Here is a 144,179-nt window from a genome sequence, read left to right on the forward strand (position 1 = left end):
TTGTTTATGACAGATATATTGTAAACGTCTTTAAGATTCCTCATCATCTCCAATAATATTTCAGCCTGTCCATATTTTGCCTGACCATTTCCCTTTTGGCTCTGATGTGTTTGAAATTCTGTGGAAACATAACATTGAACTGTTTTTGCTGTGAATATACCAAGTACCTTATAGATAGACTTGTAATCATAAGTAAGCAGAAAATTTTATAGTCACTGCAACTTTTATATGCATTCAGTATTACAAATTTGCCTCTAATATGTTCAATTTTCATTATCATTTAGATTGAAATATGCTAAAATTTCTGTAGAAATGTCTTCTTTGACCTATATGGACTTTAAAAAAAAATTCAACTATAATTAAGATACAGTGCAATATCAGTTTCAGGTGTTCCATGATTCAGTGATTTCATGCATTTCTCGTGCTCATCACAAGTGTACTCTTGATCTACTTCACCTATTTTTGCCATCTCCCCACCTAACTCCCCTCGAATCCATGTCTTTTTGAGAAGGTTGTTGTTTAATCTCATTTTTTTGTCATTGTCCAACTAAGAACTTTTTGTTCTTGATGTCTAGTTTGAGTCATTTGTGGTCTGAGAACATACTTCCTATGATTTCATTTACTTTGTTCAGATCTCTCTATAACGTCTCAAGTACCTGCTCTAATTTTATAATGTCTTCAGAGAATGACTCTGGTCAAGGAAGCACATTTGCATTTTCTGGAAATGTTTGTTTTCATTTCTTTTGTTGCTTGTGTGTTTTCTCTAGCCATCTACCAGTTCCTTTCTGATTTGAAAACCTTTGTTGGTGATGTGGGAAAAATCATAGGACCTGATTTGATAGAACTGTTTGTCAGTTCAGGAAATAGCCAACTGCACAAGACATTTCTCTGGTGTTTCTGGTGAGCCAGAGGCATCTTTTAGTCCAAAGATTTTACTTTGCTTTGTCTGAAACTCTGAAATAATTTGTGGTTCTTGACTTTATTATGGCTATTGGACTTGACAAAAAAGAACTGCAAGTAAATGGTGCATTGGTTATTAATTTAAAAGAAGTCTGCCAGGCCAGAAAGGAATGGCAGGAAATCTTCAATGTGATGAACAGAAAAAATAGGCAGACGAGAATCCTTTATCCAGCAAGTCTGGCATTCAGAATAGAAGGAGAGATAAAGGTCTTCCCAAACAAAAACTTAAGAAATTCATCACCATTAAACTAGCCCTACAAGAGATCCTAAGGGGGACTCTGTGAGTGAAATGTTGCAAGGACCACAAAGTACAAGAGACATCACTACAAGCATGAAACCTACACACATCACAATAACTAAACCAATATCTTTCCATAATAACGCTGAATGTAAATGGACTAAATGCTCCAACCAAAAGACACAGGGTTTCAGAATGGATAAAAAAACAAGACCCACCTATCTGCTGTCCTCAAGAGACTCATTTTAGACCTGAGGACACCTTCAGATTGAAAGTGAGGGGATGGAGAACTATCTATCATGCTACTGGAAGTCAAAAGAAAGCTGGAGTAAACACACTTGTATCAGACAAACTAGACTTTAAATTAAAGGCTGTAACAAGAGATAAAGAAGGACATTATATAATAATTACAGGGTTTACCCATCAGGAAGAGCTAACAATTATAAATGTCTATGTGCCAAATACGGAAGCCCCCAAATATATAAAACAATTACTCACAAACATAAGCAACCTTATTGACAAGAATGTGGTAATTGCAGGGGACTTTAATACTCCACTGACAACAATGGATAGATCATCTAGACACAGGGTCAATAAAGAAACAAGGGCCCTGAATGATACATAGGATCAGGTGGACTTCACACATATATTTCGAACTCTGCATCCCAAAGCAACAGAATATACTTTCTTCTTGAGTGCACATGGAACATTCTCCAAGATAGATCACATATTGGGTCACACAACAGGCCTTCATAAGTGTAAAAGAATTAAGATCATACCATGCAGACTTTCAGACCACAATGCTATGAAACTTGAAAGCAATCACAGGAGAAAGTCTGGAAAACCTCCAAAAGCGTGGAGGTTAAAGAACACCCTAATGAAGAATGAATGGGTAAACCAGGCAATTAGAGAAGAAATTAAAAAATATATGCAAGCAAATGAAAATGAAAATACAACAATCCAAATACTTTGGGATGCAGCAAAGGCAGTCCTCAGAGGAAAATACATTGCAATCCAGGCCAGTCTCAAGAAACAAGAAAAATCCCCAATACAGAATGTAACAGCACACCTAAAGGAACTAGAAGCAGAATGGCAAAGACACCCCAAACCAAGCAGAAGAAGAGAAATAATAAAGATCAGAGCAGAAATAAACAATATAGAATCTAGAAACACTGTAGAGCAGATCAATGAAACCAAGAGTTGGTTTTTTGAAAAAAAAAAAAAAAACAAACAAAACAAAAAAACAAAATTGAGAAACCTCTAGCCAGGTTTCTGAAAAAGAAAAGGTAGATGACCCAAATAGATAAAATCATGAATGAAAATGGAATTATCACAACCAATCCCTCAGAAATACAAGCAATTGTCAGGAATAGTATGAAAAATTATATGCCAACAAACTGGACAACCTGGAAGAAATGAACAAATTCCTAAGCACCCACATACTTCCAAAACTCAAACAGGAGGAAATAGAATACTTGAACAGACCCATAACCAGCGAAGAAATTGAATCGGTTATCAAAAATCTCCCAACAAATAAGAGTCCAGGACCAAATGGCTTCCCAGGGGCATTCTACCAGACATTTAAAGCAGAAATAACACCCATCCTTCTCAAGCTGTTCCAAAAAATAGAAAGGGAAGGAAAACTTCCAGACTCATCCTATGAAGCCAGCATTACTTAGATTCCTAAACCAGACAGAGAACCAGCAAAAAAAGAGAACTACAGGCCAGTATCCCTGATGAATATGGATGCAAAAATTCTCAATTAGATACTAGCAAATTGAATTCAACAGCATATAAAAAGAATTATTCACCATGATCAAGTGGGATTCATTCCTGGGCTATAGGGCTGGCTCAACATTTGCAAATCAATCAGTGTGATACGGCAGATTAATAAAAGAAAAGAACCACATGATCCTGTCAATCGATGTAGAAAAAGCGTTTGACAAAATTCAGCATCCTTTCTTAATAAAAACCCTTATGAAAGTCGGGTTAGAAGAAACATACTTAAACATCATAAAAGCCATTTGTGAAAAGCCCACAGCTAATATCATCCTTAATGGGGAAAAATTAAGAACTTTCCCCCTGAGATGAGGAACACGACAGTGATGTCCACTCTCACCGCTGTTGTTTAACATAGTGTTAGAAGTGCTAGCATCAGCAATCAGACAACAAAAGGAAATCAAAGGCATCAAAATTGGCAAAGATGAAGTCAAGCTTTCACTTTTAGCAGATGACATTTTATTACACATGGAAAACCTGATAGACTCCACCAAAAGTCTACTAGAACTGATACATGAATTCAGCAAAGTCGCAGGATGCAAAATCAATGTACAGAAATCTGTTGCACTCTTATACACTAATAATGAAACAACAGAAAGACAAATAAAGAAACTGATCCCATTCATAATTGCACCAAGAATCATAAAATACCTAGGAATAAAACTAAACATCGAGGTAAAAGATCTGTATGCTGAAAGCCATAGAAAGCTTATGAAGGAAATTGAAGAAGATAGAAAGAAATGAAAAAACATTCCATGTTCATGGATTGGAAGAATAAATATTGTTAAAATGTCAATACTACCCAAAGCAATCTACGCATTCAATGCAATCCCAATCAAAATTGCACCAGCATACTTCTCGAAGCTAGAACAAGCAATCCTAAAATTTGTATGGAACCAGAAAAGACCCCAAATAGCCAATGCAATATTGAAGAAGAAGACCAAAGTGGGAGGCATCACAATCCCAGACTTTAGCTTCTACTACAAAGCTGTAATCATCAAGACAGCATAGTATTGGTACAAAAACAGACACATAGACCAATGGAATAGAATAGAGACTCCAGAATTGAAGCCACAAAAGTATGGGCAACTAATCTTTGACAAAGTAGGAAAGAATATCCAATGGAAAAAAGACAGTGTCTTTAACAAATGGTGCTGGGAGAACTGGACAGCAACATGCAGAAGGATGAAACTAGACCACGTTCTTACATCATTCACAAAAATAAACTCAAAATGGATAAAGGACCTGAATGTGAGATAGGAAACCATCCAAACCCTAAAGGAGAAAGCAGGGAAAAATCTCTCTGACCTCAGCTGCAGTAATTTCTTACTTGACACATCTCCAAAGACCAGGGATTTAAAAGCAAAAAATGAACTATTGGGACCTCATGAAGATAAAAACCTTCTGCACTGCAAAAGAAACAATCAAAACTAAAAGGCAACCAATGGAATGGGAAAAGATATTTGCAAATGACATATCAGACAAAGGGCTAGTATCCAAAGTCTATAAAGAGCTCACCAAACTCCACACTCAAAAAACAAATAATCCAGTGAAGAAATGGGCAGAAAACATGAATAGACACTTCTCTAAAGAAGACATCCAGATGGCCAATAGGCACATGAAAAGATGCTCAGCGTCGCTCCTCATCAGGGAAATACAAATCAAAACCACACTCAGATACCACCTCACGCCAGTCAGAGTGGCTAAAATGAACAAATCAGGAGACTGTAGATGCTGATGAGGATGTGGAGAAACGGGAACCCTCTTGAACTGTTGGTGGGAATGCAAACTGATGCAGCCTCTCTGGAAAACAGTGTGGAGGTTGCTCAAAAAATTAAAAATAGATCTCCACTGTGACCCAGCAATAGCACTGTTAAGAATTTACCCAAGGGATACAGGAGTGCTGATGTATAGGGGCACTTGTACCAATGTTTATAGCAGCACTGTCAACAATAGCCAAATTATGGAAAGAGCCTAAATGTCCATCAACTGATGAATGGATAAAGAAATTGTTGTTTATATACACAATGGAATACTACGTGGCAATGAGAAAGAATGAAATATGGCCTTTTGTAGCAACGTGGATGGAACTGGAGAGTGTTATGCTAAGTGAAATAAGTCATACAGAGAAAGACAGATACTGTATGTTTCACTCTTGTGTGGATCCTGAGAAACTTAATGGAAGACCATGGGGTTGGGGAAGGGAAAAAAAAAAGATAGGGAGGGAGCCAAAACATAAGTGACTTAAAAACTGAGAACAAACTGAGGGTTGATGGGTGGTGGGAGGTAGGGGTGGGTAGGTGATGGGTATTCAGGAGGGCACCTTTTGGGATGAGCACTGGGTGTTGTGTGGAAACCAATTTGACAATAAATTTCATATTTAAAAAAATCTCTTCTTTGTTTTGGGGCGCCTGGGTGGCTCAGTCAGTTAAACATCCAACTCTTGGTTTCAGCTCAGGTCATGGTCTCATGATTCATGAGTTTGAGTCCTGCATCGGGCTTCATGCTGACGGTGGGGAGCCTGCTTGGGATTCTCTCCCTCTGTCCCTCCCTGCCCTTCCCCTGCTCACTTGCTCTGTCTCTCTCTCAAAAAATAGAGTATTAAAATCCCTTCTTTGTTCTTTAAAAATGGAACTCAAAGTAATGAGTAAAGTATTCCTGATAACTATGTTTTTTTGTTGAAGAATAACAGTGAGATGCTTGAGGTCACTAATGAATTTTTTAATGACATAATTCCAAGTGTGCACGCTTCGTTGCAATCTGAGAGAAATCAGACTGTCAAGAATCAGGGCTTCCTGAGTTACCATAATTTGATGTTTGCGCCCTTTTGGTCATTGGGTGAATTGAGCCCCTTAACCTTCCATGCTGTCTACTGCTGTTCCAAGCAGTAATACCATAGTACCTCTTTTATTTAGGAGTTAGGCAGAATTTGTTTTCATAACCCTGGGTTAATTTTTATATCATTCAGTGCTGCCAGGAGAGAACACTAGAGGTTTCTTCGCCATGTTGAATAGTTCTGTTCCTCTTAATTCAGAAAATTTTGAAAGTGAATCTGGTGACAATATTTCTCTTCCATAACGAAAAGTCATTCATTGGAGCTTTTTGGCTTGAAAGATTTTACACTGTCTTCACTTTTTCATTGTCATCCAGTCACAGTTCCATTGTTTGGAAACCAAGATAGTTGCTCTGAAACATTTACACCTTCCACCGTTATCTTCATCCTTCATTTCTTTATGTGTCTGGCTTTTCTCTTTGGCCCAAACTGGATCGACTGTTTTTAATGATACAGGGACTGACTATGGGGTGTGTTCTATTGACAATGCTTCTTTGTGACACGTTGTCCAGTGTTTGTTTGGAAAGCCGAGTACACGTTTTGTTTCTATCTTACTTGCAAATCAGGGAAAGGAAAAATCTACAAAGAACATGAAAAGTGCTATTTTAGTAAACACTTCAGAAGTTTCCGAAGTAAATTCCCTCTATTTCCTGCAGGATTTCCACTGTACACTTTAGCTTTAAAGAAAAACAAATCTTTTATGTCTTAGAATATTCGATTTATATGTTATCTACTGAGTGATCTTCTTCTTGGGACGAAGTCACTAGAGAGAATGTTTTTCTCAGGTTCACTTCTCCCTTAATGAAGTTCATACCAGGGAATTGAAATCAAAGTCTGAAGAACAGCCTCTGCAGAAAAAATGCTCAGCTTAAGATCCAAAAGAATCAGGTAACAAAATTTACTATCAAATGTTATATAAATCAGAGAACTGAACATTATTACTTTCTTTTTAAGTTTCTCTTAACTGTGGTAAAATACATGCATTAGAATCTTTCCCATCATAAACATTTAAAATGTATTGGCAAGTACATTTGCTATACTGTACATTCTTCTATAGTCATTCCAGCTTCCTCAAATCTGTCTTAAAGTCAGGAGATACTGCACGCATCAAGGATTCGATGCAGAGAGTCTTGACGTCTAATAAATGTAACCTGGAAAAGGTGTTGCATTGGAGGGGAGAAAACCACACTTGGTAGAATGAGTTTGCTCTGGGAAGGTAAAAAGTGGCTTCCTGCCTTGGGAGTTTTGTCCTTTCTCCTCTCCCCCCTCATGGCCACACTCGTGGGAACAGGTGTGCACACTCAAACTGTTTTATGCTTGATAGGCAGCAAAAGGGAACTGGGGGACAACTGTGATGCACTTAGGTGTGGGAAAGGGGCAAAAGACGCCAAATGGGACACGCTGAAGAAGAATGTAGACGTTCGTGTTGGAATGTGTGGACAAAGAGAGAAGCTCACAGAAGAGTAAGACTTTCAGGAGTTAATTGTTACAAACACTGTTGTAAGAACGAATGTGTCAGACAGCGGGGATAATTTTCTTTCTTTGAGCACATTTAACACCAACCATACTTTTACCATAGTAATCAGTAAAGAATTGTGTTTCTCCCTTCTGCCTTGAAGGTGATCTGCACCTTCCTTCACTTTGTGGAAACCTCAGGGTTCATTTTCAATGTCCTTTACCTTTCAGCCCCATCATGGCAACATGACTGCCATATGTATGTATATTTTTGGTTGAACTCTAGACATTGGGTAGGAAATATTGGGAGGAGAATTCAGGTGTACTGTGATGGTATCTTGCTGCAGATGATATGGGAGTTTATGTCTGGTAGGAGATCAGGGGTGCCAGCATGACTGAAACCTGTGAACTCAGTTTTCTTTCCTTTCCCTCTTTCCCTTCTCTTCATTCCTTTTCCAGGAGACAGTATTCTGAAGGTGGGCAATTCACATCATTTTCTTTTCATCAGTGTATTTTGCATTCTTCTCAACTGATGTCTTTGAGTCAGGTGGCAGGAGTTCCCTCGTGAAGTGTAGAAATGTCCAGTAGGTCATTGTACAGTGTTAATGACACCATGTCCAAGAAAGATGTCTCTATGGCAGTGTCATGGCCCGAGCCTTGATTGAAAGTTCAGGGCTCTTGGGAGAAAGTCAGGAACCCTTGCGTCATCCTTATGTGTTTAGTTGTGATGAGTTGGCCAGGCTTGGTTTTGTACATTGAAAAGAAATACGCGTATGCCGTCCCCATCACAAGCACAAGTCTGAGACTGGGAGGGCACTTAGTGCATCTCATGTGGGCTTTTTATATTTATGTGATGTATTGATGAGTAGGAATAGAAAGCTGTGAAGAGAAACTCAGAGTTGCCAAAGACTTGCCAGCGTGCTGGAGTTTGAGTTTGTTTAGTCCCTTAACGGGGTGCGTCAATGCTTGCCCCTGGTTGTGTGTGAGGATCTGTGCATTTATGGGGAAGGGGAGAGGGGACATTTGAGTCCTGCCTTCAGATTTCAGGGAGGGAAGAAAGGCAGAATTTCACATGGGCTACCAGGTAATCTATGTTTCTTTCCCCTCTAGAAAGCTGGGACTGAAAGAATGGGAGCAGGTGGAAGGGGAGAAGCAGCTCCCCTTCTCCTCTCAGCCGCAGAGGAGAAACTGAAATTAGCTACAGAAGAGCTATGGATCTACGAGTGAATTCAGCTCCTACCAGCAGCTTACACGATGTCCATTGTATTACTTTGAAACTTTGTACAGTGTTTAGACCCAAGTAGCACACAAATCTATACAAATATTCAGGAGACATTTATTTATATAGACACTTCAGGAGAAATGTGACATTTTCCAGATGTTAAGTTAAAAATATTAATCTAAACAAGTTAAGTCACTAAAGATTTCCTGATCCCTGATGCTGGCCAGACTATGTGGAAATGTGGTTCCTGAACATGTTTCTGGAGGTGCTGGATATGATTACAAACCTCAGGAAGCAGTTTGGTGGTGGACTAATCAATTGACAAGTATGACCATCCCATTTAAGAGACCCACTTGTTGTAACCATGAGAAATAATGATGAAGATACAAGGAAAAGAAGATTTGGACTTTACGATGAAAGATCCTCATTGCAGAATTAGGGAGCTGTCACCACAGGTAAGGAGACCGTGTCAACGTGGAGCCCCACAGGCATTAAATAATAAATCCAAGATGATGTAGCGATGGCTTTGAGCTTTCTGTACTCTCCTCCTCATGTGAAATGTGTCTTATATGATCAGATCGTGTGTATGAGAACTCAGTTCTTATAATGGGAACCTGGGCCAATTAACATCACCCTCAACATGGTGCTTCATCTGATGAAAGCCATTTCACGCCCAGGAGAAGAGTAAAAGAAACAAAAGAACAGCTGCAGCAGTCAGAGCTCACCTTCGGACACCAGGTAGCCTGCACTCTGCCCAGTAGTTCCTAAGTGCTTCAGCACGTAACGCAGATGATCATAACGGGACACTGAATCTCTCCACATGGGTTTTTATTGATGTGCTGACTCTTTCAGATGGCTCTTGGTGAGAAGGTGACTCAGGACAACTGGGTAAGAATGTTTTTCTCTCCTCTTCTTGTGCACATCCTGCCACAGCTAAACGTGGATGTGTTTCTCTCTCCCAGCTCGGGGCTCGTGATCTGGAGAGGGCGGTGGCTGAGCAGAGCAGGGAGGTGGCCTACTTGAAGTGCAGGTACAGGATTTTGACATATTTATTTTCAGGGTGCTGTGACGTTTTTAAAAAGGCTAAACTGTTTGGTGTCCAGTGGAGGCCTGGGTGTGGTAGCTCTTAGTGAAACTGATTCATCTTGATCTTCAAGACTGGAAGTCATCCAAAGACAGAGGCTTCCAGAGGAATTCAGGAGGCATAAACCAATGGCAAGAAGACCTGACAGGGAGATCCCTCCATGGAGAGATATGGAGCACATCGTGAAATGCAGTAGTTTAACTTCTGCAGCAACATCTGCACAATTGGCTTATTGTTCCCGTGGGTGTAATTGTTTGGTCTCCTGCAAACAGTCCCAGGTGGTTACTAGAGGGCAAAGTTGTCTTACAGTGGTGACAGGACACTGTTTCCCTCAGATGCCCCAGCCAGCAGGGCTCTTTGGGTCTGTCCCTTGTGAGTGGTGTAGCTCACGCCCCTCCAATGACTGTGGGCCCCCCTACAACCTCCCAGTTACAGTTAACTGGAAAGTGGGTGCTAGAATGGATGTGGGTCAGCCCCCCTTCCACCTTGAGACAATGTTGAAGGATTTTTCTTTTGTTTCATATGAATAATGTGAACAACAGCATGAATTGGAGGCTGTATGTCCCGATGAGCTTTCTTGATTGGCTTTTGGATAAATGCTCCATAGAAAATACGCTTTCTGTAAAGAAAGCGGACATTTATTTACCTCTGTTTGGAGGTCCCTTTATTCTTTAAAAGATTTTTTTTTGTATTCTGAACTATAGTACTCCATTAGTAAAGTAAATCCTTGTGAAATTTCACTCCTGTAATGTTATTTTATTAGTGTAACTCTAAAACTTTGCAGGTCATTCCACATGGAATTAACCTTTCCCTACCTCATTACTATAGTATTAGTTTCTTCAAGGCAATTTCTGTTCATGAATCCTCACATAATCCCTTGTCATATACATAAGGCAGATGATGTAGACAGTAAACCACTTTAAACACCCCACCCATGCCTTGTAGAAAAAGACAGTGTGCTGTTCATGCTGACGTTTACAGACATTATCCTAACTAAACCATTCTTATTTTCATTTTTAATCTGATAAATTGTCATTTCCCATGATGTGTATTAGGAAACCCTTCTCTTCATGTTAATTTCCAATGAATTGAGCCCTGACCTGTCCACAGTTGGTTCATTATCAAATATCCAACCAAAGCCTTCTAGTGCCTTCCTCAACGCTCCCCTGAGTCCCAAGGAGCCACCTGGGCCATGTGGAAAACCCTCTGTTTCTGTGAAGGGACCTGATTGTAGGAAGATGGAAGAAGGCACAGAGGTTTTTTTGTTTTTGTTTTTTTTCCACCCAGTCTATGCAAGTCAGAAGAAACCTTCATCCCTTCTTTGGCCTCTATCACATGCAGAACCTTGTGCAACTTCTGTGAGGAACAAGAATTCTGTCCCTACTATGGACACAGAGAAGGTCAAGGGAAATGATGTGACCATTTTCAGTTGTAGCTCTCTCTCTGGAATCTTTTTCTCTTTATACAGACTTTCTTCTGGTCTTGTCTTTAGGTTGTGTGTTCTGAGATATATCTATGGTGTTATTTACTTTACAAAGAGTAAAACTCTTTCCCAAGAGCCTATGGGCCTCTCTGTTCTTAGCTTGTTGGTCATCTTTGGTGGTGCCTCCAGAAGCCATAAGTGTTTAGAGGCTGAGGACCACAGGGAAGTCACTGTGTGTTTGTGGAAATATCATGAGGAGGATGACATCTCACTGCACACTTACGTCTCCTGGCTCACTTCTTCCAGACCTCCTTTCATGGGAATGTTCCTGAAAACTGAAACAGTAGTGTTGTTGTTCTTTTACTCCTTTTCTATCCAGAGTTAGTCGCCAACCTGTCTAGAACATCGATTGTAATTCTCACTAACTGAAAAACATGAAAAGCCCAACTTTCTGAGAGGTGCGTAGCAATTTTGAATGCTCTTATTCGAAGGTTATTTTTTTCTAAATTTCATAATTCATCAGTTTTCCCATCTCTTTTGGGAAATGTGCTTTGGCAGAGTCATTGCAGCTGTTCAGTTAGTAAAAATATTATGAATTCTCAGTAGAAAATGTACACTGGAACTGAAGGAACAGAGAGTGAAAGTCAGGTCTGATGTGCCAGTTTCCGGAAAAGAGCTGAAGCCATGTTCATGTAACCAGGTTCTTTTATGGCCTCTGTAGCTGTTATAGCTGGCATCTTCTATTCATACCTTAACTGTCTTTTCCATTTTGATATCAGAACATATTCATTTTAATTCTGTCATTTCAAATTCCAAAATATTTTTCCATGGGAAAAATGAGTCTGTGTGTCACAGTGTATGTAAAAATTCGGCATTACCTGTGAATTCACATATTATCTATAACTTTTCCTAACTAACTCCTGTAGGTGGCACTGTTCCTGCAGAAAACACTTCCCAATTCCCCTTTAGGGATGTCATCTCCCCAGAGATCTCTGTGGCTTCGCTCAGCAGGTCCAGAGAGGGAGCCAGGTAAGCAGAGGCTGCCAGCAGGACCTTGCAGGCAGAGCTCGTATCAATTCCTGCTTCACCTTTTGCAAGCCTTTTACCTTCATTCCTCTTAGAGCCTGTTTCCTTACATTTAGAGCAGGGTGTGGCTGGCCATCCTTACCTTGCAGAGTTCTGAGAATCAGAACTCGGGCGTGAAAGGCCTGTAGAAGGTTCTCTCATGAGTCTCCGTGGTGAAACCACTCATTACAATTAACTGGAGGCAGACTAAAGATTTAAATGAATGCTATGAACCATAATTCCCTGTCCTTCTATCTGCTCTTAATATGCCAAGATGGAGCTGTTGAGGTGGTAAAGGGCTGGGTGGAGAGTAGTCCTGGAAATAGATGCCCGTGTGTGTGGAACAGACATTCTTTAGTAGTCTGGAATTATCTATCTGATCCTCTAGGACCGGCCACTTCCTTCCTCCATTTCCAGACACAGCCAGTACCATGCATGCTGCCAGAAACTTACTGTCTTGGTTTCTCAAACTCCTATAAGGTCTAGGTGGGACCCAGTGGGAAGGGTGGAGTTTTGCAGCACTGATGCTGCCCTGTTGAAACCAGGTGGAAGGGAAGGAGACAGGCACTGTTTCTGCTTCATCGTGGTTCAGCTATGTTAGCGTTGGTGTTGGTGTTGGATTTCTCACCTTTTACCCTAACATATCTCAAAAGTTTAATATCTGTCCTGCAGGTCAACATGGCTGCCAGAGCATTTCCTTCTTTCCCAGAAGTGCCCTCCATGAGGTACCCATGGGCTGCCCTTTATGACCATTCATGAGCTCTGGGCCACCCCCATATTCTCCATCCTGGTGGCCTTTGGGACCTCACCCTCCATCTCCATCTCCACCTCCACCATTTGGTAAAATGATCTGAATAGTAGAAGTTGACTTGTAAAACACATTTTATCTATTTTTTCTTGTTGAGTCTTTGGGGGAAGATGCAGTGATGGCATCACAGGGCTTTCAGGTCAGCCTGACTGAGGGCATTGTAACATTCTTGGGACATGCATGAAATGGGCTGTTCTTTCCACATGGTCAGCTGGGCAGCAAGTGTCTCTTACAGAGAAGAAACAGGCCTTATACAGGTTGACAGACATAGCACTCTTTAGGATGTAGCTTGTTACAGAGACCACGTATTGGGCTCTCTGAGGGATGAGACATGCCCCTAAATTTATTTCTAGCTAGTTGAGACCTGGGCTGTTCACAGTTGCTTGATCAGTTATGAAAACACCTGAACCAGGGCCCTGTGGAATCTCCCTCAAAGGTCAGGGTCAGATCTTTTCTCTTGACTATAATATTAGTCTAAGCCCATTTCTATTCAGAAATAGTTATATAATACCTGCTCACATGTGAAAGGAAGCTTATAGATAAGCTGAAAGATTGAACAATTCCCCTGGAGCCAGAAGAAACACACCCATGCTCTTCTGTTGAGGATTTATTGATGTTATACCAGTTGACACTCTCATTTTAATTCTCATCTATCATGAGATGGTGATTTATTACCCCTAATGTATATTAAGAAATGGCTGTTTTGGTGACGATTTCCAGATTTCTATTTGAGCTGACCTGTCGAAAGTTATTTGACTAATTATGAAGAACAAGAACCAGGACCCTATGGTTTCTTCATTATGATGATGGGATGGATCTCCCCCTTATCGTCGGGGTCACTTGAGGCTTGTGGGTTACTCTCTGCCTTTCTTCATGATCCTGAGTGTGGGGAAGAGTTTAAGATGTCACAAGATGTGGTGTTTGTTTGAATTATGCACAGTCTACTAAAATCAGAATACACTTCCATCCCTTCTAGAGCCTTTAGCCGATCCAGAAGCTGGTGTCACTCCCATGAGTCACAAAAACAAGCACTCTACCAAAAATGCCAAGAAGGACCAGGAAAATGCTGGGGCCATTTTCAGTTGTAAGTCTGTCGGGACACCCTCATTTGCGATACAGCATGCTCTCCAGCCTTTTCCCTGGTTTGTGTGTTGTGTGATATGTCTGCCTGTTTCTATTTGCCAAATGCACATCCTTAACCCAAGAGTCTACAGGCTTCTCTCTTTTCAGCCTGTCACCTTTTTTCTGGTAAATTTAGTGGCCAAAGGAACTTAGAGATTGAGGATCCTATGGCTTTTCCCATGTGTTCTGGAAATAACACCAGGAAGATAACACTGAGCTCCATACTAAAGTCTCTAGGCTTGTTGACTCCTACCATACCGCCTCTCTGTGGGATCAGTGTTGTTGTTATTTTCCTTTTTCTGGTCATGCGATTACGTGTTAAAGCTATCTGTTAATTGGAAATGTGAAAAGACGCCCCTCTATTTTTATATTGTGTGCCTTGTACAATTTAGAGTGGTCTTAGACAAAGGTCATTGTCATAACTCACCACCTTCACATCTTCGTTGGTAAATGAGCTGTTTGGAATCCTTCAAGCTGTGCCTTGGGTAAAAATATTTTAAACACAAGATCCTTCAGTTGTGTTCACACGAGCAGGTTCTGTTGTGTCTCCAATCCGTTTTAGAGCTGATACCATCACTCATGACACATCCCTGGGAATTGATACCAAAATCAAAACATGTTTGCATTAATTCTGTTACATGAATTTCTTCTTTTTTCCCATATGATGTATTACTCTGTGTCTTCGTAGTGTGCTCAAAATCAGAATTCCTTATGAATTCAGATAAACACATGTGGGCTTAGTAGACATTGGTAAATAATGTGTTTGTCACAGCAAACACTTTCTCAGTTCCCCTGCAAGACTCTAGGCATCCCCAACTCCCCAGTGGCCTCTTAGGCCTTTGACAGCACTTCCAGAGATGGGGAAGACCCCTTTCTCAGGGAGGGAACAGAGGGGGCAAAGTGAGGGGCCGACAGGCAGAACTTTTCCCCAGTAGTAGCTGTGATTTTTTTGTGCAGAAAGTGATCTGTTTATTTGCACTCAATTGTGTGTGTGTGTGTGTGTGTGTGTGTGTGTGTGTGTGTGTTCTTAAGATGCCAAAAACAGAGCTTCTACAGTCACTGTAGTGGAGGGATGCAGGGTGGTCTTGGACATAGATGTCTGCCTGTCTGGAATATGCTACTTCATTTGTTTGGACTTACTTCTTTTAATACTCTAAGATGGGATCATTTTGTTCTACATTCTCAGACATGGTCAGGGACATGTGGTGTCAGTAGTTTAGCCTCCTGCATTTATTTGCCTAGGCTGTAGGTGGTACCCAGTGAGAGGGATAGAGTTTTCAGGTAGTGATGCTACTCTCTTGGATCCTAGTGGCAGAGAAGGTGGCAGGTGCTGACCCGTACTTCTCTGGGTTTCAGCTGCTTTGGGTGTCGGTTCTCTTGTCTGGCATCTGAATGTAGCTGTCACTTCTGTTCTGCAGGGCAGTGTGGATCCATGGGGACCTCCTCTGTTAACTGGAAGATTCTGCACACCCTGCCTACCCTAGAGGCCACCCTACGGGCTCCTGGGCACATCCACCTCCTGAACCTTGGTGGCCCTGGGGACTACCCTAAACCCCTCCACCTACACCACTTGGTAAGATGATCTGAGCAGTATGTGTTGACTTGCAAAACACATTCATCTAATTTTTGTTGTTGTGAGTCTTGGAGAAAGTGCAGAGGTGTTACCACCAGGCATTATAATGCAAGAGAAATGTGTCTGCCGCCATTACCACATTCCTCGAGTGTCTCATGATCCACATATCATCTTTGTGTCATTTCTCCCACTCTGTGTTGGTACATATGTCTCTTGTGGAGATGGAATGGGGCCATATACAGAAAAGCAGGCATGGTGCTTCAGCAGATGTGTGCCATACACAGTCCACGTGCTGGGTAGTGGGAGGCATGAGGCTCAGTCTAACGTATATCTATCCAGTTGAGCCCTCACTCATCCACAGTTGTTTGATGAGTCATGAAAACATCTGAACCAGGGCTATACCAGGTCTTCATCAAAGTTTAAGGGATGGTTCTCCCCTTCACCTTGGGATCACCTGAAGCATGTGGGATACCCTCTGCATGTGACTTGGGATGTGATTGGGCCAAAGAGTTTAAGTTGTTTGAGGAATGAGGTGATGGTTTTTGTTTTTAGGTTTTGTTGTTTTTTTTTTTTTTGTCTCTGCACAATCTACTCCAATCAAAATAAACCTCCATCCCTTCTAGGCTCTTTTGCAGGTCCAGATTTTGCTCCCGTGATTGACAACAAAACTGACTCTACCACAAGGACCAAGAAGGACAAGGTAAGTGTGTGGACATTTGCAGTTGTAACTCTTTGTGGAAACCCTTATTTTTCTGTTCAGCACTCTCTCCCGGCATTGTCTCTGTTGTTGTATAATATATCTGCTTATTTTTCTTATTTTCCAAATGCACAACCTTAACCCAAGTGTCTACGGGCTTCTCTATTTTCATCCCGTCAATTCCTTGTGGTAAGTTTAGAAGCCAAACATGGTCAGGGCTGAGGACCTGAGGGCTTTTCCAGTATGTTCGTGGAAATAACCCAAGGAGGATGACACCACACTCCACCTGGAAGTCTTCTGGCCTGCCTCATTTTTTCTGCACCTCCTCAAAGTGGAATCATTGCTCTTGCTGTCACTTCCTGTTCTGTTTCTGTCTAGGGGATTAACGTGTTCAGAAAATCTGCAGTTATCCTTATGGGAGGAAAATGCAAAATACCTTCAGTCCAACTTTATTTTTGTATGTGTCATTTAGAGTGGTCTTAGACAAAGTAAATTTCATACCCATCAACATTTAGCCTTTTCTTTCTTTCTTTCTTTCTTTCTTTCTTTCTTTCTTTCTTTCTTTCTTTCTTTCTTTCTTTCTTTCTTTCTTTCTTCCTTCCTTCCTTCCTTCCTTCCTTCCTTCCTTCCTTCCTTCCTTCCTTCCTTCCTTTCTTCCTTTCTTCCTTTCTTCCTTTGTTTCTTTCTTTCTTTTGAAATGTGCTATCCGGAATCCCTTCGCATGTGCCCTGGGTATAAATACTCTGAACTATAAGAGGTGACATATTTGTCCTAGAAAACGTGCATTGGAACATGAGTGGCAAAGAGAGAAAGTCCATAATTACCTGCATCGTAATTCCTCACTGTGTCCTTCGTTTGTGTTCACATGAGCATGTTCTCTTGTGTCCTGTGTCAGTGTTACAGGTGAAACATGGAAATGTACAGCAGAAACAAAAGTGTGTTTGTGTTAATTCTGTTATTTAGAATTTCAGCTCATTTTTCCAGAGGACACTATTACCATGAAAATTGTACTGTACTTAAACTGAGAAGTACCATTGCATTAAAATAAATTACCTAAGCCTAACTAACATGTATAAGTAACATGTTTCTCTAAGAACATGACTTTCCAGGTTCTCTGCATGACCTCAGTATCCCCATCACCCCATGTGTCTCTGTGCCCATGGATAGCACTTCCAGAGAGGAGAAGAGCCCATTGTCGGGAGAGAAGCAGATTGGGCACAGGCAGGGGCTTAAAGGCAGATCTTTGAGCCACAAGGGCTATAATTCCATATGTGGAGACTGGGATTGTCATTCCTTCTCATTCTGTAGTTCTTCACATACAAATAAGCAGCCTCTGTGGTAGAGGGGGATGAGGGGTGGTGGTTGATCCTGGACTTAGATGCCTTCATATCGGGAATATGCTATTTTATTAATTTACTCCATATTCACTCCATGAATCCTTTAGGACAAGAGCCCTTGCTGTCCTACATTTGCAGACATGGGGAGACCCTAGTTTCTTCCCATAGCCTCCGTTCCCCACCCCCAAAGCTCTCAATAGAACCCAAAGTATGGGTAGAGTTCTCTTGATGCTGATGCTGCCCGCTTGGAACCTGGTGGCAGGGAAGCTGGCAGGAGATGAGCACTGGTTCTTTAGGCTTCCACTTTTTGCCAGTGTTGGTACTTGGTTCTGTCCTCTGAACATAGCTTTCATTTCTGTTCTGCAGGCCATTATGTATGCAAGAGGGCCTGGTCCTTTCCTAGGTTTGCCTTGCAAGCTGTACCCCATGGATCACCCTTCATCACCAGTCATGGGCTATGGGCTACCTCCAGCTCCTCCAAGTACTCAATTTGGTAAGATGACCTGAACTGGATGAGTGACTGATAAAGCGTATTCATCTTCTTTGTGAAAGACTTTGTGGGAATGACGTAGAGATGGTTGTGAGGGCTTGGCAATTCAACTGCAAACCTGCCTGAGGACAGTGTAATATAAATCCAAGGTTTCTCAGGACATAGGTACAATGGGCTTTGCCATTTCCCTGAAATGAGGTGAAGTATAGGTTTCTCTTGTCAAAAAGAAAGAGGATTTTTACACAATGGTAGACGTATCAGCAGTACTGGTGTGTATTTTACAGACACAATGTTGTGGGTTCTGTGACAGATGAGATGCACCCCTAACTTTAGGTGCCTCAGGTGCCCTGTGTGAAATGGGGCACATGCATTATATGACACAGAACTTGTGGTCACCATAATGGAAGCAGCAGGGAAGGAATGGGGGAAACTTGAATCACACAGGAATAGAAAGTAAGTTGTGGGTGGCAAGCAGAGTTTGAGGAGTTGTAGAAGGGAGGGTGTTGGGGTCAGTAGGATGGATTTGGAGGCCTTTCATGGCAGGGCCCACGGCCTGGGCAGGGAGCATGAGGATATCTGCAAAGAACTGCTTCACGGGTTCAAGCACAGTGTACAATGCAGTCATCATCTCTGGAATGTCAAGGTTACCACAGTGCACCCAGTTCATAATCTAAAAAGAAGACTGTTGTTTCCTTTGGTTTTCTGAAGGGTCTGCACATGTATGAAAGAATGTCCTGGAGATTTGGTAAATTAAACTTGGTCTTATGAAATGCTTGTCTGCCTAAGTTGTGTGTCTCAGTGAGACTAAGTGGGAAGATAGGTTGTAAATCAACTGAACGGCTTCCTTGGCCTTCAGCCTGAGTCAGATTCTTGGGGAATTCAGGGTTGAGGAGGAGCCGCCCCTGCTGAAGTCCGGTCGTCACACCCCTGCATCTGCTGTCACCACCCTGCCTGTGGGTTTGCATCTCCAGAACTTCCCTCACAATTTCCTGAGGCTTTGCCTGTGTTCCTGTTGGCTCAGCTCTAACACCAGCTCTCAGTGGGGCCATCTCAGAGCCTGAGATTTGTAATCTGAGAAACAGGGACAATGTTGGTTTCTGAGGTCAGTACGATGAAGAGGTGACAAGCACATAAGGAATTTGTAAAATGTATGGGATGAGTGGGCACTCACCCTTCTCAGGGTATAAATGTATATGCACACAGAAGATCATCTACAGATGTTCATTCAATTTCATGCAACTGAGAGTGTAAAGCCTGAGGCTGAGAGATTGGCAATCACTACTTCAAAAGATACAGCAAAGACCCCAGTGTTTTTTTCTATGAAAATTCAGGTCCTATTTTACAAAGAAGAAAAAGATAACTGTGATACTGTGTACATTCAGGAATCTATATCTAAGATTTAAAGACAGTCATCTTCCCTTATAGGTAGACACACAGATGTGGCCACACAATGAAGTGTTCATCCAAGGCCACAGATCTGTTGTCCTCTATGCATTTTGTCTTCAACAATATAAGATCCCATTGTAATAACCCAAAATCTCTTTGACTTACAGGAGAATTTGAAGTTTGAAGAGGACCCTGAACTGCGACAAATGGGCTGTGGTCATGTAATATATTTAGAAAAGTTATCTGATATATGTATTTGACTGAATTCTTTCCCTGACCAATCCTGTCCCCTCTATTTTGTCTTTGCTCGTTTCCCCTGATAAACCCATCACAGTTCTGTGTCTGTGTCAGTATCTGCTTCCAGGAGGACATGACGGTCATTCTATTTTGATGTATACAGTGTGACTCCTGTATACACAGTCACAAACAGTTAGAATCTACAGTAATAGGGGCAGAAGATAAGTCACTCTTTGAATTGTATTGACTGCACATGTCCCCTGGTTCCTTCTGGGGTGGTAGACACAAATTTCCTCTAGATCTGGTGATGGTGGCATTCACTCCTCAATAGGTACTCTCAAGCACACGGTGCCTGCTAGTCACAGTGGTGTGTGGTGATCAGCAGGACAGCTGTCAGTCCCCACAAAGTGGCTGATTCCTGATTGTAAGAAATGGGTGAGGAGTCAGCAGTGTCTCTGGTAGAACAGTGAGGAAACCCTGCATTAATCCAGATGTTGTGGACTTTTCCCACCTACCAGCTACCTCACAGTTGCACCAATCCAGGTGGGAGCTGAGGTAGACTTATGGTAGTAGTTTTTGGGGTATCACTTATGATGTCTGGTATTCCTCCCAGTGTTTTCTTTTAATTTTTTTGCAACGTGTTTATTTTTTGAGCGGGAGAGAGAAAACAAGTGAGAGAGGGGCAGACAGAGAGAGGGAGACACAGAATCCAAAGCAGTCTCAGTCTCTGAGCTGTCAGCCCAGAACCCGACGAGAGGCTCAAACTCACATCCCATGAGATCACGACCTGAGCCGAAGTCAGGCACTTAACTGACTGAGCCACCCATATGCCCTTCTTCCCACTGTTTTTTTGGTGAGGGATGGGCAGGGCAGAGGTCAATGACATGATACCCTTTCCTCCCTCACCACCAAAATGGGGTTGGTTGTAAGCATCTGGCTCTTTCCAGGTCCTCAAAGCCCATGCATAATGCCCCCGAGCCCCTGACTCCTGCTGGGCCCTCCTTCCTCTCAGGTTATGGAGGCAAGCAGCCTTCCATCAACTTTGGGGTCATGGCTGGGCCACCAGGGGGTCAAGGTCTGGCTGTCCACATGCTTCCCAGGAGTGGCTTGGAACAGCAGTGCTGCAGTAAAGGTCAGCATGAGCAGCTTCTGTAAACAGGATTCTCATCCACTGCGATCAGGGCCTGGGCTAAAACATGGCAGGAGAGAGGGTGACACAGGATATGTGGTGCCCTGCTTCTTGGACAGGGCTGCACAGAGCAGAAGGCTGAGGGCCTGGGGAGAGGCAGAGAAAGAGACACTGAGTCAGTGATGGGGAATTGGGCATGTCCGAGAGAGTGAGAGGAAGAAACAGAGGGAGACAGGAGTAGAGAGAAGCAGAGACAAAGAGGAGTCAAAGAGGAAAGGATGGAGCTGGTCACAGTGTGTGAGGGGGTGATGGGCCATGCAAGAGGGGCTCTGTGACGATACTCTTAGTGTTGGAGTCAGAAAGTGTGGGAACCCTGGGCATGACAGTTCCCTGAATGCAAGGCTCCAACCTCACTGGGGCAACCTCTGTACAGGCCATTGCCCCTGGGAAGATGGGTGCCCCTCATTTTGCCTGGCGTGTTGGGGCCCAGTCTCAGTATCGGTCATGGAGAGAAATGGCTTGAGGCAGAGTGTGCAGGTCATCAGCAGGTAAAGTCCAGAGTGTGCCCCATGGGGAGGTAACCATCATCTGTCTCCCCCACTGCCCCCAGTCCCTACTCCATTCCCCTGTGCTTGAGCGTGACCTTCCCTATGTTCCAAAACCAGGCGTCAGGCATTGTGCTATCCCCACAGCCTGCAGCCTGGAACTTGCAAAGATGGATTATTGATCTCAACCAAAAGCTTTTGAGAATAAGGTCTGTATTCTCCTTCTGGACCGAGTTATGTGCAACATGGTAGTGAGTTGCTATTCTTACATCTACTGCTGATCTCTGGATTCTGGATTGTAAGTGAGCAGTTTAAAACACCACAGCCTTCTCTTACATGAAAGGAGAAACCTATGTCCTCACCCAGCCTTCCTCAGATTGTGAAGACATGGCAATTATTATTTGAAAGCACAATTATCTACCTATGAGTCTGATGGAAACTATTTCATCCATCTTCACCCTGAAAGCATTTTTCATTGAAAATATTACCCATATAGAGGCAGGAAATTCATAACAGATGTGTAGCTCCCTCTGGGTATGCATTCTGACCTTGTCACATTTATGTCATCAAACACATTATTGACAACATGAAAAATAAGCTCTCAACATCAAGATGGTGACATTAGAGAATGTGGTATAAGTGGAATTTCATATGTTCTCAATTAGAAATAATTTTTTAATGGTGAAGGAGAAACTTAAAGTTTTGTCAAATTTTATTGACATATAGTAGACACACCATGTTGTATTAGTTTCAGGCGTATATCATAGTGATTCCGTGTGTATACATTATGCTCTCCAGATACCTAGACAAGTGTAGCTATCATGTGAAAGCATGCAATACTTTCTTACAGGATTGACTATATTCCATAGGCTGTACCTTGTACATCATTACGTATTCATTCCATAGCTGGGAGCCTGTATCTCTTTCTCAAGGGTGTCAATTTTTTATTCAACCCAAGTATTTTCGTAGCAAACTCCACTGCCTGTGGTTCATTCAGCATGTGTCAATTTGCATTCTGTATTTCTGGGAATGCTGCTTAAAGCATTATAAATGAGGGGCGCCTGGGTGGCTCAGTCGATTGAGCATCTGACTTCAGCTCAGGTCGTAATCTTGCAGTTCGTGGGTTCGAGCCCTGCGTCGGGCTCTGTGCTGACAGCTCAGAGCCTGGAGCCTGCTTCAGATTCTGTGTCTCCCTCTCTCTCTGCCCCTTCCCTGCTCATGCTCTGTCTCTCTCTGGTTCTCAAAAATGAATAAATGTTAAAAAAATTTTTTTAAAGCATTACAAATGATATCATGGCATCAATAAATTCTGTTTCATTCTTCACTCACTATACAGGAGAAGGCTGTCCCAGGCCCTGTCACTAAGACCTTTCCCAGTCTGGAGAACAGGCCAACTGGACCAGCTGCACCCTCTACCACCAGCGGAGCTGCCATGGCCTTGAGCATTGCAGGAATTCCGGCAGCCGGCAGAGGGTGCATGCGCGCGTGTGCGCAACTCGCCCAGGGAGGGCCTGGTCTTCTGCGTGCTCAGTGATGGCGAGTGATGGCGGGAGAAGGCATTTGTTAGGTTTTTCTGATCCAGTGTGCCTCAGAGCTGGAAAGGCTTCCTTGCTTCTGAGGTCCCAGTGCCTCTGAGTGTGGGCAAAGAGCCAGAGCTGCGTTTCCAGCAGGTTCCACCCCAGGCAGGGGGACACCCTGGAGGCTTCCAGCCACTTGGCATCTCCTCAGTGGTGGGGCTGAGTAGTGAGGCAGGGGGCTGGGTGGCTTCCCCAGAAACGCGGGATGGTCAGTGAGCGGCACAGTCCCATGCATTTTCTGGGGTGTTCTGTGGTTTGTTCCTCATTTCCCCTGCCGCTTTGTGAACAAGATGTATTTCACTCAAGGATCCGTGGATTCAGGGGGTCCTGGGACACCACGTCCGAGAGGCTGGGGTTGGTTTGTTCCAGGTTCAGGCTTGTTTGGGGGGAGAAATCCTGACACAAATTCTTAGGAACAGGAGCCGCATTCAGTTGGAAAGTGAAGAAGCCAAATGTTGACTCTCAGGACCTTCTAGAAGAATGAACTGGGAACCACTCTCCGGGTCCTGCCGGAACCAGAGCCCGAGGTAAAAACGCGATGTGCCCTCCACATCATACATGTTTTTAGTAATGTTAAGTGGGGATTTTTTCCCAACAATGTTGTAGTTGTTGACAACAACTGAAAAACTGACAGGTAAGTTATGTCGGGAACCTCCCGTTATTTGAATGTTCAGTATTATTCCTGCAACAATTTGTTATGGTTGTCCTCTGTTGTCTTCGTTGGAAGGAATCTAATCAATAATATCTTAAAAACATACTCGTTACCTTTTCCCCTTTTCAGTTGAGATTTGGCATGTTTTCTGATTTCTCATGAACTCGTGAACATCTGAAATACTTTTAAATTGATTGTGGTTTTTACTAAAAGCTGAATCACCGGATCCCTCTGTGACTGCTGCTGGTCAAAGGACATACCAAGGCCACTTCTCAGTGTGGGTAAGATTGTGCTAAGCAAACACTGTGAATCAATTTTATTTTTTTATTTTTTTTATTTATTAAAAAATTTTTTTTAACGTTTATTTATTTTTGAGACAGGGAGAGACAGAGCATGAACAGGGGAGGGTCAGAGAGAGGGAGACACAGAATATGAAGCAGGCTCCAGGCTCTGAGCTGTCAGCACAGAACCCGATGCGGGGCTCGAACTCACGGACTGCGAGATCATGACCTGAGCCAAAGTCGGCCGCCTGACTGAGCCACCCAGGCGCCCCTGTGAATCAATTTTAGAAGAAAAAGCCTGATGGTATTTTGTCTTTATGAAAATTGATGCTTAGATTCCCCTGTCTGATACATTTCGACCTTTTTTTTTTCTTTTTTGCTCATTTTCTCATTCATAGATTCATAGACCTGCCTGGGTTTTACATTCACCACGCATACTTTCAAGGCTCCTGTCACTGTAAGAAAGAAGACAGACCTTCTGATGCACATGCAAGTTTCTGTAACTTCAAGATTCGTTGTGTAGGTCTCTGTTACTTTTCCCAACCAGTTGAAAATATCATCCCACCTTGGGTAGATCCATAAAAAATGTAATCTGTGTGCACCAGTATGATTTCATTTCATTATACTGGATTTCTTCATTGTATGTGTATGTATGTAAGATGTTCTTCATCTTATGTATATGTATACATTAGATGTTTTAGTCCTGAGAAAATCCCTCATGTAGTTGAATTTGAAAGAAAAATGTATATCCTATACATTTTGCATATTAAATTCCTAAATGTAGATTTTTTGCAAGTGAAATTAGGGTTGTTTTCTGAGAAAGATGCAAGGGGAGAAAAACCATTTCAGGGGGAAAAGAATGGTGTGTAGTTTTCACATGTCTGCAGGGGTTACTCAATTACATATGTGTTTACGAGCAATTTTATGACAGTGTCCTATTTTTCCAATTCATTAATGATTTCATAAGCTACGTATATCACTTTTCATTCCAAGATTATAAAGTTAAAACTTCTTTCTTCTGTTGCTATGAGAGTATTTCCATTTTGTATTAATTTGTAAAATTCAAGTGTAATTAACATTGGGTTATGTTTGCTTCAAGGTGTACAGTATAATGGTTTAACACTTCTCCTATGACTCCATGCTCCTCAATATGAGTGTATTCTTCATCTCCTTCCCCTCTTTCACCCACCCCCCACCTACCTGCCCTCTGGCAAGCACCAGTTTCCTCTCTAAATTTCAGAGTCGGGTTTTTTTTGGTCTGTCTTCTTTTCTCCATTTTTTTTGTTTCTTTGTTTTGTTTCCCAAATTCCATGTAAAGTGATGTCATATGGTATTTTTCTTTTAGCGTAGAGCCTCATGGGGGGCTTGAACTCCTGAACTGTGAGAGCATGACCTGAGCCCAAACCAAGAGTCGGACGCTTAACTGACTGAGCCACTCAGGCACCTAAGGTGAATGACTTTTTAAATGCATTGTTGGATTTGGGTTGAAAATATTTTCTTGACAATTATTGTATTTACGTTCATCGAAGATATTGGCCTGTTGTTTTGTTATTGTTTTGTAATGTCTTTATTTGGTTTGGTATCAGGGTACTGATGACCTCGTAGAATGAACTTGGAAACTTGCCTTCCACTTTCATATTTTAGAGTATTTTAAGAACAGGTATTAACTGTTAATTTTTTAAATATAATTTATTTTCAAATTGGCTTATATACACCACCCACTGCTCATCCCAACAAGTGCCCTCCTCAGTGCCCATCACCCACTTTCCCCTCTCCCCCACCCTCTCATCCATCCTCAGTTTGTTCTGTGTATTTGAGTGTTTCTTATGGTGTGCCTCCCTCCCTCTCTGTTTATAACTATTTTCCCCCCTTTTCTTCCCCCATGGTCTTGTTAAGTTTCTCAAGATCCACATATGAGTGAAAACATATGATATCTGTCTTTCTCTGACTGACTTATTTCACTTAGCATGACACCCTCCAGTTCCTTCCACGTTGCTCTGAATGGCATGATTTTATTTTTCCTCATTGCCACATAGTACTCCATTGTGTATATTAACCACAATTTCTTTATCCATTCATCAGTTGATGGACATTTTAGGCTCTTTCCATAATTTGGCTATTGTTGAAAGCACTGCCATAACCATAGGGGTACATGTGCCCCTGTGCATCAACACTCCTGTATCCCTTGGGTAAATTCCTAGCAGTGCTATTGCTGGGTAGTTGTAGTTTTAATTTTTTGAGGAAGCTCCACTCTGTTTTCCAGAGAGGCTGCATCAGTTTGCATTCCCACCAACAGTGCAAGAGGGTTCCCATTTATCCACATCCTTGCCAGCATCTATAATTTCCTGATTTGTCCATTGTAGTCACTGACCGGTGTGAGGTGGTATCTCATTGTAGCTTTGAGTTGTATTTCCCTGATGAGGAGTGACGTTGAGCATCATTTCATGTGTCTGTTGGCCATCTGGATGTCTTCTTTGGAAAAGTGTCTATTCATATCTTCTGCCCATTTCTTCACTGGATTATTTGTTTTTCGAGTGTGGAGCTTGATGAGTTCTTTATAGATTTTGGATACCAGTCCTTTATCCGGTATGTCATTTGCAAATACCTTTTCCTATTCTGTTGATTGCCTTTTACTTTTATTGGTTGTTTTCTTGGCAGTACAGAAGCTTTTGATCTTGATGAGGTCCCAATAGTTCATTTTTGTTTCTAATTCCCTGGTCTTTGGAGATATGTTGAATAAGAAATTGCTGCAGCCGAGGTCAAAGAGGTTGTTGCCTGCTTTCTCCTCGAGGATTTTTATGACTTCTTGTCTCACATTTAGGTCTTTCATCCATTTTGAGTTTATTTTTGTGTATGGTGTAAGAAAGTGGTCTAGTTTTCTTCTTCTACATGTTGATGTCCAGTTCTCCCAGCACCATTTGCCTTTTTTTCCCATTGGATACTCTTTCCAGCTTTGTGAAAGATGAGTTGGCCATCCATTTGTGGGTCCACATCTGGGTTCTCTATTTTATTCCATTGGTCTTTGTCTCTGTTTTTGTGCCAGTACCATACCGTCTTGATGATTACAGCTTTGTAGTAGAGGCTAAAGTCTGGGATTGTGATTCCTCCAGCTTTGGTTTTCTTTTTCAGTATTATGTTGGGTATTCGGGGTCTTTTGTGGCTCCATACAAATTTTAGCATTTTTTCTCCTAGCTTGGAGAAGAATGCTCATGCAATTTTGATTGGGATTGCATTGAATGTGTAGATAGCTTTGGGTAGTATTGACATTTTAACAATATTTATTCTTCCAATCCATGAGCATGGAATATTTTTCCATTTCTTTGTGTCTTCTCCAATTTCCTTCATAAGCTTTCTATAGTTTTCAGCATACGGATCTTTTACATCTCTGGTTAGGTTTATTCCTAGGTATTTTATGATTCTTGGTGCAATTGTAAATGGGATCCATTTCTATATTTATCTTTCTGTTGCTTCACTATTGGTGTATAAAAATGCAACCGATTTTTGTACGTTGATTTTGTACCCCGTGACTTTGTTGAATTCATGTATCAGTTCTAGAAGTCTTTTGGTGGGGTCTTTTGGGTTTCCATGTAGGGTATCATGTTGTCTGTGAAAAGTGAAAGTTTGGCTTCTTTGCCAATTTTGATGCCTTTTATTTCATTTTGTTGTCTGACTACTGATGCTAGGACTTCCAACACTATGTTAAGCAAGAGTGGAGAGAGTGGACATCCCTGTCCTGTTCCTGATCTCAGGGGGAAAGCTCTCCGTTTTTCCCCACTGAGGATGATATTAGCTGTGGGCTTCTCATCTATGGCCCTTATGATGTTTAAGTATGTTCCTTCCATTCCAGCTTTCTTGAGGGTTTTTATTTAGAAAGGATGCTGTATTTTGTTATATGCTTTTTCTGCATCTATTGACAGGACCATATGGTTCTGATCTTTTGTTTTATTAATGTGATGAATCACATTGATTAATTTGTGAATATTGAACCAGCCCTGCAGCCCAGGAATGAATCCCGCTTGATCATGGTGAATAATTCTTTGTATATGTCGTTGAATTTGATTTGCTAGTATTTTGTTGAGTATTTTTACATTCATGTTCATCAGGGATATTGGCCTGTAGTTCTGCTTTTTTGTGGGGACCCTGTCTGGTTTGGGAATGAAAGTAATGCTGGATTCATAGAATGATTCCACAAGTTTTCCTTCCATTTCTATATTTTTGGGACAGCTTGAGAAGGATTGATATTAACTCTGCTTTAAATGTCTGGTAGAATTCCCCAGGGAAGCCATGTGGTCCAGGACTCTTATTTGTTGGGAGATTTTTGATAACTGATTAACTTCTTTACTAGTTATGGGTTTGTTCAAATGTTCTATTTCTTCCCATTTGAGTTTTGGTAGTATGTGGGTGTTTACGAATTTGTCCATTTCTTCCTGGTTGTCCAGTTTGTTGGCATAGAATTTTTCATAGTATTCTCTGATAATTGCTTGTATTTCTGAGGGATTGGTTGCAATAAATGTCTTGTGATTTTATCTACTTGGATCCTCTCTCTTTTCTTTTTGAGAAGTCTGGCTGGAGGTTTATCAGTTTAGTTTATTTTTTCAAAAAACCAACTCTTAGTTTCATTGATCTGTTCCACTGTTTTTTTGGGGGGGGTTCTGTATTGTTTGTTTCTGCTCTGCTCTTCATTATTCCTTTTCTTCTGCTGGGTTTGGGGTTTCTTTGCTGTTCTGCATCTAGTTCCTTTAGATGTGCTGTTAGATTTTGTACTTGGGATTTTTCTTGTTTTTTTGAAATAGGCTTGGATTGCAATGTATTTTCCTCTTAGGACTGCCTTTGCTGCATCCCAAAGCGTTTGGATTGTTGTGTTTTCATTTTCACTTGTTTCCATAGATTTTTAAATTTCTTCCTTAATTGCCTGGTTCACCCATTTGTTCTTTAGTAGGATGTTCTTTAACCTCCATGCATTTGGAGGGTTTCCAAACATTTTCCTGTGATTAATTTCAAGTTTCATAGCATTGTGATCTGAAAGTGTGCATGGTATGGTCTCAATTCTTTTATATTTATTGAGGGCTGTTTTGTGACCCAGTATATGATCTATCTTGGAGAATGTTCCCTGTGCACTTGAGAAGAATGTGTATTCTGCTGCTGCAGGATGAAAAGTTCTAAATATATCTGTCAAGTCAATCTGGTCCAGTGTATCATTCAGGGCCATTTTTCTTTATTGATTTTCTGTCTATATGATCTGTCCATTGTTGTAAGTAGAGTGTTAAAGCTCCTGCAGTTACCACATTCGTACCAATAAGGTTGCTTATGTTTTTGATTAAGTGTTTCATATATTTGGGTGCCTCTGAATTCGGTGCATAGACGTTTGTAATTGTTAGCTCTTGTTGATGGAGAGACCTCGTAATTATTACCTAATGCCCTTCTTCATCTCTCGTTACAGCCTTTAGTTTAAAATCTAGTTTGTCTAATTTAAGTATGGCTACTCCAGCTTTCCTTTTACTTCCAGTAGCATGGTAGATGGTTCTTCATCCCCTCTGTTTCAGTCTGAAGGTGTCCTCAGGTCTAAAATGGGTCTCTTGTAGGCAGCAAATAGATGGGTCTTGTGTTTTTTTTTTTTAAATCCGTTCTAATACCCTATGTCTTTTGATTGGAGCATTTAGTTCATTTGCATTCAGTGTTATTATTGAAAGATATGGGTTTACAGTCATTGTATTATCTGTAGGTTTCATGCTTGTAGTGATGTCTCTTGTCCTTTGTGGTCATTGTACCATTTTACTCACAGAGTGCCCCTTAGGATCTCTTGTAGGGCTGGTTTATTGGTGATGAATTTCTTCAGTTTTTGTTTGTTTGGGAAAACCTTGATCTCTCCTTCTATTCTGAGTGACAGGCTTGCTGGATAAAGGATTCTTGGCTGCATATTTTTCCTGTTAATCACATTGACACTCTCCTGCCACTCCTTTCTGACCTGCCAAGTTTCAGTAGATAGGTCAGCTACTTTCCTTATGTGTCTACCCTTATATGTTAAGCCCCATGTATCCTGAGGTGCTTTCAGAATTCTCTCTTTATCTTTGTATTTTGCCAGTTTCACTATATGTCGTGCAGAAGATCGATGCAAGTTACATCTGAAGGGAATTCTCTGTGCCTCCTGGATTTCAATGTTTGTTTCCTTCCCCAGGTTGGGGAAGTTCTCAGCTATGATTTGTTCAAATATACCATTGGCCCCTTTCTCTCTCTTCTTCTGGAACTCCTATGATATGGATATTGTTCCATTTTATCACTTAGTTCTCTAAATCTAATTGGATCACTTAGTTCTCTAAATCTCCCCTCATGATCCAGAATTTTTTTAATCTCTCTTTTCCTCAGTTTCCTCTTTTTCCATAATTTTATCTTCTAATTCACCTATTCTCCCCTCTGCCTCTTCAATCCTCACTGTGACCACCTCTATTTTATTTTGCACCTCATTTATAGCATGTTTTAATTCATCATTACTATTTTTTAGTTCCTTGATCTCTGCAGCAATAGATTCTCTGCCTTCTTCTATGCTTTTCTCAAGCCCAGCCATTAATCTTACGAGTATTATTCTAAATTCTTGTGCAGTTATATTGGGTATATCTGTTTTGATCGATTGTTTAGCTGTCATTTCATCGTGGAATTTCTTTTGAGGAGAACTCTTCTGTTTCATCATTTTGGCTAGTTTTCTTTTATGTGTTTTAAAAGGCTGTTATGTGCCCTGCACCTGTGAGCACTTCTAGATTAAAGAGGGGCCACACACTGTCCAGGGCCTGGCCCTTTAGGAGATGTTTTTTTGGAGAGCGTTGCTTGCTCTTTGTTGTTGTGACCTTGGGTACTTTATATCCCAACTTGTAGTGATGTTTTGGACCCTCCACCGGGTGTGTTTTGATCATTGAAGTAGCCCTGGAAAGGAAAACCAACAGATGAACAAACAAAAAACAAACAGAACACAAAAACACACAAACAAACCAAAAAAACCTAAAACAAAAAACCGGAAACATCAGCTATAAGTAAACCACAGGGTGGAGGTGGTGCTGATAAAAGAGGCCTTATCCCATACAAAGAGAGACAAGATAGGGGTGGGGAAAAGAAAGAATAAAAATGGACCAGAGAAACTATACAGCTTAATCTAGAGAGAGAGAGGAAAATAAAAAAGAAGGTGGGGAAGAATGAAAGAAGATAAAGTTGTGCAGACAGAGAAACTATAAGGCTTAATCCAAAGAGAGAGAATGGAGAATAAAGTAGGAGTTTTGGAACATGTATCAAGAAAATGGATTAAATATGTCTGCTTAAACAAACCAACAACCAGAGTAACCAGAATAGAGGAGGGAAGAGATGAGAAGGAGAAAGGGAAGGAAGAATGTATCTATATAATCAGAAATGTCTGAGAATTAAACCAGGCAATGTCGCAGCACAGGTCTGGAGGAGGGGGCATCCACTGTGGGTCCTGTCTGATCCCTGTGGCCCCATCTTGGTGGTTGTGGGGAGAAAAATGGCGACTCCCCCCTCCCCCGCCATCTCTCCTCCACAGACCACTCTGTTCAAGCTGTTCTCACTGTGCCATGGATACAAATGAGGCAGTTTGTCTTGCTCCCCCAACTCCCGTGCCTGGCTCTTGGCGGGGATTCAGACTCGCTCCATGGCCCCAATACTGGGGAAGCGTTTCTCCACACCACCTGATATGTGGTCCCTGGCTGGCGGGTGCAGGCAGGCTTTGTCTTGTCCCACAGCACTCCAGGGAGGGGATCACTTTCTCCTAGTGCAGACTGCACCCCTGACCTAGCCCCCGAGTCTGGGGCTGGCTCCCCTCTTCCCCACGTTCCTGATATGAGCAGCTGGCCCCAGTCCGCAGCAAGCCCCGCAGTTAGAGTTTGGATCTTTCTCCGTCTGACGTTTTTCTCTTGTCCAGATACAGTCCTATGCTTCCACAGCCACTCTTTCTCTTCCCTTTGTCTCTCTGAAGAAGCAGATCCCTCCCTCTGTTCATTTCATCTCTCCCAGTTCACAATCACACACCTATGGCCTGTCAGGTTGTCCCGGTGGGTCCCTGGAAGCATGACTATCTCTTTTCCTCCTGGACTCATGGGATTCAAAGTCCTTTGGCTTCAACACTTCTTTGGGAGAAGAGTGAAATTTGGATCCCCCTACTTCTCCGCCATGTTGGCCCCTCCCCTCAGGTGTTAACTCTTTAAATGATTGAAAGGATTCAGCTCTGAAGCCATTGGATCCTGGCCTTTTGTTTGTTGGGAGTTTTTTGATTACTGGTTGAATTTGATTGCTATTCATCAGTCTGTTCAAACTTTCTATTTCTTTCAGGTTCGCTTTTGGATGTGATGTTTCTAAGAATTGATGCATCCATTTGGTTGGTGTATATTTTTTCATGATATTCTGTTATAATCCTTTGTATTTCTGTGATGTCTGTCATTATTTATCGTCTTTCATTTCTGCTTTTAGTTTAGTCCTCTTTTTGGGGGGAGGAGGATGAGTATAGCTAAAGGTGCATCAATTTTCCTTATTCTTTGAAACTATGAGCTTCTGGTTTCATTGAAGGCTTCTGCTGTCTTTGGGGTTTGTTGGTTTTCTTTTTCTAACTATGTTATGTGTAAGGTTAGGTGGTTTATTTGAGATTTTTCTTCTTGAAGGAGGCCTGGTTTGTTGTAATCGTCCCTCTTAGATCTTTCCTGGCATCCCAAGGATTTTGGACCCTGGTGTTTCTTTTCTCATTTGTCTGCCTATATTTTTAGATTTCCTCTTTGATTTCTTGGTTAACCCATTCATTGCTTAGGAGCATGTTATTTATCCTGCATTTCCTGATTCTTTTCCTGTGATTGATTTCCGGTTTCCTGCCATTGTGGTCAGAAAAGATGCATGAGATGCATTCATCTTTTTGAATTTGTTGAGACTTGTTTTGTAGCCTAACATGTGATCTCTTCTGGAGAATGTTCCATGTGCACCTGACAAGAATGTGTATTTTGCTGTTTTGGGATGGAATGTTTGGAAGATAATTATTAGATCCATCTGGTCCAATGTGTCATTCAAAGCCACTGTTTTCTTTTTGATTTTCTGATTGGATGATCTGTCCATTGTTGTAAGGTGGTGTTAAAATCCTATACTAATATTGTATTGCTGTGAATTTCTTCTTTTATGTCTGTTGTTAGCTGCGTTATATTTCAGTGCTCCCATGTTGGTTGCATGAATACTCATAATTGGTATGTCTTCTTGTAGATTGTTCCCATTATCGCTATGTAGGGTTCTTGGTCTCCTGATGCAGTCTTTGTTTGAAAGTCTATTTTGCCTGATTGGAGTATTGCTACCCCACCTTTCTTTTCACTTCCATTTGCATGATAAATGTGTTTCCATCTTTTCACTTTCAATCTGCATGTGTCTCTAGTTCTGGAATGAGACTCTTGTAGGCAGCACATAGGTGGGTCTTGCTTTTGTCATCCATTAAGGCACCCTGTGTGTTTTGATTGGAGCATTTAGTCCACTTATATTCAAAGCTATTATTTATTTTAGTATATTTTATTTGCTGAATAGTTAACATGCAGTGTTCTGTTAGTTTCAGGTGTTAGTTTCAACAATTTTCTACATCACCAATGTACATCACAATAAGTCCACTCCTTAATCCCCAACTGTGATTCCACCCATCCCCCACCCCACCCCCTCTGGTAACCATCAGTGCTCAATAATTAAGAGTCTGTTTCAAGGCTCGTCTCTCTTCTCTCTTTACTGCAGTCGTTTGTTTCTTAAATGCCACATGTGAGTGAAGTCATATGGTATTTGTCTTTCTCTGATTGATTTCACTTAGAAGTATACTCTGTAGCTCCATTTATGTCATTACAAATGGGGATATTTCATTCTTTTTTATGGCTGATAGGATTCAATTATACATATATATTCCAGGTATGTAAGTATTCATCTATCTAGGGACACTTGTGCTCTTGCATAATTTGTCTTGTAAATATTGCTGCCTAAACATGGGGTGCATGTATCCCTTTGAAAGAGTGTTTTTGTATTTTGGGGGTAAATACTAGTGCTGTTGCTGGATCATTGGGTAGTTCCATTTTTTACCTTGTGGAGGAACCTCCATACTGTTACCACAGTGTGGTAGCAGTTGGCATTCCCACCGACAGTGCACGAGCGCTCCTTTTCCTGCACAACCTATTCTACCCTTGTTGCTTCTGTTGTTGATTGTAGCCATTCTGACAGGTATGAATTGATGTCTCCTTGTACTTTTGATTTGCATTTCCCTGATGAGGGGAGATGTTGAGCATCTTTTCATGTGTCTGTTGGCCATCTCTCTCTTCCTTGGAGAGAGATCTGTTCATTTCTTTTGCTCATTTTTTACTTGGATTTTTTTTGTGTGGGTTGATTTGCTTAAATTCTTTATATATGTGGGATACTAACCCTGTTTTGGATATGTCATTTGCAAATATCTTCTCCCATTCAATATGTTTCCTTTAAGTTTTGTTGATTGTTTCTTTTGCTTGATTGTTTCTTTTGCTATGCAGAAGCTTTATATTTTGATGAAATCCCAATAGTTTACTTTTGCTTTTATTTCCCTTGCTTCAGGGGACATATCTAGAAACATGTCGCTATGGTAGTTACCAGAGATATTACTGCCTGTTTCCTGTTCTGGGATTTTTATGGATTCATGTATCACGTTAGGTCCTTAATCCATTTTGAATTTAGTTTTGTGTATAGTGTAAGAAAGCGGTCCAATTTTATTCTTTTGCTTATAGCTGACCAGTTTTTCCAGCACCATTCTGTTTGTTTTTTGTTTGTTCATCTGTTGGTTTTCCTTTCCAGGGCTACTTCAATGATCAAAACACACCCGGTGGAGGGTCCAAAACATCACTACAAGTTGGGATATAAAGTACCCAAGGTCACAACAACAAAGAGCAAGCAACGCTCTCCAAAAAAACATCTCCTAAAGGGCCAGGCCCTGGACAGTGTGTGGCCCCTCTTTAATCTAGAAGTGCTCACAGGTGCAGGGCACATAACAGCCTTTTAAAACACATAAAAGAAAACTAGCCAAAATGATGAAACAGAAGAGTTCTCCTCAAAAGAAATTCCATGATGAAATGACAGCTAAACAATCGATCAAAACAGATATACCCAATATAACTGCACAAGAATTTAGAATAATACTCGTAAGATTAATGGCTGGGCTTGAGAAAAGAATAGAAGAAGGCAGAGAATCTATTGCTGCAGAGATCAAGGAACTAAATCTTTACTTTTTACTGACCTTGGAGGAAAGCTCTCCGTTTTCTCCACTGAGTACGATGCCTGCTGTGGGCTTACATAGATAGACTATATTAAGCTGAGGTATGTTCCCTCTAAACCTACTTTTAGAGGGCTTGTATCATGAATGGGAGTTGTACTTTGTCAAATAATTTTTCTGTGTCTGTAGAAATGATATGTATTTTATCTTTTCAATTATTACTTTGATACAGCATGTTGATTGATTTTTGAATATAGAACTACCCTTGCATTCTGGAAGATATCCCACTTTATGCTGGTGGGCTATTTTTTGAATGTGTTGTTGGATTCTGCTTGCTAAATCTTGGTTGAGGACTTTTGCATCTGTGTGCATGAACGATATGGACCTGTAGTTTTTTTGTTTTTTTTTTTTGGTATCTTTATCTGGTTTTGGTATCAGGGTAATGCTGGCCTCATAGAATTAATTTGGGTATTTTCCTTCCTGTTCTGTTTTCTGGAATAGTTTGACAAGTATAGGCATCAACTTTTCTTCAGATATTGATAGAATGTGCTTGTGAAGTCCTCGGTCCTGGACGTTTGTCTGCTAGGCGATTTTTGATTACTGAGTCTCTCTCCTTGCTAGTAAACAATCTGTTCAAATTTTCGGTTTCATTCTGCTTCAGTTTTGGTAGGTTCCATGTTGCTAGGAATTGATCCGTATATTCCAGTTTGTCCAGCTTGTTGGCATATAGTTTTTCATAATATTCTCTTACAGTTGTTTGTATTTCTGTGGTGTTGGTTGTTCTTCTCTGTCATTGTTATTTATATGCGTCATTTGTGTTTTCTGATTAGTCTGGCTAGGGGTTATCAATTTTATTGATCTTTTCATGGAAGCAGCTCCTAATTTCATTTACCTTGTTCTGTAGTTTTAATTTCTAATCATTTATTTTTCCTCTGCTCTTAATTATTTTCTTCATTCTTCTGTTTGGGGGGTTTGTTTGTTGTCCTTTGTCTAGCTTTTATTGTTATAAGGTTATGGAGTTTACTTCAGGTTCTTTTTTTTTTCCCCTGAGGCAGACCTGTATTGCTATAAACTTCCCTGTTAGAACCACTTTTCCTGCTTTACAAAAGTTTGAATTATTGTGTTTTCATTTTCATTTGTTTCCATGTTTTTTGGATTTCTTCTTTGATATCTTACTTGACCCGTTGATTGTTTAGGAGCATGTTATTTAACTTCCATGTTTTTGTGCTTTTTCCAGATTTTTTTTCTTGTTGTAGACTTCTACTTTCATAGCATTGTGGTCTGAAAAGACACATGGTATGAGTTCGATCTGTCTGAATTTATTTTGGCTTGTTTTATGACCTAATATTTTATCTAGTGTGGGGAATGTTGCATGTGCGCCTGGAAAGAATGTGTATTGTGCTATTTTAGGATGGAATGTCCTAAGTCTATCGGTTAAGTCCATCTGGTCTACTCTATTATTCAAAAAGTCACTACTTCCTTGTTAATTTTCTGATTGAATGATCTCTCCATTGATGTCATTGGATGTTAAAATGCCCTATTATGATTGTATTACTATCAGTTCCTTTACTTTTGTTTTTGACTGTTTTGTGTATTTGGATGCTCTCATTGAGCGCATATATGTTTACAATTGTTCTATCTTTTTGTTGATTGTACCTTTTATTATTATAGTGTCCTTCTTTGTCTCTTGTTACAGTTTTATTTTTAAATCTATTTTGTCTGATGTAGGTATTGCTACTGCCATGTTCTTTTGATACTTTATTTCTATAATTAGTCTCTTGTCGGTAGAAGATAGATGGGTCCTATATTTTTATTCATTCTTTCACCCAGTGCCTTTTACTATTAAGAGAGAGAGCATAGGTGTGGGAGGGTGGGGTGAAGGGAGTGAGGGGAGAGAGAGAGAATGAGAAATGAATCTTAAGCAAGTTGTATGCTCAGTGCACAGCCCAACATGGGGCTCAGTCCCATGATCCTGGGATCATAGCCTGAGCTGAAATCAGTAGTTGAAATCTCCAGTGATTGAGCCATCCAGGGGCCCCTATCTGTCACCCACTGCCTTTGATTTGAGCATTTATTCTGTTTCCATTCAAATCAATATGTACTTGTTGTCATTTTATTACTTGATTTTGGTTGTTTATGAATCTTTCTGATCCTTTCTTCTCTTTCTCTTTTTTATGGTTTGCTGGGTTTCTTTAGTAGCACATTTGAAATTGCTTGTCTTTATTCTCTGCATATGTATTAGTGGTGTTTGATTTGTGCTTATTGTTAGGTTTGTAACCTAACCACTTGTGCATATAGAAGTCTATAATAAGTTGATAGTTAAGTTTGAACCAGTTCTTTACTCCTCTCCTCCCAGTGTTGTAGATATGTACTATCATGTTTCAAAACATTTTATATCATAAATACCTTGACTGATGTTTGATGGAAATACTCATTTTCATTGCTTTTGCGTTTTGCACTTTAATACTGTCACTTTAGGTGTTTATTTTCCACTCAAAGAGTCCCCTTTAACATTTCTTGCTGGGTGGTTTGTTGTTTGTGAACTCACTTCATTTTTATTTGGGAAACTCTTGATCTCTCCTTCTATCTGAATGATAGTGTGCTGGATAGAGTCTCCTTGGCTGCAGATGTTTTCCATTCAGTACCTTTAACATACCATGCTGCTCACTTATGGTTTCAAAGTTTCTTCTGAAAAAATCCAGTGATAACCTTACAGTGTTTCCCTTGTAGGTAACTGTCATCTTTGTTTTCCTGCTGTTAAAATTTTTCTTTATCACTACATTTTGTGTTTTAATTACTCCATGACTTGGTGTGGATCTGCTTCTGTTGAATATATTGGGGGTTCTTTGTGCCTCCTGCTTCTGGATCTATTTCCTTCCCCACATTAGGGAAGTTTTCATCTATTGTGTCTTCAAATTTTCTGGTTCTTTTTCTCAGAGTTCTGAGAATGAGAGATAGGACAGGAAAGATTTATTGAAGGTTCTCTGATGAGTCACTGGACTTACATGCATGGAGGATAGATTTGGGACTCAAATGAACAACCTAACTTTAACTTCAAAGAACTAGAAAAAAACCAACAATCTAAGCCCAGTGTTCTCAGATGGGAGAAAGTAATACATATGAGAGTGGAAACAAATGAAACTGAGACCATGAAATGAATAGAAAATATGAAGAAGACCAACAGTGGGTTTTTTGAAAAGTTAAACAAAATTGACAAGACTGTACATAGACTATGCTAAGACAGAGAGAGGACCCAGATCAAAAGAATTATAAATAAAAGAGAAGACATTACATCTGATATCACAGAAACATAAAGGAGACAAAGAGGCGACTATGGCCAAATTAGATGCCAGCAAACCGCCTACCTAGAAGAAATGGATAGGTTCTTAGAAACACACAACCTACCAAGACTGTATCAGGAAGAAATAGAAGGTTTTCACAGACCAATTAAAGGAAGACTGTATCAATACCAGAAGACAACTAATGCAAGTAATTTGAATCAGTCATTGAAAATCTCCCAGTGAAGAAAAGCCCAGGAGGAGGTGGATTCACTGGTGAATTTGACCAAACGTTTGTAGAAGAAACTAACAGCAGTCCTCTCACTGATTAAAGAGGGATGAACACCACCAAACTCATTTCATGAGATTGGAATTACCCTGTTAGGAAGCCAGTAAAGGATACTACCTGAACAGAAAACTATAGGCCGGTATCCCCGTGATGAATATAGATGAAAATTTTCCAATAATATACAGGCAAACCAAATTCAGCAGCACATTAAAAGGATCATTGACCGTGATGAAGCAAGTTGCCAAAGCAAGAAAGAACAAAACCGGAGGCATCACACTTCTTGACTTCAAGCTGCATTCTAACACTAAAGAAATCAGTTATGTCGCTGGTATACAGACACACACAAGACAATGGAACAGAAATTGAGAGCCCAAACCCATGCATGCACAGTCAACTAGTATTTGACAAGGGAGTCAAGAATATACAGTGGAGTAAAGTAGTCTCTTGAATAACTGGTGCTGGGAAAATTGGATATTTATATGTATAAGAATAAGGTTAGAACCTTATGTTGTTACACCACTCACAAGAATGAACTTGAAATGGATTAAAGATGTAAATGAATTATAGGGAAACCTAATTCTTCCTCATCATTTCAGCTCTTATTATGCCAAGACGGAGCTGTTGAGGTGGTGAAGGGCTGGGTAGAGAGTAGTCCTGGAAATAGAAGCCTGTGTGTGTGGAACAGACTTTCTTTAGTAGTCTGGAATTATTCCTCTGATCCTTTAAGACTAGCCACTTCCTGGGGCACCTGGGTGGCTCAGTCAGTTGAGCGGCCGACTTCGGCTCAGGTCACGATCTCGCGGTGAGTTCGAGCCCCGCGTCGGGCTCTGTGCTGACCGCTCAGAGCCTGGAGCCTGTTTCAGATTCTGTGTCTCCCTCTCTCTGACCCTCCCCCGTTCATGCTCTGTCTCTCTCTGTCTCAAAAATAAATAAATGTTAAAAAAAAAATTAAAAAAAAAAAGACTAGCCACTTCCTTCCCTACATTTGCAGACACAGCTAGTACCATGCATGCTGTCAATAATGCACTGTGTTGTCTCCTCAAGCTCCTAGAAGCTCTAGGTGGGAGCTGGTGGGAAGGATGGAGTTTTGTGGCACCGATGCTGCCCTGTTGAAACCAGGTGGAGGGGAAGGAGACAGGCACTGTTCCTGCTTCACTGGGGTTCAGCTATGTTAGTGTTGGTGTGGTGTTGGATTTTTCACCTTTTACCCTAACACATCTTAAAAGTTTAATTTCTGTCCTGTAGGTCAACGTGGCTGCCAGAGCATTTCTTCCTTTCCCAGAAGTGCCCTGCATGTTGTACCCTGTGGGCTGCCCTTTATCACCATCCATGGGCTTTGGGCCACCCCCACCTTCTCCAAGCTGGTGACCTTTGGGACCTCACCCTCCACCTCCACCATCTGGAAAGATGATCTGAACAGTAGGAGTTAACTTAGAAAACACATTTTGTCTTTCTTCTTGTTGAGTCTTGGGAGAAGATGCAGTGATGGTACCACATGGCTTTCAGGTCAGTCTGAGGACGTTGTAATGTTTTTTGTTTCTCAGGACATGCATGAAATGGACAGTCATTTCCACATAGTGAGCTGGGCAACATATGTCTCTCATAGAGAAGGAAAGAGGCGTTATACAGGCCGACAAACAGAGCACTCCCTAGAATGTAGCTTGTACAGAGACCATGTGCTGGGCTCTCTGAGGGATGAGACACACCCCTAACTTTATTTCTAGCTAGTTGAGACCTGAGCTGTTCACAGCTGCTTGATTCATTATAAAAACACCTGAACCAGGGCCCTGTGAACCTTCCTCAAGGGACAGGATCAGATCTCCCTCTTGTCCTCAAGGGTCACCCGAGGCACCTGAAAATCCTCTGCCCCCAGTAAGGGACCCAAGAGTGGGAAAGAGTTGAATATAATGAAACATGTGGCAGAAGGTTTGTTTTTCTTCCACAAAGTCTATGCAAGTCAGAATCACCTCCATCCACCTCCAGCCTTTATGAGACCCAGGACGTGGTACAACTCCCATGGGGAACATCAGTTCTGTCTCTACCAAGGATGCAGAGAAAGACAAAGTAAATTCTGTTGCCTGTTTCAGTTGTAATGGTTTCTGGAAACTTTTATCTGGCCTTGTCTGGTATTCTATGTCCTCTGGTGTCTTTACTGTTTTATTTACATCCTCACAAGCCTCCAGGCTTCTCCAGTTTAAGATCATCATGGTAGCTGGCACCTCTGGAAGCCACAAGTGCGTCGAAGCTGAGGACCACGTGGCTCTCACTTTGTGTTTGTGGAAATAACTTGAGGAGGATGACACATCACTGTACCCTCAAGTCTTCTGGAGCGGCTGACTCCTTCCACACCTTCTTTACATGGGGTTATTGTTATTATTTTTATTTTTTCGTATTTCATTGTAGGCGATGAACTTGTTCAGAATGTCTGCGATAAGCCTCGTGACTGGAAAAGATGAAAACTCTTTCCAGCTTTATATTGTGTGCTTTGTGCTGTGCTGAATGTTCTTAGATAAATTTCAGAATTCATTACTGATCCTTCTGTGTTGGTAAATGTGCGATAGAGAATTTCTCGGTTGTCCCCTAGGTGGAACTACTCTGAATTATGAGAAGCGGCACGTGTACTCGAAAATGTACATGGAACTGCAGTCGTGAAGGTAGAGGATCAGTGATTACTTGCAGGGCCAGTATCTCACAGAGTCCTTCAGTTGTGTTTATATGAGCAGGTTCTCTTGTGTCCCTGGAGCAGTTATAACTGGTACTTTGTCTCACGATACCTTTTGGGAGTTTGACACCTGAAATCGAGACATGTTTCTGTTCATTCTTTTATGTAGAATTTCTACCTCCCTTTTACAATGAGACAGAATAGCTCTGCAACTCATATTGTACTTAAAAGCTGAATTACCTGTGGATTAAGGTATACATACCTGAGACCAATGAATGTGTACAGGTAATGTGTTTCTCTCCAAAAACACATTTCCAGGCCCCCTGCAGGACTCCAGGAATCCCCGTCTCCTCAGAAGTCTCTGTGGCCTTGCAGAGAAGATGCCTTTGTCAGGGAGGGAAGCAGAGCGAGTACAGGCATGGGGTGGCAGGCTGAGCTCTGACCCTGGGTGGCCTTAATCTCTGTGTGGTGCTGGGCTTTTCTTTCCTGCATGTTCTGTCCGTTCTCAATGTGCAAATAAAAAGTCTGCAGATGTGGTGGAAGAGGACACCAGAGGGGTCCTAGACACAGATGCCTGCCTCTCTGGAATATGCTCCTTTATTAGACTGGCATTACTGCCATCAGTCTTCTAGAATAGGACGCCTTGGCCTACTGCATTTGTAAACACAGGAAGTGACATGGCGACAGTAGTTTCTCCTTGTAGCATCTGGTTGGGATGCTTTAGGCTGTAGGTGGGATCTCGTGGGAGGGTAGAGTTTTCTGGCACTGATGCCCTGTTCTAGAACCTGTGAATGAACAAGCAGCCAGGTGCTGACACCTGCTTCATTGGGTTTCAGCTCCTGCAGGTGTTCTGCTTCTGTCTGTCATACCAGCATACCTCTCACTTCTGTTCTGTAGATCCCTTTGGATGCAAGAGGACCTCCTCCTTTACCAGGTCCACCCTGAAGGCCCTTCCCCAAAGACTACTTTTATCACTGTTCATGAACTCAGTGAGCCTCCTCCAGCTCCTTGGTGTCCTTGGACACAGGACCCACCACCTCCACCTCAACTATTTATAAGATAATATGAACAGTATGAGTGGATGTTTTCAGCACGTTCAGCTTCTGTCTTGTTGAGTCTTTGAGAAGACACAGAGATGGCCTCACAGGCTTGGCAATGCAAGGGTGCTGCTGGCTGAGGACACTGTTAAGATTCCTCAGGTTTCTCAGGACATACATATGTTGGACTGTGTCTTTTCCCTTACTGAACTGGGGAACTGGGCTGCAGGTGTCTCTTGTGGAGAAGGAATGAGTCTTTTCATAGAAAAGCAGGCATATCAGTTCTGCAGATGTGCCTTGTACAGAGTCCGTGTTAATGGCTCTGTGAGAGATGAGGCACACCCCTACCATCAGGGGCTTCAAGTGTCCTAACGGGGAGAGAGTCACATGCATTAAAAGACATGGAGCTTCTGATCGACAATAGTGGCAGCTCCAGGAATGGGGCCTTAAGTACAAGAGCCAGAGACGTGAATCTCATGGGAATGTATTAGAGACTGTGCATGAGAAGGGTGAGCTGAGATGGTCCAGAGGGGAGGGTGTTGGACTCAGTGAGATGGAGTTGGAGGCCATTTCTGGCAGGGCCCACAACCTGGGCAGGGAGAGTGAGCTCAGCGTGAGGTCCACACAGAGCTGCTGCATGGGGTCAAGGACAGTTCATGCAGGTATCATCTCTGAAATGTCACGGTGGCCAGAGTGCACCTAGCTCATTATCGAAATAAAGACTGTTGTTTCCCTTGGTTTTCTGAAGGTTCTGGATCTGTGTTAAAGAATGCCCTGGAGATTTGTAGTTTAACTTGGTTCTTATGGGATGCGTGTCTGCCTAAGTTTGTGTGCCTCTGTGAGACTGGATGGGACAAAAGGTTGTAGATCAGCTGTGCGGCTTCCTTGGCCTTCAGCCTGAGTCAGACTCCTAGCGGGGAATTCAGGGTTGACCAGGAAATGCCCCTGCTGGGCTCTTGTCACCGCACCCCTGCACCTGCTGTCACCACCCTGCCTGAAGGTTTGCATCTCTGAAACTTCCCTCACAATTTCCAGAGGCACTGCCTGTGATCCCGCTGTTTCAGCCCTAATGCTAGCTCTCTGTGGGGCCATCTCAGAGCCTCAGCTTTGTAACCTGAGAATCAGGGACAGTGTTGGTCTCTGAGGTCAATGCGATGAAGAGGTGGTTAAGCACATAAGGAATTTGTAAAATGTGTGGGATGAGTGGGCATTCACCCTTCTTAGGGGGAAAATGAATGTATCTGCACACAGAAGATCATCAACAGATACTCATTCAATTTCATGAAACTAAGGCTATAATGCCTGAGGCTGGGAGATTGGCAATTCCTGTTTCAAAAGATACAACAAAGACCCCTGTGTTTTTTCTATTAAAATTGGGGTCCTACTTTACAAATAAGGAAAATATAAGTATGAGAATGTGTAAATTCAGAGATCTACACCTAAGATCTGAAGATAATCCTCTTCCATTACAGGTAGACACACAAATGCAGCCACACAAATATGTGCTCATCCAAAGCCACAGATGTATTGTAGAAGAAAAACACATAAAGGAGAACAGAAGATCCGTTTGCAATTACTAAAAATCACTTTGACATAGAGGGCAATCAGTTTGAAATTTGAAGAGGACACTGAACCATTACAAACCAGCTGTGGTTATTATATATTTAGAGATGGTGTCCAATCTGCCCCTTGGTCTGAATGCTTTCCCTGCCCACCCCGTCCCCTCCATTGTGTCCTTCCTAGTGTCCTCTAATACACTTGTCACAGTCGTGTCTCTGTGTCAGCATCTGCTTCCAGGAAAATCGACACTCATGCCTCATCAGGTGTACACTTTCGGGTTCCTGTAACACAGTTAACCAACAGGTAGAATGTATGGTATTGGTGGAAGAAGACAGACCATTCTTTGGGGTTGTATTGCCTGGAAGGGACGTGTAGTTCCATCTGAGGAGTTGTACACATCCTTTAGGGAGCTCTGGTGGTGGTTGTTAACTCTGTAGGTAGGTACTCATGAGCATATGGCATGCCTGCTAGTTTATGGGGTTTGTGCTGATGAGCAGGTCAGGTATCTGTCTCCAGGAAAGGGTCTATTCTGAAAGTGGGGAGTGGATTCAGGAGACCAGTAAGGAGGCCCTGCATTAATCCAGCACTTGTACCCTTATGTACCTCACCAGCTACCCCCAATAGCACTAATCCAGGTGGCCTCCAAGGGGGCAAATGGCAGCAATTTTTGTGGTGAGTCACATGAGGTCCCATAAACCTCCCCTGTTGCCTTATTGAGGCATGGGGAGGGCAGAGGTCCATGGTCTGAGATAGGTTTCTTCGACACCACCCAGGAGAGTTGGGTTGTAAGCATATGGCTCCTTCTACATCGGCCAATCCAATCCACTTTGCCCCCAGGGACCCTGAACCCTGTGAGCCCCTTTTTCCTCCCAGCTTAGGGAAGCAGCCAGCCCTCCACAGCTTTTGGGTCATGGCTGGGCCACCAAGGGTAAATGCCTGGCTGTCCACATGCAGCTAGCATTGCTATAGCAAATGTCAACACAAGCAGCTGCTGTACAGGGGGATTCTCCTCTATTGTGATCAGGGCCTGGGACCAAATATGACAGAAGAGAGGGAGAGACAGGAGTGCCCTGTGCTCCTGGACAGGGCTGCATGCACAGAGCAAATAGCCTGAAGCCTGGGGAGAGAAAGAGACAGGGAGAGAGACACTGGATGAGTGATGGGGGATTGAGCAAGTCCTAGAGAGTAAAAGGAAGAAACAGAGAGAGATGGGGTTAGAGAGGAACAAAGAAGTACAAGGAGGAAAGTAGGGACCTGGTCTAGGTATGTGGATGGGGTGACATGGGCCAGGGGAGAGGGGGTGTATGAAGTGGCTCAGTGCTGGGGCAGAAAAGGCCGGTATCATGGGCATCAGAGTTCTGTGACTCCCAAGACCCTGGGGCTAAGCTCTGCAGAGGGCATTGCATTTGAAAAGACTGGTATCCCTCATTTCTCCTGGAATTGTGGGGCTCAGCCTCATGTTCTGTCATGGAGAGGGGATGTCTTGAGGGAGAGTGTGTTGCTCTTTGGCAGGTAAACTCCAGAGCTTCTCTGTGGGGAGATGACCCTGGGCCATCTCCCTCACTGCCCCAGGCCCTGCTGCATCCCCCGCAAACCTGCTGGCCTTCCTCATGTTCTGAACCCAGGCATCAGGCATTGTGCTGCCCCCAAGACCTGCAGTCTGGACCTGGCAGAGGTGGCTGATATTGATAAAAAGTATTTGACAATAAGGTCCATATTCTCCCTCTGGAACTAGCGGTGTGTTTCAAAATAGCGGGTTGCTATCCTCCTGTGCACTGCCAAACTGAGGATGCCAGATGGTAGATGAACCCTTTAAAACACCGTTGTCTTCTCTTACATCAAAGTCAGAGACATTTTCATCTCCCAGCTTTCTTTTAATTCTGAAGAGATGGCAATTCATAATTGAAGACACAATGGTCCTATAGGAAATTGACCTATATGACTGATAGACATTGCTTCATTCATCTATATCCCTAAAGCACATTTCATTGAAAATATTAGCCAAGGATACTTACGGTAAATTCATAACAGATGTGTAGCTCCCTGTAAGTTGCATTCTGACCTTGTCACCTATGTGTCCATCAAAGATATTATTAGTGACTTTTCGGATAAGCTGTCAACATCAAGATGGTGATGTTAGAGAATCTGGTATAAATGGAATTTCACAGATTCTAAATTATGAATGATTTTTTTCATTTTTAATGTTTTTTTTTCCTTTTTTGAGAGATCCTGAGCAGGGGAGGGCATATAGAGAGGGATACACAGAATCTGAGGCAGGCTCCAGGCTCTGAGCCTGACGTAGGGCTCAAACTCATGGACTGCATATCATGACCTGAGTCAAAGTCAGATGCTTAGCCAACTAAGCCACCCAAGTGCCCCAGGAATGATAGTTTATTGGCAAAGAAGTAGAAATTAAAGATAGTGTAAAGGATGTCAATTTTTAATTGAATATTTTTCACACATTTGTTGTGTTTTAGGCATACATTGTAGTCATTCCATATGTCTATAAATTATGTTGTACTTAACTACAAGTGTAGCTATCATGTGAAAGCATGCAACAGTATTACTACAGGATTGACTCTATTCCATTGGCTGTCCCTTGTATCCCTAGGACTCATTCATTCCATAGCTGGAAGCCGGTATCTCTCTCTCAAAGGTGTCAACTCTTTATCTAACCTAAGTATTTTGGTGGTAGACACATTTACCTCCTGTTCAGTATGTGTAAATTGGTGGTCTCTGTTTCTGTGAACATTGCTTAACGCATTACAAATGATGTCATTACATTAATAAATTCGGTTTGATTCTTTACTCACAAGAAAGGAGAAGGAAAAGATTTCTTTGTGTCCCAGGCCCTGTCAGTAAGACCCTTCCCAATGTGGAGAACAGGCTTAGTTGCCCAGAGCACCTTGGGTCCCTCAGCTGAGTGACCAGGGCCTTCCACATTGCAGGAATTCCCATGGTGGCCAGCAGAGAGAGCTAGAGCACCACAAAGCAGGAGGGGCTGGTTCCTCTGGGTGCACAGTGAAGGCCTGCGGAGGGTACCCCATTGGCTTTTCTGACCCAGGGCACCTCAGAACAGGAAGGGCTTCTGTTGCTCCCAGAGGACTCAGGACCTCTGCTGCTGCCTTAGGACAGAGACCAGGGTGCGTTTCCAGCAGGTTCTGCCGCCCGTCCCAGGGGAGGCCTTGGGAGCTTTGCAGCAACTTGGCATCTCCTGAGTCACCAGAGAGAAACTGCCTTGTTGTACTGAGTGCTGAGAAGGGGGCGCTGGGTGGCTTCCCTGGGCGCGCTGGTCAGTCAGCAGCACAGGCCCTTGCACTTTCTGGGCTGTTCCCGTGTTTCATTCCTCCCCTTCCTGGACAGTATTTGAACAAGACGTATTTTACTAAAGGACCCGTGGATTGAGGGGTCTCATGACATCACATCATAGATGCTGTGGATGATTTGTTCCAGATTCAGGCTTGTTTCCGGGAAAAATCCTGACGGAAATTCAGAAAAACGGGAGCTGTGTTCCATGAGGACATGAATGCATGAAATGCTCATCTCAGGACCTTCTAGAAGAATGAGCTGGGACCCACTTTCCGAGTCCTGCTGGAACCAGAGACCGAGGTAAGGGCACAAACTGGGCCCCACATCATACATGCTTTTTAAAAATTTAATGATTAACCCAAAGCTATCTACACATTCAATGCAATCTCAATCAAAATTGCACCAGCATTCTTCTTGAAGCTAGAACGAGCAATCCTAAAATTCATATGGAACCACAAAAAGCCCCAAATAGCCAAAGTAATTTTGAAGAAGAAGACCAAAGCAGGAGGCATCACAATCCCAGACTTTAGCCTCTACTACAAAGCTGTCATCATCAAGACAGCATTGTATTGGCACAAAAACAGACACATAGACCAATGGAATAGAATAGAAACCCCAGAACTAGACCCACAAAAGTATGGCCAACTCATCTTTGACAAAGCAGGAAAGAATATCCAATGGAAAAAAGTCTCTTTAACAAATGGTGCTGGGAGAACTGGACAGCAACATGCAGAAGAATGAACCTAGACCACTTTCTTACACCATTCACAAAAATAAACTCAAAATGGATAAAGGACCTGAATGTGAGACAGGAAACAATCAAAACCCTAGAGGAGAAAGCAGGAAAAGACCTCTCTGGCCTCAGCCGCAGCAATTTGTTACTTGACACATCCCCAAAGGCAAGGGAATTAAAAGCAAAAATGAACTATTGGGACCTCATGAAGATAAAAAGCTTCTGCACAGCAAAGGAAACAATCAACAAAACTAAAAGGCAAGTGATGGAATGGGAAAAAAATATTTTCAAATGACATATCAGACAAAGGGCTAGTATCCACAATCTATAAAGAGTTCACCAAACTCCACACCCAAAAAACAAATAATCCAATGAAGAAATGGGCAGAAAACATGAATAGACACTTCTCTAAAGAAGACATCCAGATGGCCAACAGGCACATGAAAAGATGCTCAATGTCGCTCCTCATCAGGGAAATACAAATCAAAACCACACTCAGATATCACCTCACGCCAGTCAGAGTGGCCAAAATGAACAAATCAGGAGACTATAGATGCTGGCGAGGATGTGGAGAAACGGGAACACTCTTGCACTGTTGGTGGGAATGCAAACTGGTGCAGCCACTCTGGAAAACAGTGTGGAGGTTCCTCAAAAAATTACAAATAGACCTCCCCTATGACCCAGCAGTAGCACTGCTAGGAATCTACCCAGGGGATACAGGAGTACTGATGCACAGGGGCACTTGTACCCCAATGTTTATAACAGCACTCTCAACAATAGCCAAATTGTGGCAAGGGCCTAAATGTCCATCAACTGATGAATGGATGAAGAAATTGTGGTTTATATACACAATGGAATACTACGTGGCAATGAGAAGGAATGAAATATGGCCCTTTGTAGCAACGTGGATGGAACTGGAGAGTGTGATGCTAAGTGAAATAAGCCATACAGAGAAAGACAGATACCATATGTTTTCACTGTTATGTGGATCCTGAGAAACTTAACAGAAACCCATGGGGGAGGGGAAGGAAAAAAAAAGAGAGATTAGAGTGGGAGAGAGCCAATGCATAAGAGACTTTTAAAAACTGAGAACTGAGGGTTGATGGGGGGTGGGAGGGAGGCGAGGGTAGGTGATGCATATTGAAGACGGCATCTTTTGGGATGAGCACTGGGTATTGTATGGAAACCAATTTGACAATAAATTTCATATATTAAAAAAAGAACACAGAAAAAAATTAAAAAAAATTTTAAAAAGTAAATAAAAATGTAATGGTTATTTTTCCAACATAGTGATTGAAAACTACAGAAAACCTGGTAGGTGTCATTAACCTTAAGTTATTTTTTAATATAAATTCTAGTTAGTAAAGATACAGTGTAATATTAGTTTCAGGTGTACAATGTAGAGCAACACTTCACATGTCACCTGGTGCTCATCCCAAGTGCACTTCTTAATACCCATCACCTGTTTCACCCATCCCCCACCCCAGTGGGGAAACCCTCAGTTTGTTTCCTAGTTAAGAGTCTGTGTTTCACTGTCTCCTCCCCCCCCCACCCCCCGCCTTTGTTTTGTTTCATTTCCATGTGTTAGTGAAATTATCTGGTATTTGTCTTTCTCTGACAGGCTTATTTCACCTAGCGTGACATTCTCTCGCTCCATCCACCTCATGGCAAATGACAAAATTTCATGTTTTTACAGCTAAATAATATTCCATTCCATATACTATATCTCAATTTATTCAGCAGTTGATGGAAACTTGGGCAGTTTCCATAATTTGGCTGTTGTAAAAAATGCTGCTGTAAACATCAGTGTGCATGTATCCCTTTGAAGCATTATTTTTGTATTCTTTGTGTAAATACCTCGTAGTGAAATTGCTGGATCGTAAGGTAGTTCTATTTTCAATTTTTTGAGGTATCTCCATGATATTTTCCAGAGTGGCTTCACCAGTTTGCATTCCTACCAACAGTGCAAGAGGTTTCCTTTTTCCCCACATCCTTGGCAACACCTGCTGTTTCATCATTCGTTGATTTTAGTCATTCTGACAGATGTGATGAGTTATCTCATTGTACTTTAGAATTGTATTTCCCTGTATTGTTGAACATCTTTTCATGTGTCTCTTGGTTATCTGTATGTCTTCTTTGAGAAAATGTCTATTCATGTCTTCTGCCCATTTTTAATTGGATTTCTCTTTTTTTGCGTGCTGTGTAACTATATATTTTGGACACTAACCCTTTATCAGATGTCGTTTGCAAATAGCATCATCCTGTAGGTTGTGTTTTAGTTTTGTTGATTGTTTCCTTGGTGACAGAAGCTTTTTATTTTTATGAAGTCCCATTATTTTTCTTGTGTTTCCTTACCTCAGGAGATATATCTACAAAGACATTTGTACAGCCAATGTCAAATAAGATACTGCCTGTGTTATCCTCTGGGATTTTTATGGTTTTAGGTTTCACACATAGGTCGTTATCCATGTTGGATTCATTTTTGTGTATGTTGTAAGAAAGTGGTCTGTTGTTTTTGGTTTGTTTTGCAGGTTGCTGTCTAGTTTTTCCAAAACCATGTGTTGGAGAGACATTTTTAAAGTGTATTTATTTATTTTTGAGAGAGAGACAGAGCATGCAGAAGAGAGGCAGAGAGAAATAGAATCCCATGCAGACTCTGCACTGTGTGGAGCCCGGCACGGGTTTGAAACTGATGAAACCTGAGATCATGACCTGAGCTGAAGCCATGATCAGACGCTTCAGTGACTGAGCCACCCATGTGCCCCAAGACTATCTTTTTTTCAATTGGATATTCCTTCCTGCTTTGTTGAGGATTAATTGACCATATAGGTTTGAGTTCATTTCTGGGTTTCCATTCTATTGATCTATGCGTCTATGGTTGTTTTGTTTTGTTTTGTTTTGTTTTGCTAGTACCATACTGTTCTGATCACTATAGCTTTTTTTTTTTAATTTTTTTTCAACATTTTTTATTTATTTTTGGGACAGAGAGAGACAGAGCATGAACGGGGGAGGGGCAGAGAGAGAGGGAGACACAGAATCGGAAGCAGGCTCCAGGCTCCGAGCCATCAGCCCAGAGCCTGACGCGGGGCTCGAACTCACGGACCGCGAGATCATGACCTGGCTGAAGTCGGACGCTTAACCGACTGCGCCACCCAGGCGCCCCTCACTATAGCTTTTTTAAAAATTTTTTTTAGTGTTTATTTTTGACAGAGAGAGAGACAGAGCATGAGCAGGGGAGGGGCAAAGAGAGAGGGAGATACAGAATCTGAAATAGGCTCCAGGCTCTGAGCTGTCAGCACAGAGCCCGATGTGGGGCTAGAACTCACAGACTGTGAGATCATGACCTGAGCCGAAGTCGGATGCTCAAATGACTGAGCCACCCAGGCGCCCCACGATAGCTTTGTAATATAATCTAAAGTCTGGAATTGTGATGTCTCCATCTTTGCTTTCCTTCAAGTTTGTTTTGGCTGTTTGGGGTCTTTTGTTGTTCCATACAAATTTTGGGATTATTTGTTCTAATTCTGTGACAAATGTTTTGTTAGTGTGATAGGGATTTCATTATGTGTGTAGATTGTTTTGAGGAGTGTAGTCATTTTAACAGTATTTTGTTCTTCCCATCCATGAACATGAAATGTATTTCCCTTTCTTTGTGTCCTCTTCCATTTCTTTCATCAGTGTTTCATAGCCTTTAGAGTATAAGTCTTTCACCTCTTTGGTTAGGTTTATTCCTGGTATGTTGTGGTATTTGGTGTACCTGTCAATGGGATTGATTCCTTAATTTCTCTCTCTGTTCATGATTCGTCTATAGAAATGCAATAGATTTCTGTACATTGATTTCTGTATATTGTGACTTGTCAAATTCATATATCAATTCTAGCAATTTCTATCAGAGTCTTTCATGATTTTTATAGAGAGCATCATGTCAGTTACAAATAGTGAAAGTTCTACTTCTTCCTTGCTGATTTGGATCCCTCTTATTTCTTTTTGTTGTCTGATTGTGTGGCTAGGACTTCCAGTACTATGTGGAATAACTGGTGAGAGGGGTCATCCCCGTCTTGTTCCTGACCTTGGAGGAAAAGCTTTCAATTTTTCCCCATTGAGGATGAGATGAGCTGTGTGTTTTTCGTAGATGACCTTTATTATGTGCAGGTAGGTTGAGTCTCAGTCTACTTTGCTGAGGGTTTTTTTTATCATGAATGGATGTGACATTTTGTCAAGTGCTTTTCCTGCATCTGTTGAAAGTATCATATTGTTCTTTATCCTTTCTTCTATTACTGTGGTGCATCATGTTGATTGATCTGTGAATGTGGAACCACCCTTGCAGGCCAGGAATATATCCCACTTGATTATGGTAAATGATTCTATTAATGTATTGTTGACTTTAATTTGAAGGTATTTTAATGAGAATTTCTGCGTACATACTCATTAGGCTATTGGTCTGCAGTTTTATTTTTTTTTTTAAATTAAAAAAAAATTTAACATTTATTTATTTTTGAGAGAGAGAGAGAGACAGAGCTCAAGAGGGGAAGGGCCAGAGAAAGAGGGAGACACAGAATCTGAAGCAGGCTCCAGGCTCTGAGCAGTCAGCACAGAGCCCTACCCGGGGCTCGAACTCACGACCCGCGAGATCATGACCTGAGCTGAAGTCGGACGCTTAATCGACCGAGCCACCCAGGTGCCCCTATTTAAAAAAATTTTTTTAACATATTTTTGAATATTTATTTATGTAGAGAGATAGAGTACATAAAAGTGAGGGAGGGGCAGAGAGACAGGGAGAGAGAATCCTGAGCATGCTCCACTGTCAACACAGGGTACAATGTGGGACTCGAACGCATGAACCACAAGATAATGACCTAATCCGAAATTAAGAGTTGAACAGCCAACCGACCAAGCCACCCAGGCGCCCCAGCAGTTTTTGGTTTTAGTGGAGGCTTTATCTGATTTTGGTACCAGGGTAATAATGGCTTGATAGCATGGGTTTGTAAGTTTTCCTTCTTTTTTATTTTTTGTAATAATTCAAGAAGAATAGATATTACCTCTTCCTTACATGTTTGGTAGAATTAATCAGTGAAGCCTTCTGGCCCTGAACTCTTGTGTTGGGGGAGATATGTTTTTATTACTGATTCACTTTCTTTCTGGTTTCTGATTTTATGTATCTACCTGTTTCAGTTTTGGTAGTTTATGTGTTTCTAGGAATTTATCCATTTTTCCCAGAGTGTCCAATTTGTTGCATATAGTTTTTCACAATATTATCTTCTAATTGTATTTCTGTGGTGTGGACTGTTATTTCTCCTCTCTTATTTGTGATTTTATTTATTTGAGTCCTTTCTTTCTTCTTTGTGAAAAGTCTGTCTAGGAGGTTCTCAAGTTGATTACTGTTTTCCAAAGAACCAGCCCCTGGTTTCATTGATTTGGTCTAGTGTTTTTTAGTTTCTATATCACTTATTTATCCCTTAATATTTATTATTTCCTTCCTTCTGCCATCCTTAGGGTTGGATTGTTCTTTTTCTCATTCCTTTAGTTGTAAGTTTGGATTGTTTCAGATTTTTCTTGCTCTGTAAGGTAGGCTTGTATTGCTATATACTTCTATCTTAGACTGCTCTTGCCGCATTCCAAAGGTTTTTACCAGTGTATTTTCATTTTCATTTGTTTCAGTGTATTTTCTCATTCATTTCCTGGTTGACCCATTCATTTAGTAGCATGTTGTTTAACCTCCCTTTATTTGTGGCCTTTCCTTTTTTTTTTTCTTTTCTTTTTTTGGGGGGGGGGGCGTTGACTTCAAGCTTCTTAGCTTTGTGGTCAGAAAAGATGCTTGGTCTGATCTCTGGGTACATGTTAAGGCCTGATTTGTGACCTAGAATGTGATCGATTCTGGAGAATGCCCCATGTACACTTGAAAAGAATGTGTATTCTGCCATTTTAGTATGGAGTGTTCTGAATATGTTTGTCTTTCTCTGATTGACATATTTCACTTCGCATAATATATTCTAGCTCCAGCCACATTGTTGCAGATGGCAAGATTTCATTCTTTTTGATGGCTGAGTAACATTTCATTGTATATATGTGTGTGTGTGTGTGTGTGTGTGTGTGTGTGTGTGTGTGTATGTGTGTATGTATGTATATATGTCTGTATGTTTACACACACACACCCCACAACTTCTTTATACCTTCAGCAGTTGAGTTGATGGATATTTGGGCTTTCTCTATAGTTTTGCTATTGTTGATAATGCTGCTATAAATAATGGGTGTATGCAATTTCACTATTAGGTATTTACCCAAAGCGTACCAAAATACAGTCTTGGTTTTAAAGTTTATTTTGCCTAATATAAGTATTGCTACTGGCTTTCTTTTGACATTATTGGCATGAGAAATGTTTCTTCATTCCCTCACTTTAAATCTGAAGGTGACTTTAGGTCCAAATAAGGCTTTGTAGGCAGCATCTAGATAGGTCTTGGTTTTTTTTGTTTGTTTGTTTCTTTTCTTTTTTTTTTCTTTTGTCTATTCTGACACCCTATTCGGTGTCTTTTTATTGGAGTATTTAGTCCATTCACATTCAGAGTAATTATTGATAGATAGATAGTTAGTGCCATTTTATTAGGTGTTTTGCCATTATTTCTTGATGTTTTCTCTGATCCTTTGTTGTGTGTATCACTTTTGGTCTTTCATTTCTACTCAAAGAGTCTGATTTAAATATTCTTTTCTTTTGACTGGTATTAATTAATTTATTTTTCATGTTTCTTTTTTTTTTTTAAATTTAAGCCCAAGTTAGTTATCTTATAGAATACATTTTCAGGAGTAGAATTTAGTGATCCATCAACTACGAAAAATACCCAGTACTCATCGCAAGTGCCCCCCTCCAGTGCCTGTCACCCATTTAGCCCATCCCCCTATTCAGTAACCCTCCAGGAACCCTGAGTTTCTTCTCTGTATTTAAGAGTACCTTATCATTTGACTCCCTCTCTGTTTGTATCTTATTTTTGCCTTCCTTTCACTATGTTCATCAGCTTAATTTCTTAAATTCCATAGATGAGAGAAATCATATGATGTGTGTCTTTATCTGACATTTTGCTTAGCATAATATAGTTCAATTCCATCCACAGTGTTGCAAATAGCAAGATTTCATTCTTTTTGATCGCTGGGTAATATTCCACTGTATAAATATACCACATCTTCTTTATCCATTCATCAGTCAATGGTCATTTGGGCTTTTTGCATAATTTAGCTATTGTTGATAATGCTGCTATAAATATTGGAGTGCATGTGCCACTTTAAGTCAGCGTTTGTGTATCCTTTGGATAAATACCTAGTAGTGCAATTGCTGGGTCATAGTGTAGTTCTATTTTTAGTTTTTGTGACGAATCTCCATACTATTTTCCAGAGTGGCTATACCACTTTGAATTCCCACCAGCATTGCAAAAGGGTTCCCTTTCTCTGCATCCTTGCCAACACCTGTCAATTCCTGAGATGTTAATTTTAGCCATTCTGATAGGTGTGAGGGGCTATCTCATTGTGGTTTTGATTTGAATTTCAATGATGATGAGTGAGGTTGAGCATCTTTTTTTATGTGTGACCAATCTGGATGTCATCTTTGGTAAAGTGTCTCTTCATGTCTTTTGCCCATTTCTTCACTGGATTATTTGGTTTTTGGGTGTTGAGTTTGATAAGTTTTTTATAGATTTTGGGTACTAACCCTTTACCTGATGTGTCATTTGCAAATATCTTCTCCCATTCCATCATCTGCCTTTTACTTTTGCTGATTGTGTCCTCTGATGTGCAGAAGCTTTTTATCTTGAGGTCCCAATAGTTCATTTTTGTTTTTGTTTCCCTTGCTTCTGGAGACATGACAAGCAAGAATTTGCTGTGGCCAGGATCAAAGAGGTAGGTTGCCTGTTTTCTCCTCTAGGATTTTGATGGTTCCTGTCTTACATTTAGATCTTTCATCCATTTTGAGGTGTGTGTGTGTGTGTGTGTGTGTGTGTGTGTGTGTGTGTGTGTGGTTTCAGAATGTCGTCCAGATTCATTCTTCTCACTGTCCAGTTTTCCCAGTACCATTTGCTGAAGAGGCTCTTTTTTTCCATAGGATATTCTTTCATTCTTTGTCAAAGATTACTCGGCCATATGTTTGAGGGTCCATTTCTGGGTTCTCTATTCTGTTCCATTGATCTTTGTGTCTCTTTTTGTGTCCGTACCATACTGTCTTGATGATTGCAGCTTTCTAATACACCATAAATCCAGAACTATAATGTCTCCAGCTTTGTTTTCTTTTTCAATATGACTTTGGCTATTTGGGGTCTTTTCCGGTTCCTTACAAATTTTAGGGTTGTTTGTTCTAGCTCTGTGAAGAATGCTGGTGTTATTTTGATAGGGATTGCATTGAATGTCTCGATTGCTTTGGGCAGTATTGACATTTTAACAATATTTGCTCTTCTAATCCATGAGCATGGAATGTTTTTCCATTTCTTTCTGTCTTCTTCAATTTCTTTCATAGATGTTATATTGTTTGTTCTTTTAATTTTTTTTAATGTTTATTTATTTTTGAGAGAGAGACAGAGCATGAGCAGGGGAGGGGCAGAGAGGGAGGGAGACACAGAATGTGAATCAGGCTCCAGGCTCTAAGCTGTCAGCACAGAGCCCATCGTGGGACTCCAACCCACAAATGTGGGATCATGACCTGAGCCGAAGTCGGCGCTTAACTGACTGAGCCACCCAGGGGCCCCTCTACTGTTTTAAGTGTACTGATCTTTCACCTCTTTGGTTAGGTTTATCCCTGGGTATTTTATGGTTTTCAGTGCAATTGTAAATGAGATCAATTCCTTGATTTCCTGCTGCTTCATTATTGACATATAGAAATGCATCAAATTCTATATCTTGATTTTATATCCTGAGACTTTCCTGAATTCCTATATCAGTCCTAGAAGTTTTTTGGTGGAGTCTTTTGGATTTTCCACAGAGAGTATCGTGTCTGCGAGGAGGGAAAGTTTGACCCCTCCTTGCCAGTTTAGACACCTTGTATTTCTTTTTGTTGTCTGATTGTTGAGGCTATGACTTCTGACAGTATGTTGAATTATAGTGGTGAGAGTGGACATCCCTGTTGTGTTCCTGACCTTAGGGGGAAATCTCTCTTTTTTCCCCATTGAAAAGGATATTAGCTGTGGGACTTTTGTATCTGGACGTTATGATGTTGAGGCATGATCCTTCTATCCCTCCTTTCATGAGGGTTTTTTTTTTTCATGAAGAAAGGATGCTGTATTTTGTCAAATGCTTTTTCTGCATCTATTGAGAGGATCATGTGGTTCTTACCCTTTCATTTATCAATGTGATGTATCCCATCAGTTGATTTGCAGACATTGACTCAGTTGTGCATCCCAAAAATAAATCCCACCTCATTGTGGTGAGTAATTCTTTTTATGTATTGTTGGATCTGGTTTGCTAATTTTTGTTGAGAATTTTTGCATCCAGGTTCATCAGGAAAATTGGTCTGTAGTTTTCCTTTTTAGTGGGGTCTTTGTCCAGTTTGGACTCAAGGCCATGCTGGCCTCATGGAATGAGTTTGGAAGTGTTCCTTCCATTTCTCTTCCCATGACCTTATCTTGTTCTTTCATTTGGGATGCATTCCTCTTGTCTTGGTATTTTGGCTATTTGCCTTCTCTCTGTTACCAAACCTCATTGTGTTACCTGCCTGTGAGTTGAATGGTTTTATGAAGAGGAGCTCATCCAATGTCCAGGGACTGACACATCAGGGAGTGTCTGTGGTATGTGTTGCATGCACTGTTTTGTGTTCTGGCTGCACTAGCCTTCAGTCCAGTTGTATGGGAAGTGTATGGTCCTTGGCCAGAATGTGGTGAGTTTTATCTAGGTCTGCTCTGATCTGCTTGTTAAATAAGACTTGAAATGACTGCCACTAGAAGTGAAGCCCTGCAGAACTGTCTGGTCAATAGAGGTGGTGTGGTCATGGGCTTCACCTGGTCTTCTGGGGAAGGGGCCAGCTCCATTGGGACTGAGGCAACCTTGAATGACCCAGAAGGCCGGTCTCGCCAGAGCACAGGAAGGTGGGGCTTGGTCTAAGCAGGTTAGGCAGCCAGTGTGGGAATGGCCTTGTTTCTAGCAGGTGGCTCTGTGTTTATGCTGAGGGGCAGAGGAGGGAAATGGCGCCACCCAGCTCCTTTGGCCTAGCTCCTTTGTCCCCTCTTTGTGAACACTGCCTCTCAGGGATGTTCTCCAAGGTGAATGTATAATCTCCCCACTGTGTGCACCAGGAGTTGTACAGATCACTGTTTCCATGCCATCTGCTTGCAAGTAGTTTGCTGCCTTCTCTCCAGGAGTAGGCCAGTGTCCTCAGGGCTGTATCCCAGCCAAGCCTGCTAACCTTTGAAACTCCACATTCTTGGAGTGCCTGGATGGCTTGATTAAGTGTCTGACTCTTGATCCTGGCTCAAATCATGACCTCATGGTCATGGGATTCTCTCTCTCCCTCTCTTCCCGCCCCTCCCTTGCATGTGCTCTCCTTATGTCTGTCTCAAAATAAATAAACTTAAAAAAAATTAGTGGCATGGAATACCTTATTTAGGTAAGATTGCCTCCCTGAGGGGAATGGCAGGAGTCTATCAGTTAAATTTCCAGCACTGACTAGGAAATTCTTTGTTGACTGGTTAAAGGTTACATTCCTGCAGGAATGAAACTAGGTTTGGTGACATGGGGCCTTAACGTAAGTAACTCGATGATGGGCCTGTGATTTTTCTTACCATTCCAAACCCAAATTTTTACACATCCATTTTTTATTAAAAATATAGCCCTAAATAATATTTTAGCCATCTACTGCCAGCCGGATTTTTCATATCCTGTGAAACTATGACCATCTCCTACTCATAGATGAAGATCAACTCTGTGGCTCTAAGATCTTTGTGAGTCTAAGTTACTGATGGACTTTTGAAGTCTTTGACCCAGGGACCCCCATCCAGGCTGCTAAGCCATCACTTAGGCACAGAAGCACCCTTTCCAAGTCACCCCTTCCTAAAGCATTGTCTTTCCCTCTTGTACTTCTGGGTCTTACCCTTTGGCAAGTCACATATCCTCATGCAAACCTGTCAAAGTGGCCCAGAGAAAGCTGCTTGCCTGTGACTGCCACTTCATGGTCACATCTTTTCCTTCTGAAACCACTTGAACTCCCTATCATTCTTCCAGTCTTTGAAAATCTCTTTGATTTGGAAATATTTTATTCTGTTGTATTCCTGCTAAAAATATGCATGAAAATATTCAAGCAAGGATTCTTTAGAATAAGTGAGCCAGTCACAATGATTCATCTGGCCGTTTGTACATTTTTTTTTAAATGTTCAGGCATGATGTGAAGCACATCCTGTAAAATCTGAGTATCATTCATTATCTAGGATAACCACCTTTATGGAAAGCCATTAGATGACATGCTCCTTCAAGATCAGAAAAACACTTACTATACATACCACAGAATACAGTGGTATATACATATGTTATTACCTTAAAATATGTAAAGTAGATGTTTCTATGAATTGTATATCATTGTGCATTTGGTTTTCCATAACATGAATGCTATTATTTAAATTAAACGATAGTAAGAACAACAAGAAGAGGTACATGTCAATCACTAGTAACTAATACTAGAACTAGTTATATAATATTATGTGTTGAAAAAATAAAACCATGATTACTAATAATCTTTTCATTCGTGATGGGTTTTTAGTTACCAAAAAAATTGGGAACATAGTACTGAGTTTCCACAGACATCAGACTGTTTTCTGACTATTGATGTCCTATGAGTTGGTACATTATCACAATCAATATCCCAAAGAGAGATGGTAGTATTAACTAAAGTTTATATGTTAACTCAGATTTTGTCAGTTTTAACCTCTTCTGTTCCAGACTCCTCCCAGCTGGCACATTACATTCAGTCATCCTGTCTCCTTAGGCTCCACCTGGTCATGACGATTTTTAGATTTTCCATATTTTTCATAATCTGCAAAGTTTTGAGGGTACTTTTGTACAATGTATTTTGTAGAATGATCCTTGGTTGGGATATGTCTCATGTTTGTTCAAATGCTTAGGCCAGAGTTAATGTGTTTTGGAGCAGAAGATCCAGAGGCATAATGCCATCCATAATTATCACTTCACATAAAGGTTGTTTACTCTGAAGATTGGGGTCTTTTGTGGTTCCATACAAATTTTAGGACTGTTCTAGTTCTGTGAAAAATGCTGTTGGTATTTTGATGTAGATTGCAATAATTGTGTCAATTGCTTTGGGAAGTATAGACATTTTCACAATATTTGTACTTGCGATCCATGAGCATGGAATGTCCTTCCGTTTCTTTGTGTCATCTTGAATTTCTTTCATCACTGTTTTACACTTTTCAGAGTATAGGTCGCTCACCACTTTGGTTAGATTTATTCATAGATATCTTACTATTTGGTGTGCAACTGTAAATGGGACTGATTTCTTAATATCTCTTTATACTGCTTCATTATTGTTGTCTAGAAATGCAACAGATTTCTGTACAGTGATTTTGTATCCTGTGACATTGCTGAATTCATTTATCAGTTCTAGCAGTTATTGGGTGGACTCTTTAGGGTTTTCTATATATAGTATCATGTAGTCTGCAAAATGTGAAAGTTTCACTTCTTGCAGATTTGGATTTGTTTTGTTTTGTTTTTTTGTCTGATTGTTGTGGCTTGGACTTCCAGTACTATGTTTACGAAAAGTGGTGAGTAAACATCCTTGTCTTCTTCCTGACCTTAGAGGAAAAGCTCTCAGATTTTCCCCATTAAGGTTGATGTTAACCGCATAGATAACCCTTTATTACGTTGATGTATGTTCCCTGTAAACCTAGTTTAGGGGGTTATAATCATGAAAGGATGTTGTACTTTGTCACATGCTTTTTTCTGTATGTATTGATAATGACCGTATGTTTTTTTTTTCTTATATGTTTATTCATTTTTGAAAGACAGAGACAGAATGTGAGTGGGGTAGGGGCAGAGAGAGAGGGAGACAAAGAAGCAGGCTCCAGGCTCTGAACTGTCAGCAGAGAGCCTAATGCAGGGCCTGAACCATGAACCATATGGTCATGACTTGAGCCAATCAAGAAATGAGCCACCCAGGAGCCCAGATCATATGGTTCTTATCCTTTCTCCCAGTGATGTAATGCATCACAGTGATTGATTTGTGAATATGGAACCACCTTGCAGCTTGGGAACAAATCCACTTAATTGTGGCGAATGATTTCTTGAAGGTATTTTTGAATTTGGTTGGTAGTATTTGATTGAGAATTTTTGCATCCATGTTCGTCAAGGATATTGGCCTGGAGTTCTCTTTTCTAGTGGACTCTTTATCTGGTTTTGGTATCAGGGTAATGCTGGCCTCATAGAATGAATTTGGTAGTTTTCCATCCTTTTTTATATTTTGGAATAGCTTAAGAAGATGAGGTCTTAACCTTGTTTTAACTGTTTGGTAGAATTTACCTGTGAAGTCATCTGGTCCTAGACTTTTGATTGTTGAGAGTTTTTTGATTACTGACTCAATTTCTTTGCTGGCTATTGTTCTGTTCATGTTTTCTATTTCTGTTTCAGTTAATGTAACTTATATGTTTCCAGGAATTTACCTGTTTCTTGTAAATTGTCCAAATTTTTTACTTACAAGTTTTCGTAATATTATCTTATGATTGTGTTTCTGACGTGTTGGTTTTGATTTCTCCTCTCTGATTTATGATTTTATTTGAGTCCTTTCTCTTTTTTTTTCTTCTGATACAAGTATTGCTACCCTGGGTTTTTTTTTGACATTCATTTATGTTTCTTGACATCCTCTCATTTTTATTCTGTAGGTGTCTTGCAGTATAAAATGGGTCATTTGTAGGCAGCATATAAATGTGTTTTGTGTTCTCAAACATTTTTACACCCTATGTCTTTTTATTACAGCATTCATTCCATTTACATGCAAAGTAATTATTGATTTGTATCTATGTATTGCCATTTTGTTACCTGTTTTGTTGTGTTTTCTAATGATTTTCTCTATCCTTTCTTGTCTTTCTCTTTCATGTTTTGCTGATTTACTTTACTGATGTATTTTGATTTCTTTCTCCTTATTCTTTGCATATTTATGAGTGGTTTTTGATGTATGGTGACCATTAAGTTTTTACATAATTTCTTTATGTTTAGCCATTTATATTAAGTTGATGGTCATTTACCTTTGAACCCATTATTTTCTTCTCCCTATATTTTGGTACATGAGTTCCTTGACTGATTTTTTACAGAAATATTCATTTTTACTGGATTTGTGTTTTCTACCTCCCTGTTGTCACTTTTGTTCTCTCCTTTCCACTCAAAGAGTCCCTCTTAGTATTTCTGGCTGGATTGGTTTAGTGGCACAAACTCCTTTAGTTTTTTGTTTGGGAAACTCTATGTCTCCTATTCTGAATGATAGCATTGCTGGATAGAGTGTTCTTGGCTGCTTTTTCCATTCAGCGCTTTGAATATGTCATGTCACTTCCTTCTGTCTTTCCAAGATTCTGTTGACAAATCTGTAGCTGTGTTTGCTGGCTGGGGGCAATGCACCAGGGCAACCAGGGGCTCAAGGCTGTGCACAGAGTGTGTCAGTGCCTGGGACGTGTGGCTGGGTGAGGCAGATGAGGGTAGCCAGGGGTGCACAGCATGCGGTGGTAGCTCTGCCTGTAGCTGGCCAGACAGGGTGCCCATGCGGTTTTAACAAAGTTTGCCCTGAGCCCAGCGCTGAGGCCAGCAGGCTTGGAGTGGGTGAGTCCACCAGAGGACTGGCACATGGCTACTATGTTAGGTAGCAAGTGTCTGTGCAGCTCCACTCCCTGGTATGTGCCTCTGGCCTTATTCCTGGACGGGGGGGTGGTGGTGGTGGGGAGAGGCGGGAATGGTGCCTGTAAGCTCCCTCATTGTTGGAGAAGTCCCCTAACCACTCAGAAGTCAGCATGAACAGATCTGTCTCCTGTTGCCTTGGCATTGTGTAAAATGCTACGTTTACGTTGTCTCTCTACACTGGCAGGGACCTGGCTATCACTCATCCTCCTGGATCACCCAGTGCTGGGTCATCTGACCTCCAAAGCTCCAGGATCCAAACTCAAGGGAATTCATCCCCTCTGGGTTTTAAAGCCAAATTTTCTGGGGATTAGTCTTGCCGGTGTGAGCTCCCTGGTGTGAGGGCTCACTTTCTCTGCCCTCTCTGCAGGCAGCTGCCCTCCACCTTTCTGACCTTCCTAACCTTTCAGGTACAGCTTCTATTTAGTTGTGGAGTTTGTTCTGCCAGTCTTTGGATCACTCTCTGGTTCATGGACTTGGATGTGGATGTTATGCAGTTGAAAACATGGGACAGGGTGAGCTCAGGGTCCTCTTACTCTGCTATTATTAATTTTTTAAATGTCTTCATCTTTTGGATTTTTGAGACATGGTCAGACAGACTCCTATCACCCATGCACTCAGGATTAGAAAGGAACTTTCCCACATTTGCTTCTAGTATTTTATGTTTTGAAACTCTCTTTAATGAGGTATAATTTTCACATAACAAATAGCCTCTAGTTAAAGGGTATGATTTGATGAGACTTGATCTCATAGGTACAGCACCATGAAGTCATATGGTTTCTCTCTAAACCTTAAATCATGATTCCTTTGTGTCTAAGTTAATGTTGCTTTTGAAGTACGGACTACATTTTTTTCATGTTTTCAGATATTGCCCAGGTGTCTGAATGCCTGCACTGGGGTACCTCCTTTTCTGATAGGCTGTATTCCTGTTAAGTATTGCAGTCGGTCTAGCTTTGGACTTTATCCTGTATTGTATCTTTCACTCTGTTTACTTAATTTTGTTGCAGTATGATGATGTTGCAGTATGAGTGATGAGGGATTCATAATTGGATTGATTTTCACTAAATGGCACGAGCTGCAGTTCCAATTATGACAGAAAGCATGGGCTTCCTGTGTTAGGTACACAAGAGCAAGGCAGATATCCTGGGCACTTGAGCTGAGAATGTCACTCTATCTTTTTGCTCGCACTCTTCCCTTCCCTTGGAGACAAGAATCCCCTTTTGTTCACACAGAAATGTAGGTGAAGTCAGCAGAGAAACGTACCTTCTCTTCTCTCCCCTTTGTCTCTCAGACTCCCTGTCGCTACCTTCTGCCTGTCCCTTTCTCTGACTCAATCCCCCAGGTCCCCTGCTCCAATCTAGCCATGATCAGGGTGTCCTCCAGCTCCTGGCCTCTGCTCTGGCCATCCCTCAGTGAGGAAACTGCAAGAGCATTATGTAGTTCACGGGTCTGATCAAGAAATCTCCGTTCCTCAGAGCCCTCCTACACATGGTGCTGTCTGTGGAGACCTGGCATCCTGGGCAAGGGTTTGACTCTATGTGTAGCCTCCTCACTCCTCTCCCACAGTCACTGCTGGCCCCTCATCCTTCCCCACCATTAGAACTCCACCATTTCCCAGGGACAGATACCTATCTATTTGACCCCAAGGCACCAGGAAGCCAGTGAATATTTCTAAAATAAATGAGCATAAGCACCCCATCAATCTAGATATAGGAAGTTCCCATCACCCCAGAAAACTCCCTCGGGCTCCCCTGCACAAAGGGTGATCTTGCTTCTTTCCTCTGTCACCACCATTTCTGGTAACACTTTGTTACCTGTGTGTACAGGAACCCCACTGCGTGCACTCGATGGGGAGTGAGAGTAGATGGTCCTAGAAGCAGACGCTGTCACAGAGATAGAACGATGAAAGGTGGATTAGCGGACAGTAGGAACGACAGAGTGGAGCAGACAGGATGGGCAGGGAAAGCATTCAGGCAGATCTGACACCTGCTTAAAATGTATATGTAATCACCATAGTCTGTCTCCATGCACAGTCCTCTTCAAATTTCAGAATAGTTGTCCTATAAGGCAAAGAGATTTTGGTTTATTTCCCTCTGATCTTATGTTTTCCTACATGCATTCTGTCTTCTGTAGTTTATCAGTGGCTGTGGCCTCAGATGAACACTTTAGTGTGTGGCTGCATCTGTGAGATTGTATGTAATGGAAAATGATTGTCTTCAGATCTAGATCTATGAATGTACACATTCTCATAATTATCTCTTCTTTCTTTGTCTGGTACGGCCCGAATTTTATTTTATTTTATTTTATTTTTAATTTTTTTTTTCAACGTTTATTTATTTTGGGGACAGAGAGAGACAGAGCATGAACGGGGGAGGGGCAGAGAGAGAGGGAGACACAGAATCGGAAACAGGCTCCAGGCTCTGAGCCATCAGCCCAGAGCCTGACGCGGGGCTCGAACTCACGGACCGCGAGATCGTGACCTGGCTGAAGTCGGATGCTTAACCGACTGCGCCACCCAGGCGTCCCGGGCCCGAATTTTAATAGAAAAATGAGGGACCTTGTCTCATTGTTTAAAACGGCGATTCCCAGTCCCTGGGCTGACATGTTAACAGTCTTAGTTTAATGAACTTCTGTGACCATCTTTTTTTGATGATCACTGTGTGGAGATATCTTAATTGAAACTGTGAGAAGGGTGAATGGACACTTCCCAGACATTTTGCAGATGCTTTATGTATTTAATGTCTTCTTTTCATAATGTTCTTAGAAACAAATATTACCTCTGTTTTCACAGATAACACAGCTGAGGCTCTGTGTAGGTCCCACTGAGAACTGGTATTAGGGCTGAGACAGCAGGAACACAGGCAAAGCCTCAGGATATTGTGAGAGAAGTTTGAGGAGATGCAAAGCTGTAATCAGGTTGATGCAGGGGCAGCTTCTGGCCAACCCTGAATTGTAGGTTGACCCACTAAGAGTCTGACTCAGGCTGAAGGCCAGTGCAGGCCCTCAGCTGATCTAGATTCTGTCTCCACTTTTAGTCTCACTGAGGGATATGAACTTGGGCATACAAGCATTTCCATAAGACCAACTTAAATTTCCCATGTCTCCAGGGCATTTTCCCCCCACAAATATCCAGAACCTTCAGAAAACCCAGGGTGACAACAGCCTTTTTAGATGATTACCCTAGGTGCACTTTGACGAAAATGACATTTTGGAGATGAACGCTGCGTTGTGCACTGAGAGTGATCGCACATAGCAGCTCCGTGTGAACCTCACACTTCCTGCTCAGGCTGTGGTCAGGAATGGCCTCCAACTGCATCTCACTGACCCCACCATCCTCTGCTCTTCACCTCCTCAAACTCTGCTTATTGTCCTCAACTTCCCTTCTATTCCTGTGTGATACAAGTTTCCCCTGTTTCTGCACTGGATCCTTCACTGGTGTTTCCATTATGGTGATCACAAGGTCTGTGTCACTTAATGCATGTCCCTCTTTCACATAGGACACCTGATGCTCTAAAAGTTAGGGGTGCGCCTCATTCTTTACAGAACCCAAAACATTGTGCCTCCAAAATATGCACCAGTGCTGCTGATACGTCTGCTTTTCTGTAGAAAATCCTCTTTCATTTTGACAAGAAAGATGTATATAGCTCACTGCATTACAGGGAAATGACACTGCCCATTGTATGTGTGTCCTGAGAAACTTGAGATATGCTACAGTGTCCTCAGGCAGGTTGTAGTTGGATTGCCAAGACTCACAACCATCTCTACATCATTGCCACAAAGTCAGTCATGAAGAAGATGAATATACTTTACCATCCACTCATCCAGTTCAGGTCATCTTAGCAAATAGAGTAGGTGGAAGAGAGGGAGGTGGCCCATAGCCCATGACTGGAAGTGAAGGGCGGTCCATGGGATAGAGCCTGCAAGGCAATCCTGGGAAAGGAACAGGCCCTCTTGCATACATAATGGCCTGCAGAATAGAAAAAAAAGCTATGTTCATAGGATAGAACAAAGCACCAACACCAGCAAAGAGCAGAAACCCAAAGAAGCAGTGCTCATAACCTGCCAGCTTGCTGACCACCAGGTTCCAAGAGGGCAGCATCAGTGCCAAAATCTCTACCCATACGTTGGGTTCCACTTACAGCTTTGGGATGGGGAACGGATGTGATGGATAAACTAGTGTCTCCAAGTGTTGGGAAATGTAGAAACATCAAGGGCTCTATTGCTAGAAGATTAGTAGACTTAATGTCAAATTAACAACGTAGCATATTCCAGATAGGAAGGCATCCATGTCCAGGATCACCCTCCCACCCCTCATCACCCTCCACCACAGAGGCTGCTTATTTATATGTGAAGAACTACGGAATGAGAAGGAATGACAGTCACAGTCTCCACACATGGAATCATAGCCCTCGTGGCTCAAAGCTCTGCCTCTAAGCCCTTGCCTGTGCCCAATCTACTTCTCTCTCAACAGTGGGGTCTCCTCCTCTCTGGAAGTGCTATCCATGGGCACAGAGACACATGGGGAGATGGGGATCCTGAGATCCTGCAGAGGACCTGGATAAGCATGCTCTTAGAGAAACAGGTAACCTATACATGTTAGTTGGGTTCAGCTAATTTATTTGAATTCAGAGGTACTCCTCAGCTTAAGTACAGTACATTTTGCAGGGTAATTGTGTCCTCTGGAAAAGTGAGCTGAAATTCTAAATGACAAAATTAACACAAATGCACTTTGATTTCTGGTGTATGTTTCTATGTTTTAGCTGTACCTGTGACACAGGACACAAGAGAATGTGCTCATGTGAACACAAGTGAAGGACAAGGTGGGGACTTGCCACACAGGTAATTTTGGATTTTTTTCTCTTCACAACTTAAGTTTCAGGGCATGTTTTCTATGACAAATATGTCACCTCTTATAGTTTACAGTATTTATACCCACGGCACACTTGAAGGAATTTTGGACAGCACATTTACCAAAAAAAAAGATGGAATGCTGACGGGTATGAAATTTACTTTGTCTAAGACCATTCTAAATGACGCATACAAAAATATAAGTTGGAGTGAAGGCAATTCTCATTTTCAAACTGTAAGGATACCCACAGATTTTTCTGAACATGTGAAAACCCTTGATAGAAAGAAACAGGAGAGGAAGAAACAGCAAAAGTAATGATTTCACATTGAGAAGATCTGGAAAGAATGAGGCAAGGTAGGAGACTTCCAAGTGGAGTGTGGTGTCATCCTCCTTGATTTATTCCGGGAACACGTTGGAAAAGCCCTATGGTCCTCACCCTTAAGCACGCTTAGCTTCTAAAGGTACCACAAAGAGATGCCAGGTGGAAAACAGGGAAGCCTGTAGACTCATGGGTAAAGGTTATGCATTTGGGGGGAAAAAAAGACAGCACCCATACCATACGGCACTCAAACCAGAGACAGTGGCAGGAGAGTGTGCTGCACAGAAAGATGCGGCTCTCTGGAAAGACATAGAACTGAAAATGCCACAGCATTTACCTTATGCTTCTTGGCAGTTTTGGTAGAGCCAGTGTTGATGTCACTCTTGGAAGTGACACCTGCTTCTGGATCTGCTAAAGGCCCTAGAAAGGATGGAGGTTTATTTTGATTTGAGTAGACTGTTTAGAGATCAAAAACAAAAACAAAAACAAAACCCACCCTTCATTCTTCTGACAACTTAAACTCTTTGCTCCAGTCAGATCCCAAATCAGATGCAGAGGGTGTCCCACATGCCTCAGGTGATCCCCAAGAAGAACTTGAAGAACCATCCCTTATAACCTAATGAAGACTCCTAAAAGCCCTGATTCAGATGTATTCCTCACTCATCGAACAACTATAGATGGCTGGGGGCACAACTAGATGGACACACGTTACGTTGTGCCTCATGCCTCACAGATCCCAGCACATGGACTGTGTATAGGGCATCACTGCTGAACTGCTCTGTCTGCTTTTCTGCACACGGTCCCATTCCTTCCCCACAAGAGAGGCCTGTACCAACACCTGGTGGGGGAAATGACAAAGATGATATGTTGAGCATGAGAAACTTGAGGAATGTGGCAATGGAAGCAGACACATTCCCCTTGTATCACAATGGTCTGTGGCACTGCCCCTGCACCTCGGCCAAAGGCCTAACACCAACAAAAATAAGATGAGTGTGTTTTACAAGTCAACTTCTAGTGCTCAGATCATCTTACCAAGTGTTGCAGGTGGAGGGGTTTGGGGTGGCCCCAGGGCCACCAAGGTTCAGGAGGTGGATGTGCCTAATAGTCTATGGGGGCGGGGCGCCTCTAGGGTAGGGCATGCAAAATCGTCCAGTTAACAGAGGAGGTCCCCAGGATCCAGACTGCCCTGCAGAACAGAAGTGACAGCTACATTCATATGCCAGACAAGAGAACAAATATCAAAACCAGAGAAGAATGTGTTCGCACCTGCCACCTTCTCTGCCACCAGGATCCAAGAGAGCAGCATCAGTACCTGAAAGCTCCATCCCTGCCACTGGAAACCACCTACAGCTTGGGGTAGTAGATGCAAGAGGTTAACCTACTGCCACCACTCATCACTGCCCATGTCTGCGGAAGTAGAATGGCAAGGGTCCTGTCCTAGAGGGTTAACAGAAGTAATTACAGACTAATGAAGTAGCATTCTCTGGACAGGCAGCCATCGATGTCCAGGTTCACCCTGCATCCCTCCTCTACGGCTACTCCAGATGCTCTGTTTTTGGTATGTTAAGAACACAAAAAAATGAGTGGGAATAAATGGCTCATATTCTGCTCATGGAATCATAGCCACTCCTGGCGAAAAGTTCTGCAGCTGGACCCTCACTTTGCCTCCTCTGCTTCTCTCGCTGAGAAAGGAGTCTTCCTTGCTGAAGTGTTGTCAAAGGCCTCTGAGACCTCTGGGGAGTGGAGGATGCCTGGAATCTTGCAGGGGAATGAGAATCTTCTGTGACAAATAAGTTACTTATGAATGTCTACAAAGCTCAGATGTGTTCATCTTAATTCATAGGGAATTCTGATTTTAAGCATACTACAGGACACAGAGTAATTATGCCCAACAGAAAAAAGGGGTAGAAATTCACATAACAGATTTAAAGCAAGTGTTTTGGTATAAAACTCCTGGTATGTGTCATGAGACTGTATGAGCTCTAACAGTGACTGGGGACACAACCAGAAACTGCTCATATAAACATAATTGAAGGACACAGTGTTCAAACTCTTTTTACCTAAGGTATAGCTGGAAGGATTCCAGACAACTCATTTACCAACAAATATGGGAAGGTGATACGTGATGACACTGACTTTATCTAAGACCACTCTAAATGGTACAGGGCACAAAATATTAAGTTGGAGTCATGATGTCGTTTTGCACTTTTGAATTTTAAACAATATGACAGACTTTCTAACAGGTTCATCTCCTAGCCAGAATCAAGAAAGGAAGACACAGCAGCCACACTGTTCCCACAGAGGTGAGGTCTGGAAGGGGTCACCCAGCCCAGGAGGCTTCTGTTTGGAGTGTGGGGTCATCCTCCTCTCATTATTTCCTGAACCACACGGAAAAACCTTAAGGTACTCAGTCTCTAAGCACTTTTCACCTCTAAACTTGCCACAGAAAGCTGACAGACTAAAAAGTCAGAAGTCTGTGGGCTCCTGGGTTATGGGTGTGCATTTGGAAAACAAAGAACAAACAGACACAGAACACACACAACAAGACAAGGCCGGGAGAGTGTGCTGTACAGAAAGATGAGGGCTTCCCGAAAGAGTTACAACTGAGAATGGCCCTAGTGTTTACTTTGTCCTCGTCTGCATTCTTGGTATAATCAGAGCTGCTGTAATTCACAGAGGTTTCAGCAGTTTCTGGATCTACTAAAGATCCTAGAAGGGACGGAGGTTTTTTCTGCTTTTAGAGGACTGTGTGGAATGAAAACAATCCCTCATCTCATTCCTCAAATATCTTAAACTTTTCCCTACACTCAGGTCCCTGACCAGAGGCAGAGGGTATCCCACATGCCTCAGGCGACCCCCAAGGACAAGGGGGAGAACCATCCCTCACCTTGATAAAGACCTCACGGTACCCTAGTTCATGTTGTTTTGTAATCAAATAACTGTGGACTGGTCAGGCACAACTAGCAATTTAGAAGTCATCAGTAAAACAGGTTTCTCAGTACACATCATGGGAAATCACGATTTCATTACAGATTAAGAATAAATATGAGGACGCTTGGGTGGCTTTGTCGGTTAAGTATCTGACTCTTGATTTTGGCTCAGGTCATGATCTCACAGCCTGTGAATTTGAGCCCAGCATTGGGTTCCTCTGACACTGTGGTGCCTGCGTGTGGTTCTCTTTTTGTGCCTCTTACTCTATGCCTCCCAGACTCTCTCTCTCTCAAAATAAATAAACTTAAAAAAAATAAAAGAATAAAATTGAGAATACTGGTTTGGTGTATATCCTCAATGGATCTCAAGAAGGGTGCATTTCTTCAGACTTCAGGCAAATTGTTCAATCTCTCAGCTTATCTACAAGCTGCCTTCCACATGAGAGCAGTTATTACATAATGAAAGACTAATTTTACACTATTGAGAAAAGGAAAACTATGAGAAGTTAGCAGTGAAGCTGCAGAGTGGCACTGATACCATCAGAGGACTAAGCTAAGCTCTATGGAACTTGAGGGATGTAGGGCTACAGTTCCCAAAAACAAACAAAAATAAAGACCATTAAAATAGTGAATAAATGACCTTCTCCTCAAATAAAGTCTTCACATTGAGTCTGGGTGGATGGGGCCCATGTCCTGTCATCCTTTCCAGGCTCTTCAGACAGGGGGATGCTAGAGGAGGTGGGAGGGTCACAGAGGAGGGGCATGAGCTCCACCAGTCACAGGGACAAGTGCCTCATTGCCTGCGGCACCAGAGGAGAACACCCTTCTGTCACCCCTTCAGACCACCTGCTGTCCTTAGTGCTTGTGATTCTTTCCAGACCACAGATGATCACCCACAGGAATAGGCTGCACAGCAGAAATTGGACTGTGGCACATCACAACATGCTCCTTACCTCTCCTTGGAGGATTCTGCATCTCTGGTCTTGCAGCCATTGGTTTCTGACTTGTGTATCCCTCAGGCACCCTCTTTGCTTCCATCCTGTCCAGTCTTGGATACAGAAAAATAATGGACTTATATAAGAGTTGCAACACCACGTCGTCTTCTAGACAACAAACAGTGCACGCATCATCCCTGGAAACACCCATAAAAACGCAAGTCAAATGACCACACCTGTATTTCAAGTAAGTGACCTCCCTGCCCTACTCCGCCATCTCCCTATCCCAGATCTGAGTCTTGATCTGAGGGAGAAACAACACATCCACCTTCAGTCGTGCCAGACTGTGCACCAAAGAAAGAGGAGGAAACAAGAAAACACTTACCTGGTTGTCCTGAGCATTCTTATCATGAGCTACGATTTGAAAAAGCCAACAATGAAAAGCCCGTGGTTAGGGATTCCAAGGGCTGCTACACTCACCCGCATGAGGTGCTAAGGGTTCAGTATGTCAGGCAGAACTCAGGTTACCTGGTATCTAAAGGTGAGCTCTGCCTGCTGCAGCTGTTCCCGTGTTTGTTCAATTTGTTGCCTGTGAGTTACAATTGCTCTTGTCATATAAGACCCAATATTGGGTATGATTTTAAATAATCTGCCCACGTTTCCAACAACCTCATATCTGTCCCCTGATACAATTTATTCTTACACATGAAACACTTTTCACATGATTATAAATGTACAGTAGGATCAAAGCTATTGTTACATCCTTTCCTTACTCATTATTCCATGCCCGTAGGGCTCAGAATTCATAGAATTCCTTCCCACTTTCAATCTTTCCCTAATTCATCATGTGACAAGTGTCTTTCAGATAAAGCTCTATTCTTCTTTAACTTATATGCTCACCAGGTTTCCCAGGGTTCCAAAGACGAGGGCCATGGAATGGCACTACCATGTTGATGGTTATGATTCATCGTACAACACACTGCTCTCCTATAGATTATGACAATTGACACCACCCCCAAGGAATATTGGCATGGACAAAGTTTCTTACACAGTCTGGCTATTGCTTGAGATCTGCAAATGTTTAAAAACCTAATTGTTTTGTTCTTTCTAAAACTTACCTTTTTTATCTGTTAATAGTCTATGCATATGATCTCTGAATTTTTGTTTATATTACTAAGTTGAGTCTAAACATTGTAAAAAGGTTAAAAACAAAAAAAATGAACAGAGGTTTCATGAGCTGCTGGTAATTAGTAGCTGAACTCACTTGTACTTATTTCTTTCGTAGCTGTTTTCCTTTTTTTTTTTTTAATGTTCATTTTTGAGAGAATGAATGGGGGAGGGACAGAGAGGTAACAGAATCCGAAGCAGGCTCCAGGCTCAGAGCTGTCAGTACAGACCCTGACGCGGGGCTCAAACTCATGGACTGTGAAATTATGACCTGAGCTGAAGTCAGACGCTTAACCGACTGAGCCCCCCAGGAGCCCTTTCTGTAGCTATTTTCAAATTTTACCTGAAGCTGCCAGCTGATTCTTCTTTGCCGTCAGTTCACACTATCATTTTCAGCTTCCTAAGACAGGAAAGATACATACAGTCAGGACCAAGATCCAGAAATTCTCCCTTTTTACCTCCCAGCACTCTTGAAGGCCTATGCAGGTATCCCTTCCCCCACCTCTCCCATAAATGCACAGACTGACAACACAATCAGAGAAAGGAGGTGAACACCCCATTTAAGTTAAAGAAAATTCAACCTCTGTTGCCACGTCTCTGCTATCGGAACTGTCTTTCTAGTTCTCTTTTTCCTCTCCTTCATCATAAAGTCATCAAATAACATTGCACTTCGTGCCTTCCCAGAGTTGGTCTTTGTTTGAGATGGTGAAGACTCATTTAATCAGTGTGAAAAACCATGTTTGACCAACTGTACCCATTAGGATAAGGCAGGGGATCATCACTAGTCTTACACCTCCATGGGGAGCCCTGATTCTTAGTCCAAAAGTTGTACCATGACACAATCACCCTGAAAGACGACCTCCCAGACTATGGCTTCACCAACATTGCAGTTCACTCCCAGACATTGCTAGAGGTCAGGACTCCAACCCCTGCCTCCACCTTTACATATCCTAGTGGAGAAAAAGGCCAATCATAGAGGGGCAACATCTCCTGAAGTATAACCTGATATGAAATGTCACACAGTCTGGGTTTATTTCCAGGAAACATATTTCAGATGGAAAAATCTCAACTTCATGGAGCCAATCTACTTTAACAAGACTGGTTCCATTGATAGTGAAGGCAGCAAAAGGCAATGCTTAGAAAGGCTGGTTTGTTGTGTTGCCCTCAGACTATTTTGTTTGTGGTGTTCATTTAAAGGCTTTCACATTGACACTTAATGTACTCAAGAATCACATGCAAAATTGAAGTTCTCTTAGAAATGGACACAAAAGCATGAGACACAGAAAGGCACATGCATTTCCTTCTGGCCTCAGGCAGTCCTTCAGCAAATGCTTTCTGGCGTGGTTGTAATGTAGTGGCTCTGTTGTAAGGGGTTGAAGATAGAAAGGTGGTCAGGGCACTGTACTCACAGAAAGAGCTTACAAATTAAAAAACAAAAAAAACAAAAAAAAACAGAAGATGCCAGTGAGACAGAGCAGACCCTGACCCCAGGTGTGGAAAGGACTAACATAAAGCTGAGTCTCCAGGGAAGAGAAGGAAGAGTTCACTTTCCAACATGAGTGAGGGACTCTAAAGTCCCTGATGTCCTGAGAACAAAAGGAAATACTGTACAAAGGAGGAAGCATGTGAGTGAATGCACCAAATATTTAACAACCCCATGAAGACACACAAGACCAAAATAGGAAGGAAGCCCAGGACAAAGCCAGCCTGGCAGTTGGACCCAATCTTCCTAGGGCTCATCATTGATTTGGGGGGCATACATCTGAATGGCAAAGAAGCTGAACAACCTTATGGGCAAAGACTTAGAAGTAAACAAATGTAGTTCAGGGGTGGCCAGCAAAGATGAGCCCTAGTGAAGCTGCAGGCTTTGGTCAAGACTCAGAAGAGTTACACTTAAAACCTCAGGGGACAGGAAACAATTCGACTTTCTTAGGGATTGGGCCTGCACTGAACAATCTCACTGGCCGAATGGATGCAGGGATTCAGTACAGCTGGTACCCCCACCCACTTTTCAGAAAGCAGTTTCTATTGTGTCTGTAGCAAGATAATTCAAATTCCGCCCCCCCCCCCCCCATTTTTGACCCATGTCTGGCCCTGAACAAAATGACCTAATTGCTGGATGACAAAACAGTGTGATGGGCTTGAAACCTATAGGACAATGTAGGTGTATCTACAGTGGACCCAGGTATCAGCGTTACTGCTGGTACATTCCCTCTTTGGCCCCAAATTCATGACACAATGTGTGACAAGCACTTAGGGCAGAAAGGAAAATGCAGGTTACAGAAAGCAAGGTAGGAAGGGCAGGCACAATTCCACTGAATGCATTTGGCAAAATACTCTGGATCCAGTTCCAAAAGAAATATAATTATCTCTATTGGCTGCCACATTCTTTCTTACAATGCAGTACTTGTGACAGTTCTCACATGAATATCTTACTCTTCTGTAGCCACTTTTCTTTGTTCATAGAATTCTTCTAGGTGATATGCTTTCTCCTTCAGCTGTTTGACTTTTGCTTCCTTTGTTGCTTTCACAGTCCTCAATGCATTACACTTGTCTTCCAGGGCCTTTTTATTTTCTGCAAAAAAGAAAAAAAGGGGGTTTTCTTTATAAAGGTGCACACGACCTGAGTCTTGATTTTCGTGAGACAGAAAAAGGGCAAGAACATTGAAGACATGAAGATATTCTTTCCCTTTCCAATGCAGTCATGGCCATTATATGGAGATTTCTTCCCAACAGAAAATATACCTTCCAGTTGACAGTTATTGGACCTCAAGTCTCTTAGCTCCACATCCTTGAATTCAACATTTGAATCTTGTGGTTAAGACAGATAGGAGAAAAGACTTTTACAGAAAACTGATCGCACAGCAATAAGATCATGCATTGCAATAAACAAAGACCTTGAGGCATAAATATAACTAGAAGACAAAGATGGTGGAAGATAGTTCACGTCTAACAACTCATAAATGGCTTTCTTAGTGGTATACATATGTATGTATATGTGTATGTGTGTGTGTATCCCCCCTCCCCCATTCATGTTGAGAATTCACTGTTCAGCCTTAAGAGAGAAAGAGACTACAGATCACCTGGGTGGCTCAGTCAGTTGAGCATCAGACTCTTGATTTTGGGTCAGGTCATGATTCTAGGATCATGCGATCGAGACCTGTGTTGGGCTGCAAACTGAGCATGGATCCTGCTTAAGATTCTCTCTCTTTCCCTCTGCCCCTCTCCCCCACTCACATGCCTTGTCTCACTAAAAAAAATAAAGAATGATTTAAAAATATTTTTTTTTAAAAGGAAAGGATTATACACTTTGGCTATCACCCTTTCTCTCTCAACTATATTTGGGGATTTTCTAAATATCTTGGAGGGCAGAGGTGAATGATGTGATAATTACCTAGTTGTGAAAACAAAAGGTAGTCCTTGAAATGGACTCCTAGTCCTTGAAATGGCAAAACTTATCTTGGTGCTCCTACTGAAATTCCAGCTCATTGTTCAGAAAGAAGTTTGGCTCCCAGAGGCCCACTCTCTACTGTGGTAAATGGCAAGCAAATATGCTGTGCTTACTTCACCCAATGAACAAAAAGCCTCCAAAGCCAAATTACAGTAAAACTCAGCAGCCAACTCTTACCACTTCCTGATTCTTCACATTCCTGTCTCTCTCTGAGTTTGCAAGGTAGCAAGTGCACTTTGAAGGGTGTCATTTAAAATTTCATTAAAGTGGGTGCCTGGGTGGCTCAGTCGGTTAAGCATCTGACTTCAGCTCAGGTCGTTATTTTGTGGTTTGTGAGTTTGAGCCCTGTGTCGGGTTCTTTGCTGACAGTTCAGACTCTGGAGCCTGTTTTGGATTCTGTGTCTCCCCTTCTCTCTCTATCCCCTCTCCTGCTTGTGCTCTGTCTCTGTCTTTCAAAAAATTAATAAACACTAATATTTTTAATTTAATTAAAGTGGTCAACTATTTTGATGTTCTCCTTCAACAAAACGTGTTGAATGAGTAATAATAATTCATTACTTTTACTTGTGTTTTTCAGAATGCAATCCAGGCAAAGAAGGGATTCTCACCTTCAATTTAAGAGCTTCATCAGAGAGAAAATTACTTTCTCTCTTAGTTTCCTGAAGACATTTCCTTAATTCATTGTTGTATAAAACACGAAAAAGGAATCAGAATTAAAAAAAAAAAAGCATAGTGCTAGATAAACCTACCTTCTAATGTGTGACTCCTTTCACAAATAAAGAGGTAGCTCTTTACATTTGTGAAGCTTGTCTTGAATTGGTACTGCTTATAGAACACATAGAATAGGTCAGTAGGGTGATCTACTAGAGTGGAAGTAACCAAAATGAAATCACAAAAAATATTTGAAAGGGCCATGCTACCTTCTGTTCCCAAATGGATAGTTCTTCAGGAAGTAAAGTTCTCTGTTTTCTTTCTTAAAAGTATTGATCTTCTCAGTTATTCTCTGTAAACTAAAAGGAGAGAAAACATTTTCTAAGTTTGTTACCAAACCAGTGACATCGAATAATCCCAGTGTATTAGCAGCACAGACACATGATCTGACAGGTGGGTGTAACTAACATTTTAGGTTTCCCATTGTGCCTGAAGGAATCAAGTTTTAGCAGCATTTTAAACCTAAGAAAACCTTATTTCAATGAGAGTGCTATTTAAAATATTGTCCAAAATGGAGCAACACAATACAATATCTTCTAATTTCTCTCCCATCTGGAAACACCCTTCTTGGGAAATTCAATCACTTCAAATACTTATGTCACCACCAGAGATGAAACAGAAAAATCAAATCCTATCAACTTACATTTCTCTCCTCCAGTTATTAAGGTACATACATAGGTCGCTGCAAATTAAGGAACAAACAAAAACAAAACCATCATTTAGTCTCGATTTGAGCTACTTACACCCCCAGGTGCTATTTGGAATATCAAGGAAAGCTCAAACTGCTGACTGATTGACTACTCAAAGGCCTTGGATGTCTTCCTGCTGCTCACAGATTGCCTTTCATGAACCCAAGCCTGGGGGCCCTGGAGGACAAGGTCTTTGGAATCAAACATAAGGGTACAATCTCAGCTTTACACTTAGTGGCTGGAGGATTTGGATTAATGGCATTTCCTAGAAGACAAACTTTTTTCATCCCAACATGCGAACATTACCCTCCAACCTTACAGGAATATTATTCAACACACACGAAGCACCCAATTACAGGTGGATAACACATGTAAGCTCTAGAACAGACTCCTCTAACAGGGATTAATTCTCTCATCTGACCATATAGTGCAAACTTCTCTTCTGTTGGCCTAGTGTGAGAGCTCTCATGCCCTGAGATCACTTTTCTCACCACCACCACTGCTGCATTCAAAGGGATAAACACCAGCCTTGGAGGGTTTGCTAAGTGTCAGGTAGCCACCCTGGCTCTCAACAGCGCCATAGAACCACCACAGTCTACCCCCATTTGCAACAAATTCATTTCCACTCATGCTCTCCTGGCACAAATGGCTCCCTCCACTTCAGACTCAAAACGCTGGTTTAAACCTCTCTTGTGACACACACCCTGCCTGGCAATATCTGGCTTCTTCTCTAAGCTTAGGCTTCTTGATAGACTCAAAAAGGGTTTTCTTATTGTGACATTTCAGCAAGAGCCAGGTCATGGCAAAGTACTCACTCCAAACCTCAGGCTCATATCATAACTTGTTTCATTCTTTCTGGTGATGTGTTCCTCCTCCTGATGTCTTATCTTGAGATGGTAACTCCCTCCACATTGTCACTTAGGCTCTGAACAGGGAAGAGAAAGATGAATTTCAAGAGTTAACAAATCAATTAGACAACAGACATCACCATATTTATTCTTAGTTGAAGTAAAAAGCACATCAAGGGGTGCCTGGGTGGCTCAGTTGGTTGAGTGTCTGACTTTGGCTCATGTCATGAGCTCGTGGTTCATGGGTTCTACCCTCCCATCAGGCTCTGTGGTGACAGGCAGGAGCCTGTAGCCTGCTTCGGACTCTGTGTCTCCTTCTCTATCCCTCCCCCACTCATACTCTGTCTCTCTCACTCAAACATTAAAAAAAAAAACCCACACCAAACACCAGTACTGAGAAAATACTGAAAAGAAAACTAAAGCTTAAATTCTTACCATGATATTCTAGAGGCTCTAAGAGGGGAAAAAACAAATTTGTTGTAAAAACATTATTAGTAAAAGCCTACATTTTGCATAATTAATTCACAGGATTAAAAAATAAGAAAAAAATAGAATTTCCTATTTAAGTCATGTTACTTCACAATTTCTGTTAAAGAGCACAACGTAAATAGCTTTTTTCAACCAAAAATCTGTTCATATTGAATGAATATAAACAGTCTATTCAGCCTATTCAATTTTGACCATTGATAATACAGACATTTACAAAATGCTCTAAATCGTCATTTCCCTCACTTATTTTTTTTTAAACCCAGTATTCACACTGAAGTTTAGAACTAGGATTATTTTTAAATCCTGAAATAAAGAAACAGGAAGGAAGGAAGGGAGGAAGAGTGGGCAAAACCTTTGAACTAAGATATGTCTCTTTCATTCTCTAGAAAGCTCTTCTGAAATATTACATGAAGTTGGCTGTTTGCTGAATTCATACAGTTATAGCACATCAGGTGCCATGAGCTTTTCCAGACTGCTACAAATGAAATAAAAGCCACCAAATGAGAGAAAGAATAAAACACGGAGAGAGCTAAAGCACAAACAACAACAGAAATGACAGCCAATGTTTAAAAAAAGAGCAAAAAGTGCTCTGCAGACCTCAGTCACCCCTGATAAATTCTAGCTCAATCAAATCTAGACATGACCCAGTTTTGACACCATTAACATATTTCCCCATTCTAAAGTTTTAAAGGATGATGAGAGGCTAAGGCCAGCCCTAAACTCTTGCCGGGACATCAGAATATCATCATGCTATCAAAAAGCTACTTAGGAACTTCTGAGCTTCCCTGTCCCTTGTCACCCAGCCGCACTGGCAGGGGAAGTGAAAAGGAATATGAACTCACCAAATACTTAAATATTTGTGCTTCTTTGTGAAGGAAAGTTTTCTACAGTGGCAGGGAGAGGGTGAAATACTCATTTAGAAATAAATTCCAAAGTATTCTGTTCTTCCAGAAAAGATCTGCCCTCAAGAGAAACTAAGAGCCTAACTGGGGATTTCCCAAAGAGTAACTGATACAGCCGAGGGAAAATACTCAACTCCAGGGCTCTCTCCTTCCTGTCTCACCTGGCAGTAAATTAAGCCCAACCCCCAGCCATATAAATATAAATACCTCACACTCATGTTCTATTTACCTCATTTTCTTTACCAGCACATAACATTTAGCTTTCCACACAACTTACAAGGCACAGTTAAGTAAAAACCGCACAGTTTGAACACAAACAGCAAGCACTAGAATCACAGAGATGAGCAGAATGAGCAGAGATGTAGGAATTACCAGTCAGGGAACTTAAAACCACTTCCATTCCTATGATAATGCAGATAATGAAAAAAGTGGACATCATGCAAAAAGAGATGGTGAATGTAAGCAGAGAGATGAAACTCTAACAGTTTAAAGTGATTCGAGATATCAAGAGCACCATAACAGAAATAAAAAATGCCTCTGATGGGTTCATTAATAGACTCAACATAGCTGAGGAAAGAATCATTGAGGCTAAAGAAATGCCAGTAGCACCTTCCAAAAAGGAACACAAAGAAAATAAAAATAAAAATATGGCACAGCAAACCCAAGACCAGTGAGACAATTGCAAAATGTGAAACACACACATGTTAGGCGTACCATGACAATGGAGGAGAGAGACTTGAAGCAATAATGACTGAGGATTTTCCAAAATGAATACTGGTCACCAAATCACAGATCCAGGATGCTTAAAAAATCAACAGCAGGACAAATACCCAAACAAACATAGAAACAACTAACAACAACAATAAACCCATCAACTATGCTTAATATATAATATTCAACTATGGATAATTAAAATAGCTTTGGAAATCTGGAGCAGGGGTTGGAGGTATAAGGAGAGAGGGGCGCAAGAACACCTTACCCAAGAGGAACAAGGATAAGAAATACCTAAGACTTCTTTTCATAAACCACACAATCAAGAATGAAATATTTCAAGTGTTAAGAGAAACATTAAACTATCTGTAGCCAGGGAAATTATCCTTCAAACACTACAGAGTAAGGAAAATTGTCAGGGATCATGACTGGCATTATTTCAATGGTAAAGAAGTCAGTTCTCCAAAAAGACTCAACAATTTCTAATGTGCATGCATTAACAACAGATGAGTCTAGATACACAAGGCCAATGCTGACAGAACTTCTGGTAGAAAGAACTGAATCCATTACTATAGCTGGATAATTCAATACCCTCTATCAGTCACTGACAGATCCAGTATATAGACATTCAGTAAGATCACAGATGAACTGAACAGCATCACTAATCAACTGGATCCATTACCATCTGTAGAATACTTCATCCAACAGAAGATTATACATTCCTGTCAAGGTCACATAGAACGTTTACCGAGATGGGCCATATTTGTGGCCATAAGATACATCTGAACAACCACAATAACAGAAATCATAGGAAGTATGTTCGTAGACCATAAATGAGTCAAGTCAGACCTCACGAACAGAAAGAGAGCTGGAAAATGACAAAAACCTTGTAGATTAAATAAGCTTCTAAAGAACACATGGGTTAGAGGGGAGATTGGTGGGGGGATGGGCAAAAGAGGTGAAGGGAATCAAGAGTATACTTATGGTGATGAGCACTGAGAAATGTAAAGAATTGCATGTACATTCAGGTGAATGTACACCTGAATCTAATATTACATTTTATGTTCATTATACCAGAACTTAAAAAAAAAAAAAAAACATGGGTCAAAGAAGACATTTCTACAGAAATTTTTAAATAGTTCAGTTTAAATGATAGTGAAAGTTGAACAGATTAGAGTGAAATTTGTAATACTGAGTGCATATAAAGGCACAGTGAGTATAAAATTTTCTGCTTATTTATGATTTAAAAAATCTAAGGTACTTTAGTATATTCACAGCAAGGACAGTTCTCCAGAGGTAAATTAGAAATGCACAAATTCCGAGGGAGGCAGTAATAATGTTATGTTTCCACAGAATTCCAAACACATCAGAGCCATGAGAGAAATGGTAGGCTCAAATATGGAGAAGCCGAAATAATATTGGAGACAACGAGGAATCCATCAGACATTGACAATGTATCTGTCACAAAGAATCATCTTTACAAACCCTCAAACAATCTCCAGGAGACTTTCCAATGCCTCCTCAAAGGAGAAGGACAGACGGGTTAGAAAGGAGCAGGAGCAAACTTTTGGGAGTGATGCAATGTGTTTACTCTCTTACTGTGGTGATAGCTTCATTACTCCTTACATATGTTAAATATCAACAAATTGTTTCCTTTAAAAAGGTGTTATTATACATAAATTATACCACACTGAAGCTATAGGAAAACTATAACAGGCAACACTTAGGGATTTTTTTTTGCTGAAAAACACTTCCAAATACTTTCTAAATAGTTAACTTAAGAATTTATAAACCAACTCAAAACAGAAAAATACATAATATTAAACATATGGTAGATAAGAAGTCAACGACTTCTATTGTATATTAATAAAACACCTAAATAATAAAGTAAATAAAATTACCTTCTTTTATCTCAACAGAAATGTATTCTCATTCCTCACATATTTCTTACACATCTTTTCTTTTTTTATATGCAGAGTTACTTTTCTTATTTCTGTCAGTCTTAATTACATTTAGCAGAAAACTTTTAACTCTTAGAAACCTAAGTCTCCAGTAAAAACTAAGTAGTAATCAATTGTGAACTGTTATACCAGAATTCTTCTAGATCTAAAATGTATAATTGCATTTTATAATTTAAAAACATATTTTTCCCTAGTACAATCTTTTAAGGAATCACAAAGCATATTCCCAACAGACCCAAATATCCTCATCTTCTCTTCAGTAAGAAGCCCAAAGCCCAAATCTATGTTCAGTAATTAATGTTACAGCACTCAGTCCTATTTGGAAAATGCACAGATGGCCAACGAATTCAGTTCTATTTATCATTCAAGCAAAACTTTCAAGTTAAGGACTTTGAAAGCTATCTTAACAATTATCCAAGAAAACTTTGAGACAGACAAAATTAAGAATCATTTTAAGTCATCTTTTTGCTAACCAATTGCAACAGAAATAACACAAGCTTATTTGACTTTCTGCACACCTTGGTAGAATAAAAGTTTTATATTTGATGCTGACAACTCCAAAGACGTGTCCATTTTCATTAAACCAACAAACATAGTTTAAATACCAAATATATTCCACCTGGGGCCACTAAAAAGTCCATCAGTTTGTTCCCCATTGTCAATTTTTACCTGGAGCTGCTGCTGCAAATCTGAAATAAGTCCAAGGGGTTACTCTTTGCTCCTTGACAGCGAGGATAGAAGGAGCCAGTGCTGCCAGAGGCACCAAGGACAGTATATGAGTTTAATATGCAGGTGGCACCCCAGGTAGTAGAGAAAGAGGAGGAGGGGTTCTGGAGAAGCCTACCTGTCTCCTACACTTGACATGGCCCCATGAAATACTCCCACTCTAAGTGTATCCTGTCCCTATCCTGTGCCCCTGTCCTCATGGCCACCCTACCCTGGCCACTTTCTGGAATCCAGGCCTGGGCACAACCCTCTATAAGCCACTGGCATGGGACAGATGCCCAGCACAGGGTTAGAACGAGGAAAATACCCTCTTCCATGACAACTTGGAACAGGTCATGCCAGGGTCTGTGCATTCCATCTGCTTGTGCTGGCCTTCACTGGAGTGCCAGAGTTATGTGGAATGTGGTGTGTGTTTATGTGTAAATCTACATTATGCACCTGTGAGTCTGAGTTCTCTTTCTGTGAATATATTGACTGTCGACATGAGTTTCCTGTTTTTAGGTTGCTTTCATGTTTTACTCTTGTGTTTATCTGTATGCATGTGTTTGTGTCTGTATTTGTGTCTGTCTCTGAATGAGCATATATCTGCAGTGCAAATCTGTGTCTGTGACTGTATTATCTGTATCTCTCGGGTACATGTGTCCCTGTGGGAGTATCTGTGTTTGATGTCTGTGTGTGTATTGGTTGTATGTGTGGATTTGAGGCCCCTTTGAGTGTTCTTGATCATACCTGTGGGTATGTGTGTGGTTTTCTGTGCTTGTGTCTAGTATGTGTAGAGTTTGCTTTATGGGGCCTAGTCATGTGGCCCTGTGTGTGTGTGTGTATTCCCCTCAAGATGTCATTGGCTATGTATGCTGTGTGGGTCTGTGTGTGAGCCTGTCCATGAGCCCCATACCTGAGTCCCCAGATGAGGCTGTCGGTGGTTCCATGCCTGTGTGCCTCTGTGCTTGTGGTGTCTGTTTTTTCCTCTGCACGTGTGTATCCATGCAGCTCAGAAGTAAGCAGCTGCAGAGGGGGCCCTTTAAGGGTGACTCCTGGGAGGGGGTGAGCAAGAGACAATATGTGCTTCCTCCACTCAGGCTCAGCTCTCTCTGCCTGTTTTTCTCCCATCCTTCAGTGCCCCTCTTGTGGTACAATGCCTTGTGGTGTAGATGGATGGAGTGCAGGATCACCTCATAGGATCACAGGCCAGGGGCTGGGAGGGCTGTAAATGGCAGCTGGAGGTCACAAAGAGTGGGGAAGCCTCGGGGCCCCTGGTGACGCTGAGGGATTCCTAGGCCCTGGGAAGGGTGATTGAGTGGGGGCCCCAAGGGAGGGCTGGGGGCTCCTGGGACCCATGGAAGGAATGCAGGATTGGGCACCCCGGGAAAGAGCTGGAGGAGTCCTGCAGGACTTGTGAGTCCCCAAAGGGCAGATCCCTCACTCACCTGTGCTGGTACAGGCTGGGGCTGGGAAGCAGCAGCAGCATCCAGAGGCAGCAGATCCATGGGATGGTAGATGGAGCAGTGAGCCATGGTCTTGCAAGCAAGTGGAATCACCATGCTGAGCTGCCCTGGGCCCTTTCCCCCTTCCCCAGCCACCTCGCTAGCTCTGGCCCTGACATCACCCTCCAGCAGGGCATGGGCAAGCCAGGCAGAGACAGACACCTGTGGCCACAGAAGTGTCTCCTCTGACCTCTGTGCTAATTGTTGAATGGGCATAAGGAGTCACCCAGGGCCCCTGGAACCAGGAGGGAGAATTTAGCCCTGGAATCTTCTCTGATGGGACTTGGGGAGAACTATGGAGGGACAGCATTTAGTGCCAGTTTATTCACAGGATAAAAGCACAACACGAGGTCACCTTCGATGCTGATGTCAGTGTTTTCTTACACAGACCACTTTCAGAGCACTCACTCAGGAGTGAGAATAACTGATATTAATTTAAAAGAACAAAAATGCTGGATAGTGTGCACTCCTGATGCTCTTACAAAACAATGCCCAACACTCCCTCCTCCTCATCCTCTCCATAATGGGGAAACTGAGGCAGTCAGGGATTTGGCCAAGATCACATAGTGGTTTCTGAATGTTTTGCTGATTACATCTGACTAAACTCCATTTTCTGAAGTTCACGTCTTTAATTTTGTCAGTGATGTTTTTGGGCCGCTCTGTGACAAATTTCACCTCGTCAAGGATGAAGCAAACCCATCCTCGATGAGTCCTGCTGTCATTTCCTACCAATGACACATGCCCCTCCTTTGCCCCTGCACAGTCCCCCAGACAGGCTGGTACCATATGGTAGCCTCACTAGGCTCCACGAAGAATGTCACATTGTCCTCTGACCCAGTAAGCTGGACGCAGCCCTGTGATGTGCTCTGACCTGTGAAATGTGAGTGGGAGTGAAATGTTCCACCTCGAACACAACACTTGGGAACAACTGCGTCTGGCCACCTCTCTGTCCATCTCTTATGGCACCTGGTCTTTACCTATGGTGGGTGCTCTTCTATCCAGGTCCCAGGAGGATCATGGTGGACATGTAGCATGAGCAAGGAAGAGACTTCCCTTATAAGCCATTAAGACTTTGGGGCTATTTCCCACAATAACATCTAGCCCATCCTAACTGGTATGCATCCTCCATTCTCCTCTCTACAAGGCAGCATGGCCTAACATTCAAAGCATGATCTCTGTTGTTAGATACACATGGGTTTGAGTTCCAGCTCCATCATTTAATTAACTCCAACCCCAGGCAATTTACTGGGAGTCTCTGAGCCTCCATTTCTGCTCCATAAAATGGCTGGTTACACCATCTCATGTTTGAAGAGGATTAAATGAAATAATAAAACATATAAAACTTTGAGTCCAGGGCCTGGCACACATAGTGAATGCTCAATAAGTATTAGCTATATAGCTTTATGTCCAGATTGCATTCAGAAAATGCAGCAACTATTACAAAAGAAAAGAAGGAAATATTAAGCCTGTGGCATATGTTGCCTTTCAAACTGTTTTATAACAAATAGGATAATGTTACGTATTTCACACCCTGCTTTCTACTCTTAATAAGATATTGTTGTGATATTTTTATGTTTCAAATAAAAAGATCTGCATCGTCTTTTTAAATTATAGGAGAACATTAAATACCATGAAGAATTCAATCACTTCTCTGTTGCTGGACATTTCCATAGGTTGCACATGGCACTGAAAACAAATGAAGTAAATAAAAACTATCAGAATGTATTGTTTTCTAGAATAAATATTTGTTAACTTTTGTTTGCTCTGTATCTATATATGTATTGGGTTGCAATTTACAATGTTTTTCTTATCACAAATAATGTTTTTAAAAACTATGGCAGTTGTTTTCAAGTTTTTTCAAAATCTGAAAGGTTACAAATAATCCATGTTTTTAAATTTCAGGAATAGAATTTAGTGATTCATCACTTACATATAACACCCAGGGATCATCCCAAAAAGTGTCCTCCTTAATGCCCCTTGCTCATTTAGCCCATCCCATCCAATACCACACCAATGACCCTGTTTGTTCTCCTTATTTAAGAGTCTCTTATGATTTGTCTCCCTGTCTGCTTTTATATTATTTTTGCTTCCCTTATGTTCATATATTTTGTTTCTTAAATTCCACATATGAGTAAAATCATGTGATATTTGTCTTTCTCTGACTTGTTTAACTTAGCATAGTACACTGTAGTTTCGTTTACATTGTTGCAAGGGGCAAGATTTCATTCTTTTTGATTGATGAGTAATATTCCATTGTATATATATACCACATCTTCTTTACATATTCATTAGTCAATAGACATTTGGGCTCTTTTCATACTTGAGCTATTGTTGATAGTGCTGCTATAAACATTGGGGTCATGTTCCACTTTGAATCAGCTGTCCTGTACCCTTTGCATAAATACTTAGTAGTGAATTTCTGGGTCACAGTGTAGTTCTATTTTTAATTTTTTTTTAGGAACCTTCATACTCTTTTCCAGGATGGCTGCACCAGTTTGCATTCCCACCAGCAGTGCAAAAGGGTTCATCTTTCTCTGCATCCTCGCCAACATCTGTCATTGCTTTAGTTGTTAATTTTATCTGTTCTGACAGATTTGAGGGAGTATCTCAGTGTGGTTTTGATTTGTATTTCCCTCATGATGAGTCATGTTGAGCATCTTTTCATGTGTCTGTTAGCCATCTGGATCTCTTCTTTGGAAAAGTATCTTTCATGTCTTTTGCCCATTTCTTCATTGGATTATTTGCTTTTTAGGTGTTGAGTTTGATAAGTTCTTTATAGATTTTGGATACTAACCCTTTACCTGATATGTCATTTGGAAATATCTTCTCCCAATCCATTGGTTGACTTTTAGCTTTGCTGATTGTTTCCTCTGCTGTGCAGAAGGTTTTTATCCTGATGAGGTCCCAAGAGTTCATTTTTGATTTTGTTTCTCTTGCCTCCGGAGACATGACAAGAAGTTGATGCAGCCGAGGTCAAAGAGGTTGTTGCGTGTTTTCTCCTCTAGGATTTTTGTGGCTTCCCACCTTACATTTAGGTCTTTCATCCATTTTGAGTTTGCTTTTGTGTATGGTGTAAGAAAGTGGTCCACATTCAGTCTTCTGCATGTCGCCGTCCAGTTTTCTCAGTACCATTTGCTGAAGAGACTGTCTTTTCTATTACATATTCTTTATTGCTTTGTCAAAGATTAGTTGGCTATAGGTTTGTGGGTCCATTTCTGGGTTTTTATTCTGTTCCATTGATCTACGAGTCTGTTTTTGTGCCAGTACCATACTGTCTTGATGATTACAACTTTGTAATGCAGCTTGAAGTCTGGAATTGTGATGCCTCCAGCCTTTGTTTTATTTTTCAGGATTGCTTTGGCTATTCGGGGTCTTTTCTGATTTCATACAAATTTTAGGAATGTTTGTTCTAGCTCTGTGAAGAATGCTGGTGTTATTTTGATAGGGATTGCATTGAATATGTAAATTGCTATAGGTAGTATCGACATTTTAACAATATCTGTTCTTCCCATCCATGAGCATGGAATGTTTTTCATTTTTCTGTGTCTTCAATTTCTTCCATATACTTTCTGTAGTTTCCAGTTTAGAGATTTTTCACCCCTTTGGTTTGGTTTATCCCTAGGGATTTTATGGTGTTTGGTGCAAGTGTAAATGAGATTGATTCCTTGATTTCTCTTTCTGCTGCTTCATTATTTGTGTATAAAAATGCAACTGATTTCTGTATACTGATTTTGTATCCTGTGACTTGGCTGAAATCATCTATAAGTTATAGCAGTTTTTTGGTGGAGGATTTGTGTTTTCCACACAGGTACCATGTCATCTATGAACAGTTAAAGTTTGCCTTGCTCCCTGCTGATTTGGATACCTTTTATTTCTTTGTATTGTCCTATTGCTGAGGCTAGGACCTTCAATACTATGTTGTATAATAGTGGTGAGAATGGACATCCTTGATCTAGTCCAGACCTTAGAGGGAAAGCCCTCAGTTTTTCCCTGTTGAGGATAATATTAGCTGTGGGTCTTTATTATATGGCCTTTATGATCTTGAGGTATGATCTTTCTATCCCTCCGTTCTTGAGGGTTTTTTATCATGAAAGGATGCTGTATTTTGTCAAATGCTTTTTCTACGTCTATTGAGAGGATCATGTGGTTTGTATCCTTTTACTAATGTGATGAATCACATTGGTTAATTTGTGAATATGGAATCAGCCCTGCATCCTAGGAATAAATCCCACTTGATCATGGTGAATAGTTATTTTAATGTATTACTTGATCCAGTTGCCTAGTATCTTGTTAAATAATTTTTGGATCAAGGTTCATCAGGGAAATTGGTCTGTAGTTCTCCTTTGTAGTGCAGTCTTTGTCTTGTTTTGAATTAAAGGTAATGCTGGACTCATAGAATGAGTTTGGAAGTTTTCCATCCATTTCTATTTGTTGGAACTGCTTCAAAAGAATAGGTGGTAACTTCTTTAAATGTTTGGTAGAATTCCTCTGGAAAGGCATCTGGCTCTGGACTCTTTGTTGGGAGATTTTTGATTGCTGATTCAATTTCTTTAGTGGTTTTGGATTTCTTCAAAGTTTCCATTTCCTCCTGTTTCAGTTTCGGTAGTTTATATTTCTATGAATTTGTCCATTTCTTCCTGATTGCCCAATTTGTTGGCATATAATTGCTCATAGTATGGTCTTTTTATTGTTTGTATTTCTGTGATGTTGGCTGTGATATCTCCTCTTTCATTCACGACTTTAATTATTTGCATCATTTCCTTTTTCTTTTTGATCAATCTGGCCAGGGGGTTATCAATTTTGTTAATTATTTCAAAAAACCAGCTTCTGGTTTTGTTGAACTGTTCTACTGTTTTGTTTTTTGTTGGTTTGTTTGATTTCTGCCCTAATCTTATTATTCCCTTCTTCTATCTGTTTGGGCTTTATTTGCTATTCTTTCCCCAGCTCCTTTAGGTGTAAGGTTGCGTTGTGTATTTGACACTTTTATTCCTTATGTTTGTGATTAATTAATTGATTTATATACTTGAGTTCCACCACGTTGGGGGCACAAATGTTTACAATTGTAGATCTTCTTAGTGGATAGACCCTTTATTTATGATATAATGCCCTTCCCCATCTCTTGTTACAGTCTTTATTTTAAAATATAATTTGCCTGGTAAAAGTATGGCTACTCTGGCTTTCTTTTGGCGACCATTAGCGTGATAGATGATCCTCCATCCCCTTATTTTCAATTTGTATCTTGAGGTCTACAATGAGTCTCTTGTAAGCAGCATATAGATCTTGTTTTCTTATCCCTTTTCATGCCGTATGTCTTTTGATTGGAGTGTTTGGTCCATTGACATTTAGATTGAGTACTCAAAGATATGGATTTTGTACCATTGTGTTGCCTGTAGATTTGTGGTTTCTGATGATGTTGTCTGGGCCTTTCTAATCTTTGTTGCTTTTGGTATTTTCTGTTTTGTTTTGTCTTTTCCCCAAAGATTCACCCTTAAAATTTCTTGCAGGGCTGGTTTAGTGGTTGTGAACTCCTTCAGTTTTTGAATGTCTGGAAACCACTTTATCTCTCCTTCTATTTTGAATGACAGCCTTGTTAGATAAAGAATTCTTGGCTGCATATTTCTCTGATTCAGCACATTGAATATATCCTGTGACTCCTTTCTGACCTGCCAAGTTTCTGTTTACAGGTCTGCTGCAAACCTGATCTGTCTTCCCTTGTACATTAAAGACATTGTTTCCCTTGCTGCTTTCATAATTATTTCCTTGTCTGTGTATTTTCTGAATTTGACTATGATATGCCTTGGTGATGGTCGTTTTCTGTTGAATCTAATGAGAGTTCTCTGTGCTTCTTGGATTTTGATGTCTATGTTGTTCTCCAGATTATGAAAGTTTTCCACTATAATTTGTTCACATAAACCTTCTGCTCCTTTTTCTCTCTCTTCATCTTTTGGGGCCCCTATTTTTCAGATGTTATTCCTTTTTTTTTTAAGTCACTGAGTTCTCTACTTCTTGTATCATGCTCTTTTGCCTGTTCCCCTCCTTTTTTCTACTTCATTTCCCCCATAATTTTATCTTCTATTTTCCTGATTCACTGCTCTCCTTTGTCCATTCATTCCATTGTGGCATTCATTCGATATTGCATGTCAGTTTTAGCATTTTTAATTTCATCCTGACTAGATTTTATTTCTTCTATCTCTGCAGAAATGGATTTTGTGCTTTTTTCCACCCAGCTAGTATGCCTATTATTGTGGTTCTAAATTCTAGTTCAGACATCTTGCTTATATCTATGTTGATTAAGCCCCTATCATTTCTCCCTGTTCTTTCTTTTGGGGTGAATCCCTCACCTTGTTATTTTGGAGTAAGAAAAAAAATGGTCAAATAAAAAATAAAAAAATTCAAATAAAGGAAGCTAGATCCTAGGTGTGTTTTGTTGCCTTGTGAAAGAAGCTTGCTGTGTGGGGAATAAGCTTAGAAATTCTCTGGGCTTACACCAATGGGTTAACAAGGCATAAAGAATTACAAAGCCATAGGATGCTCACATCCGAGTTTGGGTAAACAGGAAAAGAAACCAAGAAGAGGGAGGTGCAAAGGCAGCCCAGAATAGAGAGGGGGTGCAGAACCCCTAGAATAAAGAGGGAGGGGCAAAGGCCCAAAATAAGGGCGCAAAGGTGCCCAATACATAGGTATATGAGATAAACAAGATTAGATATTCAGAGTGGAAGCACCCCCAATTTAATACTATAGCAAAAAGCTGCTTTCACAAGAGGAAAGGACCAAGTTAGGTAAACAGGTAAGTTGGACTATAGACTGCTGCTACACCTACAGGTGTAGCAGCCCAGAGTGGAGATGATTAACAAAAGAAAGGTGCCTTATTAATTCTGTCTATGATATTGTTAGAATAGAGAAAAGAGGGAAATAAAATAAAAAAACCCACAAAACAAAACATTAAAATTTATATAATTAGAATGAAATAAAGAAAAATGAAACAGAATAAAAAACTTTAAAAAGTTAAAAATAAAGTAAAAAAAAATAAAAACACATTTTTCTTTCTGTTTCCAAAGAGGCACAAAGAAAGAAAGAAAAAAGTCTACATTTTAAGCCCAAACAGAAGAAAATGTACAAATAAATGTACCAGGAAACAGAATGAAACCCAAATGAAGTTACATCCAGTTTCACCTAGAACTGAAACTATGAAGCCCTCTATAGTGTGTACACTCAGTAAGTGAAGTGACTTGTGCTGGTCTTCTAGGGGATGTGCTTGAAGGGGACAGTTGGGTAAGTGTTGGTGTAAGGCTCTGTTCTCCAGTAGTTTAGCATACTGGCGTGGGTGTGCGCATGTGTGTGTGTGAGAGAAGTGGAAATGGCTTCACCCAGCTCCCAAGTCTCTGGCACAGAAACTTCATACTCTCACCAACCCACGATCAAGCACCTCTCCCTTATCCCAGGCCTCTGTCCGCTCCCCATCTCTACTCTTTCATGTCCACACTGTCTGCCTGCCAGGCAGCACCTTCCTGTAGAGTTTTATCTCAGACGGGGTTGTGTTTCAAAGTCCCACACTTCAGAGACACCTGTGGCTTGGACAAGCACCAACTCTCTGGGGGAGGGTCTCACTGAGCAATGGCCAGGTGAGGGCTTGCCCAGAAAATATTCATGCAATAGCACAGCAGCAGAGGTTCAGAGATTATGGCAAATCACAACACACACAGCTGGTGCCAGGTTTCACTCTGGCATCTTTGTCCCAATACCAGCAAATGTGGCTGCTCTCTGGGGTCTGCATGAGATCTTTTTCTGTGAGGAGGTCATATGGCCTCTACCAAATGCATTCCAAGCAGGGGAATCATTTCTCCCCATGTGGCACAAGGACCCCTCAGGCCCCACTGCCTGTTCCTGGGGAGTTGCCATACTTCCTCACCAGAGCACTGCCAGGCATTGAGTTCCAAAACTTCAGACTCTGCAGTCCACTGACCCTCTCCTGTCCTCCTGTCAAAGGTCTTAGGGAACTGATTTCTTGTTCAGTCTCCTGTGAGCATTTTTACTCTCTCTCTAGCTACTTTCAGGGGAGTGCTTTTCTTGCATGATCCTGTTGCACCACACTCTCCCCCCTTCTCTTTCTCTGTCTTCTCTCCAGAAAAACATCTCCCTACCCTTCTCATTTTTTCTCTCCCCCAGTTTACCCTCTGCACCATGTACATGCCGAATTCTGTTGCTCAAGTTATGCCAATTGTTATTGTCCTCGGATCAATTTCCTAGGTTTTAGAAATGGTTTCATGCTGATCTGGCTGTGTTTCAGGGATGAGGCAAGATCAGGATATCCATGCACCTCTGTAATCTTAACTCCACACAAATAATCTTGATACCTCTGGGCACTTGCTTCATCTTTTCTTTATGTTGACATGCCAGCCATGTTTCTGACATAGGACAGAGGTTCCATCTGATTGAGTTGCTTCCCCCAAATCCCTAAGTTGAACTGTTTCTTCTGCTTAGGGAAATGTTCATTCCGTTGGCTCCATAAGCTTCACCCCAGCCACCCAAGGGGATTTGGGGCAGCAGAACCCCAGGAACCACTGGAGGGTACCAGATCCCATCCATCTGCCCTCAATCACCTTCCTCAGGTACTTATACAGAGATGTTACCGACTTCACATGCTGCTGCAGCTCTTGGGTGAGCTGGTCCTGGTCATGGGAGAGGAATTCTGGGGTCAGGACAATAAATGCCTTCACCACCTGCAGTGCAGAACCAGAGTGGAAGTTCAGGGTGAGTGGCAACCAGTTGCATAATTTAAAAAGTAAATTTTTATTAAATAAATGTGAAAACAAGTTGAGAGTTGAGAGTTGAGCCTTTGGAAAAAACAGGGCCAGTTTCTATACTTCCAATGTCTACTCTTTGCCTTAGAAAATAACCTCTCAGCCTTTATTTCCTTCTCTGTGATGTGGGGATAGCACAGCTTCACCCCTCATTGCATTTATTTCAAGATTCATTGAGATCATACATGGAAAACGTGAAGCCAGTTTAAATTATTTGTATTCCTATCATTATCATCACCATTTTTACTATTATTATAAGATAGAGTTCTGCGGGCATGAAATAAATGTTGGTAATTAACTCCCTTTAGATTATCTATGTCCCTGTTATGGGACACAGGACCTTGTACATAGTGAGTATTCAGCACACACTTGTTGAATCGATGAATGCATGCTCTGAAGCCAGACCTCTCAGATTCCCATTCCACCTCCACCACTTAAGGGCTTTGTGATTAGGTAAGTTATTTAATCTCTTTATGCTTCTTTACTATTTAAAAAAGGGTATCAGAATCCTTAATGAATTAGGCTGTTGTGAGGGGGAAATGAGCTTGCACATATTAAGGGCTCATTCAATAGGAGATTGGCAGCAGCAGCAGGAGCAGCATTCACAAGCATCATTTTCTGTCAGCACACAGTTAGGGCCACAGTGCCCTCTGGTGACCACATAGTGTAAATGCACATGCACATGCACTCTACCCTCCCTCCACCCTAGGTGGGAGGCTGGGGAGATATGGCCTGGAAAATGTTTTTCTGGCTCCTGCCTTCTGGGTGCCCACACACAGACATGATGACTTCTGTGTCCTCGTCCTTACCTCCTTTTGAATCGGGTCTGGTTGCTCACCACAGCTGATTCAGCTACTGCCAGATGTTCCACCAGGGCATTCTTGACTTCACTGGCCTGATCCAGTACCTGGAGGATCAATGACTCCTTCTCGGTTTCTGAGCAACTGGCAGGGCTGGGTGACCCAGGCCATCAAGTGTCATATTTTTGAGTATCACATCTTAATTTGGTATGTAGGATAACTGTCTCAGTGAGCCCAGATACCTGTGACCTGCTTCTTTCTTGGGCCCCAAACATGAAGAATGGGCACTCCAGGTAAGAAATATGACAGTCATGGGGCACCTGGGTGGCTGGGTGGGTTAAGCATCCGACTTCTGCTTCAGATTCTGTGTCTCCCTCTCTTTCTGCCTCTTCTCCGCTGACACTCTGACTCTCTCTGCCCTCTCAAAAATAAATAATCATTAAAAAAGAAAGAAATATGATAGTCACATGCTCCCCAGAGTTTCTTACCTCACTGCCTCTGGTCAGGGAAGAGGGCACATGTTTAGTCTTCCCTGAGCTCTGGGGCTTAATGTGAAACCTTCAGGCAAATTCGGCATCCTATCTCATTATATGAGCATGTTTTAGGAAAAATAAGAAAAGACTCTCTATTGTTTAAATATACATGGAAATGGGGTGCTGTAGGATAATGTAACCTTTTCCTAGAAAAATCACTTTATTTTACAAACATGTCCCATTCCTCCTTCTGCCTTCTCTCCAAGACTGCCAAATATTCATTCAACAAATGTTAAGTATCTGCTATGTGTCAGACATGATTCATGGTCTTAGGGACACAGTAGAGAACAAACAGACAGGGTTCCTGCTCTCAGTAACTCACATTCTCATAATGATAAGAAGGTTACCACAGATTAAGCTGTTATAGTATGCAAGCATGGTGCAGATTCATTTCTACACATCATGACTCTTACACTTCATAAAGGATTAGAAAGTACACAGTTACTTCCCCAGTTTCTCTAAGGTAACACAGACTCAAATGGTGAAATAATTTGTCCCATGTCACCAGCTAGTGTTGGGGTCTCAGAGTTGAGTTATCACCTGTTTCATTCTAATGTTCAGGCTGCATGTTTTTTTGGCACACGGACTCTAATTGTAACAAAGTCAGTAAGATTTTCTGATCTGAAGTTGAAGACAATCTCCTATATGTCCTATTGCATTACTACCTCAGCTTATGAGTTTTCAGGTTAATTAATATGTCTTACTCTAGGGGCACCTGGGTGGCTCAGTCCATTAAACGTCCAACTCTTGATTTCAGCTCAGGTCATGATCTTAACGTTCATAGGATCGAGCCCCACATCGGGCTCCATGCTGAGTGTGGAGCCTGCTAGGAATTGTCTCTCTCCTCCTCTCTTTGTGCCCCTCCCTGCACTCTCAAAATAAATCAATAAACTTAAAAAAATATGCCTCATTCCAGCGTGTAGGCAGGTAACACACAGAGGTATGAACAAAATCAATATTTCTTATACTTTCAAGTATTTTCTAAAATAATGTGGAGATACTCTGAAGTTGAGATCCAAGACCTAGTTTTCCTGTGTGCTAAGGAACAACTTAAGGAACATGCAAAGGTTCCCCTGCATCCTTTTCTGTATCCAAGTTTCTGATTCTTTCACTCATTAATTCACTCACTCCATGAGTACTAACGGAAAGCCTATTCTCTTCTAAGCAAAGTACATCGTGGTGAGCCAGAACACACAGCCCAGCCTCATGAGAATCAGATACAGCAGAGCAAAAACAAAATTTTAGTCTAATAACAGTGTTGTAATAATACAGCCACAAACTGAAATAAGTGCTATTAAGGGAAGGACCAGATAAGGCCATGAAGATACATTTTAGAAGGAAATTACCTATTTTAGGAGAACAAGGCCCCTTCCCCAAAAAAGTCCTACTTGCCCTGACATCTGAAGGATAAATGGGACATCACCAGGTGAAGGGGGGCATCCTGGAAGTGGGGGGGGGGCAGCTCGCACCAGAGGAACTCTCAGAAGGGTCATGCACACACTACTGAGTGTCGAGGGTTGGATACCAGGGGTCACTGAGAAGTGGGCTTGGTCTAGACCTTCCAGGCCATTTAGAGTCAAGATGATAATTGTCACCCAACATCCATTCCCCCTTCTCTGTCACAGAAAGACAAGCTGAGTTTAGGATAATTAATCTGAGGCTCCAGAGAAGCTGAACGACTTGTAATGATCACAGAATCACTCTGGGTTGGATATTTTAATTGAGATATTGACACACCATCGGATAATTCATTGAGCAATTTTATGTAGATATTTTATACTTCAGTTAAATTTTTTTTAGAAAAAAAGAGAAAAAGATATTTGCACACCATGAAATTTATCATGGTGGATTTTAGTATATTCATAAGGTTCTACAACCATCACTGCTAGATACACTTGCTCTTAAGTACTCTTCATTCTTATCAAAATTATTTAAAAATAATATTTTAATTGAGTTTATAAAATACACAATTTAATTTGCAATGAAATTTTTACATGTGCATTCATCTGTAGAACCCCCTACCACATCAAGATGCTCAGGACACCTTTAGCCACCTGGATGGCTCCCCAGGCCCTCTCCCACTTCGTATGACCCCCAGAATGACCACTAACCATTCTTAAAGCCCCTTATAGTAGACAACAAAAAGGCAATGACTTAGAAGGGTCAGGTGTTAATCCGACATGCTATGCAGCAAAGAGGGCTGATGAGATCTTCCCTTGCTCCCTCAAACAGGCTTCCTCCTCAGAAGTGAGTAGAAAAGTCCTGAGAGGCCTTGTCCATCTCAGAAGGGATGAAAGCAGCAACTATTGAGGCCCTGGTGGTGTGGGCATTAGAAAATTTCATCTTAGCCCTCAAACAGTCAGTTGGTTCAGACTGAAATATCAGGAAGGGATCATCTGGATCCTCATTAGGATCCATGGGTAGGATGATGCTGAGGGAACTAGCACTGGCCACTAACACAATGATATTTCCTAAGGAACCTGCTGCATGTACCACTGATCACTGTGATGGCTTTGTCATGCACCAGCACAGCACCACACACATTTTCTAAACCCACATGTAACCTCCACATAAATGCAATGACAAAGTCATGCTTCCTCAGGATCCAACTAAGCCTGGTACAACTGAAAACACACTAAATTCTTTCCCTAAAAAGTTTTGTCCTGGGTAATGTTCTCAAGTATTCCTCTCTAATTCATTCAAGTGGCGATTCCTCACTTTCCTTGTGATATTCTTGATGCTGGCCTCTGCTGTCAATGGTCTATGAGGTGTAAGATTTCAAGATGCTAAGAGTACTGATGCTGGAAAGTATGAAAATCACTCATAAAATGACAAAGGATGATGTCAGAGAGTTAGATCAGAAACATCTGAGGGAGAGAAAATGAACAGGAAGAATGATGTGATAAGCCCTTTAAGAAAAAAGGATAACGAGGAGATCCAGCATCCTGAGAACATTTCTGAAGCCCTCAAATATTTTTCATTGAAAAAGAACCATTTTGGGGTTGCTTGAGTGGCTCAGTTGGTTGAACGTCTGACTTCATTTTGGCTCATGTCATGATTCCAGAGTCAAGGGATGGAGACCCACATTGGGCTCCACAGTGAGCATGGAACATGCACCAGATTCTCTCTCTCTCCCTCTCTGCTCCTCCACCCCTGTTCATGTAAGCTCTCAAAGGAAAATTTTCAAAAAGAACCATTTTCACAATAGTATTGTACAAGTATGAATGGATTTCAAAACATTAAATTATAGTTGGCATATAATTTTTTTCAGAAAATTTGCATCCAAACTCTCCTACATCAACACTTGACTCAGTATGTCTTTATGCCAGGAATGTGCATATAATTGCAACTATAGCTTCAAAGTTATTATATAAAGTAAGCTAAAATACACAAGATGTTTTCAGGGCAAATTTTCAAACAGTTTTGCTTTATTTTCTTAACCCTAGTATTAAGTTTTGGACTCCAATGCTTCAAATAAAATATTAAGGAACAAAAACATGTAAGAAGTCATCCTCATCAAAAGAACAAAAAAAGAAACCAAAGACTGGTAGAAAATATTTGTAAAGGACACACCTATAAGGACTGTTATCTAAATATGCCAAGTACCTTTCAAACTCAACAGTAAGAAATCAACCAACCTGATAGAAATGACTTTAACAGATGCCACAACAGAAAGATATACACATGGTAAATAAGCATATGAAAATGTGCTCTGCATCATATGTCACAAGGTAGATGAAAATTAAAACAACAGGAGATACCACTACACCTGTTAGAATGGCCATAATCTAGAACACTGACTACACCAAATGCTATTGTGGATGTTGAGCAACAGAAACTCAATCATTCCTGGGGGGGAATGAAAAATGGTACAGCCATTTTGAAGAGAGTTGGGTGGTTCTTACAAAACTCTTATCCTATGATCCAGTAATTGTGCTCTTCCGTATTTGTCCACAAAGTTGAAAACTTTTACCCACAAAACCCTGAACATGGATGATTAGAGCAGTTTTAGTAACAATTTCCAACAGTAGGAAGTAACCAACGTGTCTGTTAGTAGGTGAATGGATAAGAAAACCGTGGTACATTCAGACAATGGATTATTATTCAGGGCTATAATAAAAGAAGGTATCAAGCTATGAAAAGACATGGAGGAAAACCTAAACAGATGTTATTAGGGGGAAGAAGCCAATCTGAAAAGGCTACATACACTATGATTCCAACTATATGACATTCTAGAAAAGGCAAGATGATGGAGACAGTAAAAGGTCAGTGACTGTCAGGGCATAGGGCAGAGGGAGGGGGAGGGATGAATAGGTGCAGCACACAGAATGTTTAGGGCAGTGAAACCAGTGGTTATGATACTATAATGGTGGATACATGTAATCAAAAATTTGTCCAGTTCCACAGAATGCACAACCCAAGAGTGAACCCAAATGAAAACCATGGTATGTCATAGGTTCCTAGTGTCAAAGACATATCCTGTGTGGGACACCACCCAGGAGTCAGAAGGTGGGGATGGTGTGGATTTTTGGTAATGGACCTTCTCTAGGCTGCTTCTTTGGTTCTAGGGACTCTTCTTTGACATGCCTTTCAACCCACTGGAACCAACTAGGATTGCAAGCTTTAAAAAAGGACTGGTCTTCTGTAACACTGCAAAGACTCATTATTCCTTAGGATACGAGGAAAAATCACCCAATAATGGGACATTAAGCTTCAGTATAAACTTTCCGTTGTATCTCTTCTGCAGGAAACAGGGAAAATGGACTGCTCTTTGACAGTGAAGGGAGCAGGAGGGGCCAATGTCTAGGCCTGAATGGCCCTAAGTCAGGACCCCTATCTAAGGACCACTTGCAGAATATGTTTGGCCACTAACCAGGTTGATGAACTCCCTTCTGATATATTGGATGATTGTCTAAACATGCTTCCTCTGAAGAAATCCAGCTTGCTGGAGGAAACACAGGCCATCCCTAACAAAGGGGATGCTGACACTCTTTGTTCGTCCTTATAGACTCAGGTTCCTCTAGCTCTAAGTAGAAGCTTCTCCTTCGTTTATTTCCCAGGTTAATGGCTATGATAATTGGAGCCAGTTGTCTCTGGTGAATCTACCTTGGGACAGGGACTTTAAGGAATATTCTCAGGCAGCTGCCAAAACTCCTTTTGTTTCACGGAAGTTCCCTGTTTTCTCTGGCCAGATTTGGACTGCCCGTTTCCCCTTGCTGTTGGGGAGAAAACATCTACATCTGGTTATCTGTCTGAGATGACAGGCTTTAGGACCAGAAAAGCTCTTTCTCTGCCCGCTAGGCTTTGACTTGCCTCCAGCCTTCCTGGCAGCAGGAAGATAACCTCCCATCTCTGCCTTCCCCTCCCCCTCCTCCTGTTTTTGTACCACCTTGGATATTGCCTGCATAACTGGTTCTTATACCATCCTGGGTGCCTCTGGCACCATTGGCTCCTCCTGCTCCCTTCACTGTCAAAGAACAAAGAGCACCACCTTGGACTTACACTGCCCACTTCAGATTCCCCACCAGTGTCCCAGGTACAAGTTGAAATGGGGGAACAAATTGGTTGACTTTTAAGTGGACACAGGTGGACCATACTCAATATTTAAACTAATTTAAGTTTGTTGGTTTAATTAAGATAGACATGTCTTTGGAGTTGTCAGTATGAAATGTGAAACTTTTCTCTACCAGCATTTTCTAAAGGTCAAATAAGCTCCTGTTTTCTCTGTTGCAATTTGTTAGCAAAGGGAAGACTTGAAATGATGGTTAATTTCGTGTCTCAGAGTTTTCATGAGTAAATGTTAAGACAGCTATCAAGAGCTTTGGTAACCTGAAACTTTGAAGTTTTGCTAAGTTAAATGATAAATTGGGTTGAATTCATTGGTATCTAAGTATTTTCCAAATGAGATAAAATACTAAAACAATGATTACTGAAGGTAGTTTTGTGCTTTTGGCTTCTTATTTCACAGAACCTAAGGATACTTGGATTTGTTGGTAAATATTCTGTGTGCTTTATGGAAAGATGGTACTATGGAAAAACCCATGTTTTAAAATTTCAGATCCAGAAGAATTCTGATGTAACAGACAATTCACAATTGGCCACTACTTAGTTTTCACTGGAGACTAAGGTTTCTAAGAGTTAAAATTCTTCTGCTAAATGTAATTAAGATTCATGGAAATAAGGAAAGCAACTCTGAATTTTAAAAAAGGTTGTAAAAGTTTCATAAAGGGAAATCTTTGGAAAGGAATTTTATGTGCTGTCAGGACAAAGTTGAAATAAATGGATTTTAAAAATTACACTGGTAGAAGATTGAAATTCTGCTTTTCTCTCTGTTAAAAAAGACAAAGGTTTCTTGGATTGTTGGTCAGCTCTTGATGAAAAAAATGTAAACAAAGCTGTTTTTTTCTTATCTTTTGTCTCCATAGAGAACCAAAGTTTCTATGTTTTGTCTTTTTCAGGTCCTTGGTTACTTAAAAAAGGTTAAAACTTCTCAATATTAAAGGAGCTAAATTTTACTCACAGCTATATAACCCTACATATTTGCCTTTAAAATCTTATTGGCACATTGGTTAAATAAATGTTTCAAGTTTTATAATGATCCATAATCCTATTTAGACGTGTACTTTAAAACTTTGAGGGTTTTAACAAGCTTCCTTAAGACTTGATTTGTAAATGAAGTCTTTTTGACTAATTTGGCTTGTTTATTTGGTATGTTAAATTACATGGAAAGAACTGTCAAACAAATAATGATGAACTTTAAGTTGTATTGCTTGGGTTAATGTTGTCACTGTTCAAATATATAAATGAAATTCCTGAAGTTTTAATATGATTTGATAATAAATTCATCACTTGATATTTTAATTATTGAAGTGTTCTGTGTCACAAAAATAACTTGATTTTCTTGTCAACTGCATTGCAGTCTTTTGTCATTTGCAAAATGAGTTTCATCTTCAACAAGGTTCATAAAAAGAACTTTAAAAAAATACAGGTTTTTGATATCTTTAAAATCATAAAAATGAAATGGACAAGATTTCTAGAATTAAAAAGTTTAATTCAAACTGAACAAAAGATTAGTAACATGACACTAAATGAACTGAAAAAAAATATGATTTTTATGACTTTTGTTTGAACCATTACTGGTTCTCTAATGTTTGCTCTTCCAGACTGGGAAGAGCTCAGTCAGGCTCTAGGGTGAGCATGGGGCCTCCTTGGGGTTCTCCCTCCCACCCCACCTCTGCCTCTGCCCCTTTCCAAAACTTGTGTTCTCTCTCTTTAAAGTAAAATTAAAAAAAAAATCTCAGTGCAGTTCTTCCTGCCCACAGGTCCTGTTCCTGCGTTATAATAAAATCACCTTTTTGCACCAAAAACACCTCAAGAATTCTTTCTTAGCCATTCACTCTCTCAAACCCAAACCTTCAAAAATTTTTTCACATTTCATCAAAAGCTTGTATGAACTTTGAAAATTAGTAATGGGAAACCTTATAAAATGGACACAGAATGTTATGGTAGGGGCAGCTCTCCCACCCAACCATGGCAAGTTGATTGTAGACACAATAGGAAGAGAAGGACTTGACCTTACAAAGACTTGACATTGCATGTGGATACTAATCTACTACTCTAGCCAGAGAGAAGAAACTCTTTCCTCACCACCGCCATCTCTGCAACAGCTCAGACAATGAGAAGCCACCACATTTCAAACCTCCATTTTACTCCAATGGACTTTTAATGAGCCTTTCTTACTTACCCCTTTCTCCTTAAAAAATCTTGCCCATCCTTTATTTCCTGTACTTGCTTATGGTTTTGTGACAGCTTTTGTGTCCCAGATTACAGTTCTCTTTCATTCCTGAATAAAACCATCTTCTTCTGGTAAAATAACTGGCAGTTTCTATTTTTAAGGTTAACATTTCTTGGTGATCAGAAATGGGCTCCAGAGAAGACCCCAACTACTCCAGAGCTGGCTAGCTAACAGGTACAGTATCCATGGAGCTGTTTGAGCTCCTTTCTTGCCCACCTGGGCTTTTCTCCTGGATTTCAAGCTCTGCACCTCATGTCTCACTTCTCCAGGATTTGGGAACTATTTATGATTAAAAAAAAAATGTATCTCAGGGGTACTCATTTGGCCTTCAATCTAAAGGAACTGCACTAGCCTTTGGTCTAATTTCTGTTTTGAATTAGACAGCTCCTAATGGAACTGGGCTAGCCCTCAGTCTGAGTCCTTTTCTTTTTTTTAAATTGTTTTATCTTATGTTTATTTATTTTTGACAGATAGAAAGAGACAGAGCACAAGTGGGCGAGGGGCAGAGAGAGAAGGAGACACAGAATCCTAAGCAGGCTCCAGGCTCTGAGCTGTCAGCAGAGAGCCGGATGTGGGGCTTGAACACACAAACCGCGAGATCATGACCTGACCTGAAGCCAGACGCTTAACCGACTGAGCCACCCAGGCACCCCAGTCTGAGTCTTTTTCAAAATCAGACCTTTCCAGTTGGAATGGTGCCAGGTGGAATTGTGAAGACCTTTGTTCTTATTCCCCTTTGCAACTGGGCTGTTCCCATTGGAACTCTGCCGGTTGGAACTGTGCTAACCTCAGTCTGTGATCTGTTTGGGGCTCGACTGTTCTCTCTGGAACTGTGCTGGCCTTTGGTCTGATTCCTTCTAGAAACAGGATGTCCCTGAAAACCTTCTAAGAAGTGGGATCCCAGACATCAAAATGGTTTGAGGGCATCCTACCTACTGGGACTCTGGATGTTTAAAAACTATGGTCCCTCTATGTATGCACACTGATAAATAAATAGACTGACTTAACCAGAAATAATGTAGGACTTCAATGTCCATGATGGGGAGCTTTTGGCCATCTCCAACCTAATTTTCTCAAAGCTAAACTGGACAACCATGGTCCTAAAATTGACAAAACTGAATGGGATGCCTATTTGAAGCTTCCAAATGCTATCAAGAATCAAAAATTACATCTCTCTAAATACAACTTACAAATTAAATGATGCAAGCATAGATTAAAAAGACAAAAAGGGGCTTCTGAGTCCTCTTCTTCCCTTCCCCCACCTTCTCTGTCTACAGAAGGGAGACAACCACCTCGTGTTCAGGCCACACCTCAGGCCCTGCCTCTGGTGCCCATCTTCCTCTGTCTGACATAATGTGTAAGGCCATGATTAAGGTCTCAGATTTTTCTTAAGGCTCCTTTCCTGTTTGTTTGTTTGTTTGTTTTGTTTTGTTTCATTTTTATCTCCGTTGTAATGTCCCTGATTGGCAGCTCCTAAGAGCTCCTCCTGGGTCACTTCCAGGCCAACAGCCAATTTTTGCAGCTTCCTCTGAATATTTGGGGCCAACTGAGTAATAAATTTGTCCTTTAAAATGATCTCAGCCTCAGGGGTGTCAGCAGAGATAGCCATATATTTAATGAGAGCCTCCCTCAACCTCTCCAGGAAGGCCTTCAGGCTCCTATTTTGTGTCTGTAAAGTAGAGGCTAATTTAATATAACTTAAGGGCTTAACCTTAGACCTCCTTAATTTCTCTAAAGCACAAACTTGGAAGTGGTGGCAATACCATTTCTTAATGGGATGGTCACAGTCCCATTTAGGATCTTGGGATATAATTACCTGGGTCCTAGTAGGAAACTGGACATTCCCTATAGGACCTCCAGCCCCTGATAATTACTGAACTGTCTTTATTTTATTCTTTTAGAATTTATGGATCAAAATCATCCCAATGTTTCAGAATGCATTCCAAATGAGTATTGGCTTTGTTTGGGGAGTTGCCCATCTATAGGTAAAGGAGGCAGAGGCATCCCTTATCTTAATTTTCTATAGCTGGCCAAGAGAATCCTCATGTTCTGACCCTGATAGTTGGACAGGAGAAGAAGCCTTATCTCCTGGCCCTGCATTTTGGCTGGCTATTCGACTGGCAGCCAAAAGCTTTGCCAATCTCGTGAGGTGCTGGGAGCAGTCACTCTTATCCAGGCTTGACTCCACCTCTGAGAGGTGACCTTGTCTTCCCTGATTTCTCCTATCCCTCCATTTTCCTCCTGCAGGACTTTGGGGGTATCGACTGTGACCAAGCAAGACTTGCCTGGTTGTAGAAGGATGCACTAATTTTATTTTGGACCAACAGTAATCATCTTTACAAATATATTTTAAAAGGCTTATGAAAACCATTTTTTGTGAGGATAAAATTGGCTGTTGAGAGGGCTAAAAGGGCCAAAGTAGAGGTCTATTTCCTTGCTTTTTTCAGCAGTGCCCACAGAAATATGTTCCAGCTATGTGGATATCCATTTTAGAGTATCTAGGCATTAGAAATTGGCATAAACTGGACTAAGTGTAGCAAAATGACTCCTATGTATTCCAGTAAGAGCCATTTATGTATTATAGTCATCTATCCCTTAAATGGCACAGACATCCATTCCTGTGCTAAAGAAAAACAACACAAATGTGGAGCATTTGGTGTCTGGCAGCAAGGACATCATCATCATCTCTCCAGCCTTTGGATCAAAGGAGGAGCAATTTCAACCAAAGCTTGAGTAAAACAACTCAAAAGAGCATGCTGTCCACCCTTTTGGTTAAGATCATATTTTTCCCATGTTTTTGGACAGACAAAATTGGAAAAAAAAAAACCCTTCGTTTACCTTTTTTTTTTTTTAAATCAAAAGAATACCAACAATCCAAGAAACCTTTGCCTTTTTAACAGAGTAGGGCAGAATTTTAATCTTAAACCAGTGTACTTTTAAAATCCATTTATTTTTAACCTTAGTCTGTCCTGACCACATATAAAATTTCTTTCCAAAGATTTCCCTTCACAAACCTCTACAAGGCTTTTCTTTGTTTTCAGATTGTGACCTAAGCCCCTTTTCTCCAAACAACCAGTCTCATTTTGGACAAAATTACTTTCTTTTACCTTTAACAAAAATGTATTCCCATTGTTTATATATTTCTTACATATCTTCTACTTTTCTATATAGTAAATTTCCTTATTGTTATCAGTATTAATTGCATTTAGCAGAATTTAACTCTTAGAAACCTTAGTCTCCAGTGAAAACTCAGCAGTAACCAATTGTGAATGGTTACAGCAGAATTCTTTAGATGGCAAATTTATCAATTAAGCAAAATCATTTTTTCCAAAAGATGCAAATATCCTTTGTTTCTGTGCAATAAGAAGTCAAAAGCACAAACCTATGTTTAGCAATCGATGCTGTGGTACATTATCTCATTTGGAAAAGACCTAGATGTCCAATGAATTCAATTTCAATTTATCATCCAAGCAAAACTTACAAGTTTCAGGTTACCAAAGACTTTGAAAGCTATCTTAACAATTACCCACGAAAACTTTGAGAAAGAATTAACCATCATTTTAAGTCATCTTTTTGCTAGCAAATTGCAACAGAGACAGCATGAGCTTATTTGACCTTTAGTAAACCTGGATAGAATAAAAAGTTTTCTATTTAATGCCAATGACTCTATTTTTAATTAAACCAATAAACTTACATTAGTTTAAATATTACGTTTCTCTTGCATCCGCTTAAAAGACAATCAACTTGTTCACTATTGTCAGTTTTTACCTGGGACACTGGTAGGGAGATCTGAAGTGGGTGTCCCAAGGGAGTGCTCTTTGCTCCCTGACATCAGAGGGTGGGAGGAGGAGCCAATGGTGCCCCAGGCACTGAGCATGGTATAGGAACCAGTTTTGCAGGTCTTACCCAAGGTGATACATAAACAGGAGGGGGAGAGGAAGGCAGAAGAGGTGAGATTCAGCCTAAAAGCCTGAAGGCAGATAAAAGCCCAGAGAGAAAAGAGAGAAGTCTCCTGGTCCTAAAGCCTGTCAACTTGGACAGATGAGCAGACGTCAGATTTTGTCCACTAACAAGTAGAATTAGGCAGTCCATGCCAGGCTAGAGAAGACAGGGATCTTCCCTGAAACAAAAGGAGTTTTAGTAGCTGCTTGAAAATATTCCTTAAAGTATCCATCCCAAGGAAGACTAACTAGAGACAGTTGGCTCTAATCATCATAATCATTGACCCAGGAAATGAACGAGGGAGAAGCCCCCACATACAGTTAGAATCGCTGTAATGTATTAGGAAAAACAGAGAAAGAGTGTTAGAGTCCCCTTTGTTAGGGATGGCCTGTATTGTTGTTGTTTCCCAGCAATCTGGGTTAGGCTTTGGAATACTTCTATATATTGATCTGGGTTGTCTGCAAATTTTTCCAGGTACTTTTTATTTGCTTAGAACCTTGCAAGGAAAATGGAACCTTCATGGGATCAAATTCACCATGAAGCATTTCAGTCAATAGATACATTGAATGTGCCTTTCTTTTGAGGGGATGACTTTTCATCTCTGATAATCCTGGATAAGGAGGGCATGAGGGTCTATTAGGTGGCTTTTCCTGAGAAGAGCCCTCAGAGGGCAAGCCTGCAAGAACTTGCTTTCCCTGGTCCTGTTAAGGGCCAGAAGTTTGGCACCTAACTTACAACTCTTACATGAGAAAATTTTAACCATTTACCCTCTCTTTTACAATATAGATCTAACTTTAAGATAGTACTGACTGAATGTCTCCCTCAGGAGGCCAGGAATCTCCATCCTCCAGGAGATATTTCAGGCTCCTCTTAGCATTGGCAGGTCCAATATCAAGCCCTGACCTGGATAAGACTCCCAGGGAAGTCTGACACCGCCCTAAGCTGTATGAAGTCACTCACCATGGAATCGTAGATTGGGATTCAACACTCGCTTGAGTCCCTTGGTCAGGTCAGAACCTTTCCATTGTCTGTATCATTCACACACAGTCATAGAGTGACTCCAACCTGCTGCTCAGTGCCCAGCACCTTAGAGTTGTGGCTTCACTTCTTATTCCTTATGGAACTACTCAGGTAACTCTGGGAGGTGATCAGGCTCCCCTTCTGTCTCTTAGGGGCAGGTCTACCAAAATGAACCTGGGTTTTACCAGTCTGACCACTGGTGCTCCCTGAGCTGGTTCCTGAGCCTCACTGATTCTGTTGTGCATCTGGGGCCCTTGTCCCAGTGCGTCGGGAGGGGCTAGTCTCCTATGAATCAAGTGGTCTGCTGGCACCAGGTGAGGTCACTTCCCCTGGTGCTCCGAGGTTCATACCCCAGTGATAAACGAAGTGTGAATGCACCATCCCCGAATCCTGGAAGCAAGCCCCCGAGAAATATAGCAGGATTCTCGCACAGAGAGACAGGATATTGAGGCTTTCTTTGTCCAGGAAGCAACTTTATTTGTTGTGCTTGCACAGGCTCAGTGGGCTTGTACCTGAAAAACAGAGCCCTGAGTGCAGCAGGGTATAAGAGTTATGTCAGAGCTATTCATACGTGTATGGGAGTTCATTGGGCCATACTGCCTTCCTTTGTTTTGAGAAGCCCTCTCCCACATTCCCATATCCCATACCAGATAGATACCAGAGAGATACCACCTATCCCATTACATCACTATTACAGTATCTTTGACTGTAGTCCTTATGCTCTGCTTTTTATTCCCGTGACTTACTCAATTCACAACTGGAGGCTATATCTCCCTCTCCCCTTCTCCCATTTTGTGTACCCCCTGGCCATCTGGCAATCATCATTTTATTCTCTGTATTTATAGTTCTGATTCTGCTTGTTTTCTTATTAATTTTTTTTAGATTCCATTTATGAGTGCAATCATATGGTATTTGTCCTTCTCAGGACAAATAAGTGACTTATTTCACTTAGTATAATGCTCTCTGGGTCCTTTCATGTTGTCTCAAATGTCATGATCTCGCACTTTTCAAAGCTGTATGATATTCCATCATATATGTATGCCACTTTTTCCTTATCCATTCATCTACTAATGGGCACTAAGGTTGCTCCCATATCTTGGCTATTGTAAACAGTGCTGCAATAAACATAAGGGTGTGTGTATCTTTTCCAGTTAGTGTTTTCCTTTTCCCTGGGTAAATATCAATAGTGGCACTATTGGGCCATATGGTATTTCTATTTTTAATTTTTTGTGTAAATACCATACTGTTTTCCCCAGTGGCTGTACCAATTTATATTCCCAACAACAGTGCACAAGGTTCTTCTTTCTCCACATCCTCACCAACACTTGGTTTTTGTGTTCTTGATTTTAGCCATTCTAACAGGCATGAGGTGATATCACATTGCAGTTTGGATTTGCATTTCCCTGATGATGAGTGATGTTGAGCATCTTATCTTTTCATGTGTCTGTTGGCCATCTATATTACTTCCTCTGTCCATTTCTTAATTGGATTGTATTTTTGGTGTTGAGTTGTAGGAGTTCTTTTTGTATTTTAGATAGTAACTCCTATCAGATATTTCATTTGCAAATACCTTCTCCCATTCAGTAGGTTTTGTTTTGTTGATGATATTCTTTGCTGTGCAAAAGCTCTTTATGAGAGGTGAAAGACCTGTGTTCTGAAAATTATAAAACAGTGATGAAACTGAAGATAACACAAATGGAATGATGCTCCCGGCTGATGGATTGGAATAATGAGCATTGTTGTGATGTCCATATTACCCAAAGCAATCTACAGATTCAATGCAATCCCTATCTTAATAACAAAAGCATTTTTTTTTTTGCAAAACTAGGATAATCCAAAAATATGTATGGAACCAATGAAGAACTCAAATAGCCAAAGCAATAATGAGAAAGAAGAACAAAGCTGGCGACAGCACAATCCCAGATTTGAAAATATACTATAAGGGTGTAGTAATCAAAACAGCATGGCACTAGATGAAAAACAGACACATAGATCAATGGAACAGAATAGAGACCCTAGAAATAAACCCACATGTAGATGATCAATTAATCTATGACAAAGGAGACAAGGATATACAATAGGGAAAGGATAGTCTTTTCAATATATTCTGCTGGGAAAAGTAGACAGCTACATATAAAATAATTAAACTGGACTACTTTTAACACTATACACAAAAAATAAACTCAAAATTGCTTACAGCCCTAAATCCAAACAAAATCCTAGAATTAAACACAGTCAATAATTTTTCTGACATCTGTTACAGCAACATATTTCTGGATATGTCTCCTAAGGTAAAGGAATCAAAAGCAAAAATAAACTATTGGGAATTCATCAAAATAAACAGACCCCAAGTATTTTATGTGCGTAAGACTAAAGCTGAATTTCAAAGTAGAGTTAAAGCATTTCCTAAAGTGACTGAGGACCCCTATATGTTTGCTGAAGAATTTAACATATTTATTCCAACTTACCAACCTGGTTTCTCAGATTTTTATCAGTAGGTTTACATGCTTGTTGCTGAGAGGTAGGCCAAATATTCCATGAAACTCACCCACTGGGAACACCCTGAACAAGATTTAGAGAAACAGACAAACTTCTCTGGGTGGGGCCAAGATGGCAGAACAGCATGGAGATTCTGGCTTCTCTCATCCTTGAAATGCAGCTAGGTCAGCACAAAACCATTATGCACACCTAGGAAATTGATCTGGTTATTAACACAACAATGTGCATGATTTTAGCTACGGAATTTGGCAGGTATGAGTGCAGAGAGGTGAAGTGGGGGACAGTGAAACCATAGAGGGTAGGGAGCTGTTTTGGGGGAGAGAGGACAGAGAAACTAGAGGAGAGTGTGGTGCACTTGAGGAGTATAGGAAAAACACTCTCCCAAAAGCAGCTGAAGAGAAAGAGAAAGAGTGGAAACACTCACGAGGGACTGAACAAGAAATCTGTTCCTCAAAATAACTGATGGGGAGAAAAGAGAGGGTTTCAATACTATTATGACTCTATAAAAACAGGGGAGCACAGAGTTGGAAATTCCAGAGCCCAATACCTGGTAGGAAGAATGAATCCCCAGGAGCAGAAAATGAGGTCTGAGGGGTCTGTAGGCCACATGGGGAGAAGTGGTTCCCCTGCTTGGAGGGCACTTGGTAGAGGCCATACAGCCTCTCCACAGGCAAAGGTCCCAGCAGACCCCAGAGAGCAGCCATGTTTGCTGGTATTAGAACAAAAATGTCAGAGTATGGTGAAACCTGGTACCAGTGATGTGTTGTGATGTGCCATGATCTCTGAAACTTTGCCACTGCAAGGATAGCATGAACATTTTCTGGGGCAAGCAGGCACCTGGCCATTGCTCAACAAGACTTCCCCAGATGGTTGGAGCAGGTCCAAACTGCAGAGTTCTCAGAAGTGAGGGGTTTGGAAACACAGCCCCATCTGAAATAAAATTCAAGAGGGAGGTGCTGACAGGCAGGCTGACAACTTGGACACAGACAATGTAGAAGCAGAGAGTGGACAGAAGACTCAGACAAAGGAGGGGTGCTTAAATGTGGTTGGGTGAGAACACAGAGTTCCTGTGCCAGAAACTAGGAAGCTGGGTGATGCCATTTTCACCTCTCCCATGCATGTGCATACATCTGAAAAATAGGAGTCCCACAAGATGAAGAGAGAGAAAAAGCTGCAGAAGGTTTATGTAAGCAAATTATAATGGAAAATTTTCCTAATCTGGGGAAGGACAGAGACATCAAAATCAAAGAAGCACAGAGTACTCCCATTAGATTCAACAAAGACCGACCATCAACAAGGCATATCACAGTCAAATTTAAAAAAAATACATAGAAAAGGAAAGAATTATGAAAGAAGCAAGGAAAAAAGTCCTTAACCTACCAGTGAAGACAGATCAGGTTGGCATCAGACCTATACACAGAAGCCTGGCAGGCCAGAAAGGAGTGGCAGAATATATTCAATGTGCTGAATCAGAGAAATATGCAGCCAAGAACTCTTTATCCTGCAAGGTTGTCATTAAAAATAAAGGAGAAATAAAGTGTTTCCCAGACAAATAAAAACTAAAGAAGTTTGTGACCACTAAACTGGCCTTGCAGGAACTGTTACTGGGGACTCCCCGAGGGGAGAAAAGATGGAACAAGACAAAAAAGACCAAAAGCAAAAAAGACTAGAAGGGACCAGAGAACAGCACCAGAAAGTCCAACTCTACAGGCAACCCAACGGCACTAAATTCATATCTTTCAGTACTCACTCGAAATGTCAATGGATTAAATGCTCCAATCAAAAGATGTAGGGTATGAGAATGGATATGAAAACAAGATCCATTTATATGCTGTTTACAAGACACCCATTTTAGACCTAAAGACACCTCAGATTGAAAGTAAGGGGAGGATTGGCGCCTGGGTGGTTCAGTCTGTTGAGTGTCTGACTTCAGCTCAGGTCATGATCTCGCAGTTCACAAGTTCGAGACCTGCATTGGGGTCTGTGCTGACAGCTCAGAGCCTGGAGCCTGCTTTGGATTCTGTGTCTCCCTTTCTCTCTCTGCCCCTCCCTGGCTCATGTTCTCTCTCTCTCTTTCTCAAGAATAAATAAACCTTTTTTTTTTTAAGAAAGCAAGTAAGGGGATGGAGAATGATCTATCATGCTAATGGTTGCTGAAAGAAAGCCAGAGTAGCCATACTGATATCAGACAAACTATATTTTAAAATAAACACTGTAAGAAGAGATGAAGAAAGGCATTATATCATAACTAAGGGCTCTGCCCACCAAGTAGAGCTAACAAATGTAAACATTTATGCCCCCAATGTGATAGCACCCAAATACATAAATCAATTAACCACAAACGTAAGAAACTCCTTGATAATAATACCATAATAGTAAGGGACTTCAACACCCCACTTAGAGCAGTGGACCAATCATCTAAGTAGAAAATCAACTGGTAACAATGGCTTTGAATGACACACTGGACCAGATGGATTTAACAGATATATTCAGAACATTTCTTCCTAAAGCAGAAGAATACACATTCTTCTTGAGTGCACATGGAACATTCTCTAGAATAGAACACACACTGGGTCACAAGTCAGCCCTCAACAAGTACAAAAAGATCAAGATCATACCATGCATAATTTCAGATCACAGTGCTATGAATCTCAAAATAAACCACAAGATAAAATTTTGAAAGACCACAAAAACTTTGATTAAATAACATCCTACTAAAGAACAAATGGGCTAACCAAGAAATTAAAGAGCAAATTAAAAAGTACATGGAAGCCAATGAAAATGATAACATGACAGCCCCAATCCTCTGGGATGCTGCAAAGGTGCTCATAAGAGGGAAGTATATAGCAATCCAGGCCTGCCTAAAGAAAGAAGAAAGGTCTCAAATACACAGTCTAACCTTACACCTTAAAGAGTTAGAGACAGAACAGAAAATACAGGCCAAAACAAGCATAAAAATGGAAATAGTAAAGATTACAGGAGGAACCAATGATATCAAAATCAAGAAAACAATAGAACAGATCAATGAAACCAGGAGCTGGTTCTTTGAAAGAAGTAACAAAATTGATAAACCCCTAGCCAGACTGATCACAACAAAAAAGAAAGGGTCCAAATAAATAAAATTAAGAATGAAAGAGGAGAGATCACAATGAACACTGCAGAAATAAAAAACAGTCTTAAGAGAATATTACAAGCAATTATATGTCATTTAATTGGGCAATCTGGAAGAAATGGAGAAATCCCTAAAAACGTATAAGCTACCAAAAATGACATAGGAGGAAATAGAAAATTTGAACAGGCCCATTACCAGTAAAGAAAGTGAATTATTAATAAAAAATCTCCCCCAAACAAGAGTCCAGGGCCAGATGGCTTTCCATGGGAAATATACCAAATATTTAAAGAAAAGTTAAACCTATTCTCTTGAAGCTTTTCCAAAAAATAGAAATTGAAGGCAAGGTACCAAACTCATTCTACAAGGCCAGCATAACTTTGATTCCAAAACCAGACAAGGACCCCATTTAAAAGAAGAACTACAGACCAATTTTTCTGATGACCATGGATGCAAAAATACTCAACAAGATACTAGCCAACCAGATCCAACAATATATTAAAGAAGTATTCCTCATGATCAAGAGATTATAGAGTGCTTCATAGTTTGAGTTCTAGGGAAAACTGGATGTAACTTGTTTCGGATTTCATTCTGTGTGCTGGTTCACCTATTCATTTTTTTTCCCTTTTGTGGTGGTATTTCTGGATCTTATGATGAACATGAGCACTTCTGAGTCTTCCAAGCCAGGACTCTATTTGGCTGCCTTCCTGGCTTTCAAAGGTAAAGCACACATGTTGTTAGTACGTCTCCCATCTAGAGTTTAAAGAAGGATTCCTTATAAGTTTAGTGCCTATAAATCCTGCAATTTTGAGTGAGGGTTTCAGCAGAAGGGCACTAATACCTAATTCTACAGTTTACTGTTTTCAGAAGCCTGAACAAAGGACATTAGTTTCTTGAGTTCCAATTTCCTTGTTCACCAAGAAAAAAATTTCAAACCTCATAGCAATGTTTTAAGAATTAGTCACATTTTGTATATCTACCATTCCTTGACCCAGAGGATTTATTTAGTACATATTGAATGAATTAAAGACCTGGCAGGGGGCAGTGCTTTAATGGGATTTCATTCCCTCCATCCCTTTCCTTTCTATTTATGTCACAGCCTTCCACTTACCTACCTCTTGTTACAAAGTTGACTCAAACAAACAGCTGCTGATTGTCCTGGGCAGAAGAGAAGGCTCACACTTTCACTGGTTACTCATAAACCTCCTCTGGTGACCATTCCCATAGTGCCTCAGGCTGAGTCCTCATGGCTCCCTGAAAATTGCCTGTTTGTTGCACCTGTTCACCACAGGCTGCTGAACTTGTTCAAATACCACTTTTACATCTATCTGCAAAAATCTGCTACATGTTGGGGATCCTTTCTCCCAGCCAAGTGCCTGTCCAGCCTATTGGGAAAATGTGTGCTTTAGAAGGTCACTCACACAGTTTCTCACCATGTGCATTCTGCCAGCTGGCTATTCTGTTCCCCCCTTATTCTGTCCACTCCTGACAAGTCCCTATTTTCTCCTGAAAACTAAAAACCTTCCTTAAAATAACAAGTGTACAGCATGCTTATTGTTCAAAGTTTAAGAGGTTTACATTATTTTAAAGGTGAAAAATTCCTTTATTAAGTATTAAAAAATACTTTCCATAACCAACCATCCTTGCTAAAAGAGGTAGGTCTAAAGAAATGACCCATCCAGGGGCATCTGGTGTACACAGGTCCACAAATATCTCTTAGCCAACTTTATTGATCCAGTAACATTTTAAAGCAAATGTAAACTTTTCAAGAGAAAAAGAAAAAACATTTTTATTAACAAAAAAATATATATATATAGTGGCACAAGGATTACTTTATTCTTTTTGATTCACATTTATCAAGAAAAAGAGAGAATAAATTTTTCTCCTATTGGAAAATGAGGTAAAATTGAATTAAAAAGTGGTGAAACATGGGAAACTTGTAGACCAGGAATAAGTCAAAGTGACCAGGGCTCTAGAACAGAGACTGGAGAGCAGGGGAAGGACCAAAGGCAGATTTCATCCACTCATGTCTTCTCATTTGATGACATTTATTGAGTGCTTATGCTGCAACCGATACTGGGGTTTGTACTGACATAAAAAGAGGACTATGACATAACTCATCACTGGGTGAAGGGACACTGGACAATTTATACATAAACAGACGTGAGAATGTTTATACTCTGCTTTATAACAAGAATACTTAAGGAATGTAATCAAGTATTACATTGGTACTCTGTAGGAAATATGGGGACTTTAAGATGGAGTGTTTGTTTAGTTTTACCTGAGTCAGGAAAAGTTTCATAGAGGAGGCGATAATGAATATTGAAAAATAGCTACCAGTTTACCACTATGTGGCTGGAGGAGGTAGAGCATAATCCAATACAGTTTCTTGGTTTAAACCTTTTCCTGGAACTTCAGAGACCACAGAAACAGACATTAAAGCCCTAGGGACTAAATTACAGGAGACAATAGTAATAATAATAAATAGTAATAATTCAAGAGTATGTAACCAGAGACTATAGAGAAAAAGGTAGCTCTCTTGCTTAATACTGACAATTTATGAGCATTTTTTGAAGAAAACTAAAAGCACTGTTAAATCCATCACTAATATAGAACAGAGCTTTCAACTGTCAATCATGGTTACAATCACATAAGTGCATTTACTAAATTCACTTAAAAATATTGATAAATAATTGAAGTAGGGAAAGTATGTTACCTTGGTAGGAAGAAAAAATATTTAGTAATGATGTTGTGTGTACTATGAAAAGATGTATCATGTAATTGTGATGCATTGTTAGTAATTACCTCTTAGAGCGCATGCAAATATGAATGGAGATTTTTACCGTGTTGGAAATGGGAAGTAAACACTATAAAATACCAAAATTTTTTGTTACAACCTTTATAATGCCATCACTTGATAGGTTTTTAATAGAATTTCCTTATTGTGTCTTCCCCCATTTCCCTTCTCTTCTTGAAGACATGCTAAAACACAGCCTTCCAGAAGGAATTCATAATACACTAATGACAGAATCAGTCTGCAAAAATATCCCAATAACTAGAGCAATGACCTAAAACTAAGATGATGAGATTGAACAGTGAAAAATAATTTACACAAAAACAAAATTCAAAGGCAGACAGAAGACCTTATTTGAAACAATTTGCTACAAAATGATCTGGGCAATGAAAGTGACTACCAATCCAAAGCACCTGTTTCCTGGGACAGGGTGGGGACAGGGAGAAAGAAAAATCACTAGCTTCATTAATGGAAGAAGCCTCATTTCCACCTCAAATACTACCAATCCTTCCAGGCCAGAACACATGTAGACTATGGCATTCATTTAAGGACCAAGTGGCAAAATGAGAGCCTGTCCATTGGTGAGCACACTGGAGGATGCAACTTCTTAAAATCATACCACACAAGCAAGAACTTAAAAAATCAACAATTCTTAATTAATCCCCCCCCCCCAATGAGTTGCAGTTACACCTAGTTTCATAATCTTTCAACAGGTAACTTGAGAATAGGTCAGGCTGTTCCATATTTACCCAGGACAAGAAGAGAAACTCAAGACAGACAGATCAACCCAGGATTAGAGGGATTAGAGTGGAACTGGATTAATTACCATGGAAAAATGCAGAGTAAATGCTATATTTCTATCACTGGGAAATAAAATCAAAAAGTCATTAAACCACATTGCACCAATTCAAAATTTAAAATATATATCATTGAGTGTGGGTGAAGTGTAAGTTTATTAAATCACATTAAAACTATAAACAGGATTACTATTTCGGGGCAATTTTAATCTGTTAAAAGGAACTCAACCCTGTTTAATGGCCTAAATATTTCCAATTGTTTGCCATTTGTATAATATAATTACACAGGACTCTTTTATAGCCGCTCCAACAGTCCTGCAAGATGCCTCTCACTAGCAGAACATTAACCTGGTGGTTTCTTTCAAACACCAAATAAAGTTGAGCATAAGAAAATTCCATTTCTTTTTTAAAAATATATCTATTTAATGAGTTCTCTTATTCAGACTGTCCTTATTGCGATTACGCTCAAATAATGACACTTCAGTGCTTCATTAACTACCAAACACAATGACATTCTAGTAATAAAAAACAATGGAGCCTCCACTTTTCTGAAATGTACCTTATATTCAGAATCCTATGATGAACCTAATTTTTATTTTTCTTTTCATATTTTATAATCGATTCAATACATGTAACATGTCCTAAAGCCAGTAAAGTATCATGTTATAAGGCCAACTGTGATATACCCTGTCTTACATAGTCCATGTGCCTTGTAATGTGATTATGTGACACCATGGGAAAAGCCAGGGACAGGGCATGGAAGTCACCTATTTTTAAACCTTGTTTATGGATTTCTCATCATTATTTCCATGTTCACTGAACTCAATTACCCATATCCTGAAATGCTCCAAGACTCGAACTTGCATTATGACTTCTGTTCCTACTGGACCTGACCAGAAAAATCCCTCAGATGTTCCCACATTTACAGCCAACTGGAACATTCTAAGATGCCATTTCCTCATATTCCCAGGGATTCGTGCCAGAAATGTGATCCTCAAGACAAAATGCAATCCAAACGTGGCTTCAAAGATCATTAAAAGACTAGAACAATTCTGGTGTAAAACTGCCACTCTTTTATTAAGAATATGCTTTCAGTAACTTCCAGGGGTCTTTCCTGACCAGTATAATCATGTCATCCTTCTATTCTCAATTGCCTCCTCCAATTCCTCTACATGTTATCTCGTCTTTGATGAGCTTACAAAATAATATTCACACAATTAATTTTCTTATCTGTAAAATGGGAATAGTGGTTTGACCTTACAGGGCTGTTGGAACAATTTAGGCCAAGGCCTTGATCATAGTAAGAACTTGATAAACAGTCACCAAGGAGACAAGCCAAGAACAAACCAACCCCTTCCATTTAAGGATTACCACAATGTATTGGCTATTTGCCACACTGAATTTGGTCTTGCCCTTCTCCAGGGGTGGAAACTCACTAACAACAGATGGCTTATTCATCACTGTGTCTTTAACGTCAAGCCCAACCCGCTGATTAGTACACAGTACATTCTCAAGAATTAATCAAGTTACTGAATTTAAGAAAGATGCTCATTTCTTTTTCCAGTTAGGATCTTGTCATCAGGTGCCCATCAGTGCATCTCCAAAAACATATTTATTCCATAAAAGTTTGAAAAGTGCTGAACTCTCTACACTCTTAACAATTAGCTTTTGCATAGGTTGCTTTCTTCATGAAAATGAGTCTGGGATTAGCACAGCATGTGGTACATCATTTCTATCATCAGCCCTCTGTTTCTTCAACTATAAAATAGTGATAACAAAGACCTGCCCTCTTACTGCGAGTTGATGAGCTGAAAGAAGAATTTGAATTGAGGCTTACGCATGAAATGGTTTTACATGGGCCTTTCTAATAAAGGATAAACTCTCTGTGAGCTTATTCACTTGATCAATGACTGAGGGCCCATTTTAGGCCAGGCACTGTATGGGGTTCTAAAGAAATGCAGGTGTGTAAGATAGAGTTTGTGTTCTTAAACTCATGATTCAAGGAGAGAGACAGACACACAGAAATGGACAACAATTAAAAAATATATGCAATATGAGTAATGAGTGGTAAGAGTCTTTAAGGGCTGGAAATGTGTCTTATTCAGATATGTACTTCCAAAGGCTTGAAATGAAGTAAGTGTTCACTTAATGGTCTTGTGCTGAACCACGACTGAAGAGATGCAGGCAGTAATGGAAAGGAAAGAAGGCAAAGACAAATGACGAGGGACTTAAGGTCAAAATTCTGAATATTCATTGTAGAAACATGTTAGATAAAGTAGGGGAAATATATAATAAGTTTGAATTATTTATGTTTTAGGCAATGATTGAAACTGAATATCTTAAGATTTTACTTGTAATCCTTTTTTTCCCCCTTTCATTTTATGCCAGGCATATTGTGATGGCAAGTAAATTAGAGAAGTATTGTCTAATTAATCCAATTATTTTATGTTAACAGTGAAAGTTTAAATATGACCACTAGTTAAAGAGTGAATTGGTTTTATCTAAAAGTACCTCCCAATCCAACAGTACTTTACAAAATGCCATCACATGTATCCTCACACTTTGGCCTTAACAATACAGAGTGAATTACAAAATTGTTCAATCACTCCCTCAGCAAACATTTCCTGAGTGCCCGTGACATGCCAGACAGGGGCTCAAGGTTGGGGATGGAGTCACGAATGGAAGTCGACATGCCTGACTCACACGTGAAGCTAAAGGACAAGGTATGATGCCTGGTCATACATATGTGACTGGGTCAGATGTAGTCCCAGGCCAGCACTTTTGAGGTCCCAAAGCCACATTTGCCTAAACATGCCATTGTAAAGAGGACATTAACTATGGGCAGAAAATGCAAACTTTTTGAAACTTTCTAAAAAACATATGTCAAAAAAGATGCACTGGGAAGCAACATCTAAAAAAATTTTTATTTTAGTAACTACTAAAATGTGAAATGGGGGAGGGGGTAACAATATATCAGAACTCTACCGAATAAAACAGGGAGGGGGATGATAGACTTAAGGTTTTAAGGAAAAAAATAAAAAAAATAAAAAAAAAGACTTTAAGGATATCATGTAAATACATCAAGGTAGTATTAGATTTTCCTGTATTTTATAACAGATGAGAAAGAAACTTAAATTAGCACAATTTGCTCATACCACTCAAAAATAAAAACAATAATACAATTTGTTATCATCTACAGTTATACTCCTAGGGCAATCAAAAGAATAACCTAAATGTGATATTTAAAAACAAAATTATCTCCTCTCAAAGAAAGTATTCTAAGTTCAGATTGACGTTAAGTTATTGAAGAACTTTTCTGTATCTTTTGTGCTAATTATGACCTTGGTAAAAATTTATCTTATTTCTCTGTGAGTTGATCTGTGAGAATATGAACCTTATGAGTACCTGTAACAACCCCTTTTGCAATAAATGCTCAAAAAGTATACACTGTTTGATATTCCCTTAGCAGAATATGCTAATAATGTTCATTCCAAGCTGTATATTGTAGGAGAGGCTCTGGAGCCGGACTGTTTGAGTTCAAATACTGACTTTGTCAAGGACTAGGTCTAGAACCTTAGAAAAGTTTTCACATCTTTGTACTTCACTTTCCTTATCTATGAAGTGGTCCTTAGTAATAGAACCTACACCTCACAGAGTTGTTATGGTAACTAAACAGGATCATACACAGAAAATATTTGGAAGAGAGCTTTATCAAAAGCACTCAACACGCCCTATCATCACTGCCATTAAAATAATCTTTGAAAGGGTAGTAAAAAAACTATTATGTAACCCATCACGCTATTACAAGCTATTTTCCCAAAGTAGATTAAAACTCTGAGAAAGTTTCCAAAAGGTTTAGTCCCAAAGATCATCTTTTTTTTAATATACTAAGATTTTTGACCAGAAACTGGAAGTCATTAATTTTAAAGAAATTCATCTTAATTTTAAACCTCAATTAACTTCATTAATCCTTCACAATGACTGCCACACAAAACCTATTTTATATCTGTATCATCAGTGGTAGAATTTTAGATTATTTTCCTCTCCGTCCTACTGTGGACCAATTCTATACCAGGTGGTATGGAACCAGTTGTCAATTATCCTTAGATCTGAAAGGGTAAAGAATATCAGGAATTCTAGGCCTTACTTTAAGTTAAATAAAAATAGATTTTTTTAAATGTCTTGATTAATTCTGCTGGGAAAATAAATGGAATAAATAATTAGATAATTGTTTACCCTAATTTTTAACAGGGTGGCTGGAATGATTTTTGACACTTTACACTAAAAATAAAGAGAAACATCTATACTATGATACATAATAGTTCACAAGTAAATCAATGGTTGGTCTAATAGCTGACTTTTTGGCATTAGTGCCATCAATACTAGAAGGCTTCTTCTCTATCATAAAGTGTGATTTTGAAAAATATACTCAAACTTACAATATGTAAAAATAGTGTCATAGTCAACCCAACTATGCCAAACCAAGAAAACCAACCCTACCATTGAATACAAACAATGACAAAGGAAACAGATCAAATTGGGGAATGGAGTAGCTCAAATAAAATAAGTTGAAAAGTTTTAAATAAACCATTTTTGTTGGTGAGAGCAATTACTATTAAGATAGAGTGATGGGAAGGGTGCCTGGGTGGCTCAGTCGGTTAAGTGACCGACTTCAGCTCAGGTCATGATCTTATGGTTCAGTTCATGAGTTCAAGCCCTGCGTTGGGCTCTGCGCGGACAGCTCAGAGCCTGGAGCCTGTTTTGGATTCTGTATTTCCCCCCTCTCTGTGACCCTCCACCATTCATGCTCTCTCTCAAAAGTAAACATTAAAAAATTTTTCAAAATTTTAAAAAATTTTTTAAAAATTAAAGTAAAAGATGGACTGAAGGGAACATATCCAAAAGTTAACCCACAAAATCCTCACACCTTTGATACTAAGATAGGTAAAAGTAAATGTAATTTAGGTATTATGACTCAAGAATTATCAAGGGCAAAAACAGGAAAATAATGAAGTGCTGAAGTAAATTCTTGTACAAATAACAAAATCATTTCAAAATTTATGAGAAATTTTTTTCTCCAGGAAACATGAGATCAGACCCTTGTTCAAATTACAAAGAACATTTCATACCAGACCCACTTAATACTTTTTTCCTTTGGAATTATCAAATGAGTGGTTAAGAGAAACAAGGCAGTTGTACATATACTCTATATTTAGAATTAGGGAAGACTCTGAGAACACATCTCTCAAATTAAATTACTTTAAGTTGTTATATCATAGGGGTGAGAAGCAGCCCTATAAATTGAATATTGGCAGCACTCACAAGGTCTCACTATAGAAGAGCTGATCTCTTCAGAGAAATGTCTAAGGAAAGTTAAATACACCAAACTATATGTAATGTCTTCAGGTAGTGTTCTTTAAGAAATCAAACACATTTTTATAGTGTCCAATGATCCCTATCAGAAACAAAACATTGGATCCTTTTTCTCATATAGAGATGAAATTATTCATTCTCTTCTGTAATTTAGTAATATGGATTCAAGTTTAAAAAGGCATAGCCTTGGGAATAAAGTTTCAGTAATACAAGAGCAGTAAGTTCTACAGATCTGCCCTGTGGTTAACAATATTGTAGTATACACCTAAAAATCTGTTAGAGAGTTTATCTTATGTTAAATGTTCTGACTACAATAAAAAAAATTTTTTTAAGTATGAATGGAAAAACTGACAGACTGCAATGTAAAATCTATGAAATACATAATCCCATAAAATCAAAAAGATTATAGAGAAATTGAAAACAGAACCTGTAAATAATTTATTAGATATTATTTCTATATGTAAACTGGAAGGAATAAATAAGGACTCTAACTTCATAAAACTTTGTCCTTTTGAATTTACATAAATTAAAAATATTATGTATAAAATAAAATGTAAATTATTTCACAGAATAGTAAACTCATAGTATGGACAAAACTACAGACCAGAGTCGAATGGAAATTAAATCACTGAAAATTACTTGTCATAACTAGTCCCCGAAAGATCTTTAGAATAGAATAATATATAACCTACCTAGAAAATGCATCAGAATAGGACAGAACCCTTTTAATGTAAATTACTTATAAAAGTTACTTTCTTCCTCTTGTTTACTGAAATTCTAGTATTAAAGGTCCATTTATCGTGTTTCTAGTATCATCTAAATTAGAAAATATGGAAATACAAGGTACTAGAATCATAGTATAAATTCTCCATACATATAGATAGAGATTCCATGACATCTTTACTAAAGTAGAAGTATGTCTGAAGATGGTGTTCAACAGTCCATAGAGAATTATTCCATTCATTCACTCATAATTTTGAGACATAAAACTTAAAGCCTCAATCCTTTTAAGGAATTGTACATGTTATCATAAACATTCTCAATATTAACCATCAACAACTGTGGGGAAATAGGTTCTACTTACATAAATGGATTAGGAAAAAAAGCTTGGGGTGCAAAGCTGCCACCATGGGTGAAAGCGCCCAAGACAAGCTAGTGAGATATTGTACTGGGATCATGAGTAACCTGTTATATCACTTGCAGGAAATTACTTTCCATCGGGTATCAATGTACCTTGATCACAAACTCCACTTGTCCCCCAGACCCTTTGCTTCTTACACATACAAGTTAATGGTTACTGTCTGGTTGTTTTCTTCATGTTCACATGTGTAAGATCTTGTTTTCCTCATGTTCACCATGTCGGTAATATCTTGTGAGCTAAAAAAATACAGACATGAAACCCTTGTTCAGGGCTCTCATCTCCTCCTGGACATTAGCCTCTCTCATATTCAATTCTGCATCCACTCTCTTGCTGGACAAGGAAGAACTCCAGACTCAGTCTGTGACAAACAACATCACAGATTAGTCTGTCTTGACAAGAAATACAGTTCTAGATGTCTCCTCAAAGGGACAGAGTTTGGAGATCAATTCTGTTTTTGTGCTGGTCTCTGGCACTCAAATCAGATTTGGACTCCTCTGAGCCCCCATGAAAAACATAGACACTGTCTTAAAGGAAAAGTAAGAACAAACCAAGACAATCATGTGATTCAAACATAAATACTTCGATTCTTTTCAGAAAAACACAATGTGGTGAACTCTATTCATTCTCTCACGAAACAGGGGAACACTACTGAACATGAGCAAGGGCTCTAGTTCATATTTTTTTAAGTACGACAGAATAAAATCAACCTAATAAGAAATCAGAGTCTTTAACCACCAATATATTAGAAAATGAAAACTGTGATTTTCTAATAACTAAAAAGCCTCAAGAAAACTTACTAAAGACTCATATCCTAAAGAATTATTTACTATTTCAGGATTTCCTAGAGGTTCAATTTTTATACTAAAAGGCATAAATAAATACTTTCTTAAACAGTACTCCTGTAAGCTGAAAATGTTGTAAAGGTAGCTTTTCCTATGTTTTACTATTCATAATAGAAAATAGCTCATACAAATCAAATTTTCATTGCATTTTGAGGAGTAGAAACTGACTGCTAAACTTGGAGCCCCAATATAGGGGGCATTTCAAAGATACTTTAGTGAGTTGAAATTTGAAGGACACCATAGACTACATTATAAAAGAGAAGGATTGTTGGCATGCGTGGATGGCTTAGTCAGTTAAGCATCTGACTCTTGATTTCGTCTTGGGTTATGATCTCAAGGTTCCTGAGTTTGAGCCCTTCATCAGAGTCTGTGCCGACAGCAGAGGCTGCTTGGAATTTTCTCCCTTTGCCCCCCCCCCCCCCCAACTTGCATACTTTCTCTCTCTCTCTCTCCCTCAAAATAAATAAACTTAAAAAAAATAAAAAAAGAAAAGAAAAAGAATTGATAACTAGAATTATAGCTTTTACAAAAATGTCTATTTCACAAATTCATCAGTTGTTCAGGAGTGCAAATAAAATGGTATCAAAGCTTATCCTCATAAGAGCACAGAATGTCTGTAAGATATATACTACTCTGGCTCAGTGAAATAAGTCAGACTGAGAAAGATACTGTATGATTCCACTCATACGTGGAATCTAAAGAAACAAAACAACTAAATCAACAAACATAAAGCAGAAACAGATATGTAAACCCTGAGAACAAACTGCCTGTCCCCAGAGTGGAGGGGAGTAGGCAACACAGGTGGAGGGCATGGGTTGAAGCAGTGTTCCAGTCAGATGGTAGCTGCACCTGTGGTGAGCTGGTGGCATGTTCAAACTCATCATGTCATCATGCTGTGCATTGAAACTAACATAGTATCATGTGTCAACCGTATTCAAAATAATTAGAGAAAAAAAAAACTTAGCAGAGTGCCACCCGTCAAATGGTAAGTGCAACAAAAGTCAGCTGGTGTTACTGATAGACAAAAAGAAAAATATAGGTACTACTCTTATTCCATAAAATAGCATTTTAAAAACAATGTGGTATTATTTACCTCTGAAGATTTTTGGGTTCCCTCTCTGAATCTTTGATAAAATATCTCTAAGAGGTTATCATTTAATATATTTTTGAATTCCCAAGTATTATGTAGCTGATTATCTCAAATGGCAGCTCACTCCACTGTAAATGTATCTAATGATTGAAAGGTTCCTCTTAATCCTAAACCAAATCTACTCCCTTATAATCTGCAGCTCTATCCTGGCTTTGCCTTCTGAAATAAAGTGGCATAAATAGTATCTTCTATTTGATAACTATTCAAATACTTGAAGGCAGTTTCCACATCTTTCTTATGAATATTTTCATGCAAGGGACTTAATATCTTTCAATAGTCCAGGTACTATTTTGAGTGCTTTGCATGAATGAATGAATATATATTCATTCTGTAAGTGACAGAGACAGTGTAAACTTGGAAAGTTCTGCTGTAGAGATGACATTCTTAATCACATACAATACTGCCTCTCAACACCCCTTCTGTGCTTGTTCAAGGAGGATGCCCAACAAGACACATATAGAGCTAATTGTTTCAATCAGAATCAGAATCATTATGTATTATCATAAAATCCACTTGAAAAAATAAAGAAGATATAGTTTAAAGAATGGCTTACAAGTTGCCTCCATAGTCAAGAAGTCCGTCATGATCAGTGTTCTGGAACTCAATTATAACAACTCTCAGAATCCTTGAAGGGTAAAGATGTAATGTGAATAAAGAAGAAAAGAAAATCTAGTATACTGTGTTTTCATGCCTCTGAAATCTTCAGGAAGGCAGGACCACTTAAGCTGCCTTCCCACTACACAGGTAACATAGTAAATGGCAGGCTCTGTGGCCCTCTTTTGATGACTACAGGGTGAAGCTTGCCAAGACAACTGATGTGTGTTCTCTTAGGAGACACATCCTGTGGTAGTCGTAACAACACTGACATGTCAACAGTGTTTGTCTAATGATCTTGGAGTATTCAATTGACTTCCAGGTTCAGTTGCTGCTTAGAGAAAAAAAGGATGTGCAAAGGTACATACTGGCCTTGTGGTTCAACTGCAATTTCTGGGTTCCCACACAAGCACATAAAAATATATATATACCCAGAGATACACCTGTGATTTCAACCGATGCTATTTATAAAAAAGGATGAAGTTAAGTAGAAGAGTAGGAGATATTGAAATATGCAAATAGTGTTGACTGATAAAGACTAGACTTTTATTTGTGCAGAACAGAAGTTCCTGGGCAGAAGTTTCTCTGTAACTATTTTTTACAGAAGAATAAATGAAAGATCACAAAAGACAATTACATGAGAACTAACAGGGATAGAGTTAGTAGATGTGCTAAAGTATGTGAGACTGCTACTGAGTAACCAAAAAATGACACACAAAAGAGTAACTGCACTAATGACTATCTGAAAAAAAAACTATAAAGACTAAATTGGCACATGTTACTCTGTTATCAGAGAAACAATTTTTAAATCAAATTATCTAAAACTATATAAAAAAGAGATTTATAGGAAAAAGTAAAAATAAGTATATCAAAATTTTATCAATATTATTTCAAAGTACTAAAAATAAAAATAGATTTTTTTCATGATCTGCATTTTGTACAAAGTATAAATTATTTCATAATAAAAACTTAATAAAAAGATTCCAGTAACAGACTGAAATAATGTGATGAAAAATCTTCAGTAGCCAAAAAAATATGTAGTTTTATTCATTAAAAAAAGAAAGAGAGAGAGAAACAAAGAAAGAGAGAAAGACAGAAAGTAAGAAATTAAACTGGATGCCCCACTCTTTTTTTTTTTAATTTTTTTTTCAACGTTTTTATTTATTTTTGGGACAGAGAGAGACAGAGCATGAACGGGGGAGGGGCAGAGAGAGAGGGAGACACAGAATCGGAAACAGGCTCCAGGCTCTGAGCCATCAGCCCAGAGCCCGACGCGGGGCTCGAACTCATGGAGCGCAGATTGTGACCTGGCTGAAGTCGGATGCTTAACCGACTGCGCCACCCAGGCGCCCCCCCACTCTTTTTTTTAAATATATGAAATTTATTGTCAAATTGGTTTCCATACAACACCCAGTGCTCATCCCAAAAGGTGCCCTCCTCAATACCCATCATCCACCCTACCCTCCCTCCCACCCCCCATCAGCCCTCAGTTATTGCCCCGCTGTTTATAGCAGCATTATCAACAATAGTAAAACTATGGAGAACCCAACTGTCCATGAACTGATGAATGGATAAAGAAGATATGGTATATGTATACGTATGTAAGTATATATGCATGTGTGTGTGTGCGTGTGTGTGTAATTGAATATTACTCATCCATAAAAAAGAATAAATCCTGCCATTTCCAACAACATGGATGAAGCCAGAGTGTATTATGGTAGTGAAATAAGTCAGTCAGAGAAAAAACAAATCCTATATGATTTCAATCATATGTGGAATTTAAGAAACAACAACAACAAAAATGAGCATTCATGAAAAAAAAGAGAGACAAACCAAGAAACATACTCTTAACTATAGAGAACAAAGTGATGTTTAGCACAGGGGAGGTGGGTGGGGGAAGGGTAAAATAGGTGATGGGGATGAAGGAGAGCCCTTGTCATGATAAGCACCAGGTGATGCATGGAAATGTTGAATCACTATATTGTATATTTAAAGCTAATATTATACTGTTTGTTAACTGGAATTTAAATTAAAACTTAAAAAGAATAGTATATAGTACAGTGGAATATAGTTTTGCTTCCTTTTCCTAATTCCTTTAAAAAACATATAGTTCTAATTATTATATGTAATTATTATCTTATACATAATAGTCACAATTATTACATATAACTAGGTTTATAACACATAAACTACACCACAAAAGGTAGTGGGAGAGAAGGAATGGAACCATCTAAGAACAGAACTGTCTACCAACACCAGGGCAGCATTAATTTGAAAGAGCTTGTAACAAGCTAAATTATGCATTGTAATCTCTAGAGCATCCACTAATAAAATAATTTTAAAATATATTTGTAAAATCAAGGAATTTAAGTATCATGATAAAATATTCATTTAATACGAAAGAATTCTTTTTGAAATAGGAACATAGGAACAAAGAAACATGAGACACATCGAAAACAAAACAGTACATGTAATTCCAAACAAGTCAACAATTACATTAAATGTGAATACACTGCAATCCAGTCAAAAGACAGAGATTATGAGGGTGTATTAAAAAAGTGAAAGTCAACTTTATTTGAAATAAACACCCTTCAAGTTCAAAGACAAACACAGGTTGAAAGTGAAAAGATTATATATATATATATATATATATATATATATATATATATATATACCATGTAAACAATATCTAGTCATCAAACATTCAAAGAAAAAAAATAGTAACAATCCTACACAAAGTCTTTCAGAAAATGAATAAAAACAAACACTTCCCAACTCATCCTCTGAGGCCAAAGACATTGCAAAAAAAAATTTTTTTTAAAGAAATGAAAAATTCTACATACCAATATCTCTCATCTACTAAGATGCAAAAATCCTTAACAAAACATCAGCAAACCAAATTTAGCAACATATAAAAACATTTGTAACATATACATGACCAAGTGGGATTTATCTCAAGATTTTGAGTTCAACATCTGGAAATCATTAGTATCTCATATTAAGAGAAAGGCAAAACCACATGATCATCTCAATAGATAAAGAAAATAGAGTAGACACAACCTAACACCTATTCATGATAAAAAGTCTCAACAAACTAGGAATAGAAAGCAATTTTCTCCATCTTATTAAGAACATAAATAACCTACAGTTAACATCACACATATGGCAAAAGACTGAATGCTTTACTTTTTAAGTTCAGAAAAAGGCAAGGATATCCACTATCACCACTTCTATTCAACACTGTACTGAAGGTTCTAGCCAGGGCAAAGGTTAGGAGAGAGAGAGAAGGAGGGAGGGGGAGATATAGGGCGGGAGATAGACAAAGAAAGACAAATTAAAAAGCAAGAAGGACAACTATCTTAACTCTCAGACTACATGACCTCCTATGTAAAAAATCCTAAAGCCCCCCCATTGCATTTTTTCTATTGTGTAATAGTAAACTATTCGAATATGAGTTTAGTAAGACCATAGGACTCACGATCAATATACAAAAATAATTTGTATTTATATATAAAAATACCATTTAAAAACATTGTCTTTGTCATATCAAGAAACAGGCAACAAAAAAGCAAAAAAGTGCAAGACCTGTCCACAGAAAATTATAAAACCTTTGTTGGCAAAAGTTAAAAAAGATCTATATTAACTGAGAGAGATAACTTCATGGAATGGAAGACTCAGTATTTTAAGATAGCTCTTCTTTCTAAATAAACCTACAAATTCGGTGAAATCCCTATAAAAATACTAGAAACTATTTTAGAAATTGACAAGGGTATCCTAAACTTTATGTGGAAATACAAAGGACCAAGAATAGCCAACACAACTTTGAAAAAGAGCAAACTTGGAAGACTTAAAATACCCAATTGCAAAACTTATTTTGATCCAGTAATCAAGACACTGTGTTATCACCATACAGTTAGGTATTTTTAAAAAATGAAAAAGAACAGAAAGGCAAGAAAAAAACGTACAATCAATTGATTTTTGACAAAGTTGCAAAGGCAATTCAATGGTGAAAAGATAGTTTTCTCAAAAACTGAGCTGAGACAACTGGAAATCTATGTGCAAAAAAATAAATAAATAAAAAATAAAAACAAAAACTTGGGCCCCATGGCATACACAAAATATACCTCAAAATGAATCACAAATCTAAATGTAAGAGTTAAAACCATAAAACATCTAGAAGAAAACAAAGGAGAAAACTGTGGCCTTGAGTTATATAAAGATTTGTGAGATATCATACCAAAAGCAAGCTTCCTAACAGAAAATAATGATACCATCACAGTATCTTTGTGCTTCAAAAGACAGTAATTTTTGAAGTCTTTATCCAGAATGTATGTTTAAAAAAATTCAGTAGGAAGACAAACAACAGATATAGGCAAAACATCTGATTAGACATTTAACCAAAGAAATTATACCAATGGCGAATAAGTACAAGAGAAGATGCTTAACATCATCAGTCATCAGGGAAATGTGAACTAAAACCGAAGATACTACTTTACATCCACCAGGATGGTCATGATCAAAAAGAATGCCAATACCTAGTGTTGGTGAGAACGTGAAGAAGCGTGAAGCCTCATATGTTGCTCAAATGTGAAACAGCATAGCCTCTTTGTTCAACAGCATGGCAATTCTCTAAAAAGTTAAATGTATACTTAGTATATGACACAGTAATTCCTCTGCTAGGAATCTATCAAGGACAATTGGAAATATATCCAACACAATCACTTATACACAGATGTTCATTGCAACATTATTCACAACAGCCAAAATCTGAAAACAATCCAGTGTCTATCAGCTGGTAAATGTGTAAAAACAAAACAAAACAAAACAAAACAGAAAAACCACAGTATATATATGCAATGGAACATTGTACTAAAATTGAACAAATTACTCATACACACAAGAACATGGATGAATCTCAAAAACATTATGCTAGACCAAAAAAGACTACATATTTGTATGATTATATTTTTAAGAAAGATCTAGAAAAGACAAATCTATGCAGATGTACGTAGGCCAGTGGTTGCCTGGGGTCAGGAGTAGGAGCAAGGATTGACCACAAATGGGCACAGGAAACTTTGGTTGGGGGGTGGGCAGTAAAGTATTCTAAAACTACTGCTGTGATAGTTTTACACTGAATACTTGTGAAAAATGTTAATATGAATTAAATTCATCATTAAAACTGAGGAGGTACCCAATGAATTCTAAACATCTCTTCAGCTTTTAATTTAACTGAGACTGAAAGCTACCAGCTAAAACAAAAGGACCAATTAAAGAAAGATTCTGAACAATTTGTAACTCAAAGGGCCAATTCCGCCTCCTCTCCAAGAATGTGTCACTCTAGCAGTCAATGGTATCTGATCTATGGTAGGAGACACCTCCTTTGTTAGTTCAGGTGCACTCTTTCCTGCTAACAAAACTAAAAATGTGGTAATGTTACAGAACCAGACTGGAACACTGGTGGAAAAACCAAGCGGCACTCAGAGATCTTCGTGGATTGGAGATTTATTTAACAGCGGTGGGCTCAGAGGAGACTGTTTTCCCAAAGATATGAGCCCTGAATGCAAGGGGGGGAGGGTAATTTATATTTGTCAGCTTCCATATCTGTGGGGGTTTTCGTGCACACAGCAAACACAGGAAGAACACGGAGGAGGGGTCTCTAAGCTAGAGACCAGAGTTTGTTTTATGCCCATTGGCCATCTTTGGCGTACTCTAGTCACTTCTCCAACATTTCCCCCTTTGGTGCCTTAAAAAAACTTTTAGTAGGCATCACCTTTCAGTTTTACAGGTTGGTACTCTCAGAAGGTTAAGATATGTGCTGCAGTTTGGCGAGCAACAGTGTTTTCAATAAAATGTACCACGGCATTCAGTATACAGGGGCTGATGGATACAAGTAAAATTATGGAGAAGAGGGGCCCCTCTAGGGAAGGAAGCCAGGATGTCAAATCTGTGAGATCTCATCCTTTCCATTGATTGATATTTTCCTGTTGTCTAGGTTGAATTCTTTCTTTGAGTTCCTTAACCTTAGTTGTAACTATTCCTGATTGGTTTATGAAATAGACTTCTCCCAGAAAGATGAAAGTTCCTCCTTCTTCTGAAGTGAGGAGATTGAGGGATCCCCTATTTTGGAGGGTCACTGCCACCAGAGAGTTTATTTGGCTTTGTAAGGTTACCAGAGAATCTTCTACCTGTTCCATGTCTTCATTTATCTCTCTTTTAACATTTATTTATTAGAGAGAGACAGAGAGACAAAGAGCATGATCAGGGGAGGGGTAGAGAGAGGGGGAGACACAGAATCTGAAGTAGGCTCCAGGCTCTGAGCTGTCAGCACAGAGCCCGATGCGGGGCTCGAACTCACAAACTGTGAAATCATGACATGAGCCGAAGTCGGTCACTTAACCAACTGAGCCACCCAGGCACCCCTCAGAATAATATATCTGAGTCCAGTTGGCCTGTAAGCATTGGTAGGCCAAATTAGAACAAAGATAGAACATCCCAGGGTTGAGCATAGGGTTGTATTCCTCTTCAAGGTTATATTTCTTCCACATAGAGAGGTACCATTCATACCTTCAGGAACTGTACCAATTAGATTGTCGGCATTTGTGAGATAGACCCCAGTGGCCAGGGGTCCAATTAAGACAGAGGTGTTGGTTTTGAGATTTTCAGGAACTTCTCGGGTCAAAGGGATAGGAGTGGCTAAGTAAGCCCTCCAGCTGTGGGACGAGCACATCCAGCAGGTTTGGGTGTGATTATCTATTTTATGGAAGACTTGTAGAGTAGTGTTGGCCCACTGTAGTAGTGTTGGTAAGCATACCTGATTGAGGGCCGAAAGGTTCAAACGCTGGTAGGCTGCCAGGGAAGTGGTCACCTTTATGGCTTGTATTACCCTATGCTGGGTATCCTTTATAGCCTTCTGAAGGGCCATGTCTTGTACCCCTTCTCCATCCGAGATACCCCATTGAGGAAGGTAAGTGTAGCAAGCTCACTTCCCTCTCTGGAGACCCTTGTTGTGACATGGGTTCCTGACATTTTGGGTTATTTCTATGGTCCAATACTTAGCCCTTGGGGTACCAGGTGACTGACAGAGAGTGTGTGTTTTTCCCTTATAGCAATCTTTGTGGAGGGAGGTGAAGGCGCTGAACACCCTTGACTCCCTAATTGTCATATAACAATCCTGGGGGCAAAGTGGATAAGTGGCAATTGTGAGGGTGAGAGAGGTTATCTTAATATGCAGGCAATTCTTGATAATCCTCCCATCCAGAGGAGGTATGTGAGACCCACCAAGCATGTTTTGTCCCATGTCCAGCTTGTTGGTGCAGTCTCTATCAGCCCAACAGTAAGAAGTAAGATCAGGGCTATGACACCAGTAAGGGGCAAGGGCTGGCAGAGCTGCATCCAAACCCCTGGGCTAGGTTCGCGTGTTGATTCCTCAGGCTTCTGCTGTGTGCAGGCCAGATAGCTTCTGGGGTGTGGTTAGAGCAGGGATGTAGGTCTCAGGGGTCCATTTCCCTTTTGAGGGTCAGTTTAAGTGGGTTGACTGGAGCTGGATCACTTCACCAAGTTGTGGGTTCTTCTGAGCTGACCTTCTTAACTCTGGAGTGAAGGACCCATGGGTTGATACCTGAAACTTTAAGGGCTGTAGGAGTTGTTAGAATAACAGTATGAGGCCCAGTCCACGGTAGTTTAAGAGGTTCCCTCTTCCAATCTTTGACCGACACAGAGTCTCCTGGCTGAAAGGGGTGAAAAGGAGTCCCTAAGGAAATTGGGCCCTCTCTATGGTGTATCTCTGTAACTTGTTTAGGACTGCCCCCAAAGTCTGGAGCTGTTTTCTTATTCCCTTGTCTCCAATCTGGTGTAGGTCTCCTGGGAGTTTTCCTAAAAATGAGGGGAGGGGTCACCCATATAATAACTCAAAAGGGGAGAATCCTAGTGCCCAGGCATGCATCGGGCATGCAGGAGGCCCAGCGGTAGTAAATCTGGCCATGGGAAATTAGTCTCTTGGTGGAACTTAGTCAGGGTTTCCTTGAGGGTGTGATTCATCCACTCTATTTTCCCTGAGCTCTGGGGTCGGTAAGCAGTGTGCAGTTTTCAGGTAATGTTGAAGGACTTTGTCAGGGTTTGTATGTCTGCCACAAATGCAGGTCAATTATCATTGTGTATGGTTAAGGGTAGACCAAACTGAGGCACAATCTCCCATAGAAGAGATTTGGCCACCTTGCAACTTTGTTCCACTCTGCTATGGAATGCTTTGACCCATCCTAAATATGTGCAGATTATTACAAAAAAGTACCTAAACCCTTTATTTGGTTGTAGGTTGGCAAAGTCCACCTCTAAGTCTTCAAAAGGGGTGGCTCCCATCCTTTGTGTGCGAGGGAGGGGCTGTAGGGCAGACTAAGCATTGTTTTTGGCACAGGTTACACATTGTTCACTGACAGGTCGCCATAATGCCGGCAGCTGGCTGATATAGTAGTACTTTTTGAGGAGGGCCTCTAGCGCAGTTTTCCCTAGGTGTGTGAGTTGGTGATATTCCTCCACTAGGTGTTTTCCCATAGATGACAGGACAAAGATGTGTCCATTTGGCATGACTCCAGAATTTGGCTGAGGAGAGTATATGGGTTTGGAACCACTGAGTGTAAGGAAACAGTTTGTTAATGGCCCTCAAATCCTGTACTGGTCAGTATCCTCCTCCTCACTTCTTGACTGGCAAGAGTGGGGTATTCCAAGCCGACTGGCACTCAACTAGAATACCTGCTTCTCTGACCTTGGTCAGGTGCTCTTATATACTCATTCTAGTCTCGAGTGGAAGGGGGTACTGCCTTTGTCTCTGAGGTTGGGCTCCAGGGATCAGGTCAACAATGATGCGGGCCCAACTCCAAGCTAGTCCAGGTGGGTTATCTTCAGCCCATACAGAGGGGAATGTAAGCCTGAATTCTGAGGGGCCACAGGGTAGGGCCTCGGCACAGAATAGTCTCTATTCTTCTTCCCTTGGCAGGGTAATCACCAAGACCAGGGTTTCCTTCTGCCTTGGGTTTAATTGGAGGCTAGTGTGCTCAGTGTGTTCAAAGGTTATCTGGGCCCCAAGTTTGAAGAGCAGATCCTGGCCCAGGAGAGGAATCAGACAGTCAGATAAGTAGAGGAAATCATGCCGGACCTTGGGACCCCCAAGTTCACATTGACGAGCTTGACAGAAGGGCTGTTGCATTGCCCATGTCCAAGTAGCCCCAAGTATGGTTGCCATCTTTTGGCTGTAGGGCACCACTGGGGAACTAACAATGGAGTATTCAGCCCCAGTGTCAACCATGAAAATTATTGTTTGGCCCCCTACCTTCATTTTGTCTGTGGGCTCATGTGGGCCAAGAGAGAAAGAGCCCGGTCGCCCTCAGTCCGATTCTATCCTGGCCAGACCAACAAAGTTCTCGCCTTAAGGATCCTCCCGATATTGGCTGGGTTTTGAGGTCCCTTCCAATTCAGACATTCATTCTTCCAGTGTCCTTTCTCTTTGCAGTATGCACATTGGTCCTTTGCTAAGGGGGCTCTGGGCTTCCCCCCTTTTAGTGGTTGGGGTCTTCCCATCTTTGCACCATCTGTTTCTTTTAGTGCTGCTGTGAGAAGGGTGGCCTTATTTTTTAGCCTTCTCTCCACTTCTCTTTTGGCTGCAAATTCTCTGTTCATGAAAACTATTGGCAACCTCTATCAGCTGAGTGATATTCATCCTGGCAAAGCGCTCCAACTTCTGCAGTTTTCTTCTGATATCTGGGGTAGCCTGTGCCACAAAAGAGGTATTTACCATTTATTGACTTTCTGGTGCCTCAGGGTCAAACGGGGTGTATACACGGTATGTTTCACATAATCTTTCATAGTAGTCTCCGGGAGACTCCCCAGGGTGCTGGGTGACTGATGATATTTTAGTCATGTTCATGGGCTTTTTGGCTCCAGCTCAGATTCCCTGAAAGAGGGCTTCCTGGTATCATCAGATGTGGGCTTGTCCTTCTTCTGTGGTGAAATCCCATGTTAGGCATTCTTCAGGTGCAGCAGCTTGAGCCCAGACAGCAGGGTCATTAATACCCAGAGGTGTGTGATCTTCTAGGTACTGTCGTGTTTCTCTCATTCTTCTTCTTTCTTCTGTATTAAACAGAGTATGGAGTAACTGTTGACAATCTTCCCAAGTTGGTTGGTGGGTCTGGAAGAGGGACTCCATCAAGTTGACTAATGCTTGTGGCTTTTCAGAGTATGGTGGAGTGTTATGTTTTCAATTGAGGAGGTCGGTTGTAGAGAAAGGTTGATAATACATCATGGAATGACTGGGCTGGACTGTTCCATCCTCATTATGTCTTTCAGGCTCTCTCATATCCCTTACAGGCATTTGGAGAGCGTTAGATCTGGGTCTGGGGCCCAGTCTGGCTGCTGGCCCCGGTGGGGGAGGGTTTTCTGGGTCTGAGAGGGGTGGGGAGATGGGCTCGGTGGCAACTGCTGCAGCAGTGGCTGTGGTGGCAGCAGAGAGACAGATGGGGGAGGAGTTTCAATCTCAGGGGCAGTGGGGAGGGAGCTTGAACAGTCATAAGGAGGCAGAAAGACAATATCTTCCTCCATGTCTCCTTTAAATATTAGAGGAGCAGTGCATCATTTCTTTGGCTTCCTATGGGAGCCTCCGGATGAAGTGGCAAAAACCTTTGCCTGGCTCTGTTTGCTAAGGATGAATCACACCCAAGGCAGGGGATTTTGGGCAATTTCAAGCCAGGAGTTGATGTATGGAAATTTATCATGGTGGCCTGTGTTCCCAGTGACTATTAGCCAAACCTGCTGCACTATTTGAGCATCTAATGCCCCTTTTGGGGGCCATCCTACATTGAATATGGGCCATTCTAGTTCACAAAAGTTCCTTAATTTCCGGGGTGTCATTTTCACCCCATAAGCACCTGAAAATCCCTTTTTAAAACATTTGAGCATGACATCTAAAATCATAGGTTTACTCTGTTCTGATCCCATTATTAATTTCTTTCTCATGTTTAGTGTCACAATGACAGACAAAGGGAGGGTATCCCCTTGGATGAGAGGACCAATCAGATACTCCACTGGTCCCGTTTCTGAGGGAAACTTTAGGTGAGGTTTGGCTGTTGTGGACTCAGCTTTGTGACTTGCAATCAGAGTCTGATCCGATACTGCCCTAGACCTTATACGCTCACCATGACACAGGAGAGCCCATTCAGATTCTGTAGACTTTTGGGGACCTTAAGAGTGCCTGCCTGTGAAGCCAGAAACTCGAACTCGACTGGCAAGCCGGCTGAGCTGTACATTCACATGCACACACACACCAGAGTCTATTACATTCCCTCCTGCAAAATTTTCTACCTGTGAGACTATTAAGTCCTCTGGGGATTGATTAGATCCCCCTTCCACCCTTTTGGGTAGGCTTGACTATTTTGAGGTCCCGACCTTACCGGTTCTGACATCGGGTCCAGGTCCTCACCTTCCAGGTCTCTTTGAGTCTGGTGGGAACAATGGAACAGGGCCGACCTGAGGTGACTGAGTAGGAGACTGCTGAAATTCAGGCAGGATGCGTCTTCTCCCTTGTGATCCCTTGCTCTGTCACTGCCTAGCCATTCTTCCAAACCAGTGGCAACAATGGGCCAGTGCGGTTGGGTTTCCCAGTCAGGGAACCAAATATGTTACGGAACCAGGATGGAACACTGGCAGAAAAACCAGGCAGCACTCAAAAATCTTGGTCAATCAGAGATTTATTTAACACTGGTGGGTTCAGAGGAGACTGTTTTTCCAAAGATCTGAGCTCCAAATGCAAGTGGGGAGGGTAATTTATAGCTGTCAGCTTCCCTATCTGTGGGGATTTTTGTGCATTCAGCAAACAAAGGAAGAAGAACACAGAGGAGGGGTCTCTAAGCTAGACACCAGAGTTTGTTTGCACCCCATCGGCCATCTTTGGCATACTTTATTCACCTATCCAACAGTAAAATGGGCACTTGAGGCATGGAGGTCACTATAATGAATATATAATTCACCATGTAACAAATACCTTGTCCTCTTTACAGAATACAGTAACTATACAGTAGCATGGCACTATGCAGGCATTTTAACATTACAGGCATTTAAAGATTGAAAGAACCAGAATGAGCCTCAGCAATACCAGAGTCAGAATCCAAATTTGTCCAACCTACTTTAAAAGGCAGTGTATGGGCAGGAAGCAGTTCCAGAGAAAAGACAAACAAACAAACAAACAAACAAACAAAAAACCCACAAAAATTGAAGATCTCATTTATAACTACAAGAGCAAAGCAAACTCCAGATAGTTGTGACTCATAGACATAGTTACACCTATGTTGTATAATGCTAATTTATAGAGAAAGACCTAATGGCATTTTTTCCATCATTAAAATTATCATCCAATATTTGAAATTCTCTAACAGAATGTGTCAGTCTGAAGAGAGAAAAAAAAACCTCACATTTTCCCACACTAACCTGAAATGAAGTCAAGTGATATATTCTTGATAGGTGAAATTTGTCTTTCAACAATGTCATTACAGCATGGTAAGATTAATAAATATATTTTCAACTTTTCAATCATTGTGTCAGAAGAAAATGGACACATGTCTAGGCAAGATAAAGAAGGCTGGAAGCTGATCTGATCACAGAAAATCAGAGGTTAATTCTGTATTCTCTTAAAATTATTTCCCAGAATTTGTTTTGTGACTTCTAATTAATAAGACAAATGTGAGGATATTTCTAGGGATTGAAAAAGAAATGCGTTACTGTTCATGCTTTTCCTCAGTTCCAACTCTGAGAACACAAGTGAAAATGCCATTTCTCTGTTGTAGGGATGATGTATTTCAAAATCTGGACTCCTTCCACAGTATTATTAAAGTTCTTTGAAGCGTTGCTACTAGGAAAAAAATGTCAAAGGAACTCATGTTATTTATTGTTTCTCAAATCCACTGCTATTTCAGGTTGTGCCTAAGCTAACCAGTTGGTTTTATCTTGGAAGCCACTGGCACAGTAGAGCACTATAACGTGTGTACATAAAAGGTATTAGTAGACTCAGGTAGTAAAAACTTGATTCCAAACTCCAGTGACTCTGAAAAGGAGACTCAGGATTTTAAAACAAGAACAGTTTATAAAGAAAAAAAGCAGATCCCCAAGTCATATTTTAGGGAGATGTTATACCAGCAGGTTTCATATTTCTTTAAAATTATTAAACCTACTGATGTCCAGTACTTCTTTTCTAAGGCCATAAGTGAGGAGGAGAACAGATAGGAAGGAGGTTACAAGTGTGAAGAGCAAAAATAATAATCATGGCTTACACTGAAGCTGAAGATAGAAAAATTTTACATGGATTGTCATTTAATCCTTACAAAAAAGTGTTTGAGGTAGGCAGCCTAAGCTGTCAGAGAATTACTTTAAGTCGGTCCTGATAAGAGCATGACTTTTCATGGTTGAAAAGTCAGATTCCCCTCTGCTTCTCTTTGAAATTGCCTGAATTCATTGAATCAAAGGGATGATAGCAACTTTCATGACCCACGGACTTCCTATAAATTTACACATGTTAAAGATGACTTAATAAGGAGTATAAATGCTAATTATTCATCTGGGTTTCTTAATTTCCAGATGAATTAACCTGAGGCTCAGATTACAGGGATTTACTAAAATCACAGGTCTCAGATGCCTCTCGCCCAGGCTACCTCCACTTTCCCACACACTATTACTTTATAATGTGGAGAAGGAAGCCATGGGCCATTTTTCCAGTTTCTAACAGCCCTCTTTACACACATGGCCCCTTTCATACAAAGAAGCTTTGGAATCTGTGTCAATACATTAGATTCACAGCACTGGATGTAATGCCCCAAGCTGCACATTGTACTACAAGAAATTTCCTCTAAAAATCACCACAATGCCTCCAAAGACTGATGTGAAAAACTTCCAAATTCTCCAAATCGTTAGATTTGAATGACCTAAAGATGCATGCACAAATTAAAAGAGATTCATAATTCACCATTAATTCCCAATACTGTATCTGTTCTTTTTTTAAATAATGAACTAATTCATTCATATTTAATGTCTGACATCTGATAAAGAAACGTGATGAAAAGAAGGTGAGCTTTAAGGAAAGATAAAAATACAGAAATGCCACATGGGCAGAGAAGAAAATAGAGAGAGGAGACTATGTAAGGTATAGATGATCACTTAGAAGATGCAGAGGGAGCCAAATAGAGGGACTCCAAGTTGGATCAATCCACCTGGAAGAGTCCCTCCTGACCTCTAAAGTCTGCTGAATTGAAGTCTGCCACTGATGACTGCATATGATGCCTCTCAGTGACATTCTCCCTTCTGGTCTCCATAACTCATTACTGCACAATCATGATGCAAGTTCTCTGGAACTAGGATGATGGCTTTCTGATCCATTAGTATTTCACCAAACTGCACACAAACACATTCTGCCTCTAATCATATGGGTAAGCAATGGCTGACAACAGAAAATGACAAAGATTCTGTTTAGCAGAAGCATTACAGTTCATTCTGCAAATGATTTACTGTCATTCAGTTACACAATTAGCTCTTGGTTTTCACTTCTTGGGTATTTGACTTTTTTTTTTTTTTTTTTGGATGGCAGGCATTAAGTGCACAGCCAAAACAGTGAAATTATCATGAAAGCTTTCACCTTTGGACCAAGGAATATCCTAAATTATTAAAAAACAGCACTTTCTTGAGGTACCTGGGTGGCTCAGTCTGCTGAGTGTCTGACTTTGGCTCAGGTCATGATCTCATGGCTTGTGAGTTCAAGCCCCATGTCAGGCTCTGTGCTGACAGCTCAGAGCCTGGGGCCTGCTTTGGATTCTGTGTCCCTCTCTCACTCTGCCCCTCCCTGGCTCATGCTCTTTCTCCCTCTTAAGAATAAATAAAACATTAAAAAAATAAGTAAAAATGAAAATAGCACTTTCTTATCAAAGCCCCATAAAAAATTAGAAACTTCAGACAACATGGAATTATTCATCAACAAGAAAGAACACCTATTATGGGGAAAATAGTGAGTAACAGGTCAAATTTATCAAGAGAATCCTAATTTCTAACCTTGGTTTTCTTCTTTCCATGTGTTAAGAAAATACAAATTTGGGATATGGAAACAGAGTAACTCAAAAATGTTATTCACTTGGTTAAGACTCCATGCCATAAAGTTACTGACCACAGTTCCAAATGGGCCAAAAGGACTTCCCAAATGTCCCCTTCTTGCAAACCCAGGTGAATAAGCAGAAATGTAAGCCTAAGGATGAGAGGATTGCTGTCCTATTCTAAGTAAAAATCCTGCCTCTTGCTTTATTTTTAAGCTGTCACTGCCATGTTTAAGTTATAATGGCATTTCATTCATAAGCACATTTTCCTATTATCGGAACTGGCAGGGGGCCTTGACATGTGAATCATCATTTCATTATGTCTATTCCTCACACTGGTATGCAAATTAAACAGAAATACAAGCCAGATGAAATAGAGGGGGGAAATCTGAAGCAATAACTATAAATTGAATTAATTTTTCTAAAATCTACAAAATATATGAAGCAATTAACATTGGTAATAACATATTCTACTTCAGGCACATTTTCCAAAATATTAACTTCAATTTTAAAGGCCAACACTGCTCACACCCTTCTAGCCAAACACTTCACTTCTGTAAAACAGAACTGACAGTTTTAATATTCTCTAAATTAAAAGGACAGAATAATTCCAATTTTAAGTCAACTAAAAATATAGACAAAAACATACACTAAACAACTTCCCTCTTTTGCAAAGACCTTCAAGAAAGGGTAGCAATCATTGAACATATAAATACATATAATATATATGTAAGAAATATTATTTAAAACACCATGTGTAATCAAACGAAATAATAACAATTCATTCAGACTAAAATATCCAAGCATGCCAAGTTAGATTTTTCAGGTTTATACTTAGATGCTTTCGAATCGCTGAATCTAAATGTTGAAAACAACATTGGATCAGTTTTCTAAATCACGGGATCCAGTCATCCTGAATACATGGTTTTGTTCCTTATCTCTCAAGTATTTTGTTTAAAATGTTTCCATTGAATTTCAAAATTATAAAAAGCAGTTCTAAAATGAATGCTGCAGAAGATCCTCAAAAATGTCTTTGGCTCTGCTTTCAGGGGGCTAGTCCCTTATTTATTTCTCATGGCAGGCACACCACAATACAAATACATGAGTACTCATTCACTAAGGTTTTTTTTTTTTTAATGTTTATTTATTTTTGAGAGACAGAGAGACAGAGTGCGAGTGGGGGAGGGGCAGAGAGGGAGGGAGACATAGAATCTGAAGCAGACTCCAGGCTCTGAGCTGTCAGCACAGAGCCCAACGCAGGGCTTGAACTCATGAACCACGAGATCATGACCTAAGTGAAGTCAGATGCTTAATTGACTGAGTGACCCAGGTGCCCCTAATTCACTGAGTTTTTAATCATCTCTGTAACTCATCTTTCCTTTAGCCCACAGCAGCCTGTTCATTTCCAAAAGTCAACAGCTTTCCCTAAAATGCTTGCGAACAAGCTGAATCACGTGAAGAACTTCACTTTACTTTAAAAAATTTTTTTTAACATTTATTTTTGAGAGACAGAGACAAAGCACGAGAGAGGAAGGGGCAGAGAGTGAGGGGGACACAGAATCTCAAGCAGGCTATAGGATCTGAGCTGTCAACACAGAGCCCCACATGGGACTTGAACCAGGAGATCGTGACCTGAGCCAAAGTTGGATGCTTAACCAACTGAGCCACCCAGGAGCCCCATACTTTTCTGGTCACAAAATACCAAAAAGCTCTACTGAAAGTTGATACACACAAAGGTCTACTGCAGAAGAGTATCATTTATATCATTTATTTTTGTATTTAAAATAATAATGACTAATTTTTCTTCACATTTCTACTTAAATTTGACTTCCCCTAAAAAAAATAGCTTTACCCATCTTTTCATTTGTTAATAACCAAGATTTTCCAAACAGGGATTCAAAGAAATTGATAATTCCTAGTGTTGACACTGTTCTCCAAGCAGTGAGCCTGTTCTAAAGGAATGAGTCCCTGTGTCAATGCTACAATCTATTGAGAAAAGCACTTGTGAGATAGCCACTTAATTTCCAACTCTTAGAAAATCCATTATTCTGCACACTGAGACAAAAATAGGATGCAACCAAGACGTTCCTAGATGATGACATTTAGAACAGAGCATATTCAAAGTGGAGCTAGCTTTCCACCCATAGTTATTTAAGGAGAAGGTGAGCAGGCCCCACACTGTTGGAATCCATCTTTCCATTTCTCTCCTGTTTGCCTTCAATTGGTGGAAATATTCATGGCTTTACAGGATCAGGTTCTTGGTGAGTCCTATCATTTTTGTAATTACTGTGGCTGGTATTAGTAAGTGTCTTCCTTTTATATGCTGAAATAAACTAATGGAAGAGGCAGACCCTATGCAAAATGGCTGGGAGTAAGGCCAAATCTTTTTCCATACATTCAGGGACCAGTAATTTTCTAAATGGCACTTTAAGCTCTGTAGCCTCAATAATTACAACTACCGCCAGCATGTAATTTACAGAAATAATTATGCACTCTTCCAGTCCCCATCACCCATCTCAAGCCCATGGCCACTCACCTTGTCTTTATTTTCAGTGCCAGAAGCCTCAGGCTTGGTCCTGATCACAAACCGGGTGGACAGTCACAACAGGATCCTCTCAAAGGCGGCACTGACCTTTGGAGAAACGATCTCGAAGCAGTCCTCTTAGCATTTTGTGGCTGTTGCGCCACAGCTATTTCCACAGGCCTTCCCCCAGCTGTAGGACGGGCATGTGGATGTCAAATATCAATTGGAAAGGGAAGGTACTGCAGAAGGTACTGATGCTGATTCTGAGGTCCGCAGGGACTTGGGAGACTCCCCGGGGAAGGTTCTTCCTGGTGTTAGTATTGTCACATTCTTTGATGAGGA

General features: G+C 40.5%; 4 long non-coding RNA genes across 6 annotated transcripts in view; 1 reads left to right on the forward strand and 3 right to left on the reverse strand.

The window, feature by feature from the left end:
• The first annotated feature begins 5,603 nt into the window (after positions 1–5,603).
• On the forward strand, positions 5,604–77,286 carry LOC102900616. The gene is made up of 20 exons (XR_006585877.1): positions 5,604–6,698; positions 8,376–8,942; positions 9,065–9,375; positions 9,450–9,517; positions 13,844–13,951; positions 15,408–15,562; positions 16,186–16,262; positions 17,963–18,089; positions 19,640–19,693; positions 22,720–23,487; positions 23,826–23,893; positions 24,292–24,412; positions 39,942–40,202; positions 40,644–40,760; positions 40,873–41,059; positions 41,281–41,350; positions 67,602–67,680; positions 67,758–70,412; positions 71,818–72,121; positions 77,070–77,286. It is a non-coding gene; the product is annotated as an uncharacterized LOC102900616 (long non-coding RNA).
• Positions 64,576–72,029, reverse strand: LOC123380316. The gene is made up of 5 exons (XR_006585881.1): positions 71,893–72,029; positions 69,042–69,195; positions 68,347–68,429; positions 66,652–66,808; positions 64,576–64,901 (listed from the first exon to the last, which is right to left on the reverse strand). It is a non-coding gene; the product is annotated as an uncharacterized LOC123380316 (long non-coding RNA).
• Positions 73,289–78,988, reverse strand: LOC123380315. Of its 3 annotated transcripts, none has more exons than XR_006585879.1 (5): positions 78,708–78,988; positions 77,847–77,885; positions 77,413–77,502; positions 75,465–75,616; positions 73,289–73,441 (listed from the first exon to the last, which is right to left on the reverse strand). It is a non-coding gene; the product is annotated as an uncharacterized LOC123380315 (long non-coding RNA). The 3 variants fall into 3 exon arrangements; XR_006585880.1 differs by lacking the exon at positions 73,289–73,441 and adding an exon at positions 77,242–77,314 and having other exon boundaries at positions 75,155–75,616; XR_006585878.1 differs by lacking the exon at positions 73,289–73,441 and having other exon boundaries at positions 75,155–75,616.
• A 58,931-nt stretch (positions 78,989–137,919) lies between these two features.
• Positions 137,920–144,179, reverse strand: part of LOC123380317 — a 6,969-nt gene continuing 709 nt past the window's right edge. Inside the window, exons 1-2 of the long non-coding RNA XR_006585882.1 lie at positions 143,850–144,179; positions 137,920–140,670 (exon numbers count right to left, since the gene is read on the reverse strand). The exon at positions 143,850–144,179 is cut by the window's right edge and continues 709 nt beyond it. This is a non-coding gene — a long non-coding RNA (uncharacterized LOC123380317). The remainder of the gene's footprint in view (positions 140,671–143,849) is intronic.

This window comes from Felis catus, chromosome D1 (genome assembly GCF_018350175.1).
Source record: "Felis catus isolate Fca126 chromosome D1, F.catus_Fca126_mat1.0, whole genome shotgun sequence".
NCBI lineage: Eukaryota > Metazoa > Chordata > Mammalia > Carnivora > Felidae > Felis > Felis catus.